The 142,031-nt window shown below is 43.8% G+C and overlaps 8 protein-coding genes and 1 long non-coding RNA gene across 19 annotated transcripts in view; 3 read left to right on the top strand and 6 right to left on the bottom strand.

The window, feature by feature from the left end:
- Window positions 1–9,649: 9,649 nt before the first annotated feature.
- LOC117766852 lies at window positions 9,650–13,765 on the top strand. Of its 3 annotated transcripts, none has more exons than XR_004614761.1 (4): window positions 9,650–9,914; window positions 10,913–11,048; window positions 11,439–11,534; window positions 12,522–13,765. It is a non-coding gene; the product is annotated as an uncharacterized LOC117766852 (long non-coding RNA). The 3 variants fall into 3 exon arrangements; XR_004614762.1 differs by lacking the exon at window positions 9,650–9,914 and adding an exon at window positions 9,917–9,979 and having other exon boundaries at window positions 12,522–13,259; XR_004614763.1 differs by lacking the exon at window positions 9,650–9,914 and adding an exon at window positions 10,401–10,533 and having other exon boundaries at window positions 12,522–13,259.
- A 13,222-nt stretch (window positions 13,766–26,987) lies between these two features.
- LOC117765743 (myocardin-related transcription factor A-like) lies at window positions 26,988–56,429 on the bottom strand. Its single transcript, XM_034592189.1, is given in 20 exon segments — window positions 26,988–28,347; window positions 28,448–28,496; window positions 29,034–29,114; window positions 29,235–29,387; window positions 30,616–30,789; window positions 30,881–31,759; window positions 31,956–32,092; window positions 32,327–32,588; window positions 32,898–32,934; window positions 32,936–33,055; window positions 33,231–33,415; window positions 33,871–33,933; window positions 34,447–34,563; window positions 34,940–35,100; window positions 38,035–38,193; window positions 38,312–38,387; window positions 39,791–39,846; window positions 43,972–44,037; window positions 54,077–54,228; window positions 55,672–56,429. Coding segments are annotated over 19 exon segments (3,459 nt in total). The 5' UTR covers window positions 54,204–54,228; window positions 55,672–56,429; the 3' UTR covers window positions 26,988–27,790.
- A 456-nt stretch (window positions 56,430–56,885) lies between these two features.
- On the top strand, window positions 56,886–76,472 carry ccdc97 (coiled-coil domain containing 97). 2 transcript variants are annotated; one of them, XM_034592187.1, is made up of 8 exons: window positions 56,886–57,346; window positions 57,434–57,610; window positions 57,962–58,121; window positions 58,265–58,353; window positions 58,427–58,619; window positions 58,710–58,833; window positions 58,972–59,073; window positions 76,352–76,472. In XM_034592187.1, the coding sequence occupies exons 1-8, from the start codon at window positions 57,155–57,157 to the stop codon at window positions 76,380–76,382; spliced, it is 1,068 nt and encodes a 355-aa protein (XP_034448078.1). In that variant the 5' UTR covers window positions 56,886–57,154; the 3' UTR covers window positions 76,383–76,472. The 2 variants fall into 2 exon arrangements, with proteins under 2 accessions (XP_034448078.1, XP_034448079.1); XM_034592188.1 differs by lacking the exon at window positions 76,352–76,472 and having other exon boundaries at window positions 56,887–57,346; window positions 58,972–59,217.
- Window positions 61,444–64,547, bottom strand: LOC117765741. Its single transcript, XM_034592186.1, has 4 exons — window positions 64,030–64,547; window positions 63,843–63,911; window positions 63,100–63,392; window positions 61,444–62,669 (listed from the first exon to the last, which is right to left on the bottom strand). Exons 1-4 carry the CDS (start codon window positions 64,229–64,231, stop codon window positions 61,797–61,799), a joined length of 1,437 nt encoding a protein of 478 aa, XP_034448077.1. The 5' UTR covers window positions 64,232–64,547; the 3' UTR covers window positions 61,444–61,796.
- Window positions 64,743–70,771, bottom strand: sp100.1 (SP110 nuclear antigen, tandem duplicate 1). 3 transcript variants are annotated; one of them, XM_034592178.1, is made up of 16 exons: window positions 70,017–70,771; window positions 69,394–69,568; window positions 68,649–68,882; window positions 68,253–68,372; window positions 67,965–68,098; window positions 67,809–67,865; window positions 67,667–67,706; window positions 67,356–67,469; window positions 67,171–67,278; window positions 66,865–67,001; window positions 66,576–66,644; window positions 66,352–66,482; window positions 65,854–65,965; window positions 65,695–65,769; window positions 65,410–65,553; window positions 64,743–65,328 (listed from the first exon to the last, which is right to left on the bottom strand). In XM_034592178.1, the coding sequence occupies exons 1-16, from the start codon at window positions 70,158–70,160 to the stop codon at window positions 65,230–65,232; spliced, it is 1,893 nt and encodes a 630-aa protein (XP_034448069.1). In that variant the 5' UTR covers window positions 70,161–70,771; the 3' UTR covers window positions 64,743–65,229. The 3 variants fall into 3 exon arrangements, with proteins under 3 accessions (XP_034448069.1, XP_034448070.1, XP_034448071.1); XM_034592179.1 differs by lacking the exon at window positions 67,356–67,469 and having other exon boundaries at window positions 67,171–67,294; window positions 67,674–67,706; XM_034592180.1 differs by lacking the exon at window positions 67,356–67,469.
- LOC117765740 (extracellular serine/threonine protein kinase FAM20C-like) lies at window positions 70,915–77,480 on the bottom strand. 2 transcript variants are annotated; one of them, XM_034592184.1, is made up of 12 exons: window positions 77,339–77,480; window positions 76,059–76,565; window positions 75,859–75,864; window positions 75,441–75,619; window positions 73,687–73,765; window positions 73,439–73,531; window positions 72,751–72,866; window positions 72,415–72,595; window positions 71,933–72,042; window positions 71,670–71,751; window positions 71,427–71,486; window positions 70,915–71,211 (listed from the first exon to the last, which is right to left on the bottom strand). In XM_034592184.1, exons 2-12 carry the CDS (start codon window positions 76,559–76,561, stop codon window positions 70,971–70,973), a joined length of 1,650 nt encoding a protein of 549 aa, XP_034448075.1. In that variant the 5' UTR covers window positions 76,562–76,565; window positions 77,339–77,480; the 3' UTR covers window positions 70,915–70,970. The 2 variants fall into 2 exon arrangements, with proteins under 2 accessions (XP_034448075.1, XP_034448076.1); XM_034592185.1 differs by lacking the exon at window positions 75,859–75,864.
- A 14,223-nt stretch (window positions 77,481–91,703) lies between these two features.
- On the bottom strand, window positions 91,704–99,915 carry cbx6b (chromobox homolog 6b). 2 transcript variants are annotated; one of them, XM_034592181.1, is made up of 5 exons: window positions 98,905–99,915; window positions 95,093–95,375; window positions 94,643–94,905; window positions 93,083–93,262; window positions 91,704–92,647 (listed from the first exon to the last, which is right to left on the bottom strand). In XM_034592181.1, the coding sequence occupies exons 1-5, from the start codon at window positions 99,598–99,600 to the stop codon at window positions 92,417–92,419; spliced, it is 1,653 nt and encodes a 550-aa protein (XP_034448072.1). In that variant the 5' UTR covers window positions 99,601–99,915; the 3' UTR covers window positions 91,704–92,416. The 2 variants fall into 2 exon arrangements, with proteins under 2 accessions (XP_034448072.1, XP_034448073.1); XM_034592182.1 differs by having other exon boundaries at window positions 94,643–94,884; window positions 98,905–99,914.
- Window positions 99,916–104,111: 4,196 nt separating this feature from the next.
- On the top strand, window positions 104,112–115,836 carry baiap2l2a (BAR/IMD domain containing adaptor protein 2 like 2a). 3 transcript variants are annotated; one of them, XR_004614757.1, is made up of 15 exons: window positions 104,112–104,357; window positions 104,810–104,885; window positions 106,429–106,515; window positions 108,314–108,375; window positions 108,456–108,527; window positions 108,776–108,856; window positions 108,957–109,088; window positions 110,006–110,104; window positions 111,429–111,492; window positions 112,184–112,394; window positions 112,832–112,897; window positions 113,329–113,539; window positions 113,832–113,995; window positions 115,105–115,145; window positions 115,566–115,619. XR_004614757.1 is itself a non-coding variant. In XM_034594162.1 (15 exons), exons 1-14 carry the CDS (start codon window positions 104,304–104,306, stop codon window positions 115,645–115,647), a joined length of 1,338 nt encoding a protein of 445 aa, XP_034450053.1. In that variant the 5' UTR covers window positions 104,113–104,303; the 3' UTR covers window positions 115,648–115,667; window positions 115,726–115,836. The 3 variants fall into 3 exon arrangements, 2 of the variants coding, with proteins under 2 accessions (XP_034450053.1, XP_034450052.1); XM_034594162.1 differs by lacking the exon at window positions 113,832–113,995 and adding an exon at window positions 115,726–115,836 and having other exon boundaries at window positions 104,113–104,357; window positions 115,566–115,667; XM_034594161.1 differs by lacking the exon at window positions 113,832–113,995 and having other exon boundaries at window positions 104,113–104,357; window positions 115,566–115,738.
- Window positions 115,837–117,512: 1,676 nt separating this feature from the next.
- pvalb6 (parvalbumin 6) overlaps window positions 117,513–142,031 on the bottom strand; it is a 32,285-nt gene continuing 7,766 nt past the window's right edge. Inside the window, exons 1-5 of one of the 2 annotated variants that reach the window (XM_034593919.1) lie at window positions 124,982–125,040; window positions 119,949–120,014; window positions 119,375–119,507; window positions 119,148–119,257; window positions 117,513–118,142 (exon numbers count right to left, since the gene is read on the bottom strand). In XM_034593919.1, the coding sequence (XP_034449810.1) occupies window positions 118,117–118,142; window positions 119,148–119,257; window positions 119,375–119,507; window positions 119,949–120,009 (330 nt within the window). In that variant the 5' untranslated portion in view covers window positions 120,010–120,014; window positions 124,982–125,040 and the 3' untranslated portion in view covers window positions 117,513–118,116. Of the gene's footprint in view, window positions 118,143–119,147; window positions 119,258–119,374; window positions 119,508–119,948; window positions 120,015–124,981; window positions 125,041–142,031 lie in introns of those variants that run through there. The other variant, XM_034593918.1, reaches the window with a different exon arrangement.

Consider the following 142,031-nt stretch of genomic DNA (forward strand, 5'->3'; position numbering starts at 1 on the left):
TCTTGTATGTTTGTCGCAAATCTTTGCCGTCATTCTTTGTGCCTTTACAGTTTTTTTGAGTCTCATATTGCGTCTGTTCATTTTGCATCTCTTTGTGGTTGTCAGTGTGTGTTTATTCATGTTGCATGTTTTCCTTCAGCTGTTCTGAGTCTTGTTTTTGTGTCTTTATGGTAAATTTTCTGCCCCATTGTCATTTAGCATCTCTATTGTCAGTTCACATTTCTTAGTAGTTGTCTTGCATGTCATTCTGTGTCTCTTTGCAGTCGTTTTGCGTCTCTTTGCAGTCGTTTTGCGTCTCTTTGCAGTCGTTTTGTGTCTCTTTGCAGTCGTTTTGCGTCTCTTTGCAGTCGTTTTGCGTCTCTTTGCAGTCGTTTTGCGTCTCTTTGCAGTCGTTTTGTGTCTCTTTGCAGTCGTTTTGCGTCTCTTTGCAGTCGTTTTGTGTCTCTTTGCAGTCGTTTTGTGTCTGTCCACAGTTATTTTGACACAGGCTCTTGCACAAGGGCCCCCTGACCCATTTGGCCCCTGGAAGGTCTGTAAAATCCAGATCAATGCTGGAGAGGAGCGAGCGACGGAGGACAAACGGAGAAGCAGAGCTGCGTAGCGTTGCACTGAGGGGACCTTCATGCTCAGACACTCCCTGACTAACGCTCGTCTGCTCCTTCTTTCTCCGCCCGCTGAAGTTTTTTGACACAAAGCGGATTTGTTAAATCCAGTCGACTTTTTATTGCAGCTCAGTGATCTGGGCGCGCACACACACACACACACACATGCATGGAAGTGTAGATTCTTAAAGTTTGAGGGTTTAATAAGCTGCACAGTGCACGGTTTATAAACTAACGTGTTTATTAACACATGTAGAGTTTCATCATTCGTTGCATGTTCTTTTTCACTGATTTGTACGTTAAACATGTGTCTGTGTGTGTGTGAGCAGTGTGAATCTGTGGATGTCAGTGGATTAGCCTACTTTAGGGCTGATGTTTTCATCACCGAGGCTCCTAAACTTGTGGATGAGTCATATTTGGTCCAGTAGCGCTGATGACATCACCGTACATCTCAAAGTGCCTCTGCCCGGAGCTGTTTATCCGACTCTATATTTATCTTCGTATCACACTTACAGAAACACATTCGAACTTGTGCAGTTGATTACCTACATGCCATGAAGAGCCCAGGAGCAGCATTTAGCTTCCGCAAAGGGCTGTAAACGGGATAAAAGGCTGTATATTTCATAGCGTGTAAATACGTGACATATATTGGAGAGCAGATTGCTTCGGGGAGGATATTTCTCCTGATCTAATCTAAAATGTTCACGCTGAGATGGCAGTATCAAAGTCAGGGCCTCCTCTTTGATTCTCTAAACTCCTTCAAAGCAAAAGTTGAGTCATGGAGGCTTATGGCGATGCTCGAGTTGCTGAATCCTCCGAGGAGGGAAATGTGAGAATGTTTAATGGTTTATTTTATAATTTGAACGCTGAAATATTCAGAATTAGCCAAAAAATAATTCATAATATCCATTCAAATATTTATTATGAGAGAACCAACATTCATAATTCAGTCGGACAGGCCCTGACTTCGTGACCATATGTGCATAACGGGACATTTTGGACATGCTCCTCAGAGTCAGTGAGCAGCGGGGGCTGAGGCACGGCTGCTTTTTACTGTTCAGGAATGATAAAGAGCAGTCGAAGGCTCAGTGCTGCGAGGACATAAACGCCTTCACACACAAGAATATTAACAAAACTCTTCTTACTGGCACGGATACACATTTCTGACGGTTCCAACACTAAAAGGCTTGGATAGATTTGTGCCAGCTCCTTTTTAAAAAAAAAAAAGACTGATGGATTCACAAAACATCCAGTGATGAAGATCTCGTCTCCCTCCTCACTTGATAAAATAAGAGGAGCTTTTCCCATTTTAGAAGGTGGAGAAGTAGAAGCAGAGATTTACTGCCTCATGCCGGAGAGCGGCCCTGGTTCCATATTGAGGATCTAAAGGGCACATTAAGCTCTGACTGGGGATTCTACTGCAGCGTCTCAGGAGGCAGAGGAGCCTGCCAGGTTCTTATTGACCCACAGCAGCAGTGTGTCTGAGCTGAGTTATCGCACAGCCTCAATTTCTACACTGTATACGATATATACTGTAATATGTAATTTTCACATTCTGGGTAAAGGTATTCAATTAAATTAACTTTTATTTATATAACGCCTGGTCACTACATACCATATCTCACGGCTCTACATTGGAAGTCGGGCCCTTACAGTATAAACTGACTAATCCTGACTAGAATTAATAATCTAAATACTGAGAATGATATTTCTGCAAATAATAATAATGGTAATCATAATTGTGGAGTGGTAGATCTGGATTCTGTGCTTCCATAACAAAAACAAACGTTTAAAAAAGATACTGACGTAAATAGTAAAAAATGGCCTTAAAAAGAGATACTCCAGTAATGGAACCATCCAGGGCGGCGGAGCATCAGAGATTCACTGGATCCACAAATGAGTTTGTTAAATCCCTGATGTAGACATTTACTGTTTCCTCTTCCCTTCCTTTCCCCAACAGATAAGAATCTTTGAAAAGAGACATTAACTGAATTAAACTTCAACAAGAGGTACTCTCCTTTTCTCTTTATGTTCCAAAAGGTGTCAGGCGTCAGAGCTCACCTACAAAAGCCGACAGAGATGTTTTCCTCGCCATCATCAAAGCCCGCCGCAGTTATCTCATTATCCATTTCAAATTTCAAAGAGCTCCTGAAATGAGCTCATCACCGGATCTGTCTCCACCGATCTCAGACGTTCTGAATCCTAAGGAAAATATTTCTGTTGAAGCCGGGAAAGGAAAATAGATCTTTACCACTCTTAGGTTTAGTTCACCAACAATTACTGTCACTTTGAAGGTTACAAGCTCAAAAGTGCCACAATAATTCAGCGATCAGAGATATTATTACATTTCAAACATGATTTTTCTCAGCTTTAGACCATGAGGTGTAATTGTGGTTATTTCTAAGACTTCCAGTGTGAGCAGACGCTTCTTTCAGAGCAGGACTGTGACACTGAACCTTCACCGAGAGGCTGTAATTGACCTGCTCCACAACACGGCTGCACCGGGACATTCAATCTGCCGCCGCCGTCCGTTACCTCACACACAGGTTTGTGTAAGGTTACAGTTCAAGAGTCCATTTACTCTGCTCTATAGGACAAACACCGATCAGGTTCCATTATCGTAGCGGCCGAGGCCATAAAACTCTCTCTCATCAGAGCGGGACATTCGGAGTTGTACAGTCTGGTTCTTCTTTAGTTCCTGTTGCTCGCTCCATTCAAAAAGAAGATCTGCTTTAATGAATAAACAGGTAGTTGTTTCGTTCTGAAATATAAAATAATTACTTTTTTTACCACATCAGGGTGTAAACAGTTTTCTTTCTCTCCAGAGCAGAAAAGTATGATCTGCATAGTTTTTTTTACATTTAATCTAACAACTGATGAGGTGCTGAGCTTCAGTGTTATACTGGTTTGAGAAAGCCTGACTTAATGTGATGTGCTTCATTGAAAGCTTCAGTGCTACAGGTGTAACTTTGGATACCACATGACCTCATGTACTTGACACAGCTTTAAATACCACATCTCATTATCTGACAACACGAGCCGTCTCTCTGTTTTCACACTCGCACGGAGACGCTCAGACACAGCGACGTTTCTATATTTAAAAATATATATATATATATATATATCTACAGTGAAGTATGTGAAGGTGCATTGATGCTGTGAAAAAACACACACACGTCTCTCTATAGTTGTGAGGACACTCATTGACATAATGCATTCCCTTGCCCCTTACCCCTAACCTTAACCATCACAACTAATGCCTAACCTTACCCTAACTTACCCTAACCCCTTAAACCAAGTCTTAACCCTCAAACAGCCCTTTGAATTTGTGACGATTGGCCAAAATGTCCTCAGAACGATGGTATGGAACGAAAATTGTCCCCAATAACTTTAGAAAGACAAGCAGACACTCACACACACACCCTCCCTGTAAGAGTGTTGCATAGATAGGGGGGGGGGGGGCTTACATTTTACACCACCACCGTAAAGGTTTATACCAGCTATAGTCAATAGTGTATGACTTTCATTATCTTTGTCATTGGTAATATAATCACATCGTTGTGCAAGAGAAGTGGGGCACAAACCTCTATCATCATAATCATCATCATAATTGTTGCTGATGTAAGTGGATGGATATTTAAAGCACAGGGAAGCCGTACACACACACACACACACACACACACGCACTGGAAGATCACTTACTTTGAAGATCCGCTCCGAGAACTGTTTCAATTACATGGCTGAACAAACTGTGGCACTGTTGTGTCTTATGTGATTTCTTTGGGTCAAAGAGATGTTAAACGTGTCGGAGCCGAACAAAGAGAAGGAGCTGTCGTGTGAAAATTAGATTTAGTTGGTGCTTATATTTTTAAATTATTGGCTAAATCAATTTTGCAAGTCAAGTCATTTAAGCGTGGAGGACCTACACACGAGTTATAATGGAAATAGGTTTTCATTCCAGTATGTGAAGCATATGTGTACCTTTATCTTCACTTTAGATCTGTGAATATATATTGAATCAAGGCTAACTGCATGTTTCAGTTGGTGAGACACTGCAGCTGTTCTTTGTGGCTCTGTCTAGAGGAAGCTACACCATCACTGGTAAATTGACTCAAGTCAGCGTGAGTTGGGTCAGGGATCGAACCAACAACCTTCTGGTTAGTGCAGCTCCCCCAACACATCTCTAACGGTCACACGTCCCTTCTATACGTTGCCCGTACAGAGCCATCAGGCACAAGTTGGTGTTTAGTATCTATATTTCAAGAGTAAAAGTCCTATAGGTAGTTCTGACGCAGAATAGCTTTCTATTGTTCATTGTAAGAACACATCATGAAAACACATGTGTCCGTGGGAATCGTTCGACCGGAAATGACAGTTAACCATGGATTCATGTCTGTGTGTCAAACACCCTGAGCCAGCCATTAACCCGGGGTTAAGATCCTCAGGCTAATGAGACACTATGGCTGCTCAATATAATGTATATCAATAATTCGTAACTGGTTATAATGGGAACCATGCTGTAGGAAAAAAAAAAGTTCATTTGAGTTGACACGGGATTGAACTGTCGTGCACATTAGTTCCCGGTGTGGACGTGGGGGCCATGGTCGGATTGACATGCAATACATTTCCATGACAGAGTTATGGCGGAGGGGTCACGAGGCCAGTGTGTGCACCCAGGGAACTAAACTCACACTGAGCTCATCCGAGCGAGGCCGGGATCACACATCATTCCCACACATCTGCCTCCTGACTCATCAGTCACCGTGCGGCACAAATCAGCAGCGGCGCTTCAAGGTTTCCTCCGCAAGGTTCTCTCTCTCTCTCTCTCCGTCCGACCCCGCAGTTCAGCGGCAGTGCGGCGCCTCTGACGCAGAGCAAGGCATCCGGCGCTGTGGTCTGACAAAACGATTACAGGCCTGAACGTAAAGCACATTGTGGTTATTTCCTCGGAACCAGCTGTGTATTTTTAAAGCAGGAGATTAGCAGTGTTTCTCATTATTAAGGCCAAAATTAAAAGCATTGCGTGATTATATAAATGCATAATTGTGTGTGGGGGGGGGACCATTTGCCACGAACACTGCAGATGTTGCTGTGTGGGAGACATGGGGTGAATCCCATCAGCCGAATGTGGTGCTGGGATTTAGAGAGTGATTATATTTGACATCCTGCTAACAATCCCCCTGCTGGTGAAACCATTTAAAGGTACAAATAGCAAGATGTTTCACTCTTAGCTCGGGGCATCTAACACAATAATAGCATCAGCTGTCAGCCGTGAAGAGACTGTGGGGAAAGCGAGCGCTCGGCTTGTTGGATGAGGCTGTTGAATCAAGGGAGGCAAGAAAAAAACACAAAAAAAACACAAAGATGGGAGAAACTTGCAAAGAGGAGAGGAGCTGCGGGACGGAGAGGACTGGGTGAAAAGAAGGTGCCTTTCGGTTTAATTAGCGGTGGCAAATTAATTAGCAGCAGGGTGTGAATTAATTAGTGTTCCAGAGGCAGTTTAAAGGCAGCGCCATAAGGAACCACTGTAGAGGTCCCATAAGGCTTTACAGTTTGTTACAGCCCAACCACGATCCTATTAATTAGCAATTAAATGCCTCCTGAATTCCCCATTCTATCAATCTCTCTATTTGTTTTTTCTTCTATCTTTTCTTCGTCTCTGTTCTGTCTCCTCAGCAACATCAAGAGACAGATATGCAAACCCCCCCCCCCCCGCTGGTATTTACAGTAGAAGTCGTCAATGGTCTTGCAGCGGTGTTACACATTTGTTCTTTGTTGTTCTTCCACGCCGTTTTAAAAACTGTTACCCCGAGGCTCTTCCCCCACCCCCCCACCCCGCCCCGTACACCAATAAAAAGTTAGTGGGAGATTCGAGGGTTTTTCGGTATTTCTGTCTTCAGATTGGAGTGCAGAGAAAGAGGCGTCTCTTTGATATCCTCATTGATTTTTAAAAGCCATCTCATTTCCCCCTGCTCTCACTCTGCGGTGCCTTCTCCCGGCTGCTTTACAGCCAACATTACCTGGTCGGTGTGAGTGAACGGGTCAGTGCGCAGGAGACGGGCTCGTTCGGAAAGTGGCTTGTGCTTTAGTTTTCTACAGGCCCTGCAATCACTTCAATTTATGTGCTTGAAAACAGTGCGCTGAACGAGCATCGCGGGGCCCCTCCGCACCGACGGTTATCCCTCATAAAGACAGTGCTGTAAAAATGTGTTGCTTCTTTATCACATCTCGCCCTCCTCTCCTCGTCTCTTCTCTCTTGGCAACACATTGTGCCGCATGGAGCAATGTGGAATCGATCGGACGAGCGGTGCACATTTCAATAAGGAGACATCGAATGGACATATGTGTTTTTTAACCCTGTCAGTGCTACAGACAAAACACGGTGCAGCTGATGGGAATGTGAGGAAGTGAGTAACTAAAGATTATAATTTTGACAGAAAGCAATTGAAAAATACAATGAAGTCAATAATCAGGGTGTTGAATATCATAAATCAATCAGAACGCAGAGTTCCACTTGAAGGTAGCGTGTTCATGGCGGTCAAGATTTCTCTCAAAACTACCAATGCCAAGTTCATGGTGGTGCTACAGGAAAAGTCAGTGGATAACAAAACTTTTAACATCTGGGGAATGTCCATGAACATCCATCCATCCATCCATCCATCCATCCATCCATCTATAATCTATACCCCTTATCCTTTTGAGGGTCCCCGAGGAGCTGGGGCCAATCCCAGCTGACATTAGGTCGCCTGTTTATTTTAGGGTCAACGTATAGAGAGAAGCTATTATACATTCAATTTTGAGTCTCCAGGAATCGTAACCCAAATCTCCATGTCTTTGGACTGCGGAGAAACCCCCCCCCACACACACACAGGGAGAGCATGCAAATTCCACAGAGGGAGAAGCCGGTTGAATCCATAAACAAACCGGGAAGAGTGCAAACCGCCGGAGCACTGTGCCGGTTGCTTATGAAAACTTTTCACCAGTCAATTCTTTATTTGTTGAGATATTTCATTTTGCACAGAGGCTGAGCAATCAACATGGAACATCTGTCAATAACCAATCATCTGACACATGTGGAACTGTAAATGTGGGGACTTTGATATCGTGGGAACGTGGAAGCGACTGGTAGAATTACTGAGAAATTAAACCATGGTAATTTTCCTATAGAAAGCTAAAGTTTTTTGTTCTGAACTTTCACCAGAGCTTAAGTTTCTTTGCTCTGGAATTGTATTCAAAAGGAATTCATGCCAAATAATTTACCATATTATCTTAAATAAACATGTGCATCTGCTGAAGGTGTAGCACTAATATAATATGCCTCTTGTAGAACGAGTGAAGCGTTGCTTTATTCCCTTTGAGGGAACGAGAGAAGCTCCTGTCATCGGATGACCTCAGGGGCAAAGATGTTAGATGTTTATTTTTCCTGAAGATTGAGAACAGAAATACCAAGTTTGATTGATTTTGTGTCATCAGTCAGAAAGTCCTGCTGGATGCAGGAGAAATATACAGAAACTACAGCAGCGAGTTGGCTTCACACTCGGCTGCTCCGCTCTCCGCTGCAGTTACATAATGATGCTTCAGTCAAACTCACGACAGCCTCTAACATTTGGTTATTTGTCAAAGCATGTACATTATTTTGTGTTGCAGCATTTGTCTGACATTTTAAGGTCCACTTACTCTGCGATTTATTCCTCCTCATTCTTTCGCCTTCAGCTCTTCTCCTCTCTAACGGTTTTTTTTTTCCAGGGGTATTTCTTGATGATTATTCTATTTGGCCCAACTTGGCCCCGCAGAGTAAAAAAAGAAAAAAGAGAAAAGCACGTGAAGCATCATCCATGTGAGGGTCGGCGTCATGCTCAGTTTTCTTCTTCTCTTCCTGACTCAACCTGAGGGGGCGGGGCATCCTCTGCCCTTCGCGCCGGGACGTGGTTGGTGGCCCTCAAGTCGCCGTCCAGTCATCTCCATGGAAACCAAGTCAATACAGAAGAGGATGATGTAACCAGCTTTCAAAGATGAAACAAGTAGAATCATGAAACTAGTATTTTCTTTTACTTCAGGGTTTTATTTCCCTTGACTGTTTTTTCTTCTTCAATTTTTGCCATTGACCCAAATTAAATCTGTAGATGATCTGTGTGTGCGGCTTTACTTCGGCCTCAGGCTACAAGTTGTGAACAAGTTGAGGACTTCCAATACACTTCCTGCCTCAGGGCATAAAGCTGCAGTATTCGTGCTTAATAAGTGAAGTTTGTTGTGTATTTTTCCTCTTTATCATAGTCACAATAACCCTGTTCAGACCTGGTATTAACATGAGCAACGTCCATGTATGATCAGATCTCTCAGGATGATTGTTGGATCCAGGTCTGAACGGGTCCTATAGAAAAACCCAACAGGCTTCCTCCCATACATTTGTGTAGCTCATTAGCTGCACAGCTACTTCCTCTGCTTGAAGCTCAAATTTCCAAGAGGAAAGACAATTATAGCAAAGTCAATGGGCTTCAGTTGTCATTGATTCTCTCATCAGAGGCAACTTCCGAGTGCTACGTCGATACACGACACTGATAAAACACACAAAGCCTCCTGGAGCAACACTGGGGAATTCCTCCGAGTCGACCATCACTTCTTCCAGCGGACTGCGTGGAGTCATGCTTGGAGCATCGTCCTCGCACAGTTGCCACACAGACATCAGCACCAGCAGCCTCTGATCAATGCTAATGACACCGCATGTGCAAACACAACCACACTGTAAAAAGCCCAACTTCAAAATCGTTGTTCTAACTTTGTTTTCGGAGTTGAGTGAGCAACTATTTTTGAAAACTGTTGAGCTAACTTAAAGTTCCAAGTTTACAGATAAGTAATGCAGCTCACTGAAAAGTTTAAGTTGAGGAAACTTCAAATAGTGATTAGCCATCTCTTGTTGTAACTAAGGTCACTGAGCAAGATATATATATATATAAAACTTAATTTATATAGCACCTTTCAAAACCAAAGTCACAAAGTGCTTTACAAAACAAGCAAGATATGTTTATATATATATATATAATCATATGTCCTAACACACATACACAGGTTCATATATATCTAGATATATCTAGATATATACAAATTATGTGTGTGTGGGGAGGCGTATGTTCATATTTCTTAGTTTAAGTGTGTTTAGGAGTGCACTTGCGTGACGTGAAGTCACAACCTAGTCAGTATCACCGCGCATGCGCATTTTCAAACACCGGCGCCGTCAGCCCGACGGGGAATGTCCGCACATGTTCCAGTGTTGTTGGCGCTCCGCCTCGCTTTCCTCCAGCTCACGTGAACCAGGTAAGACTCTGTGCTCCAGTTACCGCTTGTTTACTGCTTATTCTGCCACCCGTTGTCTTTTGAATGTAAAGGTTCACAACGTTTACAAAGCTACTTGTAGAAGCTACCTGTGTTAGCTACCTGTTAGCTACCTGTAGAACAACCTCACCGTGCTTAAGTTAATAAACTACCCACGTGTTACGTTATTGTCTTATCGAAGGAGTGTGTGCATTGTTGTGTGTTTTAAAGGTTGTACTATCCATGCACACGCACAACTTTCTGACGACGATTGCAGTGTTAGCTGTTTTGATTAGCATGCTAACATTTAGCGGCAAACTGCTGTGCTAGTTGAAGCGGTGCCACTTCCAGACGATACAGTTAGCCCGTCAGCCCGTGTGCATGTGACGTTGATCTACAGGTACTCTACCCCTCATCTTATTGTGATACACACTTTATTCTCTCAGGTACTAATAAGACCCTAAAGTAATCATTATTTCCTTCCCTTGTGATAAAACACAAAAACCTTGTATATGTATATGATTTTAATTTTAATTAGTATAATGATGTATTGTTTATTAATGAACCCCTCACCCCCTAAATTCTGTCAAGTTTGAGGAGAGGGCTGCAGTGAGGCTTTTGTGTTATATATTATGTATTATGATCAAAACATTATTTCTTGACTTACAAATGGCTAACGATGAAGGTTAAATAAGGGTAACTTTTGATGTTAATTGAGTCATGTTCTTTTTTATGCATGCCAGGGTATGTCATCTTTTAATGTCTTTCCTGTTTTATTCAAAGCTAGGGTGGTATTACTACTTGACAAAATGAATTGCTAAAGTTTTTGTGAAAGTTTTAAAATTGTTTTAAAATTAAAATAGTTAAATTGATCTTCGAGTTGTATGCATTTTGATCTTTGTCATGTAATGTGTGCCGAGAAAGTGATCAGAACGTCTGTCTTGACCACCGCAGCAACCATATTTAACATATCTTTGAACACTGTCTCCTCTCTTTTTTAGAATTACTTAAGTGGAACTGGGAAATGTTCTTATCATTGGACGCACACTCATCACAGTTGATAAAGCTGTCCGGATCACGTGAAGCACTTGGAAAAGACCTCAGGGCCCTTCTGGACATCTTTGATGACCAGGCAATGTAAGTAGGAGATAAATGCAGGGTTCCCCCTAGGTTCATACATCATATATTTGGTTAACGATGCTTTAATATACAGGTGGTCAAGCAAGCAACAGAATTTTTTTTTTTTTTACACTTCGCTTCGTGCTGTGACTGAACATTATCCTTACCTTTCCTGTGGAATATGATGGTTAGTAATATCAGAAAAAATATGTTGACCATGTTTACAATGGGGAAAACCATTGTTCATGTAGTTGTTGAATATCTTTGCATTAAACACATGCTACCAATGCTGTTGTCTTTATAAAAATTGCTCTAGAAAACAAATAAACATAAGTTGTGCCTAAATGAAAGACTGATTTTATTTTCAGGCCATGTGATATTTTTTTATCTTCATTTTGTATCTTTCAGACAACTGACGTGCTTGCACACAGAAAGGCCACAGATCTCAGAAGTCTGACTTTCTATGTGAGGGAGGAGCCAGACAACTTTCTGAAGACATGTCTGGTAAGACAACTTTGGTTTATGCCATTATGGTTGTTTTCATTTTTGAATGCTGGGCCATTATAAATATACAACGGGCCAGTAAATCTCTGGTTAGAGAGCAAACAGACTAATTTGATAGCAATTTGCCATAAAACAAATCCATGTTTTTATCTTTGAATTTAAAAAGATCGTTCACCAAAAAATGAAAGTTCACTCATTATGTACTCACCACTATGCTGATGGAGGGGTGGGTGAAGTGTTTGAGTCACCAAAACACTTTTGGAGTTTCAGTGGTAAATAGTGCAGCAGCCAAATTCAATGCAACTGAAGTAACTGGCGGACTCCTTCAAATGGAAAAAACCACCCGGAAAAAAAAAAAATCCTCCATGCTGCTCCTGTGGTGTCATCCAAGTGTCCTTCAGCCCAGACATTCAAATTCGACTTGAAACGTCATTTACACCATATTTTAAGTCTAAAAGTCTGCTAGCGGAAGTAGCGATGCTAACACGCACTCCACACGCCCCTCGGGGCGAGAGCTTGTGTGCAGATGTGAATGCGGCAATAGAGGAAGATATCAGAGCACATGTAGTCAAAAAAGTTTTATGGGGCTTACAGATACTTGGATGACACCATAGCAGCAGTAATGAGGTACTTTACATTTTTTTTCTGTTGTTTTGCCAGTTACTTCAATTGTATTGGATTTGCCTGCAACGCTGTTTACCCCTGAAACACTAAAGGTGTTTTGTGGACTCAAACACTTCACCCATCCCTCTATCATAGTGGTGTGTAAATAATAAGTAATTTTTCCTTTTTCGGTGGATCTATCACTTTTAAGAACTAAAATCATTGGTCCACTAGTGAAAGCTGGAAACTGCAGAGCAGCTGAATTTTAAGAACACCTCAAGAAAATAATGTCAAATTTGGCACAAATGTTTACTTAGACCTATTAATGGGGGGGGATGAAAACTTAAAAGAATATTTATTTTAGTCTCTGTTTGTTTTCTGTAGGATACAGACTCGGAGGAAATGTGTGTCAAAGGGGTTGAACTCATCGTCATCTGTGACTTGACAACTGCCTTCATCCTTCTGTTTGGACTTATCTACGCTCTCAACTTGGACTACCCCATAGGATTGCACACTTGAGGCCTTTCATGAACTTTGGTACAGAGTGCTCTGCCCGTGATCAGGTTCTAAAGAACAGTTTGTTGTAGTAGCCAGCCATGAAAACACACGCACACACCCATACATTCATGTCAGTGTGTTTTAACCATCCTATCTGTATTCAGTGTTTCTTCACTGCTGGATTTTTTTTCTCAAAAGAGTTAATACATAAATGGTAGGTATGAGGTAATGATCCTTTGCTAAAAGGGATAGTTAACAGAAAATGACGCTGTTTCTAGTCGAATGTGAATGTTGGGGCTTCTGGACACTTCGATGACACCACAGGAGCAGTATGGAGGCATGTTATGTTTAAAAAAAAACAAAAAAACACTGAAGGTTTTGTGGACTCTGGACACTTTATCCACCCCTCTATCAGCATAGTGGTGGGTAGATAATGACTGAATTTTCATATTTCTGCGAACTATCACTTTAAGTTGTAATGTGTTATTCTGTTACATATACAGTGTGACTTGCATTTTCATTTGCTTTGTTTTGAAAAGAATTGTGCAATGGAACCATTAGGTTAACATAAGGATGAATAATGACACTCAAAATGTCTGCTGTTACTATTGCAATGTTGGCAGTTAAGTTATTGATTTTATAATGGTTTGCACCAAATGTTTAGCAATTGTTCATAATAAATAGATCATGTTTGAAGAATTATGCTGTCTTTTAGTATTGAATTTTCACAACAAATGTCTAATCCTTTTTAAAAGTAAGGCAAAAAAGTAAAAAAATTTTTTTAGTACCCTCAACTTATGGGCAGTAAAGTTGAAGTAATACAACATTTTAAGTTTAAACTATAGTTCTCTCAACTAAAACTATGCAGTGCCATCAACTTATGTTTTCAATTTATAAGAATACACACATGCCAGTTTACCATATTTAATATTTGAAGTACTTTTAACTTAGATACATGAGTAGACCTGAATAGTAATGTTAAGTTAGACAAACTTAAGATAGCACTTTGGGCAAACTTCATACTTTAAGTTGACACAACTCATAAGCCCTTAAGTTGAGCAAACTCAAAAAAGCGTTGCAGCTGGTTGCTTTACTGTTTTAAGTTGGCTCAACTTTTTTTTTTTTACAGTGCACAACACGTCAGGGGAGGAGTCCAGGGAATCCATCTTAGAAGTCTCCTGATCCCTGGACGCTGTTAAACTCTGTGCGTTTCACTCTGAGACAACACACAGACTCATGTTCTTTAAAGTGTCAGGGCGGAATATCGGGTCGCAAACTGTGGCACTATTGGTCAATGTAGTTAGTGCAAGAAACGCTTGCATAAAAGTAATTGAGTTATATATAAAACTTTTGCTACTTAAGCCGTTTTCAGACATGACCTCCGGGGAAACATCTGCTTCTTCTGGATTTCTACGAACTTTATTCTATGAGGTCAGGTGGACAAAGTTCGTACAAACTGCAAAGCGTCTCACTCGGACATTTACGTACACACATTCATTTCCTCCGGGGAAAATACAGAAGAACTGCGGAATCCAGTGCAATGTCTGAAGGCAGCTTTACAGTGTTTGTTTACAATGATACCTGCTCAGGGTACCATTTACTGCAGACACACACACACACACACACACACAGACACACTCCCTCTCCAATATCCCATTCCAATGTTGTTTATATGCAGTCTGGGGATCCTCATTAAATACGGCTGAAGAGATACAGAGGTGCCAGGACACCAAATCTGTGAGATTGGGGGGCGATGATAATAATACTGTGTCGGAGTCAGCAATAAATCACACACTGATAAGGTCATCGCCTGAATAATGATCATAATAATGTGATGAGTTCCAGCCATGAGACAGAGCCAGCGGACATTGCTTGGGCGTAAAATGGTTAGAGGGGTGCTCTCTCTCTCTCTCTCTCTCTCTCTCTCTCTCTCTCTCTCTCTCTCTCTCTCTCTCTCTCTCTCTCTCTCTCTCTCTCTCTCACACATACATACATATTCCTAATTTATATACTGTGCATGTTTGTGTGTGTGTGGAGGGTCCGATCCGTCTGTATAAATAAAAGTGCTGTTTGGTTTACCAGGAGAGATTCTGCCTCGCACACCTCAACCCCCACAAGCCAGTAAACAATACCTCCTCTGCTAATTATAGAGAGTCTGCTCCTCGCCCCTTCTCCCCCACCTCCTCCCGAACACACCAAACTCACTCTCTCCTCTCTCACGTGTTACACGGCTCCTCCTGACGCTTCCTCGCAGTCTCATCTTTCTAGAGAAGCCGGCTCAGGGTTTGTGGATCCATCGCTTTCATCCTTCGGGTTGCCGTGAAATTTGGGTCAACGTCTGCGGTATCACAACAGGATAAATCCTAATGACTTCTGGGATTCGCCGACTTATCGTTTCACATATACGTCGCTTTGGTTCACGATGATGAGACACCACGGAAACTGCAAACGCTAACGGGGAATATTAACCATCAAAATGTGTTCATGGTCATTCAATCTTTCGTCGTTTTATAAAAACAACCATACATTAAGTCACATCGCTCAACTTCTGAAGTTCTATATAAGTTCTAATCTTACCAACTACTTTAATCAGCATACAATATTTTATTTCATCTCTATTTAACAAGCATGCAGCGGCCATGCTAACATGTTACTTGCATGTTAGCACGTGTGCCCTGGTTTCCTATCTTCCGTCTTTGTGCCGTTGCGGAGCTGAGATCATTGCAAGCTCAGCTTTTGTTGTCACAGCAGCCGATGGGGTCACACTGATGCTAATAGCTTTGATGAGTGTTTCCACGTTGCTACACACTAACCCCCCCCACACACACACACACACACACTCCCTCACTACCACACACTGTGTCAGCAGTTTCCTCCGCCTGTGTGCCGCATCGGCATCTGCAGGTGAAATGCGTGTGTGTGTGTGTGTGTGTGATCAGTTTTATTGCTTATCTTTGTGCAGTGATTCACCTGCTTATCAGTAGCATTGTGCTTTGTGTCTGTTGAATCTGTGTCTGTTGAATCTGTGTCTGTTGTGCAGAAGTGTTCAGTGCTCGTTATCGCTCATAGAGACATTAAGAGCAACCAATTACAAAACAAGGGCAGTGTCTTTTCTCATCGGTGGAGTCTCATTGCCTCAGTTCCTTTGTGCAACCATGGACTGATTAGCAGGAGTTAATGGCAACAACTTAATTAATTGATAGTCACCGCTGGACGAGTCAATCCCAGCTGACATTAGTGTACAAGACCATGAATCATGTCGATGATGCAACCAGGGTTTGAGTCGGATTCAACAAGTTCAATTTAAGACTCTTCAAGACCTAATATATTTAATTTTAGACCCTTGTCAAGTACGACGATATAAATGAATATGGGAGTCTCAGAATTACTTACACTTAATTGAAGATAATTATCTTATAAACTACAGTCATAGGTTTCCATAATGTCTCCCACAGACGTGCTAAATGTACTTAGATCAGCTCCAAGTAAGACCTACTTAAACGTATTTAAGACCTGGTACCTAACACTTTGACACATTACAGACTTTTTAACGCCTACAATTCAGATAATTAATTGTTAAGACCCCTGGGAACAGAGTGAAACAGGTGCAGGCCCAAAGATCAATACCAGTTCTTGCAGATTCAAGTTGCTGTTTTTACCTCCACGTGATAATAATAGAAGCTGCTGCACAATTCACTGATTCCTGAAGGGCGTTATGTTGTCAGTCATTTGTGGGATTCCTCTATTATGATAGTATTGTTGCAGAAAGTAATGGTTTGGTTGTCGTTCTGCCGTCCGGCCCAAACTACTTTATAAGCTGCTGCCAGCTCGACTGACTCGATGCCCTCATCGCATTGTTCAGATGTTTTGGTGGGAAATGGATGTCATCATCCCGTCGCCATATTTATCTACTCAGCGGAGATTCCTCAAGAATAACAGCATCCTGCGTCCGCAAGGCAATTACCACATGTCGGTAAACAGCTCTAACATCGTACTTTTTCTATTAACGTGAACAAAGGGACAAGGAGTGAAACCAGGACAGATTGTCAGGCTCCATTAAAATGTGATATTTTTTGTTAAGTACGAAACAGGAACTTTTTCTTTGCCGTCAAGTGGCTTTGGATGCGCTTCATGTTGTGGACGGAGCGTAGCAGAGAGAGAGGGGATGTGTTTAAATGGTGAAATAAAAAGCTCAACCTAGAGAGACATGATATCAACACGTCGTATTTTTTGCACGAATGAGGTAAAACCAACACTGAGATGCTGACGGGTCATGTTTATTCATTGGGTTTTTATCTCCTTCCTCGTAGGCATAAACTTCCCCCATTTATAACATGACTGCAGCAGTTTTTTAAGGACAGTACATTCGCAGTATTTCGAAGTCATGGAGGTAATCAGGATAACGAGCAAAGGAGAAAAGCAGAGGGGGGGGGGGGGGTAAACGCATCTGAGGCCAAACTGTGGGTGACTTCAAAGAGAGAGGTGCCACAGCAGGAGATATAAAAGAATAACGCCGTGATAATTGATGTTTAAACCCTGTGAAACACACTGTGCTCAAACCAGCCGCTATATTTCATCTCCTGCTGATGTGCAGCATCATATTCACACGCTCTTACTGTATGTATCGGTCGTATAGAGCGGACAATGTGCTGGCTGCCTGGCACACATCCCCCCCCCCACCGCTCTGCTGACGCATGTATTGGAAATCAATTCTGTGCAGGCGAAGCACACAGACAGACAGACAGACAGCACTGCAGTGGGGCTTTCCAGTGTCTCTGCCTCATGTGCGGAGGAGGCAAAGGCTGCGGCTGGAATTGGAAATCATTATAATTTCTGCGTGAATCAATAGACTTAAATAATTCACTGTATTTCTGGTAAGTGAAGCACATTGCGTTGCGGGGGGATGTTACTTTATCTCCACATTACAAAACTGAAGCTTGAAGAAAACGATCTCTCCTCGTTCTTCTTCCCTCAGAAAATTGAGATATGCAGCCGAATGATGGGAGTTTTTTTCCCCCCGATCTTTATTGAAGAGCCAGGTTTTTCGGTCGCAGAGCAGGATTTATTGATTTCACTTTCAGATTTCATAATGCTCTCACTCAAAACCCAGCGCTCCTTCTCGAGTGTATTCTCCTCCCGTCAAAACTACACCTGGCATTGGAGAATTTCAACAGACTTGTTGCAAAAAAAATCCCAAAAGACAGAGGAATAAAAATCTGAGAGCAAAGAACTTACATTTTTTAAAGTTTTATCTCATACTGGGTCCTATGTTTATAATTGTGGGTGTGTGAATGAATAGCAGTGGCTCCGAGGTCATCTTATGGGGTAACTGGGACAGTCCAGTCCACATTGCTTTTGCCAAGAGTCTGGAAGCCTCATCTTAAATCTATGATGGCCTGCAGGCATATTTAACTACAAGCCTTGGATGGATCATTAGAAAAGTCCGTTCTTTGTGTCCTTGACATTTGGGAAAGTTTGGGTGCAGTGAGGTTATGTCGCAGCTGCAGTTGCTGTTTTCATCTCTACTGGTCCAAACTGAAGAGGAGCTGAGAGATGAAGAGTCTGACTTTCTGGCAGCTGACAGCTGGATGTCTGTCTTTTCCATCGTCTTTATTTCCATCTCAATTGCCTTCCTGTCCTCAGTGAAGACTCATTCCCTCTCCAGCTGGACAGTATCTCCGTTGTTTCTCCGATGTCCGTTGTTTCTACAGCGAAGGCCATCCTCATCTTCTCCACTTCCATCTTCTTCTCACACGTTGCAGCATTTAAGTTTCTTCTCCATTTCCTGCATTTTCTTTCCTGTAGGCTTCCATAAACATTGGCATCCCTTTCTTCTTTATCTGGAAACACTCACTGTCAAAACCAATGTGAGTAGATCTGTGTGTGTGTGTGTGTGTGTGTGTGTGTGTGTGTGTGTGTGTGTGTGTGTGTGTGTGTGTGTGTGTGTGTACAAGAGGCCTCTGTATTAGGTGATTCTCACTCATTTCCTGATTAGTGCTCGCTCTAAGCGCTTGCTCTGGCGTGATCCGGCGCCATTAAACTGACCCCGCTTAGTTTTGATTCGCTAATGCCCCCCATCAAACCGGCCGCTCTTTCCCAGCACTGTTATTCTGTCTGATCTCCATCTGAAGGATTTGAATTAGCGACACTGAGTGGGACTTTCGATGACCCCCCCCTACCTGTTAACGTCACGTGTGAAAACATACAACTGTGCAAAAATATGATAAAGGCAGCTGCAAAAAAAAGTGACTACACACTATAATTATAATTCTCTGTCTTTTCTCTCTCTCATTTCTTCTCATCGCTCTGATCCTTGCAATTTGCAATACACCTCATATTGTTTCACTTATTAATAATATGTTTTCAGTGTGTTGTTGTGGAACCTGCCTGATGGCTATGAATTTATTTTACTTTTTTTTTAATAACAGGAACGGGTGCTGGGTGAGTGTAAATGAGAGAGACGTATACAAAGTGACCGTTGAAGCCTCGGAGTTGAACTGTTGTGTTTCCTTTTGGTGTTTACGTGTGAAGCTGACCTCATTACTCCGCTGCTTGACCTTTTGCTTTCCCTTTTCCCCCGAGAGGACAAACTCACACACCCGCGCCAAAAAACGATGTTGTTGGCCTCAGTCTCTTGAAGGGAATTTCCAAACGTAGCTTCCACCTTATCCTACTTTGTGCAGGATAATCCTCACCCTTGCCCTGAAGCCTTGAGTTGATACCTCAACATCCTGCTGACCACATCCTCACTTTCTCCCGCGGCAGCACCTCCGCCGTTTCCCCGGGAGTCCGCCATTGGAAAATAATCACAGAAGCCGGACCCGTCTGCCCACACAGTTTGAAAACCCTGCGGCACGATCAATGAGTCAGTTACTTTCCTCGTGTATCCTCAGTCGAGCACATTAGGAGGCCTCTGTGATATTCCCAAAGAAGGATGAAGATCAAGGCGGACAGCTCGTCCTCCTCCTGTTCAGCAACCGCACATTTCCCCTGACGACAGACGGGGGGGTGGAGTTCAAATCTTCATATTGTCTGATCTCCTCCAGCTCCCACAGGCCAAAGTTTGATGTCCTGCCTGCATCACCAATAGCTGAACGATTACTGGCGGCATGGCGAGGGGTAGCACTGTGGCCTCACGGCGTAAGGTTGTTGGTTCGAATCCCAGTTTGCTGCAGCCTTTCTGTGTGGAAGGTGTATGTTCCTCAGCTTAGGAAAGACATTCGATTTGGGGTTCAGTTTATTGGAGTCTCTGAATTATGTGTGAAGCCACCATGAGTTTATGAAACATTGCACTTGTAGTTGGGATGTTTGAAGAAAGAATAAATGGACTGTCACAATGTAGTGCTATTTACCTCTCCTCTGGTAAAGTGTGAATAAATCCACCACTCTGCCTGTTGTATTAACTTTCCTCTCTTTTCCTCCTCCGCCCTCCTTCTGCCTCTTGTTAATTTGGGGACATGTGTTCTTCTCAACTAAAGTCAGGTCAGGAAACACCTGCATCGGAGTCGTACATCTTACAACTGTCGTCCCAGTACAGATTGGGAGGAGGAGGGAATACACAGTGGCTCAGAAAGGAGGACTGTGTATCTGCATAATCTAATAAAGTCTAATAAAGTTAAATTTAAAGCTGCTTTGGGCAGGATTACCACAGAGAAATGCACCTGCTCAAAGAAACATTCATCACAAGGTGGAGCTCCCGGGGACGTCCCAGCTCACACACGGCTGCACTGGAGATTGTTTGTTGTGTTTCCAATGTGCAAATTGCTCTCATAACTCATTTAAGTCAAGTATATTCAGTCTTAAATATTAAAACTCCACATTGCGCAAGGTCAGTTGTGATAACGTAGGATGTCGAATGCGGGACTTTCACTCATAAATGTAGTATTTTAAATGTATTTATTGGTTCTTTCGACTACTACCTGAAGCCACAGGACAGATGGACGCACCGATTTATGAGTTTAAACACACGTATGTGACAGAGACCGTGGCAGGGAAAATTGGGCATCATCGTAAACAGATGGGAAATCTGGGAGCTGCCCGTCTCTGTTTCTCTCGCTCGCTCGTTCTCTCTGGCAACGGTTCAGCTGGGGAAGAAAGTATGGAAGCTGTCAGGGGCCATATGATGCTGCCTCTGCAGTTTACACACAGAGATGGAGAGGGAGATTGACGGCAAGGACATGTGGACGAAAGGAGCTCTGCTGGAGGACGCTTGAGGGTTGAAGGCAAACATGAAAACACAAACCGCAGGTGAAACTGGATTTGACTCATCTTTAAACTCCACGTGGATCTTTTTCATACCTGTTGTATTTGTCAGGTAACGTGTTCGCTGGGGAAGGTCAGGCCTGTCTCCAACACTGACCTAGATTTAAAAGACCCTTTACGTGTTTGTGTGCATGTTAATACGTGTGAGTGTGTGTGTGTGTGTGTGTGTGTGTGTGTGTGTGTGTGTGTGTGTGTGTGTGTGTGTGCTGCTTGCCACAGTCTCTGTATAATCCCCGCGGTAGCATTTGGTTTCAAGCATAAGTCAGGGAACAGTCAGACACTCAGTTTGCAATGTGCCTGACCTACATCGGCTGCTCGCAGTTTGCTTAAGACGACACATGAAGTCACACCGACTGTGTCTTCCTGCCAAACGTCTGCGTTCAACAGCGTGTGTGTGTGTGTGTGTGTGTGTGTGTGTGTGTCTGCGTGCGTTGAGTCTGCTTAAACACACCTACACACACACACACACACACACACACACACTGAGGCTAACCAGTTTAAATAATGATGGTAGTTTCACAGAAAATGCTGCTGTCACATTAAGGCAAGGATTAGATTCTCCTTAAGCTTCCCTCACCAGGCTGCCTCTCTCCAGGTGGTTAACAGGAGAGGTTTAATCCCCACACACATGCATGTACGGACACACACACACACACACACACAGCAACACACACACACAAGAACACAGCTATAGGCAAGGAAACATAGCAACTCGTGCAGAAACAGTCTCGTAACGGCAAAAAAACTGGGGGGAAAAAAACCTCATATGAATATATACTGTACACATTACATCTACACAAGGACACACACATGCACGCACACACAAGATTCTCTCATTGTGTGTTATCTGCAGCAATGTGGCAGCAGTAATTAGAGGTGCAACAGCCAGACAGGTAGAGGTGATGATAATGGGGTGCAGCTATTTCTGTTCTCCATTCTCTAACTCTTCACCTCTCTGTCTTCTTCCTCTCGCTCTCTCTTCCCCTGTCTCCTGCTCACATATTTCTTCTAGCTCTGGTCCAGGTGGGAAAAAAAGCACACACACACACACACACACACACACACACACACACACACACACACACACACAGAGACACACACACGCCTGCTTCCTCACAACACACCCTCCGCTCTCTTCCCCTCTCACCTCCTCCTGAATGCTCTCACACCTTATCTCTCGCTGTTCCACTGTTCTTAACTACATTTTCTTTGTTCCCTTTGTGTGTTGAATTTGTCGCGATGTCAGCGTTTCCTCCGGCGTTGTTCTATTATTCAGTCCGTTCCTCCGAGTGGCGGAGGGAGGAAGGCAGACACGAGGTAAAAACATCGTCTCTTCAGGGTTTGAGGGAGAGGTTACACTCCGGGATCTGTTGCCTTATCACAGCCTTTACTTGCTATTCTGGCAGGCAGAAAACAAGTTAGTGTCCGTGCTACTCGTATATTACCGACTGCAAGTAGGTGAAAAACAGATTCCACATGTGAATCTGAAGAGTCTGTCGACGAGGGACAAGAATTTGGGGACAGGGGCCTTCTGGTTGTTTCCATTTCTAGTTTGACCAATCACGTTTGAGCAGGCATTGGTTGGACGCAGATAAACAGTCAGTATCTGCATCGATATGGAGACAGACGTTGGTAGAGATTGGCCAAAATGTCGGACTGTTAGACATGAGAGTGATCTGGGATGAATGGCGGCTGGAAGTCTGAACGGCCAGCTGGGTTTTTTGGGGGTTTCTGAAGTGGTGCAAAGGCCTTGAAGGGAAAACACTGGAACCAGTTTAGGATTTGGCGATGGCGGCGGAGCAGAAGTGGTCTGAATGTGGTTCAAAGCAGACAACAAATGAGGACTGAGCTGGACGAGGCAGCAGAGACACACAGACGGAAACAAACTGAGGATGAAGGATTCAGTAAAACAAAAAGAAAAGCACAGAAAACAACCAAACTCCTTACAGGTCGAGTGAATGCTGCTTTGTTAAGGGCTCAGAAACAGACTCCGAAAGTTTCAGGTTATTTTCTGTAAAAACTTACAAATGATGTGAGGGCGGACTGGCAGAGGTGCTGGGCTGCAGACAGGGATTTGACTGGCGGAGCTCAGCAGGCAGATGGCGGAGCGAGGACTTAGCAGGATGTGGCAGTTTACAAGGAAGGCTGGGTAATAAACCACAGGCAGACAGAGCAAACAGGCAAACAGGAAACTTCAAGCAGCGTGTGGTCATAACGTCTGAACCACCGAGGGGACGGAATCCACCGAACAAAGACTGGAGGGAAAATCCAGAAGCCACTGAGAGACAACACACAAGAAGGGCACCTCCGTCAAAGCAGTCCCCTCAAATCTTGCTGACTAACAAACGAACCCAATCCAAACTTACACTGGTATCGTAGAACGACCAAACCCAGTGTTTGACTGGATCACATTTATAGACATAACAAATTAAAAGCTCCAAGAAGAGTTCAAGGTGAAAAACCTGAGTAAATAGTTGAATCCATGAAAAGGCACTAAATCAGCAAATTGTGTTAATGATCCCAGTGCATAGATTCTGCCCTTGAACATGTGGTGCCTTGCTAAACGGCAACATCACCTCAGGACCCTTGAGGTAGCCAATAATAATGCATTAGATATATATATATATATATATATATATATATATATATAAATGTGTCTTACAGTTTCTCTCTTTCGCTCTGTGTGTGGGTGTCCATGTTCTTCCAGGCATGTTTTTGAAATTCACATGTGTATCTGACAGCTACTGTCAGCATTTAGTGTGTGTGCAGCTGGAGCTGAAGTCTGTCGTGTGTGTGTGTGTGTGTGTGTGTGTCAGTTTAAACATTTCATCACAGCAGGTTTCCATTAGAATGCTCCAGATTTAGAATATTATCTGTCATCTGGAGTGAAGCTGCTTTGACCTTGTGGATTTCTCTAAGAATATATGTTGTAGGCTCCTCTCCACTGCTCTTCCACTGCTCTTCCTCTTCCTCCTCTTCCTCCTCTCATCCTACATGTGTTTCTTCTCTCAGCTTGAAAGGAGGCTGCTTCAGAAGCCAGATATTCTCTCCCCCCCCCCCCCCATTGCTAACCACGAATTAATTTCACTCTCTCATCCACGGCGGAGGTGTCATGATGTTTGGTCTGAAATAACCCGAGCTTTCAAAAGACTGTCACATCTAATCAGGAGCAGCGGCGGCAACACAGCCGATGTCACACACCACGGCTCCGTGGGCGCTTTCACATCCGAGCTTTTCCCGGCCTAGTCATCACCACAGATGGAGAATGTGGTTGTTGTGTGTTTTAAGGTGGACTCGGTTGTTTTGAGTCTGAATGACAGCACATTACATCACATCAGTGAAAATGTATTGGACCAACCAGGTGAGTTTGTTATATAATTGGTCACTGCAGCAACAAGACGCCGGTGAGGTACTTCTCCTCAGAGCCGGCTCCTGAGGAAGTCAACTCCGATGTGGAGATAACAGAGGAAAAGAAATAAGTATGAAGAAGTAAAGTCACGTTTTTACAATATTATACTGAACGTACGAACTGGCAAAAGCTTTTGGAGTTATACGCTCGCATGTGGGCATGTGTGCACTTTTATAAATCCCTGTTTACTTCTGTTTTTTTTCATTGTGCATACTTATGTTTCTTTGTGTTGCTATTTGCTTCCACACCAAAGGCAGGACCCCCCCCCCCCCACTGTTCAGCTCAGATGCATCAAAGTTTCTCCAGAATGACTTCAGGCTGTCGAAATGTAAATGCGATTTATTTTGTGTGTGTGTGTGTGTGTGTGTGTGTGTGTGTGTGTGTGTGTGTGTGTGTGTGTGTAGATCAATGAACAAGTGAGCGCTTGCATGCGACTCTTTGTAGCCTTTATCTTACACTTGAGATTTGATCAGAATAGCATGACAGCTGATTTAAGCCGTGGACGTTTCTAAGCACTTATGCGGCAAATGTGGCGTAATTAACTGGACTGAGGAGGATTAGTGCTTTTACATTGATATCAGAAGATATTATATCTGTGCTCATGACTGTCATCATCATGCACACACACACAACACACACAAAACACACACCATGCCTGGCACCAGCATGCACTGACTAACGGGGCTGTTAAAGATTGCGAGGGAGCAATTTTGTTGTCGTAAAATTAAAATCATAGATTTAACCGTGTGACGCCCTCAAAGCTAAATAACAGCATCATGAGAATCAAATGAAGAAGAAGCAGGGCCGTCCCGCTGGTCGTTTGAATTCATGAACGAATCACTGTCAAAACCAGCAGGCGGCGGCTCGTGGCCGTGTCCTAACCAGAAGGGGCAGAAATACAACTGAGGGAGCGGAGTCCTCCAACGACCCCTCGTGATACTGGGTCTGACACTGACACACAGACACACAGACACACACACACACACACACACATTTGTTTTCAGGTTCAGTGGAGTAGATGTCTGTCTGGCATCCTCCGCTCCCCCATTAACAGCTTCAGATCAGCCAAACATGTCCTGGTTTGACAAAGAACAGTGTTTTGCTTGTTATATGTAGAAACATGTTTGTGTTGAGTCGTGTGTGTGTGTGTGTGTGTGTGTGTGTTTTGCTCCCTCGCCCCAGAGCTGTAACCGTGTCGTCATCTCTGTCATCCTCCTGCTCAAAGCACATTTTACCCACCCAAATGTGTCTGTGTGTGTCTCTGTGTGTGTGCGTGTGTGTGTGTGTGTGTGTGGTTGCATTACTCATGTTGTGAGGCCATGAATAAGTTTACACAGTCACCAGATTAAAAAGTCCCCATAGGATAAGTCATTACACTTTAATGTGAGGACTTGGTTGAAGGTTAGGCTGAGATTAGGTTGAGGTCAATGTTGAAGGAAACGTTTGTAAATCAATGTGACAGCGTTGCAGTACTTGCTCCTATGTGGGTTTATAACAGCGTCGGGTTGTGTGTCTTTGTGTGTTTGTTCTTTTTATATACATCTTCAAAGATAAGCAGCGAGGTTGAAGATGTGACCGTTAGACAAAACACACAAGCATATAGTGATGTTCAGCTTTGTAGTTCAATGTCGTCAGCTTCTTCAGCATCAAACACAACAAAGGCCTCGAGAGACATTATTCAGTTTTATTTTATAAATGAAAAGTTTTCCCGCTTTATCGCCAGTTCCAAGACGTCAGAGTCTCATTATCATTTCAATCAGTAGATCTGTAAAACAGCCATTTACACATGTTCACAAAACCAGTAACAACCAGTGTCTAATCATATGATGATACAATTACTGCCCTGAGGTTGTATGCCTCCCCTCCAACAACCAGTAGTTTCATTTGCCATATTTAGACTAACTGTATATGACCTTTGACCTTTGCCCAATGAAATCTAATCATTTCCTCTTTGAGTCCAAGTGACAACTGAGGAAATTCTCTAAAGGCACATTTGAGATATCGTGTTCAAGAGGCTAAAAGCATTTTTTGTCTGGCTGAAAATAGTAGTCACAGTTCACACCAACCTATACACAGAGTGTTACACTCTGGTGTATAGATTTTATAAAACGATACAAACAAACGTGTCTTATAATAAATCTTTAGTGCCTAAACATCAGTGTAAAATCTCAGAGGGAAATAAAAACCTCAGTGGCCACAGTACTGATACAGTACAGGACAGCCAGTTTCACCATTAAAACTAAAAATATGACAAATGCCTTAACATGAAGGCATTTTATCCAACTGTATACAGTCCCTTCTCTTTTATATGATACTGTTTGTTCATTAAGAGCAAACAGAACGGGAGAGAAACGACAGTGAGGCTGTTTCTAAAGCAGTAACACGCAGTATTGTGAATATAGATGTAGAGTCTACACCAGGTGCACAAACCTTAGTCCCACATGTTTACATTCAGAGGTCGTCATAGCAAAGACATTCATACATAACATATATAAATACAAAATGTGTGTACGTGTTTATAATGTTCATAGAATACAGAAGAATTACATCAATTAAGAAATTAAGACATTTGGCTTCACGTGACATTAAAGGGTCATTCTCTGACAAATACTCGAAAAACACCCCAATATTTTAAATATCAATGTAATGTTCTCTCTGTAATCCTGGAAATAAACTTAAATAAGATAAATCAAGTTTATTTTGTTGCGCTCATCTGCAGGAGTCACCATCTCTCACCTCAGTACCTGATGCAGTAACTTGCTTCACTGGTGACAGTTGCATAAAAAACCTTTTGCATAAGAGTTGTTTGGAGGAAGTTGTGTTGTGAATGAAACAAGAACCGACTCTGATTAGATCACATCTTTAAATACTTCATGTCTTTTGTCCTCCAGAATGACGTCAAATCAATTAATTAGCTTAATTTCTCCCACTGTTCATATGTTTTTTAATATTTTTAAATTATGGAGGACAGCTCGTCTACAAACAACCTATTTACACAGTCGTGTTGCTGGGAAATCCGTCTTTGACCCAATCTCATCGATTACCTATATCTTTTTCCTGCAGTGGTCAAATATGGATTATGTTTACTACGAAAGGCCGCTAAGGAAGAGCTCGCATTCTAATTAGACAAAGGTCAAATAAACCGATTGACCTTTCCTCATCAACATGGCGTCTGCGTCCTCAGGTAGATTCGTCTGTCTGCACGCAACAGGCACATGACCCAGTTCAAAGAGCCTCAGCACAGATTGGGTCCAGATATATATCTGAGTAGATATACTATGTAAGTGAGTACATATGTAGGACCTGCCTAATACGTGTATGCAGTCAATACTGCAGTGTGTAAGTACAATAAAGGTCAAAGTGCTTGAGGATTCAATAAAGCAAACGTGTGTGAAGATGCAGAGAAAAGTGCTCTCATCAAAAACTGAAGCCTCAGCAATCAGTTCCATGTTTGTGTATGTGTACTAACCGCTGCACATACATCCTACAGGCAGGAGTCCCAGTGTATCTGCAGGTCACAACTGTCCAGGAAGTCTGTGGAGAAGATACTAGCGGGAGTGTGGGGGCCGAGCGGGGCGAGCGTGGTGCTTTCCTCCCCCGTCTCTACTCCCATTGTGAGGTCCAACCAATCCATACTGTCCAGGCCGCGCTCCTCCTCTGGTGCCATGTTGAAGGTGTCCATGGGAGACGGGGGGTGGTCCAGGATGCTGGGGGTGCACAGCATGTGGCTGTGGAGGTCGTCGATCAGCGTCAGCAGGCCTCCAGGCTCCACCCCCAGGAGAGGCTTGCCCGTGGTGCTCTCCAGGAAGTCCTCCAGGCGTCCGCTCCCAGTGTTGAAGTGCTGTTCCTCTCCTGTGGCGTCGACCAGAGTCTGAAGCTCGGAGCGCTCTGAGACGGAGGGCGGGGGGGTGTCGCAGCTGGGTGCGACGGGAGGAGATAGCATCAGCTGGAATGGGGAGGAGGCAGGGGAGGAGGCAGGGGAGTTTGGATTGAGACGGTCCAGGGACGAGTCTGATGCTGTGTTGAAGGGGGTCGGCTTTTCTATAAAGAGAAACACAGAGAATGTTAATGTTTCAAAGTGATGTGTCGACCTGAGGGTGACGGATCAGTAGGAGAACAAACAGAGCGGACGATGTCTCACCTCCTGTCTGCAAAATGATGTCGATAAAATCATCTTCATGCTCTGTAGGCTGAGGACACGGACACACACACACACACACACACACACACACACACACACAGACACACACACAGACACACACACAGTGTTACTGCATGACAAGAGCACTTGATGTGTCATGTTGTGATAAAATGCGCGATACAAAGGATACTAAAGCAAAAACTAGAACTAGCTCTCTGTGGTTGGATGCCTCCACTGACCAGAGCTGTTTCAGTTACATGACCTTTGACCTCTGACTTTTTTGGGATGAGGTCACAGTTACTTTGACCTTTGGCCCTAATCAGTTTATCCTGGAGTCCAACTGTGCGTTAAACAAATGTAAATCCTGTGATATTTTGCTCAGAAGAATGAGACGGACAGTGACAGCAGTAAAACCTGACACCTGTGGGCCAATGGCAGCGGGGGGGGGCGGAGCCATGAATATAAAAACAAACTGGCAAAGGTCATTAAAATCATGATTATGAACATTTGCAGCCTGGTGTGTAAAGGTTTACATAAAACAGCTGATTTGTGCAATGACACATTGGGAGCATGCGGTGCGTCATACTTTGTTATCCGGTGAGGAGGCGGCCGTCTGAACAGAAGCTGGAGACAGACGACTAAATAAAACATCCAGACTGGAGCCGAGCTGGAAACAGAAACAGGAAACAAGGTTTCACTTTCCAAGGACAAGATAATGGGAAAAGTTGGATTTTTGGGAAAAGTTAGAAATCCCCTTGAAGGATTATCCATGTGGTAGATTACTTACAGTGTGAGAGGGAGGTGATGGGATGTTTTCCCCCGAGGGAGCGGCCTCCTGGTTCTGGAGGAGGGGCTGCAGACTGGGGGGGGCGGACACACACTGAGCGGCTCCCTGCTGTGGTCGGTCCCCTGACACCTGGGGTCCCCTGTTCTCTACCTGCTTTTACATGTCAAGAAAAAACAAGACATTTGTTCACATTTGTTTCCCAATGGTTCACAGTGATGATATTTGTCAGGTGCACCCCCCCCCCCCCCCCAATAAACTGATTTACCCTAGAATCAACACCACTATTTCAATGTATCTATTGCGTAATTATATATTTACCATACATTTCAACCACTCAACCATTACCTTTAGTAATTTCAGCATCTATCACATTATCCAATATTTAGGTTAATTCTAATTCATCAATTATGTCATTATCTCATTATCAGATTTAAACTAGTCATCCATTACTTTTACCTTCTGCTAAATGTTTCAACATTTATACTCATCCAGTTCTTTATCTTCACCCATTATTTTTATATATACCATTTATCAGATACTGTATTTCACAATTTATCCATTACACAAATACATTTTTACACACTGTCAGAATGTGGGGATCAGGTGTTACAGCTGACTCAATATGTTTATGTAAGTTTTCTTCTCCATGAACCCCGAAGCGACCCCGTGACACACGTACCCTGGGTTGGGATTCACCCCCCCCCCCACACACGTGCAGCTCTCTCCCGCAGAGAATATCTTATGCCGGTGCTAAACCTACGCCAACCACCAGGAGCGATATGCGCAGTCAACAAATCTGTTCATGTTTTGAGGTCGGGCTTCACCCCGCAGACAAAGAGAGCGAGCACACCTGCGCTCCACGAGAAAAGACTCCACATCTCAATTAGCCGAGATGCGACGGAGTCTTTGTTCCTCCCCCATTAACAACATGAATCATAGTAATGGAGGATGTCGTTAGAGTAATTAGCAAAGCAATAATAATCAGCATCTGGCTGGAGTCAGACACTCTTATCAAGGACTGCTGTCGTTGTGTGAAACAGCGTAAGTCATTAATTTCCACAGACTCACTGGAGCAGTTCTTTCACTCATGTTTCTGTCTGTATTTTAGTGACACATTAACAGAGCAGCCTGATGCTGCACTTCTGACGAGGAAGGAGGCTCCGGGCTTTGGTTGAGGATGAGGAGTATCACAGGGATCCATGCAATATGCTAACGTGATTCTAGTGGAGACTCATACGTCCAGATCATCTTCCTCCCACTACTTTGGACCTAATCCCCAATCTGCATGACTTTGGACTGCGGGAGGAGGCCGGAGTACCCAGAGAAAACCCACGCAGACACGGGAAGAACAAACAAACACCACAAAATTGATGCGATGTACCTGGAGAGTGATGTGATTGGTCGCTTTTCCCTCGGGTGCGTCAGTGATGCGATTGCTCAGTGCGATCAGGAAGTGGTTTCCTTCCCCGTCTGTGACCAGGGCCGCGGTGGAGTCTGACCAGGTCGGGAGAGAGGGGACCGATCCTGACTGCTCCTTCACGTACTCCTGAGACACCTGCACATAAAAAAAACTTTTAGAGGAAGAAGCACAAGGTGCAGGTGTCCGAAATATTATTTACAGCTTCAACCCTGACCCCCTTCCTCACCTGTGGGGCCTGCTGCTGCACCTGTTGTTTCTTCTGTATTAGCACCTGTTGTTGCTTCAAATGTATCTTGGTGTGTATCTGGATTTGCTGTGGCTGTTTAGTCGGCTGCTGCTGAAACAGCGGCTTCAGTTGTTGTTTCATTAGAATCTGTTGCTTCTGCTGCTGTTTGTGAGATTTCTTCTTTTTCTGCAGAGAAAGTTTCTGCTGATTCTCCAGCGCCTGGTTACAGTTGTGGATGTTTTGCTGCTGCAGCAGGAGTTTGTGTACGACGTGCCGCTGGGCCAGCTGCAGAGCGTTCTGCTGCAGACAGTCATGATGCTGCTGTTTGTTCTGTGGCTCGATGTGCAGCTGAACTTGCTCCTGTGCTTCCTGAGTTTGCAAGTAAGATCCACGGGAGTCTAGGGATTGCACTTCCTCCGTCTCAGGGGCTTCCTGTTTGACTGTGACTTTAGTGTCACATGAAACAGATGATGTGGGAGGGGGGAATGGAGGATGGACAGACGTGAGGGTGACAGCAGGCTTATCAGGAGGTTCTTGTTTTACTCTTACAAGAACCACAGGCTCAGAAACCTGCGCTCCTCGGTTCCCATGCTGCAGCTGCATCCTCAGCACCTCCACCAGCCTCTGCTTCTGCCTCAGCATCCTGGTCAACTCCTCTATCTGCTGGTCTTTCTCCTTCAGCATCTTGTCTTTGTCCAGAGTCCGTACTGGAGCTGTGGGGACAGCTGACGGGAGCGGGCGGTGTGTCTGCAGAGACGCTGGCTTTAGAGAGAACTGACACGGAGCTGGGGCGGAACATGGGAACTCTTGTTTAATATTCATTGGAAGCCGAGGAGCTGAACGTGGCTGAAGACCCGACTGGGAGAGAGGTGACCTCATCTAGACAGAAAATAAGAATATAATAAATAAAGGCTGACATTGACATCCATGGTTCTAGCAAGGTCATGGCACGGTTAAGTCATAACCAGTTTACATTTTTCAATATTCAAACGTGTAAGATGAGTAACGAATGTGAAGATGCTTCTGTGGTTACACAAGATTAATTCAACAGATCACATGTGAAGCTTATTCCCACCATTTCCTCCAAAGCATCACTGTTGCCGCTGGACTCCTCTGGACTGCTGGTGGCCGGTGGGTGGTCAGAGAGGGTGATGGAGACGGGGGGTGGTGGTGACACCGCACCACTGGAGGTCACAAGCTGCTGAGGAGCGGCTGCAGGGGGAGAGGAAGTGTTACATGGGTCAGTCACACAGAGATCATGAATGGGGGATTTGACAGACAACACACTCTGTCATTATTGTTTGCTACATTTAATTTCTAAGAATTTTGTCTATCCACAGAAACACCCCCCCCCCCCCACTGACTAATACATAATAGATAAAACTAAAAACCACACAGACATGCAGTGACTGTGAGTGTGGCACAGTGGAAATCCTCTGCAGTCACCTAGCTGACTCGTCAGGGAGGATGCCCGGCAGCACTGGATCTGTTGCCGCTGTGATGCGCTGTCGGCGACGGCTGCAGCAGGATGGGAGGATCTTCCTGCTCCTTCCGCCCCCGGCCCTGTGTTACCCCCTGCTGTTGGAGCGGAGGTAGTGCCACTGCCTCCGTTCAGCTCCTGGTAGGCCTTCAGCCTCTCGATGAGGCCTGTTTTGGTGCCGGAGACGGGCAAGCTACGCAGCTTCAGCTGGCACTTCAGCTCCACGACCTGACGGGAGATGGAGTGAAAGAGAAATGGAGAACGAGGGACGAGAGCGATAAGAAGTGAAGAGATGAGGATGAAACATGAGAAGAAAATTGAAAAGGATTAAAGGAGAAGGAGGAGAGGATATAAAATAAAGACAGAATAATCTGTTACTGTCTCTCTCTTTGTCGGCTCTGAGCTAACGGCTCACTTTGCTATGTCAACAAGAATATTTCACAAAATCAAGTTCTATCCACCTGTAGAAGCCTGTTGATTCTACACATGTTTTATAGTTTGGGTGATGTCCACCCCTGAGGAGAAATATGATCTAACCTTCATCTCATCCAGGTTTAGAGGTAGAGACCCTGCTTGTGTCCCATCTAAAGGAGCTGAGCTGTGACGGCCCTGGACAGAGGGGGGGGGCAGCGAGAGGCGACGGTGGGGAGGAGGTGGTCCTGGAGTTGGAGGAGGAAGACAGATTTTTCAGAGGTCTGTCGGGGGGACAGGCAGAGGTAGGAAGACGATAATGATCTTTTCAGCCTTTAAACAATTACAGCAAATGCAAAATAAAACCTTTGCACCAGCTCAGATTCTGAGTTCTGAGATGATATTAAACTAAAGAGCAGAACAGAGTGGCTCTTTTTCTTTTTCCAACGCCACACTCACTTGGGTGGAGCCGGCAGGATGGCCTGGTAGTTGTAGTGCTGCTGCTGCTGACTGAGGATCTGGAGATGCAGGAAAAGCTGCTGCTGCTGCAGGATCTTGGCATAAGACGAGTCCAGCAGAGGAGGAGGCTCTTTTTCTCCCTTCTGGTCAGGAGGGACGTACTGATGGTACTTTAACTTCTTTATCTGGATTAAACACATCACGAACAACGTCACAAATCATTATTCAAGCATTACATTGCTGATTCAACGGCTAATGTCGGGTCCCTCTTAGGTTTAGATAAATTGGTTCATCAGAAAGCTATCGTTAGTTTACTTCCTCTTCTAGTCTAAACCATAAACTGAAAATAAAGATGAAGGACTCATCTCCACCTCCTCCCACTGCCAAGAAATGAAGCCAAAACATCCCATCTCAGCTGTCAATCGAGACATTTCACCATCAAACATGAACACTTGAACATACATCATTAGAATGACCTAAACTGACACAAACCGTCTTTGAGAAAACTTTATATGACGGGTACTTTGACATTTGAGTTTGGCCCATGTCCCACCTGCTGACATGGAGGAGGCAGGACATGCTGTCATGTCGTCCATCTTTATATAAACTCTATGGTCTAAACACAGGAACAGAAATCTACCTTTGGCTGGTTGTCCTTTGGTTTCTTGTGTCTCTGGGCGGAGCGGTCAGAGTTTGGTTTCGTCTGGAACAAGAAAAGAAGCAGTGATGTTGATCATTGTAAACATAAACTTTTGTTTGTAATATGACACAGTGCAGCGGTATTAATTACTTTTCTACCACTTGGGGCATTTGCAGCAGGCTGTTAACACAAATAACACAATCCAACCTCTAAAAGTTTGGAAGGTGAATGCATTTAGAGTCATGCGTGTGGCAACCTGATAAATGTCTCATTACTATTTAATGTCTCTTGACTCTAAAGAAAGATTCCTGTCTCTTCAGCTGCAGCTGGAAACGAGTTGACAGTAAAACCATGACAATGGGCCCATGGTGCTAACGGGAGCAGCAGCTGTTCATGTTCTGTAGCTGATGCAAATGTTTCATGCTCTGCTTCACACGTTTCAGGTTGTGCAACAACCGTCACATCACACTTCATCTGTTCTGTTAGCAACACAAACACCATCTTTAGATCTGAGCACCGACAGTTTACTGAGAGGTGAGGCCTTTTTAAACCTGTGAGGTTTGGTGCGTCACTTACCCTGATCAGAGAGGCCACACCCATCCTCTGGGCAGATGGTGCTGTCACCCCATTGGTCAGCTTCAGTGAGGGTCGGTGTCCAGAGAGCAGAGGTACACGAGGAGCTGAAGGAGGGTCCTGATGGACAAGATGAAAACAGACGTGGACTGAGCTCCACCTTCTACTACTACTTCATCATGGCCTCACAAACAGGCACGGCACCCTTCTACAGAGACTGGCAGTCAGAAAGGTCCCCAACAGCCCCCTGAATTCAATCAAGCCAAACCACTCATCACAAAATAGCTAAAGATCTCTGCCGTATAAGAGAGTGAAGAAATTATAATAATCCTGTACCCCCCCCCCCCCCCCCCCCCCCTTCAGCTGAATCTGCTCCAAAAGTTAATTCTTCCTCGACTTCACTTTGTCCTCTGAATTCACTCTATTTTTACACTCTTGCAGCTATGACACACGACATGTCAATCACATCACCGTCTTCCCTCCAGAGGATTCGTACCTGTGTAGGAGAGGGGATGCAGCTCTCGGTGTCTTGTGGAGAGGGCGGGGGTCCCACGGCCGCAGGCAACTCCTGTCCTACTGGCTGTTCTGGGGACAAACTGTCATTGCTGTCCACGTCACAGGATGAGTTATCACCTGCAGCCTTTGGAAACTGTGTCTCTGAGGGAGGGGAGAGGGAGACAGGGAAGAACATATATCTTGGTGGATGGAGAGTTTTTCAAAATGGAGGTCCATAAAGGGGCCAATTATATTTATATGTCCTACATCCATGCACGTTATTCCATGTTTACTGTCAGCTCCAAACGAATTGGCATATTGATTGTTAGTACTAATAGTAAGTGACTCGTTTATTTCATTTTAAAGAATACTGACAGGACAGTGGCACTTCAGGGATCAATCAGATTTCAGCTGAGGCCGGTGTCCCCCCTGGTGTCCCCCCTGGTGTCCCCCCTGGCCCAATAGTCCCCTTAAACTCAATCAAGTTGCATCAAAGTGCACACACTAGATATCAGATTCAGATCCATGTATTATTCCCTGGGATATCTGTGGAGACGTGAAAAAGCCATATCTCACAATCCCACACCAAAATGTAAAATCTTCTTCTTTGACCTAAACCACGTCCGTCGGAAATCGTGGTCGACCCAACAGGTGTCGATCCAGAATCCAAACCGTCACTGTGCCAATGAACTAATGCACTGTGAGGAGAAATGATCCCGAGCACCTCCTCTGTTAGAACCAGCGACACGTCCCTGCACGTGTGTGTTAATGCTCCTCTGACTGTGTGAAATACTACAACGAGCTCCTCGCACCACAAGCTTATTCTCCAGTGTCTGCTCCAGAAACGTCACCCGGAGCGTTTATCCCTGAACAGAGTGTGACGGCAGCTGCAGAGCGACTTAAAAACTTCTTGTGTCTGCATTCACATCATGGCCCATGGAAGTCAGCGTGCGCAGGATGAGATGATATCTTCTCTGTCGTCCACGCTGCGGCCCGGATAAGCTCAGCTCTATCTCAGTGGTCGCTAGCATTCATCTGCATTCACTCTCCATCTGCAGCCACATAAATCCCGCCGCCTCATTCACACGAGGTTTTTAACGTGACAGATGGCGTCTCCCTGACGAACGACGAGGACGGGTCGTGTCATTTGTGCTGCGACTGCATTAACTCTTCATTAAGTCATTGTTCTTTCTACTTCATCCAGCCGCGCCTCCTGTGCTACTAATGATTCTCTTTCTACAAAATGTTCGGAGCTGAAAAACTGAAATATACATTATATGAAAAATATGCGAGAAAAACTAAATATGCATGGAAACGAATCAAAGCACGGTTTCTCCTGATAATTTCCCCCCCGAAGGGATCTGATATAATCAATTCATTACTATGCAGACTTATGAGTCTTTACAGGGATTAGGGAGTAAAGCTACCTGCTAGGATCCCCTGGACTGGAATAAAGACTTCACTTCCTCTGTTGGATGCTGGAGCTGCTATGGGCCACAGCAGACAGTTATGCAAAGTACACCACTGGCCATTAATGTACCATCAGCAGGCGATGATGAAAAGACAACATGGGGGCAGATTTAATTCCCTCTGATCTAATACTGTGATGACTTCCCGACTGATGCGCTGCGCCAGTGTGTGTCTGCATGTGTGTGTCACTGCGTGTTAACTCTGTGTAGCTCCCGTGTCCCCAGAGCTCCTGCTGCAACTTGTGATAATGCAATTGTGTTTATTGAGACACGCTGACAGTGACGGATAATCCACTGACTCTGTATCTTATTGAATCTCAGCAACCTTCCCCCCCGAACATCGATCAAGCAGCTGGACTCAACGTCTCGGATCTCATCCTCGGATGTGCGACTAGTTTTCACACCTGAAAGTTCCGACCGAGATTCAGGTCTTCGTTGTTCACGTTTGATTTGTGGTTAGTTTTGATTTCACGTTACAATTTAGGAATTTAGGACTTTTGTTGTACGACATACGTATGTTCTGTCGTCATCACCTGTTCTTAACAAAGAGAAAGTGATGAGCACTGAGACCATCTCTTCTGGTCGCTTCTGAGGCACCTTTCACCCCTTTTATTTAGGTTCAGACTAAACTGTAAAGTCTGAAGCTCTGGACCAAGCAAGGTGGATGTGAAAGCCTCCTAAGTACTGCCCCTACGTTTCTTTTATCATTAAAGTGTAAATGATGTCATTATACCTGTCACAATATTACATCCGAGAGAAATCACCTCTCATTCAGACTCTCAACTCTTCAATTAGAATGTAATTCTCCTAATAAAAGATAATGTGTTCCGGTAGCAGCCAGCGTGGCTATTTAAAGCTGACAGCAGAGGAGGGGGAGACGTCTTAACTTTGCATCTGTCAAGCAGAGATGAGAGGGCATGCATGATTTACTTTATCCTACTTTAACCTTTCCAAACCCACAGCAGCGGCTGTTCTGAAGCAGGAAGAGTCGCACTGCAGTGTATGTTGGATGTAAATATGTGTGTGTTTGTGTTATCTGTGTGTGACGAGGCATCTGTGTGGGTGCATGTTTGTGTGTGTGTGTGTGTTTGTGTGGGTGCACAGCTGAGGCATCAGAGAGGAAACATCAGTGTGTTCATAAAAGCTGGAGGAGAGGACCAAGAGGGACATCCTGTCAGGAGCCTCACAGTGTAGGTGTGCTGTGATATATTTCACATTTGAATTGGATTATTTATTTTGTTTACCCTCCTCTGCAGAATATACAGAGGGTATTTTATTTAAAGGTGAATTCAGAATTTATTGGCGACTAGAGGGCAGAAAAAGCAACAAGCAAGCTGTCAACTATGAAATGAAGGTTGTTACAGGTGACACACGTTGACGGGAGGATTTTAACTGGGTTCTGTGTGCAGCCACCTAAAAAACATGCATATGAGTAACGCAGACAGCTGAGAGAAACTCAGACTGTTGCTATATGTAAGGTTTGAATCTCATGTTGAGTAGGAGACAATGCAAACATGACTCAAGATGCAGAGGTCTGGATACCTGACAGTAGCTTTGTTATAATAGCTGAGGTTTTGTTTTTCTGGCACCTGAAGCCTAACAAGCTGGTGATGAAGGCAGCACTAACCTATGGCCTGTTTAATGATGGAATGAACAGGCAGGATGTTTTTGTGAATCAGCTCCATGGGCCCCGGCCGATGGGAGATCTTAACGTTCAAATCGTCGGCGAGGCGAGCTTTCTTCAGCTGCAGCTGCTTGACCTGCAGTGACGGCTCCGCTGACGTCTCTGGAAGCCAAACACACAAATGGTAGAAATGTTTAACATCATGTTTAACATCATTAGAAGTTGTTAGTCAAACTGACCCAATGCTCCAAACAAGCAGGGGGCGCTCTGCATCTCTTACCCTCCAGGATGTGCATCCTGATCAGTTCTGTTCGCTCCGGTCGACTCCTGATCTTCCTCTTGAGATAGTCCTCAGTCTGGAGAAAGAGAGAAATAGATGGTTACATATACACATACTACATTGTTATCTTTCCATAATCTGTTTTCTCATGAACATTTAATCTGGTTCATCACACCTGGTTTTCTTTTGGTATATCGAAAAATGATATTTATCTAAACTCATTCATTACTTTTGTCTGGGGGTTAAATTGGGATTTATTATGTAAGAAGGTGGATTAGGGAAATTCAATTTGAAATTAGACAATACAAAGTCTGTTAGCTGGTTTCTTTATATTAATTAATGACCTATTTTTCTCCCTGACATCCACCTGGCTCTCTGCCATCTGTCTGTCTGACGAGTGACTGACTGATCGGCTCGTGTGGAAGAAAACCCCTTGACAGAAAAAAGGGAAAGCCCTCGACAGCTCTGATGTTTTCAAGCTCTGATGTTCACTCTCTCTGCCTCTTGTGTGACGGGCGAGCGCAGTGTGTGCTGTAATATGCAGCCGGGCCCCAGAGGGAGAGGACGGACGATCAGAGCAAACGATCAACACAAGACTTGTGTTAAAATATGATCTGTGCTGGGAGAACATAGGCCTACGTGCTGGGGGGGGGTGTCCTAAACAACACTGGACCAATTTAAACCCTGCTTTTAGCCAACCTTGTCCATTTATTTTAGCTGACGAACAACAATGTATAATCCCCGTTTATCCATTTAACTATTCACGTTGACCTTTTACTCATGATGTGTAGTTGTCTTAAGCATGAATCTATCACTCGTAACTAACTATTTCAACGATTTATAACTAATCATTTCAACTATTCAACTTATCCATAACTTTAGCCATCTTATGTTTTATCCATTTCATTTAGCTATGTCCTTTAACCCTTGATCTGCACGTTTAACTAAATATTTAAAGGTTTATCCATTTGTTAGCTATATTCAACCTTTTTCAATTATTCATTACTTTTGAATGTGTTTTTAGCTGCATATTTCCACAGTTTAACTCTAATATTTACCAATTTTTAAAGCTAATATTTATCCGTTAGTCTCTGGGTAATACTTGTTCTATATATTTATCCAATCTTGTATATTTGTCCTTTAGTTTTAGCAAACTATTTCAATTAGTTCAACCTTTACTATTATCATTTTTTATCTCATGGTTCTTTTTTCAACCGCTTATCGCTTGTTTTTACAAAAGTTCATCCATAAAGGCAAGTACAGTACGAGTACAAGTACCCCGTGTTAGGAATCCCTGGTGTAGTTAATACTTTTACACGTGACCTAACAGTCCAATAAGAGTATTCATCCTCAGTGCATGTCTTTAGTTCAGTTCTTATTTCTCTTTTCCAGTCTTTCTCTCTAATGCTGTGACATGAGGACCTGGACAGACAACTGTCGGCTGAAGCTCCGTGATCGACTCGAGGATGACAAACTCACCCGTGCTCGTTCCAAGTTCCGTCTCTGTTCATGGAAGGCAGCTGAACTTTTCAGTGCTTGAGGAATAAAGATGGAGAGAGAGAGAGAGAGAGCATTAATGGCTGGTGTGTACATTCATTCCACTGAAGGGAGATGGAGAGCAAACAGGCTTTGAATGGCTCTTTGCTTCTACAGTTCAGGTTCGGTTCAGTTTGAATAGGTTTACTGATCGTGAGGATTATTGCTCTTTTATCGCCAAATCTTTTCCTTTCTCACATTTGAGAAACAGTCCAGTGAACTATCTGTCACACGCTCATAGGTCTTAGAATAAAGTGCATAATGGCCTGGGCAGTGGTCCCATACCAGACACTTCAAAAGGGTCAAAGCTCAGAAGGTCAAGGAAGAAGACTAACGAGATGTACGCCCGTCCAATGAGCCTCTCTAGAGCAGAGGCATTTATGGAATATGCTCCTGTAGCCCTATGATTATGCAAAAGCCCAGGAATTACACAGATACTGCACATGCCTAATGTTCACATCCATACTGGGTGATCACTGTATGATTCATAACCACAACTTCAGCTCAGTGTAATCCTCTTAAACCTACAGACGGGAAAAGTAAGAAACCTTTGGACACACGCTGGATATCTATTCCTGAAGTTACTTACTGAATGTCAAACTAGATGCATGTTTTAATTGCTGAACATCAGGTCACAAATTAAAGCGATGCAGTGAAACACTGACCAGTGCTGATATGAGTCGCAGGCTTAATACTTTTACTGCACTGCAATGCACGTACATGTACACACACACATGCACATACAGGCTGCACATACACATCTGTGGTGTGACTAGGTTAGCAACCCCCGGGGGCAAGACTGCTGGTACCTGCTCAAGCCTCAGTTCACGTCGCTGAGCACTGTCACACCGCTGGTACACACTCTCTCGTGCACACCCCGGGGACATCGACCCCCCCCCCCCCCAAGACCTCTCACCCGTCCACAGTGGGGTCGTGTGGCCTCCTTGTGGGTGTGAGAACCTGCCCATCATTCAGCTACACAGGAAACGATCAGTGGAACGGAGGGGCAGCGTGGACGGGTGGATGAGCACGGAGTAAGGTTTTTCGAAAGCTGGGGCGAAAGTGAAAATGATTGAAATGGATCGGAAGAGGACGGAGAATCATAAAAACGAATTTAAGGAAGACGGGGAGTGGAGATAAATGGAGAGAGGCAGCTGGAAGAAAAATGGAAACAACAGGCCGAAGGGCAAATGAAGGGGAGGAAATAGAGATTGGTGGGATGAGGTCAGGGAGAAAAGACCCCATTATGTGCATGAGTGGCTCCATCATGGCTTCTTGCCATCCAGCTAAAGTTAACCAGCATGGCCGGCCTTTAAACTCGGGGAACAGCATCACTTCCTCCAGTGGTGCTCGTCTTTTTAAGTTTAGTAAGTCCTCCACTGAAAAGTGTTTTTACATCGAGGGGTAACTGACTTACTTGTGTTTAAAATACTCTGCTCTGCTTAAAGTACATTTTTGGAGCTTTTAAAAAACATTTCTTTTAAGTAAAGGCAAAAAACGTTTGTGCCTTAAAGTTTGACCACCTGTTTAAAGTGATGAATCTATTTTTTTCTTTATGCATTGTGTTTTTCTGAGAAGTGTATATAGGCAGGGAATCACACTTCACAATCACACGCCACAGCCTCGCGAAACCAAACACGCGTGCAGACAGTCGACAGCGAGCCAGTTTTCATTATGAATAATTATCATGGCGAACAAATAAAGCTCCTCAGCTCTATCAGTGTCATCTGAGAAGAAGAATCAGAGGCTCCAATGAAGCAGGAATTGTGCTGAGCAGATTAGAGAAGGGAAAGAAAAGAGCAAATACGTGTGAAAGAGACACAGAGCACAAACAGATGAAGAGAGGTTGCGGCAGAGACAGAGAGAGAAATGGTGACGGTTTGTGAGACGCTTCAAAACTAGAGCGGCAGGAGTTTCCTCTGAGGTGTAGTGTGAAGTTTTATGAAAGGAATGAAGAGGATGTGGGTTCATGAGACGTACTCTGATGAACCCTAACCCTAAAATGCACAATGAAGTGCAAGATGGACAAAAGTTGAAAGAGACAGCGAGAGGAATGGAGAGAGTTCAAAGTTGAAGGAGCGTTACTTTTACTAAAGTCATCAGAGAATGAGAAGAATAGGAGGAAAGTTATTGAGTAAAGAAACAGGGAGGTAAGAGAATATAGAATAAAAAGAGAGGAGTGGACGGTCAATGAAAGGAGGAGTGAGGACCAGACACATATGGAAGACAGAATATAGACTGAAGCCAACAGTAAAGAGGAGGAAAGAAAACTTAAACACGAGGAAATGCCGTTTGTTATATGTGCTCTTAGACCTCAAAAAGATTTTTTACTATAAATAACAATGAAAATAACACTGATCAGCAGTTGAAGTAGTTTTACTTCATGAAAGCAACTTGCTTCCTGCTCTCAGTGCCCCTCTCTCTCTCTCTCTCTCTCTCCCACAGAAGGGACTCAATGGGAGAGTTTGCCTCTTTGTTGACGAGGTAGATTTCATTTTGCATCTTTTCACACTAACGTGGCTCTGTGGCCAGATGAGGTCTGAGCCGAGCTCATTATTCATGCTGCCTGTGTACAAAGATAAGAGCTGGTTCTTGTATTGCAATGGTTATATATATATATATATATATACCCACATATAGGAAAGGGGAAGTATGCATTTGTGATGCAGAGTGGAAAATACCCTGGTGTGGGCAGCTTATTAAAGCATTCAGCACAAGAACAGATCTTATACCTGCAGATAAGACGCCCGGGACAGAACAGTGACTGTGTGTGGACATGAGAACAAATGAATGAAAACAGAGTCGTGTGAGATTAACTATGAACTTTGTGCTGGTGCCGTGATGAGTTGCCCCAAGCTTCAGACAACATGGGATCACTGGCGTTGATTGTGTAGGTCGTTTAAACTCAGATATTATCTTACACAGAAAATCACGTTCTTGGTGTGATGTGCTGTGTGATGAAGAGTTTGTGGAAAAGCATGTTACACCGACTTAATTCATGTTGGGCCACTGGAATATAAAACACAACTAAAACAGTCTGACGGTACAATGGAAAATCTCTGAATCAGATAAAACGCAGTAAACGGATGTTGACGGTGGCCTATGACCTCGCTTCACTTTACTATGCAGACTGAAACTCTCTGTCTCGAGACGATGGCACCGTCTTAACCACAAATCCTTTCTGTAACTGCTGTGTGGCAAACGATGAAGCTAAAGCTAAAGAGAGACGACAGATTCTCACTGACGATGTGAGAAAAACCAAAAACCTCAGTTTCTCCACCAGCTTACTTTACAGGTGCATCTGTTCACAGCAGCTCTGCAAACACATCCTCTCCTCAGGAAGGAAACATGTTCCGTCTTTATTCAAACAACCTCCGGAGGTTTGGGGTTTATTGTTGTTTTGCAGAATACTGAATTGCATCTCATTATACTGAGAGATGCTTATAATATTATGTCGTTGCTATTGAGGCTAAGACTTAGTTATTATCTCAAAGAGCTAAACCACAAATCCTCATCTGCAATACACACAATTAAGTTTGAATATTTTATCAGGAGTGTGCTCTGTACTTATATGTTCTTTACAGTTGGTACTTGTTTAACATGTTGAATATTCTTCTGTTCTTTAATCTTGAATAAAACTATTATTATAATTCCAGGGTTTGAATCCTGATTTATTTCTTTGTCATTGTAACCTGGAACTCCTTTGGAATAGTTAGTTGGTTGCATAAAACCAATTATTTCAATACATCACTGTGTAGTGTTGATGGTATTTTTATAATTTACGAACATTTTTTAAATAATTGCTTTATGTTGTGCAACGGCTGGAAAAGCCAACTTAACTTTTTCTAAATTTACACTTCATGTGCTAAAACATGTAAATGTGACCCCCCCTTAATTTTGGAATAAATATTGGTTTAAACAACTTCAACCGTAAACTGCATGTTCTATGTCAAAGTCTTGTTAAGGGACAAACTTTTGTCATCATGCTGTATTACACATTACACATCGTCTTCAAGTTGTGCAGATCTGAACTGGTGAGTACTTGGGGTAAATATAGATTTTAAATGTTGACATACATTTCACATTACAACATGTTTCTTCATAATACTTTGCTGTGGACTTACGTGGCATGATTCCCTGGTTGATCAAATCTGCTCTCGTCCTCCTCTGTTGCAGCTTCAGCTGGAGAACTGAACGCAGACACAGAATGAAGAAGAAGAAGAAAGAAGTCGGTCACTGCAGAACGAACGGAGAGGATCATTACATCATCAAATCAAACCCACAATACATCGTCCCTCTGTCGGTTCCCAGGCACAGGAAGCCACACAAACAACGCTCGTAACTTAGATGCAAGTTTAACAAAAAGGAAAAAACGTCAAATAAAAATGTCTGCGAATGAAATATTGAGGCAATAAAAGTAAGTAATAATGGTGAAGGGTTACAGTGAAGCCGCTCTGCAGGGAGGATGTTATCTGCACCGTTTGCTGCTGGTGATCAAATCTGTGGTCCTCTGCGAGAAGACGCTCACAAGTTATGTGACATTCTACGAAGGGAAGTGAAACGCACGCAGAGACGGACACACCAACAGCTTCCTGTGTCGAGGAGCTGATAGAGTCACACTGCAAATACAACTGAATTCATCACAGCTCATCACTGCAGGGACACATCGGAAAAGTTTGAGATAACAGAACGACATTCACACGCATATTTGAAGGAGGACGTTAATTATCCTGCTTTTCATTCATTTTCATTATTCAGCACAAAACCTTAAACTCCTTCAGGTTCCTGACATTTACATTTTTGGAGTCTGCTCAGAAAAGGCCACACGATTTGTTCTGCTTGTTCTTTATGGAAACCACACACGTATATATATATATGTTTTTTTATCTTAGGGAAGAAAAAGTGTGAGGCCTGAACCTCCAGTTCTATCTGCGTCATGTAATCAGCATTGAAGTCGATAAGTTAAGTGACAAGACAGTTCCTAATAAAACAGTTCAAGTGTTCAAACCTCTCTAGTATTAACTTAAGTCTCGTATGAACCAAGGTACAAACTCCCCCCCCCCCGTTGCCGGGTCATTATGTTTAATCAGAGCTGATGTGAAAAAGGACAAATCCATAAAGTCAGAATTAACTGCTGGACCCTCTGGCCTGAAGTCATCCACCCAAATGACATTCAAACTGGAGCTCGTCTTTCCTCAGCGCAGCGTTCCTGCCACATGTTGTCACCCGATCAGAAGACAGGTTCAGTTCATTGAGCCAACAAACTCATATTTCACATGATTATTCTCAGGAATTGAACCCGAAAATCAGCATCATGGACAAGAAATAGCAAATAATTGATAAAATAACTTTGATACACAAACAACTTCCAGGACAAGCTATAATTAATAATAATAATTAGATCTAAAACTACATCTTAATAAGACAAAAACACTAGTATTCATTTGCATGTTTCTGTTTTTCTCTCACCTGGTAGAATATGTGACTCTTTACTTTCTTAATGCTTCACTATGTTCTCCAGCCAGTCGTTAACTTTGTCTGTCTGCGAACACGTTTAAATCTCAGGCCCGAAAACCAAAACAATGAGCTGAAAGACGCCCAAACTCTCCTGCAGAGCTGCACCTGCAAAGATGTGCAATCTTTTCCGTGTACGTTTGTCACTAAGAACAACTCCTTTCACTTTATGTAGGAAGGTTTGGTCGATAAAAAGCTGATTTCCGTTGCTTTGACATCATATTGTTTGATAGTTTAGCTACTAACAGCTAAGAGAGGGTTACGTTTCAGCAGAGTAGCCGGTGTCGATTTCTTCTACACATCAAGAAAGAAGGTGATTCAGTGACTCAGAGGCTTGAGATCACATGAAATGGAATAAATTCACTATGAGGTGTCAGACAGAATAAAAATCTGTATCCCCCCCCCCCGATTTAGTTTCAATCTTTCCTCAAACTTCTTCATCCTTTTAAGCTGCTTTCTCTCCCTCAACTGAAAACAATGTGTGTGACCCAGTGTTTTGAGCGTTGCCCACATTTCCATTGGAAATGTTGAGAGCAGGCTCTGGTGCAGAATCTGCAGACAGCCCCTCTCTGTGTCCTACAGAAGCCTGAGATAAAAACATTCCCATTCCTTTGATATTGGCGACGGCGATGCGGCTGACGCAGGATGGTGCAGTTTCACGCCTTGGCTTCTGCAGGCGGATAAACAAAACAAACACTAACGCAGATACCGATTACAAAGCATGAGTAACCTAATATTTGCAAACACGGGGAATATACACGGGAGCGCACGGTGAATAAGCATTTTAATAACCTGCACTTACGGCTGCTGGGTGTGATAATACGCACATAATCATGAAACACGCGCCGGCACACAAACAAAACACTTGTTTTCGGGGGGGTGAGTGATGTGTGCCAGGAGATGACAGGCTAGTGATGCAATGTGCTGATACACAATCTATTCTGGGAGCGTGTGCTCATTGCTACAGCAAGTGTGGCTTCACTCAGCAGCAGTGCAATGCAAATGAAGAGCGACTGTAACGATCGTACAATATGCAAAACATGCTGCATTTGAAATAAATGTCGGACTGCTGGTAAACTGTTCTGTATTTGTGTCCACGTTGTTCCTGCTTGGATCTGAATCTCTCCGGCTAGTGGGATGAATTAAAAAGGATCATGACTGTAAATTGCTGACATGCAAAGACAGGACAGTTCAAAAGAGTGTGCTGCAGGGGGGGGGGGGGGGGGGTGCAGAAATTAATGAGACTCGTTGTGTATGGACGGCACGTCGATAGATCTAACAAGTCCCAGTTCGTTACGGTCAAAAGTCACTGTGGGAATTTATCCAATTTAATTTCCCTCTCGAGGCGGAGGATCCGCTTCTGATTTGTCTGTGACGCCTGAACAAACCAACATGGACAAGGAGCGTTGCACTCTGGGTCATTGTCAGCAGATCAATTCATTTAGGGCCATTTCACAACTACCTTGTTTGGTGAGGAACCTTTGGACTTTTCAGTTTAGACTGTAGCAAATCAACAGGTGTGAAAGGTTCCTCTGACCACAGACCGGACCAATGGACCAAAATTTAGTCCGGCCAAAAGAGCTGGTCTGGGTCCAGAGTGGGAAGGACGAGGACGTTCATTGGGTGCATTCAAACTTGTGCTGTTGATGCTGCCGCTCTCTGAATTACAATGTGAAACCAAAACAATGGAGCAAAGACCTGAAGCTTGGTTCAGACCTTCAGGTGTGAAACCCTCAATGGCTTCGAAAGTCACATCTCCAGATCCGGCTGCTGCCCGTCGTTCTCAGGAAGATTTTAAAAAATCATGTTTGCAGACCGCTGATGTTGGTAAATAAACAGCTTTACCTGACGTCAGCTTCATTTTACAAAGTTCATTCATCTTCTTTTCCCTCTGTACACTGTTGTTGACAGTTACACTTTCCATCCTTCACCTCATCAGAACTCGAAGCTTCTGCATCTACAACTTTTGACCTTTGCAGCACAAATGTCGCTGCATATAAGCTGTGCACGCTGCAGGTTCCCGTCCGTGTTTGTTTGGTCACAAATACATGCAACAGTTTGTTTTTTTCACAGGATTCGTTTACTGGCAGAACTTCAGTCATTGCTGAACATTAGTTGAGTCTCTCCTGCCTTCAGAAGCCACTGTGCATAATCTTTATTCGGTTTGACCGTTTAAACTCGTCTTCAGGTTTGTACCAATCCTGTGATAAGGTTTTCATTACATTTGTAAGATCTCTCTATGAAATCGATTTGAAGTTTTTAAAACATTATAATAAAGAATTACTTTTAGACTTCTTCCCTTTGTTTCCAAAACTCTCGAGCGCGCTATCTTTAATCAACTCTCCTCCTATCTTAACCACAATAACCTTCTTGACCCTCACCAGTCTGGTTTCAAGGCAGGCCACTCAACTGAGACGGCCCTCCTTGCTGTCTCTGAGCAACTTCACACTGCTAGAGCAGCCTCTCTCTCCTCTGTCCTTATCTTTCTAGACCTCTCTGCTGCATTTGACACAGTGAACCACCAGATCCTTACTTCCTCCCTTCAGGACCTGGGTGTCTCAGGCTCTGCTCTCTCCCTGCTCTCATCCTACCTCAACGACCGCACTTATCGGGTAACTTGGAGAGGATCTGTGTCTGAACCTTGTCCTTTCACTACTGGGGTCCCTCAAGGTTCCGTCCTGGGTCCCCTCCTCTTCTCTCTGTACACCAACTCTCTCGGCTCTGTCATTCACTCACATGGCTTTTCCTACCATAGCTATGCTGATGACACCCAACTAATCCTCTCTTTTCCCCAATCTGAAACACAGGTAGCAGCACGAATCTCTGCCTGTCTGACTGACATCTCTCAGTGGATGTCTGCACACCACCTGAAAATTAACCTTGACAAGACTGAACTATTTTTCCTTCCAGGGAAAGACTCTCCCACCCACAACCTGACTATTAACTTTGACAACTCCGTGCTAACCCCCACTCAGACTGCTAGGAACCTGGGTGTGACACTCGACAGCCAACTCTCCCTCACTGCCAACATTACTGTAACAACACGTTCCTGTCGATTCATGCTGTACAACATCAGGAGAATACGCCACCTTCTCACCCAGAAGGCGGTGCAGGTTCTGGTCCAGGCCCTGGTCATCTCACGCCTAGACTATTGTAACTCCCTCCTGGCTCGTCTACCTGCTAGTGCCATCCGACCTCTGCAGCTCATCCAGAATGCAGCAGCTCGACTGGTCTTTAACCTGAATTCACTCACACTACTCCGCTCCTCCGCTCCCTTCACTGGTTACCGGTGGCTGCCCGCATCCGTTTCAAAACATTAGTACTTGCGTACCGTGCTGCGAACGGATCGGGTTCAGTCTACATCCAGGACATGGTCAAACGTTACAGCCCAGCCCGTTCACTCCGCTCTGCTTCGGCCAATCGGCTTGTTGCTCCCTCACTGCGAGCTAAACACTCATCAAAATCACGACTGTTTGCTGTCCTGGCTCCTAAATGGTGGAATGAGCTCCCCATTGACATCCAGACATCAGAAAGTTTACACATCTTCCGCCGCAAACTAAAAACACACCTCTTCCGACTATACCTTGAATAACATTTTTAAAAATAACAATTTAGTAGCACTTAAAATGGCACTTACTTATAGCACTTTGTAGTTTTGCTTTTTTGAAGAAATTGTACTTTCTCTATTCTTGTTGTTCTGGGTTTGTACCCTCATGGTTGAATGCACTTATTGTAAGTCGCTTTGGATAAAAGCGTCAGCTAAATGAAATGTAATGTAATTGGTTGGCTCAAACTGCTTCATTACACTTCAGACTCCGTGTGAAGCGTCTTTGAGTTCGCAGAGTTTGACGTCTCCTAAATCTGCCCGGCTGCTTTGGTGCAAGGTCCCCGGCGCTGCAGTCAACAGGTTGGTGGGTTCATGTGTGTGTGCCCAGGCTGGCCGAGCCCCAACTGTACTGCAGCCATTTACACAGAATATGATCCACTTAACACCTCAGCCCAGAAAATAAACCTTTACACTAAAACACAGTAACCGGAGTGTGAAATATAGACCTTTTGTTAAATGGACAAAAGCATATAAATATCACCTGCACGTACATTTCTCTAAATTAGTGCATTTTTGCTTTAAACTACCAATGTGTCCACACAGTGACGTATATACGTGTTCATGTGTGCAGGTACCCCACCTTGTCTGAGGCTCTGACAGGCCTGTCGCTCTAACTCAAACCGAATGGCCCTCTCATCCATGCTGCTGCTGATTGGCTGAGGCCTGAACGGGGCAGGCTTGATGCAGACGCAGGGCAGCTGCTCCAGCATGGCGAGCGCGGTCCAGCTAGTATTCTGAACAAGACGTTGATGAAATAGCGACGAGAACGAGACGCCGGTGGTCGGCCGCAGCTGTCACCAGTCGGTACATCCCCAAAACAGAGCGAGGAATTCCTCTTTGACGGCAGGAGAGTGGCTGGATTCTGTTATATTGAAATAAATAAAAGGAATATTCTTCAAGGGTTCTGCAAAGTTTGTAAAAATCAAAGACCCTTAAAGGAAAGTTCTCTCTTTCATCAGAACAGACGTGTCCACTCCTTCATTAGTAAAACAAGCAAGTGTCACATCGTCAAATGAAAAACGCTGTGTGACCACAAAGCTGTCAGAGCTGCTGCTCAGCTTTTACAAGACTGGCCGACACGCGTGTGTGTGTGTGTGTGTGTGTGTGTGTGTGTGTGTGTGTGTGTGTGTGTGTGTGTGTGTGTGTGTGTGTGTGTGTGTGTTCATGTGTGTTTCCAGTGTCGATGAATCCGTGATCAGGCAAGTCCGTCACACCTGCTGCTGCACTCAGTCGTTCTGCTGTTGACAGACACAAACAGGCGCACACACGGAACACACACACACACACACACACACACACACACACACACGTAACACACACATAACACACACACACACACGTAACACACACACATAACACACACACACACGTTCAGAGCCAAATTCTTCTCACTTTACACCACTGATCTGAGCTCAGCGTGGTGTGGTTGATATGCACCTGTGTGAGCAGCTCTCCACCATCCTGCCCTCAGGCATACCCCCCCCCACCCCACACACACACACACACCCACCCACACCCACACACACAGACAGACACACACACACACACACGCAGAAACACCTGCTGACTCTCTGCACGCCAGCTGTCACCGGGTCCGTGTGGCTTTTTCCCGCCTGTCCAACTTTTTGTCCCAAGTCTGATGCTGTCAATTAAAGATCCTAATTTGTTAACTGTGACATCAAGGAACAACTTGGGAAGCGTCTGAAATGAACACGGCTCGATTCAGCAACATGATATTAGAGTTACGAGTTTTATGGCGGTACAGAGATAGATGTTGATATTTGATCGGCAGCAGCTACTTGTGCATGAACAGCTCAGCATTACAATGAACTGAGGGCAATGGAGTGAAAGTTTCTTCTTCTTGGACTTGTACCAGTTCATGTAGAATCCACGCTCACGTTCATGAGGCCTGATCATAGACTCATAGATCATTTCACCCTGGTTTTTATAGCATCAAATAACTAATTGATGAACTAACATCAGCGTGATAAGAACCTAAATTGACAGAAACCATATTAATTTGACGGACAGTGAAATCTTTATATGCAGTGAATGTGCTGGCGTAGCTGTAAACAAGTTTAATTCTGATTCTTCCATTGATTCTTAAGATTAACAGTCAGTATTTATTTACAGCTTTAATGTATTTTCGTACGTTTGTCTTTGTCACAATCGACCTGTTGGATGTCAGTGAGTTGTAGCCACCTCTCTGACTTTCAACAGCCTTTATCTCTCTCTCTCAGCTCGACTGTCTCCTCCTCCCGCTGCCGCCTGCACGTCAGTGTCAGACACCCGCACTCGTCCACACACACACTTTCATTCATCTCCATTATTGCGGCTGCGTTCCTGGCTGACATCAGATAATGTGACGTGACGTTAAAAGGTGAGCGAGGGCCCTTTCAAGGTGAACAAATCCCAGCGCCCTCATCTCGGCTGTCAGTTAGTGTCACAGTGAACCGATGGCGCTTGTCACGTTCGAGTTAAGTTGATGACGGCAGTGCTCTAACAACCGAGGGTCTCAGTGACTGTGTGTCGGTGTTGAATGTGTGGGATGACGTGTCCTCGGTCCCGAGTGTGTTAATATGCAAGATGTGGTGTCCCCGGGCAAATCACGCCTCGGTCTGACGAGAGAGAGAGGAAGACGAATCAGCAGTCTGATCCACCATTACTGCAGATAACCAGAGCGCTGGCAGGGATAATCCTGCTCTGCTGCATGTGTGTGTGTGTGTGCGATTGTTTCTTCTCAGAAAGTGTGTATCTCTGTACGAGAACTTTGTGAAGCTAGCATGGCTTCTGGAACGTTCTGTTTGAGCTGTTGATATCAAGAGATTTCTGCCGTGACGCAGCTTTAACCCTCGTGTTTAACCTCGTTATTCTACATGTTTGGCTCCGTCAATATTCACTTTCCTGCGTTGTGTTGTGGCCATAGCTCACGGATCTATTAAAAGGATTCTCTGTTATGTCACATGATGAGAGCGGAGGTCGAGAAAGGTCGCGGCCAAATGCAGCTGCTTTAAACTATGTGTCAGCGTGCGTTCATTAAAAAAAAAACCTGACTCAACAACCCTCTGCTCAATACTGAGAGGAAATTACAGTTTGGCTCCGAGGCAGCAGAGGATTAGTTTCCCTTACTTCAAGACATTATGCTGCCGGCTGCTGGACACAGATGATCTCTAATATTAAGGACATGGGTCTGATATCATGTGTGGTTGTTGTAGAGAAGCCGTTTTGACGACTTCTTGCAGATTTTCATAGAAGCGTGGGTCATGGAAAGGTGCATCAGGGTTTACAAACTGTCGCCTGTAACTTCTTACAGTGATGAGGAATGAAAATTAGCCGGAGAATATTTAGATATGTTGTAAATTAAATATTATCTTTATATTTCCCACTGTTACATAACTGCCCCTTCTCTAGTTTCATCACTTCCTAAAACAAGAGGAAGCTGTAAACAAGTGTCAAATTATCTCACACTCTTACTCCTACGCCCCCTGGTGGAGATGTTGAGCACTTACCGTTATTTTTGTTCTACATATTTCTGCATTTTATATGAAGAAAAGTTAATTTTAAAATGAACTTGGACCATAGCATTCATATTGTAAATAGCATTTCTTTTCTTAATTAGCTGTTGATTGAAATATATCTATTAACTCTGTCTCAACATGCCACTAAAGAATAATTCACTCCAAAAGGAAGTTATGCTATTGATCCTTCAAAATAAGGTCTCTGCATATTAAAAAACAAAAACCTCCTTTGACCTCTTTAATGCTCCGGACTTTAAAAACTTTAAAGTTTCCTCCATTTCTCCAGCCAACAGTTGTTCTTTACCTCCCTCACCCCGACCAACCTCTCCCTGGATATTAAATCTCTCTTTCCTCTTAACTCCTCACTCTTCCTGGTTTAAATAGCAGGACCAGCTGGCTGCGTCGCTATATTCAGAACCTCTTGATGTGAGCACACTGGGTCTAGGGTTGCAAACACACATGAACACACACATGGACACACACAGTGCTGTGTATAGAAGGGTTATTCAAGGCTGATTGATGGGGTTTGATATTGGATAAAACAAATCAGATGCTATTCTGTCTTGAACTGTTTGACCTGAAATCATGGATTCACATTTGTTTCCATCTTATTTCAAGATAAAAGTACTTGTAATGGTCAGCAGGTGGGGACATGCACCTTTAAAACTTTCTCACAAGTGGTTTTAAAATGACGCACATCCATCCATGTGTGTGAATTCTTGTCCACACAAGTATAAAGAAAAACCAGGACCAACAAATTTAAACATTGCTCCAGTTTACCTCAGTTTACACGACTTTGCATGAAAAATGTTTTAGATAAAAATTGTTTCCCGTTGTGTCTCGATCAGTCTCTTGATTGACAGGTTCAGTCTGTACAGGCAGTTTGTTTAATTTAAAGCAAAGCATCATACTTTATAAACTCTTCTGAACTTTTGAGTGCAAAAACAAGTGTCAAATGAATGGAGCCGAGGGAAAAATCAACATTTTCCTTCAAAGTATAACGAAGAAAAAGAAGGAGGAGGAAAAGGGAAGCAGCACTAAAAGTAAAACTTGTACTAGTTATTGTTGAGTCTGGTAAATGTTGTTATTCCACATACGCACTGAAACATAGTGAGTGAATTATGTCTCTGAGTGGAGTCGGTGCCTGGAGAAGACGGAGCTCAATGTTTACAATGAGGTAATGTGAGGGGAGACCTAGTATCTCTGAAATGTAAACTCTCCGCCAGCAGCGCTACTCATACTGGAAAAACCTTCACTCCCTCACTCCTCTCACAGTTTTCCCGAAATACAGAGACACTGAGTCAGAGGCAACTGTGCGTCATCGTGGTATCTTCATCCACGACGATGTTTCATCTTCTTAAAGGTTCAGTGTGTAGAATTTAGTGACATCTAGTGGTTGAGTTGAATGTTGCAGCTGTATACCCCTCACCTCACCTCACCCTCCCCTTCCAAACATGAGAGAGAACAAAAACTTTGTACAGTCTGGGCTACTGTAAAAAAAAAAACATGGTGGCCGACATAGATCTTAAACACCGGACCTTTAAGCAACAGCATTTTTACTTTTGGTCCTCGTGGGAAAAACAAACTCACCGCTCCTCCTCTCGGTGAGTGGCAGCGGGCTGGGGGCGGGCCGCAGGGACAACTCTTGCAGCTCATTGGCTACAGCTTCACTCTGAGGAGTGGAGGCATCTGGTCTCTCTCCAAACTTGGTCTCCATGGTTACCCGAGTGTTAGAGACAGACCTAGAAAGATGAAAGAAAACAATTCTCAAGGCAAAATGTACCAAAAAACCCATAATATACATGATGTTAGCTCATCCTATTTAATGTATTACCCCATTTTACCTCTCCCTCTCTCTCTCTCTCCCTCTCTCTCACTGCTCCATCACGCACTTTATACATTTCCCCCCCAACTCTCTCCCTCCGTCTGTCTGAATGACTCACTACAGTTATGTGAGTCCTGAGTAAACAGTGAAGCCATAAAACACACACACACACACAAAAAACCCACACCAACGCGAGAAGGCAATCCCTAGATGGGTGAACACACAAACACACACACAGAAAAAACATAACACACAAACAGTTAAACATGAGGACATGACAGTTCCCTAAAAGTGAAGCCAAAGTGTCTCGATCGCCACCTGGTGACAGGCTGCGGTATAGGTGCCTCCTCCATGTAAGTAGATGGGACATGGACCAAACTAAAAAGTCAAAGTAGGCGTCAAATATTTATTCTTTTATAATATATATATTTAAGTTTGGTTTTAATTAGTTCTTTGACGTCATGATTGACAGCTGAGACTGACTCATGATTGGTCGAGCGCATGTATCGGCGGGACCTCGCTACCACGGCTCCATCCCCGGATCACTACCGCACAGACTCTGACTCCAAGTGAAAAACGTACAAATATTTTGTCTTTCTTTCTGGATGGTGGGAGGAAGTGGAGACATCTTTATTTACAGTCTATGGCTGTGTCTAGTTTCTGATTCAGAACACGACTCTGCTAATCCTCCCAAATGAATCCTAACATTAACATTTTTGTACTTGGTTAGAGAAGGTAAATAAACAGGTCTGTCTCGAGTCTTCCACCATTTCTCTCACCTGAGGATAAGTTTGGATCTGACACAGGATAGCGTGTCTCAGCCCAGAGTTCCCTCGGGGAAGACTTTGTTTGCCCACAACATGGTGCAGCTAATGATCCAAATTAGAAACAGTCTCACGCTTTAAGCGACAGTATCATTAAGAAGCTGCTGCAGTTATTTTGGGTCCAGCAGAGCAGGTCAGTGACTCACTTCACGTCCTCACTGCTTGTGGTGGTGGTGATATAAACGTGGCCACAGCTCAGTCATGAGTCTGATTTCAGCACAGATGAACACACCAACACAAACAGGGACTCCTCACAGGGAATTGTACTTTAATCTACATCTATATGACATTATGCTGCAGGACTGGAGGGGAGACGTTGGTTTAATGCAGCTGCAGAATATCCCAGCGTGTTTGTGTTGGAATGTAAACAACGTATTGAGGGGCTGCCTGTTCAAACTGAAGGAAAGACTTTCTGCAGCTTCGTCAGGAGCAAAGCAAAGACTCACCAGCAGGAAGGCAACAACCTCACACACACACACATACACAGACACACACGTAAGTAAAAGTGGAAATCCATCATGATTTCAGTCACATACCTGCTCTTTATCTGCTGTTAAACAACCTCCGGCTGGATTCCATCTCACTGGATCCACGTGATGCTCTAAGAAGGAAACAACAGGACAAGACATCAGAAGCAGAGATGAGAAAACTCACAGGTTCACAAGTTCATCCTCCGGTTCGAGTTCCTGAATGAGAACAAGGCTCTGAGCAAACAGGAGGAGTTTTGTTTTAAATAATGAGCTGCTGGAAATAAAAAAGTCAATGAGACATTTCAAAATAAAATGTCAATAAAGCATTTCAAAATAAAGGAAATAAAGCATCTCAAACTAAAGTGTCATGAGTATTTCAAAATAAAAAGTCAATAAAGCAGTTTAAAAAAAAAAAAAAAGCCAAAGGTGAGTCCTCTGCGGTTTCCCTCCAAAAGTGACTTCCTGTTTTACTTCCTCGTTTCATAAAAATGTATTTCCAGAGAAGTTGAATGCCTCACAGTGAAATATGTAAACTACATGAGTCCCCTTCTCCAACAAAGGTTGTTCACTTCTCACTGACTTTAAAACACCGTCGGCCTCCTCACACGATATTTACTACAAGTTACTTCAATGTAAAAAAAACACGACCCTCAGTGAGTCAGTGGCTCTTTCTCAACACGTTAATTGTGACTCTGTGAAAACTTATATTTAATGTTTAATCAACTTCCAACCACACAGAAACTTTTCACGTTGAATCAACAAACATTGCTGTCTGTAAACACACGGAATTACAACATAAAGTAGTGAGAGAAGAAAAAGTCTGAATGATACTCAACAACAATAAAGAGTTCAGAGGTAAACAAACAAGAAAGCAACAACAAACAAGAAAACAATAACAACAACAAACCAGAAAACAACAACAACAAACTGATCAGCTGATTCTACCTCAATCACAAAACCCATCGAGGATCTCAGCTCATGTTTCACTCCTGAACCATCATCTCTGACACACGTGTAGTAGAAGAAGAAGAAGAAGAAGAAGTGACGTGAGAACCTGAGACCGAGCTGGACTCACCTCGTGTTCACAGGAGAGTCACAGATCAGCTGCTTGTTTGGAGACTGTGCTGTGTGGCACACTCCTCTCCACCAGGAGGCGCCATCACGACTTTAGCTCTTCCGTGTTTAAAGGAGGAAATGAACAGGACTCAATCTGATACTCTCAACATTCTACCACTAGAGGGCGACAAACTCACGCGCACAGGCGAGTGGGCGGAACCGTTGTTCCGGGTGCGGAGAAGCAGGGGACTCCAACTCGTGACGGACCAACATGGCGGCGGCGAAATATTAAGCTAAACAACTCAGATGTAAAGTAATTTATTACATCATTGTCACGCGAGAACGTTCATGTTAAATCTGCAAAGTCCTTCATTGTCACTATTAACAACAAATTAAACGTAAAGGAAACGTGACACCGGATATAAACGTTAGCTAAGCTTGAAAATAACTGTTATTTACCGGGAGCCGCTGGAAACACGTTAGCTAAAGAAGCATGTGGGGGGAAATCGAACCTCCGGTGAGAACACAACAACAACAACAACGACCACAACAACAACAACAACAACAGAGTCCGCGTGACAGCGAAGAAGAACGGAGCGGATCACCGGAGGAGCCGGAGACACCGACCTGGAGATATGACCCAATCCGCCGCACTGACACCGAGCAGCCGCCGCCGGACATCCCGGTGAGACCAGCAGATACAAACCTGTGTGTGTGTGTTTGTGTGTGTGTGTGTGTTATTCTCTGTTACCAACATGTCTTCACCTCTCAGTTCTCGAGTCGGGCTGAGTCCACCTGTGTGAACGCCATGTTAGACGCGGTGGCCTCCAGCGGGAGCCTGGTGAAGAGCCAGCAGGTGGGGGAGGCTGAGCTGAGCCTGGAGCAGCGGAGACGGGAGCTGCAGCTCCAGTACACACACAGACCCCTGGTGTTCCTGGAGAGGTATCATGTATGTGCACACGGCAAACTTTATTTACACAGCACCTTTTCACACACACACTCGTCACAAAGTGCGTCTCAACTTGTAAATAGATCACATTTATACACAAGTTGCGTTCTCTCATTTATACACAGCTCTTTCTCTGTGACGCACCATTTGTGGTTCACAATGCAGACTTAAACCCATAAATGAAAATTCAGTCACTTACTCATCACTGTGCCGATGGAGGTGGTGGGTGAAGTGTTTGAGTCCACGAAACACTTGTGGAGTTTCAGGGGTTAAACAACGTTGCAGCCAAATCTAAACAATTTAAGTAAATAGTGTTTACTGTGCTTAACACTTTTAACTCTCTGTTTCCAGGCGTGTCTGAAGCCTCAGGATCTGTCGGCGTTTGCCCACGTCTGCTCAGACCCACGAGCTCTGCACTACAGCTGCGTGATACAGAAACGAGATGAAGAGTGGACGAACAGAACCCGGGTCAGGAACCAGCGCTACGCAGCCCTCAGGGCCCTGCAGACGGGTAGGGGCTCCACTCGCCTACAGTGGTTTCATACAGACTCTCTACTCCACCAACCCACTGGTAGTGATACATACTGTGTGACTGATGATGTACATGAACTGAAACTGTTTTCCTCTCTTCTTCTGCTCTACCTTCTCTCCCAGAGGGTCAGTATTTCAGTGAAGAGCAGATGCGGATCAGGGAGCCGCTGCTGTATGAACAGTATATTGGCCAGTACCTGACGGATGAGGAGGTGAGTTTCATTCTGTAAAATGTTAGGTTTCTCTCTCATGCTTTGGGTTATTTTCTAACAAATCATGCTTCAGGTGCTGGAGCGCTCCCAGGAAGCCATGCTGGACGGTGCACCGGGGGGACCAGGGGCCCCAGCAGGAGGCCCCGGAGGGCTCGCCCACCTCCTCCTCAACTCCTACCAGGAGCGTCTCATCCAGAATCGACTGCAGGAGGAGCAGGAGAGAGAGGAGGGCGCACTGGAGGAGGATGAAGATGACGAAGATGATGGTGAGAGGGGGTTATGGTGGGCACTGAAGTTAATACTTTTATCTCTGTGGTTTTTGTCAGCATGTGTTTGTCTCTGTGTTCAAACTGAAGATAACAGAGTCCAGGAGAAGGAAAAGGAGCCCACAGCGGAGGAGAAGGCTCTGCTCAGGGAGGAGTTCATCAGTCAGATGCACCAGCGCTTCTTAGACGGCAAAGACAAGGATTTCAACTACAGGTCAGACACACCTCCACAGACTGGGCCTTTATACTTGGACATAAAAGAGTAGCTGCTGGTTTTCATGGTAATCAATCCAGTAGTTGTTGTGTGATCCAGTATTGTAATTGTACTGTTTTTGTTTTTGTCCTTTTATAGTGAAGTGGATGAAAACCCGGACTATGACAACTTGGACATTGTCAGCAGAGATGCTGAGGAAAAGTACTTTGATGAAGATGAGGAGGAAGAGGATGAAGAGGATATGATGGACTAGCTGCTGCAGTCGTGTGTCACCTCTCGGACTGACCTGTAAATACACATGTACAAAATAAGGATTCTGTTTTTGGATGTTTCACCTGAATGCAAACACAGCTGGTAATAAACACAGCTTGTAGCTCTCTTGCATTTGGAGAAATTCATTGGCGGCACACAGCGCCTAGTTTCAGCCTGGAGACAGAAGGACACACGTGGTGTTTTGCTCCGGGAATCAGACACTATCTGATAACATGTAAATACAAGGAGCTGAACTAAGCTGCATTACCGTTAATAACTGCGTCGGCCAAGTGTATCGGCTCAATGTCAAAAGATAACTTAATTTCATAACTTGATCGCGTGTTGACTGTGCAATGCATTTCTCTTATAATCTTCAATTATCAACCGAAGCAGAACAAACAACTAAGATCGTATCACAATTTATTTCAATCATTTTAGATCAGAAAGATACATTTCCTCTCCAAAATGTAAAAAAAGTTTGAGCCTTATATATATATATTATATCTGGATCTATTGATAATAAACCAGTATAACACATTACCAATATTAATATTTTTATCTTCCATTTCAAACCCAAGATATTGGCCTTTTTTACAGGTTGTGGATTACGTTCTAATCGTGAGTATAAAATAAAGTTATTTCTATTTTCCAATTAAGGACCAAGGACTTCTTGTGTAAATTAAAATCCATAATATCCCTCACAGACTTGAATAGCTGGCCACTTGTGAAATATCTCAAAGCACACCTACCTACTTAGTCTTCTTAGAAACCTGCAGTGTTCGAAATGCAGGTTAGGAAATGTGAAGCCAAATGAACGACAGTGGCAGCAGCCAAATAAATAATGCCTCAAAAGTCGAGGCAATCAGCAAAACAACGAGCAGGGTCAGTAACTTCAAGAGATCCTTCCACTTCTGTGGCTCTGCCTTCTCCACAGTTTCGTCATCTCCTTCTCCAGATCATCCCCCTTGTCGCGCTGCTTCAGCTGCTTCTCCTCTTCTCCTCTTCTCCAATCGCTTTCATTCTCTCCGTCAGGATGCTTCGTGGGACACAGCTTCGTTTCATAGTGTTCCCCCCCCCCCCTTCAGGGACACCAGCGTTTGGATCTTCGACACGAAGCTCATCACCTGCTCCTCATCATCTGCCTTTTGGTTGTTGAAGACATTGGAAGCCTCCACCACACCTGCGCAGGAAGTTGCGGAGGTTGCTATCGCTCTTGGTTTTGATTTCAGACGATCCCCATGGGTATTATATTTTCACAGCACCAAATCATAACATACATCATCTGTATGGAAGAGAAAAACTTTCATTAACTGTAAAGAAACATCTAGAACCAGACAGAGAGGGGGGAGAGGGGGGTGAGAGTTGTGTAAGCATACTTTTTAAACTGTCAGACTGGTTGTGATAATTAAAATAACAAAGTGATATTTATAGATGTAATCATGTAAATAAATGACAGCAGCTCCAGACCAAGTGAGAGTTTCTTCTGAGAACTCTGGACAGTGTCTGGATGAGCCGATGAGACAACACAGCAGCAGGACAGAGTCTCTCTAGTCGACACTGTGTTCACTCAACCACGTTCCACTGTCAGGCCCTGTTTACCTTTAATAAACCTAAGGAGATTGATCACAAAATACAGAAAATTCCCTGAAGCTTCAGACTATGACTATGACGACCTTATCAGGGTTTTCTGAGGAGAACGTTAGATCCCAGACTGTTAAACCCAGAGCAAGGGGACGGTGTCGGGTCGGCACTGAGTCGAGGTCCAGTTCTGACTGTAAAGTTAAAAAGCAGAGTAAAGAGCAATATTCTAATGTGCAAAGACACAGACGTGAACTGGGTTTTCAGTTCTCTCCCCAGCTCTGCTCTTCCTGCTGCTCCACACTGATGTTATATCACATGAGCAGAATGAAACTGAAACTATGAGTAAGAAATGTCAGGTGACTGGTTAAAGTTTCACAAGCTGAAGGGTCCGTGGCCTTTGCTCACTGATTTAAAGTAGAAAGACAGTGCTCTGAAACAGGAATAAAGTAATTTACAGTGGGCATACAGTGATTTAAAGTAGTAAAATTTTGATTTTAAGTAAAAGTACAGTGATTTAAAGTATTATGTTTATTTAAAGTAGGAAGGCAGTGCTTAAAATAGGAATAAAGTAATTTGCAGTGGGCATACCGCGATTTAAAGTATTAACATGTTGATTTTAAGTAAAATCACAATGAGTTAAAGTAGGAATGAAGTAACTTAAAGTAGTAATATGTGGATTTAAGTAAAAATACAGTGATTTAAAGTAGGAATGCAGGGCTTAAAGCAGGGATTTGGAGATTTCAAGTAGGAACGCGGTGATTTAGAGTAAGAATATGGTAATTTAAAGTAGGAATACACTGATTTAAATTTTAATTTCTTCTACCACTGCTCATTTTGTCCTGAAATGTCTGATGTTCTCTATAGAAATATGTGGTAAACATGGTAATAAATCCTAAATCTTAATAACTGTATTTGAGGAGAATGTTTTTATTGGATGTTAGTGCACTGTCATTAATGCACTAAAAATCAAAACATGTCACAACGACGTAACATTTCACTTAATTTACAAAAGTGGGCAGTTCAAATGTTTGTCTTTTTCAATTCTTGTTTTTCCATCATGTCCGAGTACGAGGCCGTTCGATACAAAAGGTTTTTTAGAGAGCTTCTGTTTTCTGGCCTTTCCCCTGACGTCACTTCCTGTCAGCCAGTCGCTGCAGGAGCGCGATGACTGTGTCCTGTTTGGAGGAGAGCAGCTCCAGGGCCGTGGCTATCCTCCCGAGGGACTCCGCCATCCGCACCTCCCTCCTCTCACGCCTCTTCTCTCTGGCGTCAACCTTGCGGCGAGCCACTCGATCCATGTGCGCCTGCTCCTCCTGCCGCTTCAGGATCTCTTGGAGCAAAGTTACGCTGCTTGGCTCCTCGTGTCCTTTCTGGTTCTGTGCTTCGCTTTCCGACAGGCTTGTTGCAGACAGCGAGGTGGCGGCGGAGGACGTGAGGCAGGAGGACATTGGGGAGAAAGACGACGAGAGGCCGAGGAGATTCTGACTGTTGCTAACTGGCACCGCACTGATACGAAAAGGAAGGACGCCTGACGAGAAGGAGGGAGCTTTACGGCTTGCGTGGTGTGTTGCGTTGAGGTCTGTGCTACCGGGCGAGCCGAGGGAGGGGGATGTCGAGGCCGTTTCTGTAAAACGAGGCGAGGAGATAAAAGATGGAGACGGCACCATGGTGGCGGGATGAATAGTGGTCGTAACAATGTCACCGTTGAGGACAATCAGGGGCTTGACCTCTGGAGCATTTGCCGGGCTGATGGTCGCTGTACCCACTGAGGTCATGGCGGCCGTGCTGCTGATGATTTGACTGGTGGCTGCTCCGTGACCCACTGACTCCAAACCACCAGGCAGAGCAAAGTCACCGTTCGGCCGGACAACGGTGGGGGGCTGAGGTTTTGCAGCGATTTTTGCCAAAGGACAGGGAAGCGTAGAGGCCGCGCTGCCACCTTTGTGTCTTTTGTTGTTGCTGATCTGAGTGCCGACGGTGTCGCAGAGCGTGGCATCCATCAACTGGAGAAAAGAAAGAAAGAAGGAGAAGAGGATATAAATCATTTGTTGAACAACATTTTTCTAACATAAAACCCAGTAAAGTAATTAGCTAATGGCACAATCCTTACTGTTGGAATGACCTAGTAGTGCAACGATAGCTCGATAATTTCTAACCTGGTGATGTGGAGGACACTAGAGACAGTCCTGCGGTACCTTGCTAAACTGGGACTGGACAATACCTGTTTATAAAGTTGAGATATATCGGGCAATGCTCAAAGAAATGAGGGTTGTGGACTTGGGAAGACGAGATCAGAAAGTGGAGAGGAAGACGTAAAGAGTAAGAGAAGTTTCATCCAACTAATTCAACTCCTCCTGGTCAGAGATGAACCTGATCCAGTTGTTTGAAGCATTCAAGCACCTCATCCCCAGTTTTCTCTTTTGTTAGACTCACATCAAAGAACTCCCAGGACGTTTTCGCGTGTCCCGTCTCCCGGCTGCGGTCTTTCACCCTCTTGTACGTGACAATGAGGTTATTCCACTTGCGACGGATCTTCTCAACAGGAAGCAGGTGCCCCTTGGAGGCCATCTCCTCCTGGACGCTCTGGAAGAGCTGTGAGCGCTCCCGGGTCTCGTAGAGGCCCCAGCGCCGCCCGACGGCCTCGATCAGACACAGGACTGCTTTGGAGGAGAAATCTGAGCCCGAGGGAAGCGTCTTGTCTGACGGAGCCGGAGGCATCACTGAAGCTGGGGGGGGGGGGGGGGACACAATTGATTCTGGTTAAATAATCATCTCAGAGAAGAACGACACATTAATACCACATTAATAATCTTAACTGGTTTAAGATGGCACTTCTCCACCTTCTCCTATTGTACAGAAAATGAAGCCAAAATATCCCAGACACGGGAGCCGCCATCTTAGTGATCAGGAAGTGAAGTTGTGGTATTGAGGTCCCGCTGAGACTTTAAAGATAAATAACTGCAGCTATACAAAGTTGTGCATTAGACTGACACGGCTTGAAACTATTATGGTGCAGCAAAGCAAGTGTATTTAAAAAAAAAGTGAAAACTGTGCAAGAGTAAAACTTAAAATACAAGACTAGAGATATAATATGAATGAAGATAAACACAGGCAGTAATAGTGACAGTCTAGTGACACGGTTAATGCATCACAATGGTGAAATGATGCTTTATTACCTGGAGCTATCTTCAGGTACGTTTTTCCATCTCCTGCTGTGGTGAAGAACCGCTCAGTGCTCAAAGGATCTGAAGATCACACAACATCACTCATTTTTAATATGTTTTCAAACATAACAAACTAACATTTGTGACATGTTATTCAGACATGTGGAGCCACGTCCACATGCGGATGCTCCTCACTCACACAGCAGCACAGAGGTTTTAGAGGCGGCTGCCTGCTGCAGCTCCTCCGCAGTCTGATCCTCTCCTCCTCCCTCTCCTCCCCCTGCTGCTCCTCCGCAGACAGGCGGCTCCTGGCTGCTCGGCACCGGCGCAGACGTGTGTTCATCCAGCGCCTCAGTTTTCACCTGCGTCGTGGCGAGGCCTCCCTGCAGGTTCCCCTCCATGACTGCTGCTGCTGCTGCGGACAGACGGGCACCGACATGGGCCTCAGCGCTGGAGGAGCCGCGTGCTTCGTCTGCGCAGGCGTTGGTCTGTGGAGAAAGTTCGGAGGCCGCGGGTCTCAAGGCAGCTGAAGCCGATTTCTGCACCGATACGCGCCGCTACGAGGATCGAGTCCCGCACGGCGGAGTGGTCTCGTGCGCGATGGACTCGCGCCAGCCGAGTCCGCTGCGTGTTTTCATGCGGAGCAGAGAAATGGCTGCGCTGTTCACCGCAGCTGACGGATGCGCAGGGCGACTGCGCAGTTACACGGGCTGATAGGCTGTGTGGCAACTGTGACGTCAACGCGCACACGGTACATACATACATAAAGTACATACAAATATAAAATACACACACACACACAGTACATACATACTACTTAGTACATACTGTACTGTTACATTTAGTTATTTTGAATAAATCATGTCTACATCATTTCAGATGTGCACAAATAAAATAAATAGACATACTATATATTTGTATAAAACATGTCAATGCTTTAATTATGTATAGTGACATGGAAATCCAGATATTTTGCATGATGCAAATGCTTTGGAGGAAATACATTTTAAAATACATATATTTAAATTATATTAGGAGAAGTCACTAAGTTTTGTAGACAAGGAAAACACATAAATATTAAAACATTGGTCATTACAGTGAAGGTGAAATGGTAAAAAGTACTGAATTGAGTTGTCACATGGTAAGAACTATCCCATAATAACCACTGTTCACAAGTAGTGGTATAACCGTGGGTTCACTGAAACTTCAATTACACTGATAAAAAATACAGTTTACACTCAAAATGCTTTCTCCAGTTAAGTTGGATAAAGTCGGACGCCTGAGTTATTTTAATTAATACAACGGAAAAAAGTCACAAAATCCAACTAAACTGCATCTCTGTAACTTTCAAGCCTTTTTTTCCAACTGAGTATCGAGTTTGAAAACGTAACACTGCTCATCAGTCACCACTCGGTTCACCGATGTTAAACACTTCTTTGAACTGCGAGTGAAATAACTGCTTCAGTCTGTCCCCCAGGGCGAGGAGCTCCGGGTTAGCCTGGAACACAACAGAACAGTCCTGGTCACTAAAACACTGATGAATCTTAATGTTAGATAAGAGTTCTTCCATGTTTCTTACCTGGTTGTACGAGGCACAGTTGGTGAATATGAGTTCGACGTCAGACACAAAATCTCCAACCGTTTCGTATTCCATCCCCTGGAGTTTCTCTGCTACTTTTTCCAGCCACATCGGAGTCTGGACATGTGTGGAGTAACTTTCCAACTGTGGATGTCAAGCAGAAACGAAAGAAATGCTCAACACAGTCAGCTGTAGACGTAGGACCAGATTCCTCCAGAAGCCAGTTAATAACGTAGTTATTGGCACTACTTTTTCATGTAGGACGACATCACGCAGCTTACTTACGTCGGGGCATGGGTCTAAAGCAAAGGTTTGTTTGTCATCAGCACTGAACAGACGCAGGACGAGATACTGACATTCCTGTTGATGAAGAAAAGCATGAGTGACGGTAGAGACACAGGCGATGAAGATGGACGTGGACAGAGAGTCGTTCGGTGAGCTCACCAGTATGTGTCCTGAGATCCGGCGGGTGAGGGCTGCTGTCATTTCCCGCTTATCACCGTACCGCCAGTCCTGAGTGGTTACACAGAACGTACACATCCACGGCCTGTCGTCCCTGTACACACCCACACAAACACACACACACACACACACACACACACCACATCAAAACCTAGGAGTCTAAATAGAAAATAAAGCCCAATGAGCTGGAAGATGCAAAATTATTCAGTAAAGCTCAAGAAATGTTCTGAATTTGGTGAAATCTTTCTGTTGGTCACTGAGAACCACAGACTGTAGATAAACATAAACCCCACGTCCTCCATGTTAATGGATGGGACATGGACCAAACTAAAAAGTAAAAGGTACACATCAAACTATTTTTTCTCAAAAATTGTCATTTTAGGTAATTCTTGTTTTTTCTGGTTATTTGATGCCATAAAACTGTAATACTTCAAATGGGTGTTTATCTCTTGATTGGCTCCTACTTCGGTCAAAGCTCACCCCAAAAGGTTGTCATCTACATGTGGCAGGTGACATTTCTGGTGGAAGGAATAAGGGCAAGAGTCACACACCACCAGGACAGCTCCTCCTCTTCTACACACACAGCACTGATCGTCGTTTTTCTGATTCTCCTGCCGGGACACACAGCACGTGACGGAAAGTTTGTTAACACGCAGCACAACCAATGAATCAATGGAGAAATTGTACGGATGAATAAAACTTACCAGATCTTTTTCATTTGGTTTGCACAGTCTGCACGTACACAGCAGGGAGTGGATCTTCAAGACGTTCGCCTGAAACGAGACAAATCTACATCGTCTTCCTCTTTGTTTCATAGTTCAGGTGTTTCAAGCTTAAAACTTCCTGTTGCTCTCTCACTACCTCCCTGTCTCCATCCATCCATCATCCGTCCATCCATCCATCATCCATCCATCCATCCATCCATCCATCCATCCATGCATCCAAATTGCTTGTCCCAAGATACACACACACACACACACACACACACTATACCTCTATGAGAGCACAGAGTGGTTTTCCTTCACACACGATGTTTTTCTTCCACAAGCCTGTCTGACTTGATGCCTCCTTTAAAAACTCCATGGGGGTCAACCAGCTCTTCTCTGTTCGAATACACTTTCCACGAGTCCCTGGTGGAGAAAGAGAAGATCGGATGGGACGTGTTGGTTTGGGCGGTTTAGTTCACAGCGTTACACTTGTCACATTATTGCAAAAAACAAAGATACGACAACTAATATTCGACAACTTCTGCGATCGCCTGACTTTTCCTCAAGCGCCACATTCAATGGTGAACGTTACCTGAGGAAAATCGTTTTTGGTGTAAAGTACCAGCTTCAGCTCCACATGTCACTTTGAAGACTTTGCCCACTTCTGGCTCCGTCTGGTTCTCAGTCGCTCCCTCTTGATCTGCAACGGACACATGCTGAGAGTTTGAGAAACTTGAACTCTTCTTAGCATAAATGTATCTTCATATAAACAAGCACCTGTGACATCCGTAGAATTTTCTTTGTTGCTATCAGAAACCCGGTCCTCCTGGTTTTCCAGATCATCCTCCTCATTTTCATCATCATCATCATCATCATCCTCTTCCTCAGACACTAAAAAAGGACGAAGCGAATTTGAGGATATTTCACCTTTTCATGTACAAATCAGTCATAATTTATGCCCAGGTAAAAATACACTGCCTATTATAACATTATGACATTTTAATCTTTTACCTGAGATTAGCAGATGCTTTGGTATCTAAAACAAATACTACATTTTTCAATAATCAGTGTTTAGCACTAATACAAACCTGTGATTGCACCATCAGATGAAAACAAGGATCTCTTGGCCTGCAGAGAAGAAAGAGGAAGAAATAGCCCAGATAAGAACAAGTGATAACAAGATGATACTGAGTCTGACTTTAGTTATTTTTCTATTCAAGATGTTTCCACCCGTCTTGATACCGTTTTATGGCCTCTTTTGAATGTTGCTGATTTCAGGTGCCCGTCCTGAAGAGAAATTGAAAAACAAAGAAAACAATCTTAACCACAAATAGCGTTTGAAGTGATTTGTGTATATTATAGAATAAGAATTGCTTTTCAACAAACCTCTATAAGTCTTGCCAGTGGGGAACCCATACACCTAATGCTCAACTTCCAGTTCTTTGAGCTTCCCTTCCCTGCAAACTTCTCAAATTCACTGGGAGTAAACCACCGTTTCTGGAACATAATGCACGTCTCCCCTGAAACACACAGAGGGAAGGAAATGTGTCATCGTCACAGTCATATCAGTTATATCTAAAATCCCAGCGGATTAAATGAAATCATGTCCTCAATCAACTCGTCCTCCATTTTTAAATCAAGTAATGAAACAATTATTCCTTTTGAACCTCTGACCTTTCGCCAGGCGCTCCCTGCTCAGAATCCCCTCCTGGGATCCACAGGTCACAGGAAGCTGAGTCTTATAAAGTGGCCAAGTCCAAATGGGGGGTTTCTCTCCTTTCTTAAACGGAGAATCTGGGAAATTTGAACACAACGTTTAGTTAAGATTTCCTTGTTCCAACAGATTTGTGTTAACTTGCCGTTCAGGGTTCATCAGGTCATTTCACACACTTTTCTGGAGATAGAAGCCTTTGTTGAATCTGCATGTTCGTACAAACTCACCGTAGGAAAATAATGTAGGAGAAATTTAGGATGAGAAAATGAACATGTTCTTGCAGGAGGTGTAAAGTGCACTTTACAGCAGCCAAACTTTCAGGTGCTTTAAGTAAGGCTACATGAGAGGTGACTTACAGAAGCACAGTTTCTCTGACTTTTTCCTCTGACGCGGAGTCAGCTGAGAGGAAGGACCGGGCTGCTGCTCCTCATCATCCTCGCACATTCTCCTCCTCAACAGCTTCCTCTTCTTTTTCACTGAGCTCACCTTCTCCTCCTCTTCCTCCTCAACTTCGGAGAGCTCCTTCCTTTTCCTTTCATCTGTCTCTTCCTTCTCCTTCTCGGGCAGTTGCGTGTAAAACTGGAAAGATCCTGCAATTACATGAAAGGTCGGATGTGTAATGAAAACAAGGTTCACATTAAAACAAAGAAACTACTTTTTTGTAGGTGTCGGTAAGAGAATGTACTCATCTCAGGACTTTACTCTTCTTAACATCTTTAATTCTGCTTTGCATTTATGTTTGAATCCATAGTGACTGTTCAGATTGTTGCAAATTATTTAAAGCTAATGTGGAAACAAGCAGAATTACTAATTACTATGATAACTTTATTTATAGAGCGTTCAACAAAAAGTACAAAGTTCTTCGCCAGAAAACAACTGGTTCATTTATAGAGGTACATAAATAATCATGGTCATAAAAACCACAATAATAACCTGGCACCCCAAGTAAAGTCAGGAATATGCCTTCTGAAAAAAGTATGTTTATAGAAGACACCGTGAAAAGCCAAGAAACGAATCAATAAATTATTAAAATCAATCCTAAAACAGACAAGGAGCCAGTGTTGAAACAACTAAAGAGGTGTGATGAGATAAACGTCTGACCGTCCATGAGGCTGTTACGCAGCAGTCGCAGGGTTGGGTAGAGGTTCAGGATGGTGTCTTTGAAAACACATCTCCAGAACAGGTGGATGTGCTGGGATCGCTCCTGCTCCACCCAGTCCAGCACGTCATACAGGGCTTTCTTTATGTTTTCTTTTTTCCTCATGTGACTCACTCTCTACACACAACACACAACACACAACACGCACACGCACACGCACACGCACACACACACACACACCATTATATAATTCAATCATGATAGTCTTTGAAATGCATCAGCTCATATTTCATACACAATAAATAATTGGACATTTTTTTTTAATTTCAATCTTTTCAATAGCTTCAATGTCATGTGACCCAATGACTATAAATCTATCACAAATTATAAAAGTGCACAAGACAAATAAAACAAACCTCCTCTTTAAATGGATTTTATTATTATTTATCTTCAGTTTTATATAATATTTCCCGCTCTCACACGTGGGCGCGCGTTTCATCCAATAAGGACCCGTATGAGGAGTGTGTGTGTGTGTGTGTATGCGTGTGTGTGTGTGTTTGTGTCTGTATGTGTGTGTGTGTGTGTGTGTGTGTGTGTGTGTGTGCAAGCGCGCAGCCTCTCTCACCTTGTACGTGTCCTCCGGGATCAGGTCGTGGTCCCGCAGTTGGCTGAGGAACGTGCGCGGGCTCTCCATGCAGGACATCTCTGTTTTGTGACAGTGGAAGAAGCGCAGCAGCTCCTCCGGCTCCAGGAAGTCCAGCGGGTCCATCGCGGAGGGACTCAACGAGTCCAGATGTGCAGCCAGATGTGAGACAGAGGATCTGACAGGTCAACAGTCTGTGGGGATTCCAGGTGTGGAGATTGAGTCCAGTGGTTCATATTGCTTCCTGACGATCTGCCCACAAATGCTTTCTCACTTCCTCCTTCCAGTGACGTTGGGAAAGTGAAACTACTTTGAAATGTTTTTGTGAAGTCGCAGTTCCTGTCAGAGGCGCCAGGGGGCACCACTGCACAGCACACCTCAAAGGCTTTCATCAAAGGGAAGTTTGTTTGTGTAGCAAAGTTTATTCAACTTTATTCAACCAGGAAGGTTCCATTGAGGTTATTTTTCAGTGGACACAGGACAAGACAGGCAGCCCAGAGAGAAACAGAGCTACGGATAAGAAACAGCACAAAGCAAGATGTGAAGAACCAAAGAATCGCCTCCACATTCCAGGATTCAGGCAACGCAGCCACAAACATCGACATCCAGTTCCTTCATTCTGGTTCTAAAGGCGTTCATTCACTGAGCTTTCTGTCCTTCTGCAGGTGCAAGACAAGCAAAAAGCCCCTTTTCCAGTTTCTGTTTGGGATTTGGAGCAGAAAGTAAAAAGAAGTTCTGAGAACTATATATATATAATACTGCTAATATTTCACCACGTAACTTCTCGTGTGGAGTTATTGGGGTTTGACCTTGACAACAGAAGTCTTTGGTTTAAATAGGGTAACAATCTTTATAGCTATAAATAATGAGTCACCACAGATATGATACAGATATATAATTTATTGTTGTTCTTTTTCCTCAGTCAGGCTGTTGATCCTATTCTCCATCGTATCCTTCCAAGTCGTTGTAAAGGACATCGCTGTGCTGATCCTGACAGGTCCGCACCCCCCGCAGGACGGTTGCAAGGCGGCGGTCCAAAGCAGAAAGGTGCGGCTCGGACAGGAGCGGGGCCCTGCCGGCCAGGGGATCCTGAGCCAGCGACTCCTGCATGACGTCACTCAGACGGAAGGCGGGAAGGGACAAGAGACGCAAGCGGAGGAGGGTGGAGCGACGAATCCTACGAAGTGAGGAGGAGAAGAAGGTCACAAAGAGAAACTGAAGAGATGCTGAATCGAAACAGTGAGGAAGAACTTGAAATGGTAATTCACGCCCACAACCTCCCCGGGTCCTTTAATTGTGTTCACTTCCCACCAGGCTTAAGTTTTCTGCATCACACTTTGAAACGTTCATACTATTTGTGTGTTTGTCTATTTGTGTTGTTGTTGTTTTTACCTGCAACACTGTCGCAATGGAGCGAGAATAGACGGCTCATCCCGAGAGTGACGCCCAAACCTGTGAGAGAACATTGTGTAACTTCAGTTCGTCACTAGAATGTGACTTCAATGTAGTTGCTGCCTCAACAAAGGCAGGAATGAAAGAGATGTTGCTGTTGCCCGCTGCAGAGAATCTTCTGCGTAGTTTTTCGGCTGACAGACGTAACTTGTTCATTGATACTCGATAAACCTGATCACTCACGCCCGCCCATTATCCAGATGCAGCACAAAAGTCTCATTGCCGAATTTCTCAAACGTCTCGTAGTGATGTCTGTCCATGTTGCCTTTGAGAAATAAAACATTCACTATTAAAAATCCATTTTACATAAACAAAAATACATATACAAATGTTGTAATAAGTCATATGTTGTGTGACATGTACAGTGGGTCAGTTATCCCCTGCTGGGACTCATCATGCTGCCAACCAGTTGACTGCTGGGTTGAGTTTATAATCTAGAGACTGACCCATGAGGAAGTCCAGCACAGCCATGTCTATGACGTCCACCAGTCTGGTGCCATGGTTGTAAGGCGGCGTCTTTTTGACTTTGTCACAGTAGTTCGGGTCCTTCTCCCACCTGGGAACAACAGTGAGCTTCACCAGGACAAAGTAAACGTGTATATGTACTTAGGAGTCAAGTTCGTTCTACCTACCTACCTACCTACCTACCTACCTACCTACCTACCTACCTACCTACCTACCTACCTACCTACCTACCTCTCTATCTCTCTATCTACTCATTTAGTGTACTGATGCCTTCAGGCCACTAGAGTGCAGTAAAAACACACGATTCCCAGCTTCAAGTAAGACACAATACAAGATACTTAAAAAAATGACTTTTTATATTCTGTCCACTGTCACATGTATAAAAGTAAGTAGTATTTATCCTTTAAAGTAATATTTTAATATATAGTAAAGTATAAAGTAAGCTTTATGGAAGGGAACCCACTGTGCCAGCTTGGTGCGGCTGTACGATCGTCTCCACGGTGACCTCCAGGACCTGCGGGGAGCGAGGGTGAGGTCAGGCAGCATCGCAGCCAGGGACACCTCCAGTGCATGAGGCTGACCGCATACCGGGTGCTCTGTGGAACAGTAGTACTCACACTGGCCATAGAAACACACGTTCCCTACTAGAGGGGGTCAGAGAGGTACAGTCAGTCACATGTCTCTACACTGGTTTGTGAGGGTGACATAAGAAATGTGTGCAGCCTTGACCCACACACACACACACACACACACACACACACACACACACACACACACACACACACACACACACACACACCCGGGGAAGAGAAGAAGGTCCTGGACAGCTTGCGGTCGGTGGTTATCTCTCTGATCTCCGTGGTCACATTGATGAGTCGACCGACCACTGGAGGGATCCTGTTGAAGCCCAGCAGCCTGGACAAGATGGAGACACGGAAACAGAGACAAACTTTAACACGAGAAAGACACCCTGAAAATAATCAGGATAAAACACAGAGTAATAATCTCAGTCCTCAGCCCAGTTTGTGGAGTGGCGAGCAGACCCCCTGGATGAGGAGGTCAGGGAGCAGCAGGGGAACATGTGATGTCTGAAGATCAGTGATGTGCTCTGGTGCAGTTTCAGAGGCGGGGGAGTGAAGCCAAAGTCAGAGTAATGTGTTCTCTCTCTTTGTGTTTCGGTGAGGACGAGTCTGGCTCGGCTGTAACTTATGTAAATGTTGCTGACTCAGGCAGGTGTGCAGTGAGTGAATGAGAAATAAAACAAGTGCAGGAGTCGTCTGTACCTTATGGCTCAGTGTCTACACTTCCTATTGATTTCCTCAGCAGAACTTTACTACCACATTAATTTTGTTTTACTCTTTACTCGTATCGCTGAAAGACAAGCAGCCCTCATGAATAAATGATTCCGGTGTCTGAGCGGTGACCTGCTGGTAACAGAGTGGTCTGTCTACCTGCCGCCGGCTGAGGGAGCGAGCAAACATCTGTACCTGTCAAGGTGGAAGGCAGCGATCTCCGCGTTGTGTCTCTCAAAGTCTGAGAAGTAGAAGAGGTTCACGTCCGTCTCTGTGTCTCTGGACTGTCTGTGCAAAACAGAAACGCACAGGGAAGCAGAAGCGCTCGAGGCTATTTGCTGACGTATGTGTAAGTGTGCTGCACTGGGTTGTCTTATTAATACAAAGACTTTGTGTTTCGGCCTGATGGTCAGTCAGTCAGTGTTTGGACAGCGTGGTCTTACTTCATCGGTTTGAGCAGAGCTTGTCCGTAGTTTGGGAACGATATGAGCAGTTTGAGCTGGGTGCCTCCTGTCTTCTGAACTGAGAGCGTTTAGAAAACAAAGAGGATAACTTACAGATATCATTTATAATATCATGAGCATTCATAACAAATACACATATTCACAGTTAATCAGTTTAATAACCGCAAATTGTTTTCTCTCATTTACCTCGGCTGAGATCTGTAAGTCAGACACACACAGTAGGAATGAATGGATTTTATATATTGTGCATTGTCATTATTATTTATTATTTCTCGTTATTTCAAGTGAGCGAGTCAAATTTCAAGACGTCCAGAAAAATTAACTCCTTTCTTTGCAGGAATCAATCAATCAAAACACATAAATCCTGAGATATAAATTGATTCCTCCCATATTTATTTAGGCTGTAACCTCTGTTTCTAACTGATGGATTTAAACATTTAAATTTGCAAATGTGAAAAAAGGGACGACAGTGACAAAAAGCCGCCCGTAGCTGAGATTAGAACTTGATTTGCAACGTATAACACAAACCCCGATACAATATTCATTCTGCAGCTGAAGACGGAGACAGGGAGTCTGAGCAAACACACAATGAGAGCGTGCATGTGTCGATGCTAGGAGAGATGTGTGCCTGTGTGTTTGTGTGTGTGCACGCAGCAAGCGTGTGTACTCGTGTACCTGTGTGTGTGTGTAGGTGTTGAGATAATACAAGTCTGTGGGTGGATTATATTTATGACCCTACTACGAAAACATAATTTGAGTTACACATTTGCCTGCTGTCACACAACTATAATTGTGTTTAACTTTGTATTTGTGTAATTTGTACTGTGTAAGCAGAGGTGTCTGAGTGTGTAATAGCATCCTCTCCATGTTGTTACATCCATGCAGTAGATGGGCTGTAATATAAATTGCACTCACTCATGAAAAATTGATTCATGGTCCACATGCCTCCCACTGTTTGCCCTGTTTGCTTTTCTACCTCTTTCAAGCTCTCACTCTGCGACCCAAAGGGATTGTGGGTCATCGCACATCGTGCCGAATCCTTCTGGGTTTGTTCTTTCATTCTGTGGAACTTCACGTATGTATTCATCGCTTCACCGGCGCCGTGGATGTGTTTCTCGAACACGTGATCCTTCCTGTTCTAAATACGAACCTGATGTCACAGTGGACTGTGTTCGCCGAGTGAAAACCTCAGTAAATACTCTTTGCCTCTGGCTTTCTCTCAGTCCAGCATGTGTTGTGTTGTGTGAATAGATCAGAGTTAAAATGAGAAACCAGCACGATTTGCAACGTTCTGACTGTGTTTAACCAAACAGAAGCTGATGAGTTAAAGTCAGACCAGGGATGCTGTCGTCTGAAATGCATTATTTTAGTGGAAAGCCTAATATGGTGCAGAATACAGATCCGGAGCTTTCATATGTAAACAGGTTTGTTGCTCAGGCTGTTTTGGTTGTTCGGGTCTTGGCAGAACATGCACAGTGAGGCCACTCTCCTACTCTGGGAATGAATAAAGAATGACGTCTGCAGTATATTGTCTGTTTCATTACCCACCACTGTGCCGGTGAGAAGTAATTCTGCTTGGCTGGAAAGCCAAGTCGTATTGTAGGAACAAAAAGATAAAAAGAGTTAATTATCCTTCCTCTCTCTAACGTGTCTCTGTGTACCTTTCCCAGGCCATGTTCTTTCTTCTCTCTGTCCTCTCACCCGTTTTCCCCTGCCTCCCCTCATTTGCTCACCAGCGCCGAGGATACGTTGCGTTGCCAAATAGTGAGTCACTTGGGCCAGGTTGGGATCCTTCCTGTTGTACAGCTCCCAGCGAGAAATGCCCAGGTGAAACCGAAGCCAGGGAGGGTGAGTCTCCGCGTCGCTCGTCCAAGTGACTCTGTCGAAGCCTTCCTCCTGACTGGCACTCTGCCTTAAGGAGAGGAGGTTGTAAACAGGCAGGGTCGGTTGTAAAGCATTTATTAAAATGACATTTACTTCTCTGTTATTTAAATGATCAGAATCCATAGCTGTGTAAATATTTCACTTCAGAAGTTAGACAATCGTGAAATGAAGCTCAAACTTGCACTTCATGTTTCTGAATCCTGCTGCCTGCAGAGGATTGTAGAGAAGAGAGGCATCGGTTGCCATATAGCCCAATATTGTTTATACCTTTGCCTGCAAATAAACACAAGGAACACATTAAACATCTAGCTTTTGAATAGCTTAGAATTTTTATATTCTTATCTCTTAGAAATGATCAAGGTCAGGACCTCATATCTGGCTACAGATATTCAACGACAATGCAGGACAGTGGATGTGTCCATTATTTACACAAAGATATATTTCAATGATGGATCATTTTCACTCACCACTGACTGTCACTGTTAATGTCATCTTCCTGCTCTTCTTCTTCACTTCCTGCATCTTCTGTTGTCTTCACCCTCAGTAGCCAATCATCTTGGTGCGGCTCTGGTCGTGGCAGGTTGTACAGCGGGTGATTGAACAGGGCCTCCAGTGCAGAATGACCCTTCACCTTGGGAATCACTCTCCCAGCTCCAATCAGTTTCTTATCCCTCTCAGCGACTGAGTCTGTCCCTTTCTGGTCTGAAGTGTTGTTCAGTTTGTGCCCCTCGTCATTCCGGGAGCTCGTTGGCAGTTTATGTGAGGAGGAAGAGGAGGAGGAGACAGACTGATGCTGCCGGGTGTCAGTTCTTGGATTGAATGAAGAGGAGGATGAAGAAGAGCTGGGAAGGACGCAGGCTGTCTGGAGGACGGAGAGACAAAAAAATGCCAGAAGGAGATGGAGAGTGAGGGACAAACACGCCAGAGCGAGATAGATGGAGCGAGTGGGTCGGGCCAGGTTCCGTCTCATCGTGCTGCAGGAAAAAGAGAAGCAACAACAGAGTTTAAAATCCAAACAGACCACGGAGCCCTGCCAACACTTCCAACCTCACCATCATGAAACATTTTTTACAAGTTGCATTCCTCCTGTGCACAAAGTAAGACAGTGAAAGAATGTTACTGTGAAATTACATTTCTGTTCGAGCCTGTGCGGTTGAGCAAAGGTGTTTTTTGTGAAGGTTAAATTTTTGATCTGCTGGTGGATATAAATAAAAATTCGCCAACATCAGTGGGATTCAACAATGAAACCGAAGTGGCAAACAACTTACATGACCAAGTACAGAGCTGTGCTAGCATGGTTTCGAAAATCTTCTATAAGTCTTATAAATTAGTTGAGCACAAATGCATCAATATGCTGCGAGGATACCGACAATGTAAATCGCCAACGCTGCAGCCAAACAACACAAGTTTTATCGCTATTACAAGAATGTATATGAGTCTATGTCAAACACATTTATTGATTTAAAGGGTGATCGCGAACGCGGCACAGTGGTGAGTAAATAATGAGTGGATTTTCATTTTTGGGTGAACTGTCCCTTTAAGGTGTCCGACAGGTGGATAGACAGAGACAGGCCTCCACACATGAATTCACAGCGGTGCGTTACCGCAGCAACACACTGTCAGATAATCATTTACATCAAATTCCGAAAGAAAGAAAAAAGCTCGCTGAGAAAAATCAATACATTATTGAACAGCTCGCTGCTCCTATATTCCCTGTGTGGAGCCGCAGGTCGGAGGAATTACTTACATCTCTTTCCCTTCAAGACGTCTGGCGTTCTTCTCCCTCTCGCTCAGCTCCTCTTCCTCCGTTCACGGGACACACTCAGAGTTTACCTCTCTTTCTTGTCATCCGGCTCCTGTCCAGGACGATTGCGTTTGTACGTTTGTTTGTTATCAATCAGTGCAAACAGACGTTAGAGGGCCGGCATGTTGCAGTGACCCAGGTCTGCCTGACCCGCAGTTAAAAAGAAGGGAATCCAAATGTATTTTACTGCCAAGTGACCTTTTAGTCTGGGTCAATGTGGCGTGGGGTTATAGTGCTGATCCTGTACAGAGGCTGATGCGTTTACATGGACACCAACGTTCTGACTGTTGACCTTCTTCTGATCGAGACGTGATATCGATTTGCAGTGTTTACATGAGTTGCTAATAAAATGTGACATTACATTACATTGTGATTAGGACACATTCTTACCTCTGTACATGATGTGACTAAGTTTGACGATTATTCAGACTTTGACATTATTCTGGTTTAGAAAAAGCTGTTTACATGGCTGTGTCTTTTTCACACTTAATCATGTTAATATCAGAATATCACTTTCCGATATTAATCATGTAATAATCTAAATTGTAAGTTTAACTTCTCTTTAATGTCCCTGTCCCCAAATAAAAGTAGTTGTATACATTAATAAATAGTTTAAATTTTATAGATTATTTAATAAGCATTTTGGGAAACGCACTTACCGGTTTTCATGCTGAGAATTAGACGAGAAGATTGACACCACACACAAGGCTACCTCCTGCTAGTTAGCTTAGCATAAACACGTGAAACAGCTTGAAGTTAACAAAATCTGCAACGAGAAAAATGTTAGCTTACTTAGGAGCAAGTAATATGTTTGATGTTTAATTTATACATAAATAAAAGTTTTGCAGGGATGATTTTTAGATTTCGTTTTTTAAAACAAAATCATTGGCGAGTTTTGAAAATGCCGTCACGTGATTTAGTTTCCTTCAGACGTGGACGGGCCTGCTGTTCCTCCCTGTCTCTTGTCTTCACGCTGAACCAACCAGTTGCTCACGGCAGCTTTTATGTTCACCGCTCTGATAGTGTCAGTCCTCTCACCTTGAATTATTCCTTCACCCGTATGCAGAGCTCTTTTATTATTTTCTCCATCTCTCTCTCCTCTTCTTGTTGTGTTCCCTCCCCTGTGTCTCATTCCGGAGACCAAATAATGTCTTCCCCTGGTTTCCAGACGATGTGGCTTGATGTGCTTTTTGTTTCCGTTTGGGAATTCACGGAGGTTTTTATATTTTTATTAACTCCCTGAAAATGAAAGAGATGCCAGAAACGGTGAGCTGCCTCTTCTGTTCTGAAGGGTTTGATACCGGCAGCACATTAAGGTGCACAGAGAGAAATGAATTGATATTCCAAAGGAGTCCAGATTAAATCAAATATTCATCTCTTTAACAAAGTCTCTCTTTCTCTGAACCTGTCTTCTCCTCCTGCTCCCTCTCCCCCTTTTTTTTTTTTACCATAAACCATCCATTATATTTCCTGCTATGACTAAATCCCTGTCTCTGACTCTCACTGTTTTCTCTCCTCCGAGGGCTAAAAATCATTCTCATGCATACTGTTAATTAGCCAACTACACCGTACGTTTCTGTTAATTAGCCAAGTTTGCTCTGAGAGAGAATATATTATGTATGTTGCAGCAGGTCCCAGTAGAATAGGCTGATGATTGCCAATACAGCAGAAAATATGCTGCGGTATGGAAATGTGAGCGTTTCATTACATGTAAACAACTGTTGACTGTCACAAATGAGATCACAATGTAGGTGCGTAAACACACACACACACACACACACACACACACACACACACACACACAGAACGAGTGGGTAAACAGACGACTTGTTAGATTATGCAGACAAATTATTATTTGTCATGTTTGAGTAAACTGAGTAAACATATAAAGTTTTGAGAATCTTCAGAATAACGTTGCAGAACTGAGATGATCTCTGCATGTAACTGGAGCTTCTGTTTAATGATTCATTAAACTCACGGTCTGATGTTGTCATGTATTTTTCAATGCAGCTGAGAATGTGTTTGGATGCAAAGAGTTTTACCACAACTGTGAACTACATGTTCTCTGTACTGCCAATCAGGGCTGGAGACAATCCCAGCTGATATTGGGGCGAGAGGCTACGTAAAGAAAGACCCCTGATCAAAGTGGGATTCAAACCAAGAACCTTATTGCTGTGCAGCAACCGTGCTAACCGCTGTTCCACTGCGCCATCACAAGAAAAATAAAATAAAATAAAATAAATGAAATATAAATAATGAATAAGGAGTCACCAAAGGAATTAAAGTCCTTCCTGTGGGGAACATGACTGTGTGCAACAACTTTCATCGCAATCTCCAGTATGAGTCACTGGAACATTGAAATAGTTGATAAGATAAGATAAGATAAGATAAGATAAGATAAGATAAGATAAGATAAGATGCCCAGACAGGAAACCCGAGTCTATAATAACTCGTTACCTATAATGACAGTTGCTATATTTCTATATGTCGTTTATTAGCCCTTTTTCTGACTTCTCCGTTCTGCCTGTGAAACTCATCCCCAAACTTATTGGCTCCCACTGCAGACATAAAAGTTTAAAGTGGCTCACAGTTATATCGTTACATTTTTAATCAAGGCTAAATGGTTTCTCACAACAGCTTGCGACTGCACATTTTACCAGACATGACCCAAAAAAAGGCAGCAAATAGAGCATTTGTCTGGAACTATTTCCAGCCGTGGATAAATATGCATTAGCGAACAGTTGAGGCAGCAGGATGGTGCGTGGTGCCGTCTGTAAATAAACAGCGTCTGTGGCAGTTGAAGGAACCGAGGTGAAATAATCTTGTGTTGTTTTTGTGTGACGTGTCGCTTCCTGCTGCTCTCCTCGGATGATGGTGTGCATGTAGAAACAAGAGTTGTTGATGTTATAGTGTTTCGCACAGAATAAATCTTCCCTGGACGACAGGGCGGCAGCGACCCTCACCTCATTCTTCATTTTTACACAACGCGGAGGTGGCAGCAGAATGGCGTGTCAGGCCAGAGCGGCTACACTGGGTTTGAACGTGCAGGACGTACTTTCACACACAAGACGTCATGAGAGCTCAGCGTGTGAGACAGAATCACTAACTGCCGTGTGGTGTTATGTAATGTGATATGTTACGGATCCCTCGTGTTTTCTCACCCGAGGTCACTTCAGGTTCAGCCTCTTAACAACAGGCACCAAATGGAAAAGATCGTGTGGCAGATCAGTGACGTCACCATCCTCCAATCAGCTGCATCCGCTCTGTCAGTGCTGATGATCTTTTTGCAGGATGTCAGGAGATAGAAGTATAATAGGATGTTTTAAATATCTGTAGCTTTCTTTTTTTTTACCCATTCACGCGCGCAACAAAACTCGCTCCAACACTCCCAATCAAAGAGTGAAAAACATCCTTCAAAGCTTTGAAGCCCCGTTTCGCTCGCAGCACTCGCGGCTTCATGTAGGTTGCTTGGAAACAACCCAGAGTTTGGCACCTAATTGGAGCGTGTGCTTTATCCAGCGGCAGCGCGGACCCCACTCCGTTGTGCAAACTCAGGATAATGAGACAAAGTGGGTTCCGCATCACATCTGGCACATTAGAGGGTGAACGGGCAGCAGAGGGTCTTTTGGATCCTGGGGAGGGGCTGACCGATGAAAGCCTCTGAGTCCTGGTGTTTGTTTGTGTGTGTGTACTTGGTCCTGATCCTCTATAGCAGCTGAATGCATGTAAAATCAGCATCCACGTGTACTCGTGTGGGTAAAAACAGCTTGAAGTTGCCTGATGAGCACCCTGGAGTTTTCTCCTTTCTCTTTTAGGTGTGTGTGAGTGTGGAATACAAAGAGAGCCAAGTGTTTAATCAAGTGTCGGCCGATGTTTGAAGTGTGAGCGGCGCTGCAGCTCTCTGTGGTTCTCGCTCTCTTTGTGTTTGAGCTACAGTATGTTTGCAGGTGTGTGAAATGCAAAAAAGGCTGTTTCATCATGTGTTGCTCGGTGTTTGATGTAATGGAGTTCCTTCTTCGTCTTTGACTCCCTCTCTTCACCTCTAATCTCTCTGTTGCTCTCTTCCACATGCTCCCTTCTACTTTCACCTCTTCTCTCTCTTCTTCCCGCTCCCTCCCCCTGTCCCTCTCTCCTTCGCTCCCTCTTCTTCTCTCTTTCGCTCTCTCTGTGAGCTCAGAGGCCTTGAAGTCTTTGAAAGCGTTGACTCCTGTGGCTTCGGCTTTCAATGCTGCCGCTGCTGCACTCCCACTATACGGACATGAATATTTCAACGGGTGGGACGGGAGGGTCGAGAGACGTGGGAGACGAAAGGGAGAGAGCGGGTGAGGGGGGGAGGGGTGACGGGAGGGATGGAGGCATAACAGGTGCGAGCAAGAGGCACAAATTAAGACGAAGAGGGGACGGATGCAAATGGAGAACAGAAGGAAACAAGACGGAAAACATGAGGAGGAGAGAGGGAGGGAGGGGAGGAGAGGTGCGATAGATGTTGGAGGAGCGTGAGACCTCAAGGAGGGAACTCGTGTGGAATACCAACTAGAGTTAGAGCTACAATGGGTTTGATACACACACACACACACACACACACACACACACACACACACACACACACACACACACACACACACACACACACACACACACACACACACACACACACACACAGGCAGAGTATAATGCAACAACAAACAACATGTATAAGCAAAGTGGAAAATCATATTAAACCCCTCCGGATTCCAGCCGTCTCGTATTCCCAGCGGATTCATTCTAATCTCACCATCTACATTTCTCCACTCCATCCATCTTTCATAACCTTACGTGTGTCTCTCCCCTTTTCCTCCCCTCCCCCCCCCCCACCCCACACCCCCACACCCCTCTCCTCTTATTGTCTCCCGCTCCTCATCCATTTTCAAGGTGACAGCTTGTGGGATAATCTAATCCTGCATCTCCACATGAGACGATCTGTCATCGGCTGTCGCTGTATATGTGGATCTGTGTTGTATATGAATGTGCACGAGGAGACATTAGGAAGGATGGAGGGATGGAGAGAGAAGAAGGGAAGAAAGGAAGGAAGGAAGGAAGGAAGGGAGGGCAAAGCATTGAGGTAGATATATCAAACAGAGCACAACTCCAGCAAGAATAACATGAAGACTATTCAACAACTTGTTTTTCAAGATTCAAGATCGACTTGAACAGAATTTTTGGTTTTCATAAAGCACTTCACTGACACTGACTTGATGACTAATCCATTAAAAATAAAACATTAAACTGACTTATTTTAACTCTCGCTGGGAGTCTGCTCGAGGAGTTTCTTTTGGATTCTTTGGAAGTTCTTTTCCTTTCCCAAAGTTGGAGAGAAAATGATAAAGTACTATAAACTCAAAAAGGAAATTTATGAAATCATAAACTAACCGTCAACCACAGTATCTTTTATTTTCATTGTTATTATCTACTGGTTTTTATGTCTTTATGTGAAGGGACAAACAGGAGATGTGGGGATGAGGGTTCAGCCGGGATTCAAACCAGAGACTCGCTGCTCAGGGAGTGTGCACCCATTTGTCATGCTAGGCTAACTATTTAGCTATCGGGTCGTCCACAGGTGCTTTTCAGTGTAGACAGTCTTGTCCTTTGTGTCAGCTAACAGCTTTCAGGTTAACTTCCCCTGCTCAACCGAGCCTGCAGGAGTTTCATCCTTCAGCTGTTTTCTGATTCATGTCAAAATTGACTCACAGCCCTGCACTGCTCCTGCAGAGCCCTGTAGGTGTCAGAGCAACAGTGTCACCACAGAGACATGGAAGAGGTCAGAGGTCATCACAGCTCACAAGCACAGCCGCAGGTGGTCGGCCTGTGATGGAGGAATATGTTTGCCTATAAGTGAAAAGCTCCCAGCAGCAGCTCAGTCAGTGTGAGGATAGTGTCCATGGACTGTATGTAAAGATGGAGGACCCGTCTCCATTTCATTCCACTATCCAGAAATTAAGCCAAAGATACAAAGCAGATGGAGCCACGGAGGCGAGGTCCTTCCTTCTGATGCACATGTGAGTCCGTCTCAGTTGTGTGTACAAAAAACCAACACACAGGTAAAGAGAGAGCGTTGGAAGATGGAGCTCATGACTCACAGAGCTGCACCAGTGTAGCTGCTGATGCACGCTCATGATTTCTAATTAATGACTTTCATCAGCGATTGTGGAGAATCCATTACTCATCAAGTCGAGGGCTGAGAGAGAGAGGGAGAGAGGAGAGAGAGAGAGAGAGAGGGAGGGAGAGAGGAGAGAGAGAGAGAGGGAGAGGAGAGAGAGAGAGAGAGTGGGTGAGAGAGAGAGAGAGAGAGAGAGAGAGAGAGAGAGAGAGGAGAGAGTGAGAATAAGGTTGTCGGCAAAAAGTCAAGACTTGAGCCATGAGTAGGTGTGTGTTTGTGTGTGTGTGTTTGTGTGTGTGTCTGTGTTTGTGTCTTTCTAGCAGGCAGAACATCAATTTCCCGCAGATGGCATGAAGAGCCCTCAGAGGACACGGCCTGTGCGCTCACTCAGACAATATTTGGAGGACAAAACACGGAGACAGATACATTTTTAAACCGGTCTATTCTTGAAACCTTGAAATGCAACAAGAAGGTTGAAAGGTTTCTGTGTCTGGAAACACATTTATATTTCAGCAAGGGGCACATGGTACATTTACTTATAGCAAAAAGGCAGAAAGAAAGTTTTAGATGATTGATCACCTTTTAATATTTTAACGAGAGGAGATGATGAACCTAATTTAAGAGCTGAGGTCTCAAGTTTGAATTTCCCTTTTCCTCCTGTGTGTTCTCTGTAGGTGTGGATACCTCTGACTGTTGTGTTGACACTCTGCATTTCTCCCCCTCCTCCCCCCCTCACACTCGTGTCACTCCCCCTCTCATCCTCTGACACTCATTCGTCTCCGTGCCACACTTTTATTTCTCGCCCGTGCAAGAAGGTCTCGTTGGAAAGATGTAAAACCCAAACCAAAATTCGAAATAAGAAGAGTGATAATATAAAACACTTCGTGCCTACAAAAATTAACCACACACACACACACACATACACACAATCATGACAACAGAACCAAAGCCGTCCCTGATTAAACTACATGCTTCAAAAATGATCATGCATCTGCTCACGCCATCGCATAGGAAGGAGTGAGAGACAAAAGGTTGAGAGAGAGAAAGATGTTATGTAAGGAGAGAGAGAGAGAGAGAGAGAGAGAGAGAGAGAGAGAGAGAGATACGGCTGTTTGTGCTTTTGTGATTAATTTATTTTCATTTCATTCATCGAAAAGATATGAAAACACAAACAAATACACACGCAAAATGTACGAAATATACAAATAATTAAAAAATACAAAGCAAAAAGAAAACCCAGACACAGACCATTCCCTGGATCCTGAGGAACTGATTTCTCCGCTCCGAGCGGTCGACATCTCTATTGTCCAGAAACCCACACACGAAAAGAAGTGGGAGTTGCGAAGCTTCCATCGAGTGACACCTTGCTATATTAAACCATCAGTGCAGTTTGGAAATACCTGATCAATCTGGATCCCACAAGATCTGTGTCAGCTGCATATAGAACGTATAGAACTAGATTCAGACTTATTTGAAGTATTATCATTTTCCCCTTTTTACAAATCGACTGGTGCTAAACAAACTTTGAGTTAAAACAACCAAACTTAAATTTAAAATGCACAGTTGTGTGTTTGTACACTGATAATAAAAACATTAATAATCAGGATCCATGAGACTACGTGTTTAATCACTTTCTCAATCAATAATACGCATTGTTACTCAGGTGTCTTAGAGAAGATCGATAAAACAATCAACTGCAGCAAAATGTGTGAAAGAAGGTTTTCTCCAAAGTGCAACAAAATACTGAGATGAATGTAAAGACGCTCAATAAGAAGAACCTGTGTGATTATTGGATTAAAGTATCAAGAGATGAAACAAACAAACAAACGCAGATGTATTTATGATCAGCTCACTCAGGGTGTGGGTGTAGTCAAAGCACCTGAGTGCGTATGTATTCTTAACCGCTGCGGCTGCACAGGAAACAAACCCAACAACTCTGGCTGCGTTGCGTGAGTTACACAAGGCCACCTACATGTGTGTGAATGAGTGCTGCATCGGTAGAGCCGAGCAGGGAGAGAGAAGCGAGGGAGGAATACGAGATGTGAAGAGGGCGACAAAGACGGAGGAAGAGCAAAGCCTGTTCCTGTCCAGATGGAGCCTCTGTGGGCAATTTGGACCGTGAGCGTGTGTGTGTGTGTGTGTGTGTGTGTGTGTGTGTGTGTGTGTGTGTGTGTGTGTGTGTGTGTGTGTGTGTGTTGTAATGATTCTGGTGCTCTGCCATGTGGAGGCTGAGTAGGTGGATCACCGAAAATGGAAAGTGATGAATCGGTTTATTGTGAATAGTGATAACCCTTAAAAAATGTTGAAACTCAGACCTTGCACATGGTTAGGATTTACCATAATTACATAAAGCAGTGGCCCATCTACACACGTCGTTTCCATTAGATTTCTTACTGCTGCTGCTTCACATTCACAAACTAAATGTCATCTTGGGAAAGACGACGAGATTCGAGAGCTTCTGTAGCTGCTGGTGTCAAAGTGCTCGGCCTTTCAGTTCTCTGTGTGTGAATCCTGTGCTGGCAGAGCATGAAAAATATATCAAGCTAAAGTGAAAATATATTACTTAATTTCCGATGGGAAAGTTCAATCAATATTTACTGCGTCTGTAAATGAATCGTTTCTCCCCCTGAAGTCAAATCCCAGCAGAGCGCCACACACACACAGACACACACACACACACACACACACACACACACACACACACACACACACACACACACACACACACACACACACACACAGCTGACGAGTCAAAAGCTGCTTCTCTGTTGCATATCTGCTTGATCATTAAAACAAATATTTATATATCTTTTCGATCTGATTAAAAAACATCTCGATAAAAGAGGCAGCACATTCTGACTCTGATTCCCTGTGAAGGAAGCTCGACAGTCGAAGACAACCAGGACACAGACTGATTCATCTTTTTGAGTTTGTGCTGTCCCACCAGTTCTTCTGCTGTGTTTGTTGGACCATCCATTCCAAGGATTACGGGATTACAATGTGTTCCTAGATGGAACATTATGGATTAGATAGGGAGGAGTAATCCAACGGGGAATATCCTCCTCTGCCTGTGGATGATGTAGTATTGAATGCTAAATATGGCGCGCCCTGGTGATCATAGAGGTTTTTACAGGAACCGGAAGGTCACAGGTTAAATCCCTGCCGCAGCCAGCGTGTCCATTACTGTCAGAGCATCCTGTGTCGTGTTTCCTTTCACACGCCCGATGCTGCCACTGCACTGTAGCTTTTTACGATTCGGCGAGAAAAGCAAAGTTACCAGCCCCTAAGTGTGATGTGCAAAAAGAAATTAACACCCAACGCTCCAAAAGCTGTTACATACCGACTGTGACAGGAAACTTACTTGAGTATCTCCGTCTCCAATCTGTCATCTGTACAGATATGTCAGGAAACTGTGGTCTGACGCTGAAGAGCACAAGCACGCCCGGTTTGTCAGAACAAAGAGACATACGAGTAGGGATTTAAAAGCAAATCCATTTATCACTGCTTCTCCGCCTCGAGACATAAGTCATGTCAACATCATTTTTTGGATTTTCTCTGAGGTCCTTGTTCACACAATGGTGATGAAATGACGAGCCAATCCGGTGACTGACAGTGAAAAAAAGGCAATATCCCAGCACTGAGGGGTAAAGAACGATACAGCAGCAATATCTGTAATCTCCAATTAGCGAGAGTCAATCTGTTCCAACTATTCCAGTGGATAAGACACAACTCAGCACCGTTTGTTCACGCAATCCTCTCTCTCAGTAACGGACATACAACTTAAGTCCATCATTGGCTCTCCTGCTCGTGCCAGACACTCAGTGTCAGCTGGTCGGTGTCACACAACTTAGAAGTAAACTGAGTCAAAGTCCTGCTAACCTCGTTAGTGTGTGTGTGAGAAACTGCTAACACACACTGATTATAACCTGCGTTAAACAGGCCTGAGCCCCGTGCTGGGCAGGGATGTTCCCAGACCAACACCAGCCTCTGATACCGATTAAAACCTGGGTCGTTCATCTGCGAAATCCATGTATCGATCCTTTTACCGGAAACCACCTCTTCTTCTCTACTGCTCCAAAACAGCAGATAGTGCAGCATTAACCAAGAGCTATAGAATGTGGTATTATCTCTCCCCACAAGTAAAATGGTGGTATACTGTTTCAAAGATAAAGATTTTTATTTTATTAGATAAATTATGACTGCACTTTAACAGCTATTTAAAGGAAGCAATTGATCTGCATTCCTGTATTTATTTATTCTTTCAGTTATGACGGTTAAACTAGGTAATAAAAGAAGTTTTCATTCTCTGTACTTGTTTTTTTAAAAGGGTTTAGCAATCATTACTTTCATACAGGTTTAGTAGCGTTAAAATATGTTATATATATATATATAAGTTATGTTTTTAAATGCACAGGTTCTGGGTCGCTGCTCTGCATCAGCCGATATGCAAAGTCCAGGTATCAGAGTGGGTATTAGGAAGAAAAGAATGGTATCAGAACATCTGTGTATGTGTCTTATTTTCGTCGGGAGCTGTGTTAAGAGCGTCCTGGCTGAAGGACCGGATGAGAAAAGCGACATGAGGGATTGAGTGAAGAGCAGGTGGCAGAGAGGGAGGAGGAGAGGGGGGATGCAGGGTCTGCCACTGGGAGGAGGAGGAGGAGAGGAGGAGTGAGAAGAAGAGGAGGGTGAGAACGACACAGACGGGAGAGTGAGAATCAGACGAGTCTATTTTAATACAGATAAAGTGGAGACATGGAGATTACACGCTGATGCTGACACGATTTAATGCAATACAACATAAAACCTGCAGTATTTGAAAGATTACACTGCTGAGAGTTATTTGACTTATTATGGGATTTCATGAAATACTCATTATTCCTCTGCTCCAAGCAACCGGCACAGGCAACAGTGGAGTTAGCGTTTCTGGCCAAGAAATAGTCTGACACATCAAAACCAATGCAAATGCTCCATTTTTATATTACACTTTGATTTTTAATAAAATAACCAAAATATAACATATTAACTCCACCTCTTTTACTCTGAAATTAGCAGATATATGCAGGTTATTTTAACTCCTTTCCCTTTGCTCTGGGGTTCCCCCCCCCCCGGTTAGGGTGAGGATCTCTGACCTCTCGTCGCTGTGACCAGATATAAAACCACCACGACAAACCAGATCGATTAATTTATTTCTCTTTTTTAAATTGTTCTTTAAATCGCAATAATCAATGGAGGTGGGGTCGGCTCAAACTGGTCCAGCTGGTGCAGACTCTGGGCAAAAGGAAACAATAGGATTAATTCACTTCCAGTGTATTTGCCTCCTTTTAAAGAGGGAAAGTGGAACCCACCTCGACAAGTTCGGGTGTGCTTTTGTAATATAACGTAGTTAGGTTTGCACTGTTCGGTCCAGTGGCTCCTGTCCCTGCAGGGTCCTTCATGAGGAAATCAACTGTCCACTCCAAGGAGTTGTTGGACAGATATAATAAAAAGTAAATTTCCCTCTTTTGGTAAAAAAATCTGTCATTTAAAAAAAGCCCAGGCCAGACCCAATGTTCTTTAAAAAAACAAAGAGGTTTACTTTCCTTTTCCACAAGAACGCTCCAGCTCCACAGTCCATGCAGGGATCCTCTCCCTCCACGAAGAGGCTGCTCGGCTCGGCTCGGCTCGGCTCGGCTCGGCTCGGCTCAGCTCTGCTCCCTTTCTGCCAACAGCCATCACTCAGTTTGCTCCAGTTGCAGATTGGGAAACACCTGACACCTGCGCTGGGGAGGAGTCGTGAGCTTCCCTGTGGCAATGTACTGAAGCATGCACTGCACACTGAACCTGATGAAACTCAAACCAAAGAATTAAACATGCAAATTTAAAATGTGGCACAGCAAACACGTCAGATTCAGTAGCGGGTGCTGATCATTTCTCGCTGCAGGTCTCATGACACCCTGTTTCCACATCCGTGCTCCTGCAACATCACTGAGAAACCACACGTTTGTGTTCACTGCACGTAGTACACAGTGTAGTTAGACTTTCATTGAACCTGACGTCCTGAACTCTCTGTGCCTCTGAGACGTGTGCTGCAGAGATACAACCTGTTTTCTATCATCTGGACGAGCGGCTGAGTCACAACACATGACTCACCGGATCTTTAAGATGCTTCATTTACTCGTAACTCATTGTGTTTTCATGCAGCTGCAGCACCGGAGGGAGGAGGCTCTCTGGGCTCCTCTCCTTGAAGTCTCTCCTTTTAATCTGCTCGTAACGTGAATGAACAGAAGCCTCTGACAACCAGTGATGCTTTGTTCTGTCATGGAAATAAGACTGTTTATCTTGTAGAGCCTGGAAAGCTCTTCACTTGGTTTGTGAAGCTCAAAGTCACTGAGAAAAACAACCACGTTCTTTACGTCTAAAAATTAAGACTTTATTAAAGATTTGAGGTTTGCACACGACTCATATTCAGTAACAACACAACACCGTACAAGACACGGACGCACATTATTTATACAAACGACAACATGAAAATAGACAGATTCCGATGCATACAGTAAAAAAAACAAACTGAATAGTCATGTAAGAAAAGACAAACGTTGCCGATAGAGTTAAAAAGCTTCAGTTTCAACAATCATGAACGTAAAAATGCTGCACGACTATCAAAAAGCCCCAAAAAGCTCCGACGCGAGCTGAACAGACACCAGGCATATATATTGATCATAACACTGCAGACTCAGACGAATCATCAAAGCACCGCGAGACGATTTTTTGACCTGATTCAGCATCAGCTCGGCAGATCCGCACACTTTAAGTCCCGCGTCGGTGTTTTCAAATGTTTTGTCAAATCCCTTAAATCCTAAAAAACAAAACCAACGGGGGGGAATCCGCAGAGACACTGATGCTTAATGAGTTCAAAATATCTCGCAGTGTGAATTTTTTCATCGGGAGGATGCGTTTGATGATTTGTTTACATGGGTACAAACACCCTGACAGGCACTTTCCACTAAGGATTATTTTTTATGCTGTGAGAGGGAAATGTTGAAATGAACAATCTGTACCGAACAGCATGTGTCACAGAGCGAGTGAGAATAAGTGTCTGGATGTGTCTGGAGTAAAAAACAACAAAAGATAGATCAGACTGGATGCAAACATACAGTATAACAGTTTGTTGAGTTATAACAACGTATAACTGAGCGGTTGCATCTGTAAAACAAGCGATATTCATAACTGTGGTTGGGTTATGATCATTTATGAAAGCAAAAGTGTGAGTGTTGCATTCAAGGCCGTGAATTTAAAGTTTACTCCAAGAAAAAAGCCGAACGTTTCCTTGCAGAATGACATAAATGGGCCAGAGGCGTGTCAAGAAACGTGTAAATGCATCATTCTGCCAGTGGAGGTGTTTTCCTTAGGGATTACATGTCTTGTTTTGGATTTGTTTTCCGTAGCTCATTTACAGAACAAAAGAGACGCTCAGGCCTTCGCACGAGAACACAAAATACAGGCGTTGATTCATGAGGCACTGTCCTCCTCTGTGAAACTGCTGAGCGACACATCGCAGTGGCGAGACATTACAAGTATATGAATAACTCATGCAGAGGTGAAAACAATGTAGCATCGCTCCAAAACAAGCGTTCGATCCCGTCCGCCTCTTTCCCCCCTGTCCTCCCTCTTTCCTCCCTCTTTCGTCATCTGCTCCTCGCTGCTTAACATTCCCTCCACTTCCTGCAACATTTTTCATCACCTTACCTTGACTCCCCACTCTAAAGCTTTCACAGCCCTTAATTAACTCCAGTCTGCGCCTGCTGGTCATGGGGGGATTTCAGCTGGCTCCACTTCTGGGAGCCGTGGAGGAGGTCAAGAGATCGCGGGGCTGCAACAGCTGGGAGCAGCTCTTTGAATTTATTACAGCTTCAGCTTCTTTTTGCACAGTTTTGATTTTTCAAAAGTTTATTGTCATTAAGAAAAGCTCATTTGCCTTCTTGTCCAGTTGAATACTGCCACCAGGTTATACAGCTATAGCATAATTAGCCTTTAAACACCTTCAGAGCTCACAAATCAACGTGCTGTATCTTGTTTTTTTGATTTTAATTAAAACTAAAAGTGTATAAACATCAATTCTACACTTCACTCTTTCTTGGTGCACGACCAGAAACCCCCTGTTTTCTCTGCTGGTTGAAGAAAGTGGGTTTTTTGGGGGCAGAAATTCAGCACAAAATGGTGAATTGTCATTTTTTACACTTTAAACAAGATAAAGCAAATGAGAAGTATCAAGCTTCATTTTGTCACAGAACCAGGGCAGAAGTGTTTCTCCCCTTTTTGGGTTGTTGCAAGTTCATCTGATGGCAGCTTCAGATTTACTTTGCAGACATCAGAGGGATATTCCTCCTCTGCAAGGAAGTCATTTAGAATCTTAAAATTAGGATATTGCTAATGGAAGCTTCTTAGCTATTTAATCATTCGAGTGCTGGTCAGCGAAGTTTATCCAGCATTAGGCTCATTAGATAACTAGATAACTGCTCTGCCATCAAAAAGCTTTTAATTATAATCGTCTAAATCTGAAACATCTAAAAGTAAATTCTTCAACTCACTTTAAGTACACGTTGCTTTAAAAGTGACAGAAACATCAGCTGTGATCATCAGGAATCCCGTCGTGTTGTGTTGCACAATTCTCCATCGGACCTCCAGGATGATGGATTGTGCAAAGCCTTTACTGTGTCGTGTAGATATTTGCTTTTTCATTTTCCATTATTTAAACTCTCGTCAGTCCGATGCCACAGAGTTGGTTCGAGCGTCGCAGTGCTAACATTGGACAGATGGAATCCTAGTGTTTTCAAATGGCTACAACTTTACCCCCCCCATCCAGGCCTTTCTTTCACATCCCTCTCCTCAAAGCCGCTCCCTGTCGGTCACTGAGAGCTCCTGCTGTGTTTAGCACACGGCTCCCCCGGGTCCTTGCTGGCTCCGCCATAAACCATGACTCCGTTCTCCGTCCAGGGGACAACGCTCCCATGGGCCACTTTGCCGCAGCGAGCCAAGCTGGCCACCTGGCTCGAGGACAGGACCCGGTCCCAAAGGCCCACCTGAGACAGCTCTCCAACCAGGGCCTGGGATGAGTCAAATCCTCCACCGAGGGAATCCTGGAGAGAAAGAAGTGTCGTCAGATGCTTTTAGAAACTTCCACACACTTTCATAAAGGCTCAGCTTCAACTTTTTGCTGCCTCGGGCCAAACTGTGGACGGGTGGGATAAGTGACAGATATTTGACAACTACAAAACAAGAAGCCAGCTTGTTGCCAGTAGTTTCCTGGACGTTTGCTCAATATATATCTCAGTCTCTTACCATCTTAACACTTAGTACTGTGCTCTAAACTAAACTGAATTTGTAGATTTTCAGTGTCTCTTAAAAGCTCAAGCTGTATTGTATTCATTGTATCTACTATATATTTATTAGCTGAAGTGAATGGAGCCACAGCTACAGGTGCTAAGTCACTTCTTGTTTCTAGTGCTGATTAGATTTCTTGTGGAGTAAACAGCTTTATCGACCTCCAACCACTTCAAACTCCTTCCATTCACCTGCTCCTGCCCCAGTATGAGGACTCCCCCGGGTCTGATGTGATGTCCGGCGGCCAGCGCGTGGCCCTCGCCCCTCAGCTTCCCCCCCTGGTACGCCTGCCACACTCCCCCCTTCTGGCTCCAGCTCACACAGATGTGCTGCCAGCTGCCTCTGGTGAGGTTCAGAGGTAACTGCGCCACCTAGGAAAAGAAAGAGCAAAGACAAGGTTTAGATAAAGATTTTTGTATTCTGGTAATTTCAAATGACTGCAACGCATATTATCAGACATGAGTGCAGTGAGATTCTTTTTGCATGTTTTATTGCTCTTGCATGGTTTATACCCAAGATGCTTGATGGACTCATTCTTTATCTCTGTGTGCTTTTCAGATGTTCGGACAAATCAAGCTCACACGATTACAAACGAGTTTGAATCTCCGCTCACACAGCAGACGTCATTAAAGTCTGCAGTTCTTCAGCGTGGCCCTGGACACATAGACACTACAATAAGAACATGCACCAGCCCTGAAGGTTTCCAGAATGATTGGATGTCAACGTGTCCTCGGTGCCTTTTCGGTGCACGCCAGTACTTTCCTTTCGTGATTGGCTCACCCAAGGCAAATGTCAATGGCAGGTGTGAACAGGGCCAAGAGTCTTTCAGGTTTTCCTGGTCCCAAAGACTTTCTGCTGCCTCCAAGGACGCACAGCTTTTCCTTCAGGCATCTATTACCATAATGATTTCATTGAGTTACACCCGCAGCCACAGCGCTGCACTACACCACCCTGCAAAGCTGTCAGGGCCGTACCTTAGTTTGTCATTTAAACGTGCAAATTAGGCTTTTTTTACCTTGTCTGCTAAAGTGGCTGTTTCGGTGATTTGTTCTCTTATTTGTATGCTAATACAAAGCACTTCCTCTCCTGTAATAGACGTGAAATCCTAATCAAGGCTAGAATGGGTTTTAAATGCACTGCGGTTGTTGAAATCTAAAAGAGCGGATGAGCCTCGGACAGTTTGTCTCCCACATATTAGTGCTGCAGCCTCTTAGATTCAGTAGCTGTGTCTTTCAGGAGCTTTATGAACAGATGGTGCTCTGAAATTCCTAATTCAAATGTTTCTGTGGCTGCACGATTGCATCTTCCTGACAAATTCTAAATTAGTTGTGTATTACTGTCATAAACATATTGACACTCATTGAATAATTAGCATTAGTATAAATTTAGTTCATATATGGAATACATGCAAAAGTGTTGGACACAATCAAGCACACACTCACTACATATGGACCTTGTATTTGATACCATGTAATTGAGAATATTTAATATGTATTTCAACATTTTACATTTATTTAAGTAGCAAAAGAAGCAAAAGAAGAGTTATAAATGAATTTAAGGAATTTAACCCCTGAATAATTTTCTTAAGACCCATTTATGTATCGTGAAACACAACAAAAACCTACCACCAAACAGAAAGGTCAGGACAGACACACAGGACAGACACACAGGACAGACACACAGGACAGACACAGTACATGCCCGGTCCCGTGACATTTCAAAGACCCTGCAGCTCAAAGCACATGCAGTACCTTGTCATTGATGAGCAACTCGGTGGGGGTGTGCAGGCCTTGCAGCAGCACCAGTTCGTTGGGCTGCTCGGGGACGGCGTAGGACAGAGGCGTCCCGATGCCTCCCTCCGTGGGCCGCAGCCACAGGCAGAGGGTGAGCGCCCGCAGCTTCGGGATGGAGTGTTTCACAACCGCATACATGTAGTTTGTTCGTGTGGGGAAGGACAGTCTGTAGCCGTCAGGGAAGGAATGTCCAGAGATACCTGGGGAAGGAGAAACAGAGTTATTAATAAGGTGATTTACTGTTATCTGGAAAGATTATCAGATGGACTTTTTGCTTTCATCATTTATTCATCACATTTTTCTTGAGCAGGACATGGATTTTATTGTCTTTCTAAAAATGTCTCTGTACATTAGCCACAAACAAACACATTGTGATTCTGTCTTGGGTGTTTCCTTTCTTTGACTTACCTTCCTCCAGTCCGGAGATCCGGTGCTGCAGTTTGCTGAGGCCTTGGTCGATTTCCTGTCTGTGTTTCTCAGTTTCCAGCCTGAGGGCTTTTCTCTCCTTCTCCAGCAGCTCCACCTTCCTCTCCAGCTCTCCCTCCAAGTCTTCCATCCTCCAGGGCCTGTCGGCACCAGCTCTGTGCCCGGGATCGGCCGACCTCTCCTGGCCGCCAGACAGCCCGCCTTCGTCATGTGCTCCTGAGATACTACCGTCCGTCTGGTTGTGAGGAAACGGGCCAATGTCTGACTGCAGAGGAGGCAGACAAAGGATTTTAAACTGGTGAGCCGTGTGGGTTTTACAGTCTGAGAAAAACACAGAAACGTAGTCGCTGCACTTGCTGCAGTGTTTATCTGCAGTTCACTCTCATTATGTGGCTGGTTGCAAGACTCTGAGAGACAAAATTAGACCCAATTAATAAGTGATTTCTCTAAAAGATTAGATTGAGCCTGGGGACACGACTAGGGGCTAATTTAATAAGGTTTCACTTTGTAACACAATGTTTTACTTCAGGGAATAGTGGTGGGAAGTGACCATTTGAGGTTATTTCTCGGTTTGGTGCAGAAACAGTGACACAAATTAGATACACCATGTTGATTTAGAGATGTGAGTAGGCAGATTTCGTTACCATCGGACCAATATAGGACAGGCTGAGCAGTTTCTCTTGTGTCTGCTGTTAGTGTCCTGTGGGGTTTCACAGGAAATAGCTGCCTGCTGTGGCCGTGATGGAGCTGTGAGAGTGACGAGCGTGACGCAGGACAGTGAAGTTATGGGCTGGACGGCTGATCAATGACCTGAATAAGCTCTGTAAAGCCAAGAGGAGCTGTAGATCCAGTCGGTGGTTCTGTGTCGGTTCATTAGTGAACCTTATCCCGTTGTCACACTGCTTTGTCAACTGTAACATCCTTAGTATAGAAATACAGATTATAGCAACTTTAAAATCTGTTGTGATGAAAATGTTCACAAAGAGAATAAAAGCGAGTACCCAAGTGTTAAATACAGGAGGTTTCGCTTTCTGAGCAGATCTTGATTAAACTGAGTCATCGCATGTCTACAGGGACCTTTTCAATTAAGTGTAACACAACAAATAACTGAAAGTCAGAAAGGCTGCCAAGAAAATGAATAAATTTCCGCCAACAACAAATTGCTCTGCTCCTCCGCACAATACCTCACTGAAAAAAGAAAAACCCACCAGGGAAGAAATGTGGGAAAATACAGACTCTGCGGCAAAATGCCTAAAACCGGCGTGGTCCAGCGTATCCGGCACCAATATTGTTTTCCAGTGTGCAGACGAGACGAATCACAGGGGGATTCAAACTGAGAATATCAGGCACATTACTCTGAACATTAAATAAAAGCTATGTGCACCAACTAGGCCATGATAATGCAAAGAGGTCAGAGGTCAGGTCACCTTTCTCACAAATTAGAAACATGATGGATGGAGCTTTTCCATCGTGAGCTTCACTTCATCCAAAAAACTGAACCCTAAATAATATGCATGCTTCATGTTATGGACTGGAAAATAGAAAAACACAGCAAAATAGAAAATATATGCTCTGTCATGGAGACAGTGTTTTGGCTCCGTAGCAGGTGTGCAAACATTTTTAGAGAAAAAACTGTAGAAACTACAATATCCTCTCTTACATAAAAACATGTCTGTATACAGAATAAACCTCATGTTCACGTGTACATGCATTAGTACCATACAACATAAATATGTGTGTTGATTGTATTTTCATGTGTGATCTTGATTTTTATTCAGATTTGGGGATTTGTTTCAGCTTTTCTGTGATATTTCGGTTAATGCATAATGTTTAGCACCAAATCATTCGTGCGATGTTGAGATAAATATCAGGATAAGTGGAAATGTTGATCGCTGATTCTGCAGGAAAAATGTTGATGATCATCAAAGTCGTTCAGATATTCATCCCCTGGGAACCATTAAATCTTTCTTATCTTCCTCATTACATCACCGTCCGTATCTGCCGTACAGTTCCTAAGTCATCAAATTACATCCTTCTCATTTTTATGCAAATTCTCGGGATATTCTCAGACTGTAATTTATGCATTTTTCCCCGTTTGAGGTGCTAAATAAAACAAAACCTGCACAGTAATTAATTATTGAATTTGAATTGCAGATGCTTCCTGACCCCAAAAGGTGCTGCAGTCACTTAACACCCATTCATGCTTTTATTCCCCTTTAAACCAGTTAAAAAGTCATATTTCATTTGATCGGTTGTAAAGACTATAGTATTGATAAAGGACAATACATTTTTGCTGGAAGATAATGGTCCTGGATGCAGATATCAGCCCATAGGAAGCAGACTGCAGTGGATCAGCACACAGGAGCTGGATCAGCCTTATATCACAGAGAGCTTTCTGTCACTGAGCTGCCGGTGGAAACCATTCTGATGACGCAAGACAAAAAAAAAAGCTTGAAAATGGGAAAACCACTGGCAGCACATTTACACATCTGACTAGATGTTACTGCTAATTGTGAAACAACAGAAAACAGGCAGGAGGCTGGTGTGGAACTGGATTCTCCTGTTTTCTTTCTGTCCTGATGGATGAAGACGGGTTGTGAGTGTAGGTTTTCTGGTTGTGGCTAAATCGGTGGACATCAAGAGAGTGTGCATGACACACGATGAGGAAAACAGACTGAGTCGACCACATGCGAGAACAAAGCCGTGCTATAGTAAGAAACTCAACACAGTTATTTGACCTGACTACTATTCCCAGATGTGCTCTCTTCTTGTATCTTCCCCAGCACACATGCAGGATCTGATGTAAACACCACACTGTGTTTCTGAAGTAGGCCAAGTAGCTCTTGTACACAGAAACGTGACTTGAATGGTAGAAGAGGCAGAGCGAGGGCGAGGGAAAATACTCAGCTTGTACTTTCAAATGTCACACTGAGACCTGTGAAATCCATTCACATCTTACTCCGTCACACACGGACATTGGATTCAGGCATTATTGAGCTTTTCATGTGATGGTGGGGATACGGGGGAAAACGAAGTGGACAGACATGTCCTAGATAAACTCCCGCAGAGCGAGGAGTCACTCTCCTGCGGAGGAGGACGCTGTGGATCTGCGCTTTCAGCTAATATAGGCACCTGGTGAATTATGTATGGAATTTCTTGAGCCAAAAATGAGGTTGTACATCATCGGATTCTGGTCAGATAAGAGGACGATTACTCCACTCTCTCCTCCCCCTCCTCCTTTTTACTGCTGCTGCTGCTGCCCCTCTTCCTCCTCCCCCTTTATCCTCACCTCCCCTCTCCCCCTCCCCTCTACCTGCCTCACTTGTCATCTCGATCTTATCTTGGCTTTGATAGATGAGCAACATTGGAGGAAAAAAAGCAATCAATTCATGCATAATTTAAAGCACTGTTTTGGCGAAGTATTGAAAAGATGCTTTACTTCCTTTTTGTCATATGCCACCGCTGTATTGTGATATTTACAAATGTAATCACTTGCTTTACTTCATGTTGTATCCGGCTGCCAATATCCAACATCACACACAAAGCCTTTCGGGCAACTCCAAATTTTAAATCCTTGTTTTCACAAAGCTCACATTCACAAATCCATAAAGCGGATACAGAGTGAAGAAGAGACAAATACAGCTCGAAGTGCCAACTCTGATCATTACTTCCTACATGTAGCTGGAGAATCTCATCCTCCAGCTCCGGGGGATTAGTGAGGCCCTTGTCAGGTATTGTTTTATGCAGAGGATGATCTGTGTGCTGGGGGGGGGTCTTCTACGCTCTCTACCTACCTCCAGTTTCTCTATGCGGTCTTTGAGCTGGGTGATCGCCTGCTCCAGCTCATCCACAGCCCTGGCGGTGAGCAGGTGGGCACCGTCGGGCGCAGACACCGGGCTGTCCCGCACCATGATCCGCTCCAGGTGCGTCCCCTCCGCCGCGCCTGTGCCGCCCCACAGCCCCGCCGCGCTCCCGCGTCTCTCCACGCCGTCCAGCCCCTTCTCGCACTCGGATAGTTTCCCCGTCAGCTCCCGGATGGTCCTCTGGTCGGTCAGTATCTGGTCTTTCTGCTGCAGGACGGTCTGCCGGAGCTCCTCCGCGGTGGTGCGGAGGTAGCCCCAGTCCTCGCCGGCGTACAGCGACGGGTCGTCCGCTTGTTGCTGAAAGTTTTTCGGGTTGCAGTCCCCGGCGGGGATCGGCGTGCAGATGAGTCTGCTCACCGCCGGGTCGTGTCCCGTGAGCCCGGTGACCCCCCCCGGTCCGCCGAGCCCCATGTTGAACGTGGGCGCCGCCGACTCGGGTGTTTCAGAACCATGGAGAGCGCCCAGAGACCCGGGCCTGGCCGCGGAGCCCCCGGGAGTCTGCGCCACCGCGTCCGGGTACAGCGAGTGGTTGTCGGTCGCGGGCTGCTGCTGAGCCGCGGCAGCCCTGGAGGAGCCGGTGTGGACGGCCGCGATGATGCAGATAACCGCTCCGATGAAGGCCACCATCCCGGCGGCCAAGATGACCACAATGAACTTCAGGGTGGCGGTGGGGGGGGGACTGGGGGGGCGATCGATTACCCGGAAAAAAATCTGAGATTAATGATCCTGATCCAAACTGGAAGAAGCGCTGAAAGCAGCAGGAAAAGTGTCCGATGAGGTGTCTGCGTGAGATCAGGAAAAACAAAGCTCCTCACTTCTCCTCTGTTCCACAACAACAGGCGGTGATTAAACGAGAGTTATGCACCATAATGAAAATATCAGAACATGAGGAGCAGACGGCGCGGTACACCTCCTCCTCCTCCTCCTCCTGTTCAGCGCGCATGTCTCCAGTTATACCAGTTAATACATGGGGGGGGGGAAGAGAGAGAGAGAGAGAGAGAGAGAGAGAGAGAGAGAGAGAGAGAGAGAGTGAGAGAGAGAGAGAGAGAGAGACAGAGGCAGAAACACACTCACACACACACACACACAGAGCCTGATATTTGATTGTGTGGTTTTTATGCAGCAAATATTTTCCCACTTCAATTTATCATTAATAACATCATTACATCTATAACCATCCCTATTATTATTTTCTTTTATTTAATAGAAGTCTCTCTCCCTCTCTCTCTCTTCTCTCCCCTCTTTTCCACCCACTTCTCCCCCCAACCGGTCGAGGCAGATGCTCCTGACTCTCCACAGTCCCAATCTGTTTGCTGGTTGTTGGAACTGTTGGTTTTCTCTTTAGGTCTCAATCTGTAAACTGCCTCGAGATAATCTTTGTTGTGATTTGGCGCAACAGAAATAGAATTGAATTGAATTTGCCTGAATAGAATTTTCGTGTTGTGGAAAAGAAAAACTAATATCAAACCCTTTTGATCTCATCACATCTGATTTCACACGTTGCATCATGAGCCATATGGTCGGCTGTATGTGCAGCTTCATAATAAGAGTAATGTCTTTTTTTATTCTTGAGCTTTTACTGAAAATGCATTTCTGCTTCTGATCTCCACTCGAGTCCCCCCCCCCCCTCCCTCATTGCATAACAAACCATGCAACATCTGAAAATTAGTTTTTCCTTCCTCAGGCTTAATATTTTCTAGCTCAGAAACACATTAGGCATGTAGAGGCGCACTGTAATGAGATGTTCGGCCATAAGTCAGCCTGGAGGCTCCCTGCGGAACAGCTCTACAGCAGCAGAGATGACAGAATGATGGTCCTAGGGTGTGTGTGTGTGTGTGTGTGTGTGTGCGTGTGTGTGTGTGTGTGTGTGTGTGTGTGTGTGTGTGTGTGTGTGTGTGTGTGTGTGTGTGTTGCAGATCATGATAAAGTCCCAGTGCCATTAGTGAGTTTCATTAAACCATGCTCGCCAGTACAAATTTTGATCTCAGTGTGATGCATATTCACACAAGCACACGTAATTGGACAATACATTTATGAGTTTGCATGAGAAGGTGTTAGAGAGAGAAAAATCACACACACACACACACACACACACACACACACAGACACACACTGAGTGACACACGAGCAGATGAGCGTTCTCACACAAGTAACAGAGGGGGGTTTAAGATAAGACCTCTTAAAGTCGCAGGCGCCGAATGCTCTAAATTGAGATGGGTGTGGGAGAAGGCGTGAGACATCCAACATGTCTGCAGCAGAGAATAGCTCAATATCTCAGTCTTCACCAGAGCACCACAGAATAGTTAAGTAGGGGGAAGAGAAGCTGCTGCAGAGACGGACACGAGCAGCAGCAACAACTGAACTCCACATGTTGTCAGCTTGTAACCGAATCTCTCTTGTGGCGTGTTTGGCTGTAAATAGCTGTTCTTCTTCTATACTTTCACTCTAATGGACCTGTTGTTGATGAAACTCAAAGCTTAAAATTGTATTTTAATATTTTACGATGATGGAAGTGTAAACACTGGACCATATATAGTTGACAGTACAAGTACACAGTTTATAAAGTATTTATTTCATTGGAACTAAATGGTTTTCTCAGGACGGCAGCTTGGTCCATTTTCAGTCCCCAGAGCTTTGGCAGCATAAAGGGAACCAGTGCATTAGAAAGGGCGAGTCGTGAGTGAAGCCGTCTGGACTCTGCTGCTCAGTAAAAGATAAAAATACTGCTGGTCTATTAAATCTAAAAGCTTCTGTGACCAGCTGACCTCAATTTATCAGCCGTCACCTTTGACCTGTATGCTGTGTGTTGTGGTGAAGTTAGAGCTGGAAAGTTTTCTGTGGGAGGATTTAATTTTTTGCTGATACCGATTTTCCACAGGATGTTAATCATAATCTGTGCCAGGGGTTCGGTCAGAGCAACTTGAGAGTCAAAAGAATTTGGACAAATTTCACATATTGCACATTTATAAAACAGCCAAATGTTGTAAGTAGTACTAATATTTAAAAATATATAAAATTACAGTCATGTCTCCACTTGGTTTATCTATCTATCTATCTACCTATCTATCTATCTATCTATCTATCTATCTATCTATCTATCTGTCTGTCTATCTATCTGTCTGTCTGTCTGTCTGTCTGTCTGTCTGTCTGTCTGTCTGTCTGTCTGTCTGTCTGTCTGTCTGTCTTCACTGTCTCTGACATGTCAGAGAACAGTGAACTCCAGTGTGATAACAACAGACTCATCAGGTCTGTGGCTCTGCTGCAGCACATCAGTTTGTATATCAGCAATGGGAGGACTGGGTCTTGGGCTGCGTGCCAGAGGTACAGTGGTAGAAGTGAGGAGAGAAATCGATAATCTTTTCTCCACTCGTGGTTCTGATCAGATATGGCAGAGCATCTCTCCCTCTGACTTTCTGTGGAACAGCTGCAGAACTAACACTTTCCTCCCATTTCTTGGATAGTGGTCTTTTCTTGGTGCAGTGTTTCTTATGGTTCAGTGTGTGAGGCTCACTAACAAAGACCAAGACAAACTGAATTCATGTGTTCTTCTTTTTTGCATCGTACAGTTTGTGCAAGTAGGACTGTGACACATCAAATGATTAAAGTATCAGGATTATGGGATTTTTAGCACATTTTTGCAAATTTTGCATTGACCAATGAAAAATGTGGAATATTAGTGACATTAGCGTATTAAAGGATTTGGATTAGTAAAACCGTGGATTTCTGCTTGATTTACAACTGCACTTTGTGACATTTTCATATTTAGTCAAGTCAGTTTCACATTATCCTAAAATCATGAATCAGGAAACTGCTTCACCAGCGAAACGATAATCAACGAACTCGGTCCTGAGATGAACAAAGTCCCTCCCTTACACGGGAAAGAGAAATGTCAGGAGGAGCGACAGAGGAGGGAGCTCTTTACCAAGGCACACAGACCTGCTGCGTGGTGTCTGTACAGGACTGCAACACTAGGTACATAGAGACGGACAGATGGAGTTTAAATGAAGATGGATGACACGTCTTCACTGCCTCCCACTATCCAGAAATGAAGCCAAAATATTCTGGATATACGAACGCAGGCATCTTGGACCAGAGACGTCAGTTGCCAGGTCTCAACCAATTCCTGCAAATCAAAATCAAATAACTTATTAAAAACAAAGTGAACATCAATGTGATAAAAAAAATACTAAAATGACAGAAACCATCTTTTAAAAAAAGTTTATTTGACGTGTGACTTATTATTTTGTTCCGTGTCCCATTCACAAACATGGAGGAGGCTGGTTTATGACTCTTGTTTACTGCAGCCAGCCGGGGGGGGCAATTGAGATGCTTCACTCGTGGGGAGCTGTCCTGTCGTCCATCTTTACACACAGTCGATGGAAAAATGTCACAAATCTTCCTGGTTCCATCAAACCCGGAAGAATCTGAGCTACACAACCGTCTCTTCTATAAAGAGCTGGATAGTCTCAAACACACAGGACACAGTGTTCTTGATATATGAGAAATGTTCTTCTATAGATAAAGTGCATAGTACAAAAGTGGATTGCTCACCTGCTGTGCACATCCATGGAGCCCAAGTGGACTTGCTCTACACTTGATTGTCTTTTTTTAACCTTGGCTCTGTGGCTTCCTGTGCAGATTATGACTTGCAAATAGTGAAACCGAGACACAATGACCCTGTTTGTGCAGGAAGATAATGACGACTAATAAAAGAGAGCAAAGATGACAGCTGTGGTCGAGACACCCTGGATACACATCAGACAATTCAGCCAACACGGACATGAAACCGTTCACCACCATATTCACTGAAAGGAGAGTCCGCTTTTAGAAAAACAAAATCTAATTCATGAGCCATTTCTGAAGCTTTATGAGGCTGAGGACAGGATCGTAGTCTGAAGGTGATTGATTGTCTCTTCCTGTGGTTTTTTTACACTGACACACGTAGAAATACAGAATAATAACACCATTATTCTTTGTAATATTATTGTTTTGTCTGGATGTGTATTTATTTTCAGAATTGAAAAACGTCTCTGTTGTATTCTTGAATAAAACATTCAGTGTAGGAAACTCAGACACACACACGCCCCCAAACAGCAGCCAGGGCTTTACAGCATGTGTCGGTGTGTTTTATGGCCGAGCCACGTTTAATTATTTACCTCAGTCTTTCCCTGGCCTCGGTGGTGTCGATTACCGCCACACCGAGCTGCCTCCTCTCCTGAACTCCACGTCCACATTAATGAGATTAACCCGCCTTTCTCTCAGAGGCTGTGGCGCGTTTGCCGGATGATTTAAGATCCGCAGACCCTCTCGAGGCTCCACTGGATAGAAACATGTCGAGGATGAATAGTGATCAGCTACATTCCTCCACCTTGAGGATTTACTCGGTAAGTAACAGATAGTGCGAGTGGTGTGTGTCGGCCTGTGGCTCAAGTTAGACAACAAAGTGACAGATGGGGCAAAATATAAAGTAGTTTTATGAGTAAAGGCAACAAGTCCTGTGTTGTGATTACTTTCTGGAAACTGGGACGGTTTCCGGATCACGTAGAAACATTTCTCACTCTTCTTACCGAGGCGTTAAGCCCGGTGAAACTTCTCTATGCAATTTCTGCCGAGCAAACGCGGTGTGAATTCACAAAGTCAGTTTGGAATTCAGGGAGTGTTTCGCTGGCTTGATAACAGGAGGGATGTGAGTCTGACTCTGTCTCTGCTCCAGTGTCGAGCTCACGAATACAGATTGAATTAAAGATTAATCCTATTGACTTTTCTAAGGTGTGTCTTAAAATATCTGAGAAAAATATCCGTGGAAAGTATCTGAAAAAATGTTTCTCCCCAACAGAACCTGATGGATGAGTTCAACCCAGGCCTGAAGAAATTGGTTTCACTGGGAAACAGCTATGTCCGAGCTTTCAAGGGTAAGAAAGCGAGAGAGAGAGAGAGAGAGAGAAAGGGAAAAAGGAAAGGGAACCCTGCACTTGGTGTGTTGAAGTCACGCACCTATATCTTTATCAGTGCTGTAACCTAAACAAACAGTAATGACGGTGCATGGTACAGGAGCTGTCAGCCGTCTCTCTCCCTGGACCTCATTCCAAAGTCCGTGTGCTGGGGGAATATCCCGGGGCTGTTACAGCTTTGCTTATGGGCCCAAGACATTGTAATGGCTCCCCTGTCAAACCCGACAACTACACAGGGGCAGAGATTTAGGACGTGGAATACTAGTAAAAACTAGTTCCGCTTAATCACCAGCAGCTGATTCACAGCAGCTCCACTGCACCAAAAGCCGCACAGACATAAAAATATGAAGCGTCTTGTCGCTACCTGATTAGAGACGTAACTCCAGGACACGGTGATGTCAGCCTGTTTAGATTCTCCTTTCTGAGTATTTTATTTTGGGTTTTCAAGTACAAACCATTTTGTCGCTCATCGACGAAACAGAAACCTTTCACATCACCAAGGTCGGATATAATAAATCAGGACGTGGCAATAAAAATAAAATGTAACTACTCAAGATAAAATGAACTCAATTATCTAATCTATTGTTGTGTTAAAGTTACTGAGACACCAGAATTAACTGGGGTCAAACTGTGATTTGGATCCGTTGGACATTTACTGTTCTCCAAAGGCAGATACCAGGAGAAGACGTCATCTGCCCTTGATTAGTAGTTAATTAATTAATGTGTAAGTTAATGTAATAGTATCACTATTGATGGGGAGACATAAATCTCTCAGCACAGTGACACTGAGGGGCCTTTACTTCCTTTTGGGGGTAAGAAGGTTTAAGGTTAGTGTTAGATTTAGAGTATTTCCATGTATAAATCCTTTAAAATGAATTATTCAGTATAAATATGTTATTTAAAAGTAGCTTAGCCACTGTTTGCCTTGTTGTTTTTAACATGATGTTTAACATTTGACTTACAAATTCAAATAGATGTCAACAAACTCAAATTTAGTCAAAAAACCAAATCTTGCTTAATGCTTTTAGTAGTTTTTTGCCTTTTGGCTCTAGAGCAGAAATAAATCAGTGTCAGTGCTCATGTGGTCATGTGACACATTTCCAAATAACTACAGAGTAGAAGAAAGAAGAAGAAAGAAGAAGAAGAAGAAGAAGATCCTTGTGCACAGCGGAGCGTCCCCTGGGTGCCAGCTGGTGCAGGATCAGTCACGATAATAAAATATATTATTCCCGTGCACAGCATGACGCCATGAGAGACGCTATTTATTCAATGAAAACTTAACAAAACGACAGAAGTTCGCTCCTTCTGTCGTTGTTGTTAAATGTTTATTGAGCAAATCGTGTCGATCCAGGCCTCCTGGTGTGTGCTGGGATTTCAGAGGGATGTTTTTGTGTTTGGAAATTTGAACTCTTTCTTTTTTTCCCCATTGAATGACTCTATTTATCTGCTGTTCCAGTATTTCAAGTATTTCAAATGAGTTGTGTGTCATTTTTGTGTGTTTCAGCTCTGGCAGAAACAAGCGAGGCCTACTTCAGTGCACTGTCAAAGATCGGAGAGAAGGCTTTTTACACCGTGTCCTCACGCTCCCTCGGTATGTGCACGCGCACACACTCGTGCGTCTCATGTTTAACAAGTGGGAACACAAAGACTTAATGTACAATCCAGGAAGTGAACATTTATGAAACTAATTAAAGAGCTTTCCTCCGTATCAGAGGAGCAAAGTTTACCCCCGGGTGGCAGTTTATTGTTCCTCCTGTGTGTGTGTGTGTGTGTGTGTGTGTGTGTGTGTGTGTGTGTGTGTGTGTGTGTGTGTGTGTGTGTGTGTGTGTGTGTGATCAACATGCTCTTTGACATTAAAGTGGCTGAATACATATTTTTCACAGTATCTATAACACTAAAGGCTCATAAACATGAAAAGACTTTGACCTGCAGCTCAAACTGAACCAGTATTTGTTCTGGGTTCAGGTCCAGTTCAACAACAAGGCAGAGGTGTTCAAAGTTAAACCGTGGCTTAATGCTTGAGGGTGCTGTGTTGTGTTGTGTTGTGTGCTTGTTGGCAGGGTGGGTATCAGACACCAGCAGAGGATATGAATAATAGATGGTGACAGACAGCGGGTTGTGCTCTGCTCACTTAACCCAGCCACTGGAAAACGATGTCATGTCAGGTTTAACGGGCGGAGCTGGAGATATTTGTCCAAACTGGATCATTAGCAGTGAAACGTCTCCTCAGAGTCTGTTGGAGGTTCCTCATGTTCCTCATGTTCCTCGTGTTCACTGTGTTTGTCTCTATAACACTGTGGAGTCTCAAATATAGTCAGTGCCTCGGGATAATGTCTATTGTGAGTTGGAGATTAATACATACAAATTTAACTGGACTGAATGAATACAAATATAAATGTGTTCACATGCATTCCAATTGTTTACATTGGATGTGATTTCATACAGTCTGATATTTACTGCACATGCACTGGTGCCTTTCATCAGAGCAGCTGTATGATGTGCACAGAAGAGATGAATAGAAGTCATGCGTTCGTCCTCCTTCCATCTCATCTCTGGCGTCTCGGAACATGTTTGGTGATTTTATCAGCGAGAACAAACCAAACACACGGAGCAGAAACAAGGGAATAATGATTCAAATGTAAACAAACCGAATTACCTAATCCTCAGGCAGTGGAGACTCTTTAATCTGCATTTAAAAAGTGAAGGCACCACACTGCATTGGCCCAAGTGTCTGAAATATAGAAACATGCAGTAGTTCATAGCTGCAGCCTCAGTAACCTTAACGTATTAAAACAGTTCAATCAACCAAGGACGGTTTGAGAAGCTTTGTCAAAAGGAAGCAACTTCTTTAAAACTGCTATTTCTTATTGTCTTAATTTCACTCTGTTTATACTGTTTATATTGTATAAATACTATCAACTTTCTTTGCTTTTCAAGTTAAGCTGCTAAACTGTATTTTAGACGCAATGACAACAAAGTTTAATCTAATCTAATCTAATAGTCTAATCTAATCTATTTTAATCTAATCTAATCTAATCTTGTCTAACTACAGTCAACAATTCTAATCAATCCAATGAAAACAATACCTGGATTGAATGGAATAAAGAAATTGGATTTCTATTTTTATTTTGTCAATTACAGAAATGCCACCACATTCATTTTCAATCTCAATTAAACGACGTGTGTTGAGCTTTTCATAGGAACGATTTAAAGGTGTCACAAATCACACCGGAGTCCTCTGCAGTGTGTGAGAGATTGTGACTCATTTTTGCATCATGGGTTAAAAAACAGATACAAAATAAAGATATTATAAGATATTATATTGCAAAATGTCATTATTGTTATTTCTTCTTAGCACTAATGTAAAATGTGACCCACTTGTCTTTAAGGAGATGTCCTGCTTCAGATCTCCGAGAGCCAGAGAAGACTGACGTTGGAGCTGGATGGAGTCGTAAGTTAAATGCATCACAGATCTGTGAGTGGGATCCTCTCGTGTGCTCATGATGTGTTTTTGTTTGTGTCTGGTTCCAGTTCCGCTGGTTCAGTGCGGAGGTTCTGCAGGAGATGGACAACAACGTTAGACTGGACAAAGATTACATCTCAGTGAGTGATGTCGCAGCAACACAAGGTCACGGGGGACTCGATGAGCAGTTGTCTCATAATCAAAATAATATCTGCAGGTTATCGTGGATGGATAATAGTCATGAAACCCACGAGTATGTTGTGTGGGCCTGGAGTGAATTATTTAATGAATGATAATAGGAATATGGCCACCTCACCTCACAGACCTGATGCTGGATGATGACTGAGGTGATTTTACAAGGACGTGATGTAAATTCTGTGTCTCACAGGGCAGCAGGAATCAGTACGAGATGGAAGTCCACAACCAGGAAGCAGCTCTGGAGCGACATCTGAGCAGAGGAAACTACAAGGTCTGTGTCTTTCTCACACTCTGCACCATGTATATGTATGTGTTCCTGTACAGTGTATATATATATATATATATAACTGTAAATATATACGTATCCCCAGGACTGTTCAGAGTACGTGGAGTTCCTCAGGGAGAGCCACGGAGAGGCTCTGAAGGAGGAGGAGAGGAGATACCGCTTCCTGGCTGAGAAACACTGCGCGATGATACAGTCCATCGGCCAGCTCATGGATAAGGTTTGGAATAAGTCACTTTTCTGAAATTTTACAGTTTGACAGTTGGACAACTAAAGGTAGAAATCATTTCCACAGAGGTTTAGTGATTATTTGGGACTTTAAAAAGAAGGTTAGCCACAGATTAGCAGGTACAGATTCAGGGCTGATGACACACATGGACGACATGATCACCTAAAGTGAAGCAAAAGCCTCCTGACTGCATTATTGGTCATAAACCCCGGCTCCTCCATGTTATTGGATGTGACATCGACCAAATTAAAAAGATCAAAGTACACGTTAAACATTTTTCCGGTAAGTTTGTTTTAATATGTCAGACTCTGGCTCCAGATGCGTTTATATCCATGATACTTTAGCTTCATTTTAGGAAGCGAAGGCACATTGTCCATCTTAATATACCGTCTATGTTTTGGACTCTGGGACCATTCTACCGACCTAATTAAACAATTTACTGTGGCTCTGAAGTTTTGTGCAGTGAACCAAATCCAGCTGGGTCTGTTAAACGAATAAAACCCACAGAGAAATGTGTTTATGAGCCGTATCTTCACCCTTTCTGGGGACTTTGGAGAAGCTGGTTCTTTTAATTTACAGTTTTCATAATAAGGCTGTCGTGAAGCCCTTTGAGGCCGGAGCAGTGATTCAGGACTATGGTCATTCACTTACTTACAATTAGTAACAGTTGGCAAATTGTAACCCACGGACCATAAAACCATAAAAAACTTTTTCCATGATGATGGATTGGAAATGGACTTCACTACCTTTCACTCTCAGCAGAAGATGTTGTTTCTCTTTTGTTTAGTTATGGATAATGAGAAATCTATCCTTATGAATGTGTGTGTGTGAATGTGTGTGTGTGTGTGTGTGTGTGTGTGTGTGTGTGTGTGTGTGTGTGTGTGTGTGTGTGTGTGTGTGTGTGGCAGATAGGTGGTTCTCTCCAGCAGAGAGGTGATACCTGGACAGAGGAGGTGAACGCCACCAGACAACCTGAAGCCAGACGTCCAGCTGCCGTGGAGAACACTGTGAGTTCAGGGTTTGTCAAACAGGGTCGGAAGCAGGTTGTGTTTAGATTTTTCAATATTCCAAAAGTGATGATCTACTGAATAATCCTGTTTCTGGAGAAGTAACTGAGACGAGCTCTGTAAGATCTGTTTGGTGAAATAACTTAGAATTGAAAACTGAATTTGTGATGGAAACTGAGTTTTATTCACAGCAGCTTTTTCCCCCCAAATTTCTCTATTATACACAGACACAAAGTAAATCATCCAGAGAATTACTGCAGTAATATTCTTATTACTAGAGCGCCCTCTGGTGGTTGAGCTCGGCCCCAGACTTGATTTGAAACCATCAGAATGAATTGCACCTCAGTCCTGCAGCACATCTCCGAGACAGCAAAGCTTTCTGAGGATTAAACCGCTGAAGTAGTAAAACGGAGATTATAGATTGAAGGAAGAGACGATGTGATTGTCAGCATCTCTCCTCCCAAACACTCACTTCAAGTGAATCCATCGCACAAATGTAAATCTTAGGAATCACCTGAACACACACACACATTATTGTGTTGTTGTAAATGAATCCAGACAGAAATCCATTCTCAGAACAGAGGGATTTCCATGAAGGATGATTAACAAAACAAAACTAATGTTTGATTGTATAAAGGCATCATTCAGGTTGCTCTCAGTCTGTTCCTGGTTGGAAAGTGACACGACAATGAACCCGACACATCCCACATCCTGCGCTAATCAGCAATCAGAGGATTACCATGGATTCTTTGTTTGTTTTGGTTTGACGTGGGATTTATATCCTTGTCTAAAGTGGAGTGAAGCCCGAGAGCCACTGCTGGCAGATGTTGCTACGTACACAACTGTATATCCAACACATCCTACGCTGTCTTTGTGCTAAGCCGAGCTAATCGCCTGCTAACAGCACATGTTGACGTACACAACGATGACAGGCTGGGGAAATTGTGCCAAACAAATCAAAATAGTATCTTCTGATAAGTGTGAATATGAAATCGTGTTCTTTATTTGGGGAAAACCCATTTTCGCCCATGTGCTTGCTTTATCTTTTGCCCTGTTAAATCTCATAATATGGTAAATGGACTGGATTTATATTGTGGATTTCCAGTCTTATCGATCAATCACAGTGCTTTACAGGACATGTCGCATCCGTCCAGTCATGCACACATTCATGCAGCACTTCTATTCACACACTGTCGGGGAAATCTGAATGTGTATTCTCATTCCGTAACTGCCGTAGTATTTCCTGCATGTACATTTACTCTCAATCTCAACAGCTGTTATTATTGTCTGGATGTGTATATAACGTGTGTTCTTGGTTTTATAGGTGAGGCAGGAGGAGACCAGAAGGAGCAGAGAGGAGCCGCCCCTCGGCAGAATACCATCAAGGGGTGAGTTTTTAAAATCAAATCCAACACATCAACCTAACACCCAACAGCAACAGGCCTGAATATAATTTTGCTTTTGTCACATTTAACATATTTGGTTCTGGTTCATCTCCATTTTAAAACAAAGCGCTGTCTGCAACATTAATTTCCCTCTGTGAATCATTTGCAGTCCACAGTGCCTTTGTCTGTGTATCAGTAATTTTGCCTTCACTCTACAGCAGCTGCTTTATCTCGGCCTGAGCTTTTTATCTGTTTCTCTCTCTCTCTTCACATTTTGCTCTCCGTGCACTTCTGTGCCTCCTCTTTTGTACTTCCCTCTGCAGAAAGTCTAATTATTAAACTTGCTTTATCTACAGCAAAAAATAGATTCCGTGAAAATGTATGAAAAACAGAAAATAAATACTGGATAATGTTCCTCCTTATTTGCAACCTTCTCTGGTATAATGCAATAAACGGCATCCTCTGTCATCCAAACCGAAAGAATCATGCACAGTCTGAGCTATTTAGTTATGAGTTATGAACACTGGGGTCATAATGAATAAAGAAAAAAATCATAGCTCGTTATAGTTTTTAATTAATCATCCCACCAGAGATTCTTTTTTGCCATTTAAGTGGGTTCATCAGTCGATGTGAGCTGCAGCAAACTGTTCTCTCTGTTCCCGACGTGTGTGTTTTTCATTTTTCATCTCTCCAGCCCCGTCTCCCCAGGGAAGCATTTATCGCTCTGCGGCAGACTCGGTGGGGGGTGGCGGTGCTGGAGGAAGATCTACAAGGGCCCTGGTTTCCCACCAACCCACTGGCTCCAACCCCACCTTGCTGCCCTTCACCAGGGGAGAGATAATCACTGTGATGGTCCAGCAGCCGAGGAACGGCTGGTTGTACGGACGAGCGGACGACAGCTCGCGGTGAGAGATGTGTGTCTGTGTTTGTGTGTATATCTGTACTCACTGATTATATGTAACAACAAATACTACATGTCTGTGTAACTCTTATAAAAGAAAAGTTAAAAGAAAAATGGTCAGATACTCTGGAACAAACTGTACAAACAAACTAGTACTGTCAATCCCAAAATGAAGACCAAATATCCCGGATACGAACGCCTCCATCACAACACTGTGTTTAACACAAAGTCCAGCTGCAGCAGAAGGGAATGTCTTCATTTGAGCTGATATTTGGACATAAACCAAAGTGTTGTACATAAAAAACAATGTATAGCGTCAGAGGAGGAAATATGAAGTGAGCACCAGTGAAGTCAGAGGCTTCACCCTCCTGGAATCACGAGAAACTGCAAATATCATATTGCAAGTATCATATATGTCATATATGTCTCTTCCATTTTCAGTCAGGGATGGTTTCCAGCTGCTTTTGTGGAACCAGTGGATGATCCTTTCAAGTCAACCAGCTCCAGGTGAAGATCCAGTGAAATGAATGACAACTAAACTACAATAATTCAGAGCAGATTATTGAATAAATGAGTGATTCTACTCTTATTGTGCCTGATATCATAGCAGAGGATAAAATTCCCATTAGATTAGAAGTTCCTCAGCATCTATAGGATTCCACAGTTAATGCAGCCATTCTTTCTTTATGTGCAGCCATTAAGTTTGAGTGGGGAGATACACCGAAGTCTAAACTTACTGCACAGTATTTGCCTGTCAAACCTGATGCACATTGTATTTTGCAGCTCCTTCCTCCAGGCTCCCTATTGTTTTAAATGAGGTCTGCGTTAATAACTTGGACCAGTTAAGATATCTGGGTGACCCGTAGCTTTGAGGAAAAACAGTAAAGGTTTAACAATCATTCAAGATATGACACTCTCCTCCTTTTGTTTAATTTCAGCAACTCAACGCTCCGAAGCAGCAGCAGCATGAGCAACCTGTTCGACCAACGGGGAAGCAGCAGCTACAGCGGAGCCGCGCCCCCTCCCGCTCCACCGCCACCCCCGCCATTGTCACAAATGTCTTCAAATAAACACTCTGACATGCAACTGAACACTCAGAACTGGTCCACTCCCAAAAGGAATGATGAGTCAAACTCACACAACAAAAAGGTACGGCCATCAGTCCATCAGTCTTCAGTCAAAAATCTGTACAAATTAAAAAACAACTTCATCAATTTGACGCGAAAACAACAACAGAAATGTTTCCAGGGGACCCGAAACAGTGATGCACCTCGCTGCAGGTCAATGCTTTGTGAAGGTGCATCACCGCTGACGAGTAGCAGACGTCAATAACTTCACAACTCGTCGCTGTGGAAATTCTCTCCCAAGTTGGAAGAGGCCGAGTGTGAATGAATGTCCTCTGCATTAATGGTTGAATTATGCACTTGTGTTTTTAATCCAGTGATGATGGAGAAATGAGATGTGATGAGAAACGCTGCGTCCACTGTAGTTGTTTGATGGCTGTTGCCCGTCTGTCCAGCAGGGGCACTGTGGCAGGGTGCTGCTCTCAATGACACCACATCCGTCTTTCTGGTGGATGCAGGGTGGAAGCTCCAGCTGCTGACAGTGTGGGGGGGGGCAAGGAGGTTGGGTGCATGTGTGTGTGTGTGTGTGTGTGTTCTTTTACTTATGTATTTGTGAGGACCATGACCCTACAGAGTGACGACATTTTTTGAAAGTGAGGACATTTTTGCCGGTCCTCACTTTTTCAATGGTTTGTTTGAGGGTTAGAATTAGATTTAGGTTAGGGTCAGACATTTGTGTGTGTGTGCATGTTTGTGTGTGTGTGTGTGTGTGTGTGTGTGTGTGTGTGTGTGTGTGTGTGTGTGTGTGTGTGTGTGTGTGTGTGTGTGTGTGTGTGTGTGTGTGTGTGTGCTCTTGCCGTGTATTTTTGCTGCAGTGAGACAAAAGCCTTGTGTCTTTTGTGCTATTTAATTACAGAGTGATTTAAATAGCATTTTTGTTTGTGTCAAGAAGCAGGAAGGAGCTTAATGTGATAAATGACCCTCATAAACTTTAGTTTTATAAATTGATTTATATATTAGCTAATTATTATATTATACAAATAATGTAAACTGTTCTTTTACTGACAACAGCATATGAGCCATGAAACCTGCTCTCAAGTCACCAACGTAAATGATAAAGTAGATTTTCATTAAAACAATTACATAGTTGTGTAATTACTCGAATAATGGCTTCGATGATTCAAACAATGGTGGACACTTATCACTGTGCTGTAGTATTTTAAGATTAAAAGATGAATCCATAATGAAAGTTATAGCTGCAGCCGTAAATAATAATTCTGTGTATCATGTTTTTCATATAGATTCATTTTCCTGGATGTTTGTGTGTGTGTGTGTGATCTCTGCTGCTGATCCCTCGTTCTTCTCTTTGAAAAACAGTGATTTTGCAGTTTGTGTCAAATGGGCACTCACCAATGTGTGTGTGTGTGTGTGTGTGTGTGTGTGTGTGTGTGTGTGTGTGTGTGTGTGTGTGTGTGTGTGTGTGTGTGTGTGTGTGTGTGCCGGGCAGCCTGTGGGAGGACTGGCTGAAAGCAGAGGGGCGAGGGGTCAAGGGCTGAATGTTGCTGAGCCTCCATTAATGCACGTGTCTACATGTAGTGTTTTGGATCGGCCCTCGCTCACCCGTACCTTTCTCATCTTTTTATTTTGCAGAGATCACAGCAACACGCATCACAGCCCGAGCTCTTCCCGAGGTAAGAGTGATGTTACTGCAGCTCTGCTTTAGACGATAAAATGGAGGCCGCTCGTCTTCTCTCACAGAGAAACTAATGGTATTTTTTGAAGTATATCACGGACCCATTAAACTGGAGAACAACACAGACGAGGGCAGTGATCTAAATAGCGCAGAATCGCTCTTTTTCCATCAGGCTTTGAAGTGCAGTTCACTTCTGAAACCATTTCAGTTATGGCCGTTTGGGAACCGTGACTATCGCTCTCACTTCAGGTGAAACAGTTTGCCAGATGATGCTTGTGCACTTTGAAATGCGGCGCTCATTTCTCCTGATATAACCTCTACATCATTGTGGGCCAGAACATTTAGTGATATTGGTTTTCTCAACCCTTGTCTATGTTTTGTTCTCTTCTCTCTCCTGTCCTCTTCTTCCACCTTGAAGGGGAACCAACCCGTTTGCAACGGTGAAGCTGAAGCCCACCACGACCAATGACAGATCCACCCCGCAGCTTAACCGCATGTGACATCTCAATCCTTCACTCTTGTCCTTGGTGTGCATATACGGTAAAAAAAAGCTGGACCTTCAATACTTTGACGTAAAGTCCAACTGCAGACGTGTACACACAAAAAACAGAGAAAGAGGGAAAACGCTTGAATAACAACTTTAGCGTTTTCTTGGATTTGCACAAGGTTGTTAGACATGTATTCCTCAGATCTTTGTAAACTAACAACATAATACTCGAAGCAGGCAGGTTTTCTGCTCTGTGGTTTGTAAAATAATAAGTAAACTAATGATCTAACCTGGTCCTGAATCACCGTTCCTCCTCAGACGTCTGATTTGTTGGCACTGAAATGTTTTCAAATAAAGATATGACATGGGAATGATTTGAATATTGGCCATTTGGCAACAAACAATTAAACTCTGTGATATGATGCTCATAACTTGTTTATGTGCAGCATGAGACGTGTTTTTCTGTATGTGTAGTTTATTGCTCAGTGCTGGATAATTTATTCCATGAAAGATATGAAAAGGTTTTAATGATCTTTTCCATGTTTTATATTTTTGTAATGTTCCCATCATTTATTCCTACATCGGCCACATGTGAATTAAGCTGATTGCTAAATATTAATTGCATGACAAATGTACTAATAAAAAGCTTGGAGGAAAATGATAATGTAACCTGTGGCAGTAAAAATGTGTCTGAGGCAGAGATGTAATGAAAAATGCAACAAAGTCATAGATTATGTAACATCACATTTATAGCATCATATAATTACTTCAGCTAATCTGTTAAATCTGCGGCTTCCATCTTTTTACAGATGGTTAACTGATCATTTTGTTCCGCGATTATGTGTAAAATGTCATAAATGTAAGTTTGTACGTCATAAAAATACTTTCATCATTCTGATATTTAAAAACAAATAAACTCCTCTCTTTACTGCTCCTTCAATGCTCCACCTCTCCACATTCACGCACGTGCATTGCAAAGAGTTCGATTTAACCGCCGCAGACATTAGTATTCTCTACAGAGGAAACACACCCTCTGTATTCACACAAACCACCAGAATGAGTCATGATGTTGTGTGTGTGTGTCTGTCCTTAAAGAACCGTTACCTCTGCACCACCAGAAACACCACGTGTGTAGGCCTGTTATCTCTGAACAGGTGAAATTCGGTGTGGATGTGTAACTGAAACATGTAAAATGCAATATGGTGATAAACTGGCCAATCCTTGGAGGAGTATGTGCGTTTTCCAAATGAATCACACTGACCTCAACGTAACAGCCCGTCGGGAGAAGCGCTCTGCTTTCCCGTGCTACTCTGAACGCCGCGGTTCTGTTCTCGTCACCGTGTAAGTGATCGCCTCCGAGCATTCAGAACTGTGCTTATTTGCTCGGGCAGTAAAATGGCCTACTAAAGAAGATCCCACGTTGCCTGTCTGGATCCTCCGCTGGGGATACTTAACCCAAATTGAACCTCAGTGTGAATCCAATTCTGCTAATGGCCAGACAGCGCGGTCCTGTTAAAGTAGCACAGTGCTTCTGAATAAAGACTCTTATGTATGGATTAACGGCCTCCTCCTCCTTCCTGTCTCTCCCTCAGTGAAGTCAGATTTATGAAGTCATGTGCAGTGCAAAGCAAACACTGGCGGGAGGAGGCAGAGCTTCTTCCCCCGCTAAGACGACACAGCCTCGGCCTGATGAATACGTCTCACAGAAAGTTGACCTTCTTAAAGACAAAAGCCTTTTGAAGTACATGATTAGATGGCTGTCGCGATACGCTTCAGTAGTTGTGCTTGATAAGAGGGACGAGGGAAAGAAGGAGAGCTGCAGTGAAAGTGTGAAATGAGGACTATAAGAGAATCACGTCAAAAGAAGGAATCAACACAGTCGATGTTCTTGAGGCTTTGTTTTCTCCATTTTATTTTATTCTTTCACAGCTTGACCTCTTTCTACTTTTGGTATGTTTTACAACAGCTCATTGCCGGAGGAGGGAGGGATGGGCGGGTATGAATAGATAGATGTGTGCAAGTGACATTGACACAGAGATAAATAGAAAGTAAGAGGGAAAGAGAGGGAAGGTGGAGGTCAAGGAAAAATAGAGATAAGGAAAAGGATGAAATCAAGAATACAGAAGGGGAACGAGGGTCTTTCTCTGTTTTCTTTACTGCTTTATGCTAAATTGTGAGGTTTGTCCCTGCAGGCAAGTCTTTTATCTATATGTAAACACAAGAACAGTTTTTATAAAAAGGATAAAATAAATAGGATGAATGAAGCTCGTGGGGGGGGGGGGTTTGGAGGAAGTGTGTGGGTTAAGGGGGTCGCACACAGGAGCGTGTGTAGCAGGGATCAGCTGCAGTCTAGTGGGCTGGGAGTCAGGGTGCAGGGTGCTGGGGGGTGTAGGTGCTGGGGAGGGAGAGAGGGGACTCAGCGGCTCTCAGGATGCGGCGGAGATTAAGAGGTGATGTCGGAGCTCTGCACCGTCACAGCAGGTTACTCTTTCACCATGGCAGCAAATTCTGCAAGAGAAGGAGAGAACATGAAACTGGAGTTAGCGCCCTGTGGTTTTATGACTCAACCCACCGCTGCAGTTTCAGTCCCTTCATGTTCACGACATGTCGCAGTCACAATAACGTGAGGTTTCTGTGACCTTTCTACCTTTGGAAAAGAATCAGTTCATCTTTGAGTCCAAGTGACAACTGGTTAGGCTGAGACACAATGTTCAAGAGGCTAAAAACACGTTTTGTGAGACTTTGAGCTTTGCAGAAATTCCCTCAAGGCGTTCTTGAGATATCGGATGGACGGATGGACGGATGGACGGATGGACGGACAGATGTTCCAACGTACGGACATACGTACTGATGGACAACTTGAAAACATAAAGCCTCTTGCTTTTGTTTGGGTGGAGGCATAAAAGTTGTGAAAGGTTTCATCCTTTCCCAACTGTTGGCTTTTATGCCCAAATATGTATTTTATTAGGTAAGTCTTTACTGATATTGGCTGAATATATACATCACACACATATTTATCATCGTTTTGCTGTAAGCAGTAAGTTATGAGAGACAGAATATTAACACTTTCAAGGCTGCATCATCTTTTCACAAGCTTAACTTCCCTCTGAACAATCTGTCAATCCACCCTTCATCTATGCTGCTTATCCTCTCCACACCTGCGGTCGATTTAAAGTCTCAGATTAACCTAACCCTGCTCTGTAGCTCTTGGTTCAAGGCAGAGCAGCTGCGTTTAACAGGATGCACCATTTATTATGTGCACTATTATTTTGGGATAAGCTAATTCCACTAAGAGTCTGTCTGCCAGTGTGTCTGAGTAACTGGAGAGACAGATTCAGAATGACCTGCTGCAGACTTTGTGATTCTGTGGTTTATTTTGTTTTGATATTAGTTGAACCTTGATGCCAATTAACTCACTTTTAGCTTCTTTTGATATATCGATCAATAATAATCAATGAAAAAACAATGACTGGACTCTGTGCGGTTCTACATGTGTGTTTCTTGGGTGTTTACCTTCAACTCCGATCTTGCCGTCTCCATCCTTGTCGGCTGCTCTTAAAAATATTTTGGTTTCTTTGTCTGTCAGGTCCCGGCCATTTTTGGCGAAACCCTTCAGGACGAATCTGGTCAGAGACAGAGAAGAGGTGTGGATCAGTGTCACAGAACACTGATGCTTTGTGTGCAGCAGTAAGTGAGAGTTTGTCGTCATGGGGGGGGGGGTTTGTGTGTGTTTGTCTCACTTGAGCTCCTCCTCCTCTATGTAGCCGCTGTTGTCGGCGTCCAGCACCGTGAAGACCTTCTTCACATCGTCAAAGGGCTTGGCCTTCAGACCCACCATCTCGAAAAACTTCTTATGGTCAAAGGAGTCAGCAGCTGCACACAGACACACACACACACACACACACACACACACACACACACACACATACACAGATAAGCTATAGGTTTACAATTGCACTCATGAGGGTAGATGTAAATTCCTATTAACACAAGAAAAGACAATAAACGTCTCTAAAAGTTACTTTAAGTAGCTTTTTCGATCTTGATCTGGGTGATGAGGCACAACCCCCCCCCCAAAAAAACTAATCATAACAAAGCAGCCTTGTAATAAAACAGATTGAGAACGTGTTTTCGCCAGAGGACTCGTCAGTTCTAGGTCACGGAGCTCGAACTACTTACTACTATCTGTCTGCCCTGTACAAGCAGATACACTGAGTTGAACATTCAATTGTCCCTTAATATCAGGTTCTGCATGATTAACGGTATATATATATATATATATATATATATATATATCTGTGGCAAGGACCTTACCTGCAAATGCATCTACAGCTTTCTTGATGTCATCAGAGTTGAGGATGCTGCTCATTGCCATCTTGGCTGCAGAGGAAAAGGAGACAGAGAAGGGGACAAGGGTAAAAACCAAGGACACTAAGGGAGCAAGGCGACAACTCTGAGACATTGAGCAGAGGTCATCGACATTACGGAAAATATGAAAGGATATTTGAGAGGAGCAGCGAGGACAATGCGGTGTCCATATCAGTGTTTTACATTTCATCTGTGTGATGCCATCGAGCTGTTACAGATGGAAGCAGGGCACGGGGCCAGAAGACAAGTCAGCAGGGTGGGGGGGGGGGACAGACCGTCTGAGAGTCCTGCTGTTTCTGAAATATCACCGGAGAATTCAGTTTGTCAGCCCAGTCCGGACGGAGAACCCTGTTGTACTTCACACTGGGAAAGGTGAGCCCTGCTCTGAGACTGAGACAGAACCTGTTTGTGTTTAGGAGGTTGTCGCCTTGTCTTGAGTTTTACTGATGCCCCTCCCTCCGCTGTTGCTATTGCAAACACACACACACACACACACATATATATATATATATATATAGACGTACATAAAGCATCTCTGAGCGAGAGGCAGAGGAAAACAGCTGTGGTGAAGAAGTGAGTGACATTAGAGGTTGTGCTGCTCAGATCTCACTATGCTCTTTGAGGTCTGGTGAACCTTAATGGGGATTTGCTTGGGACGGACATAAATACAAGTGGGCCACACGACACTTCACTCAGACGTTCACTCAAAACACGACTCTGCCTAAATGGATGCACACATCACCAGTAAGGCATTCTTCTTAAATTGTCAACGTCATAGACTGTAAAGTGTCTCAATCGCCCCCTGGTGGCTGGCTGCAGTCATAAATCCCGCCTCCTCTATGTTCGTGGATGGGAACAAATAAAGTGTTAAAGTCGACACAAATCAGTTCACAACTACATTTAAGTTATTATTATTTGCACACTGGGAATTGCGAACGTACGTATCAAATTTCATGGCTCTCCATCCAGCACTTGTCGAGATATTTTCGTGTGGAACAAAATGCATCGACAGAAAGTGACCAGGCTAAAAACAACTATGCTCTTTACTGCAGTGGGCTACAGAGCTGAAATACACACACACACACACACACACACACACACACACACACACACACACACACACACACACACACACACACACACACACACACACAAACAAGGTCAAAGTAATGATACTGTATCACCACAGCCCCGACACCACCACCATCATCATCACCACCGTGTTCCCTGTGTGCAGCAGATAATGCTGAGCTGGCTAAAATCATCACTCTGTCCTTTTCAGTCTGAAAACCCCGTCTGAGCTGATTGAGCATTTCCACTCAAACAAATCACTCACGCTTCAACACTTTGCTGCATCGTACCTTGAACAGTGCAGACGTCCTTCTATCATCTGCCTCATAATCTTTTGCCCCATATGCATCTCTGAATGGTTGTTTCTGTATACTGGCCCTGGGGTAAGCTGGTGATCTGTCCCTCCCTTGAGATAATTTGCATGTAAATGGTAAATAGTTGATGACACACAATTAAGGAATTTATTACACATATATAACATTAATCCAGCTCAGTGTTTTGTAGCTTATGTGTTTTGTGTTACCCACTGGGTGAAGTCGTTCATATATTGCTCTCCACTGGTGTCCCACTCAGCTTCGGTGATGTATGAGCCCGGCGTTATCTACTTCTCTAACATACTGCTGCACATACAGATCAATACTGAACACTGCTTAACGTGTGGGGCCACACATCCAGTCTTTTATCATGATAGAGGTACGCCCCCCCCACTGACCTTTCACCACAAAGGTGTCCGAGGGGAGAAGAAACAATTCCCCACGAAATGAGGAGGATAAGATTGATTCAGGGAGGCGTCTCAGTCGGTGCGCTGCCGGTGGAACTGTATAAAGTAAGCCATATTGATTTAGTTAAGACCGGCGCTGATCTGACGTCAGTCTCTGCAGATGCTGTGTTTTCTGCATCAAATACCTGCATGGAGATTGAGGCTTTAACAGCAGAATATTATTCATCTTAATTTAAGTTACATGTTTTCCTAGAAACTAAATAATTGTTTGATATTTTTGAATGAAATATATTATTTTTCTCACTATTAATATGAAGTTTAATATGACAAATGTTGAACTAATCTTGCATGTAAGAGTCACAGAAGAATTATCAATAAATTATCAATAAATTAACAATTAATTTAATAATTACATTAGAATTAACAATCTGCCTACAGACTTGCTACCACACTGTGAGAATATCACATATGAATTCACGCAAAAGCAGAAACTTGAGCTTTAGCAGCATTTTGAGCTTCAACCCAAGTGATAGCATGTTAACGTGAAAACAAAAACTGTAAATTAATAAATAACTATGTGGTTTGACTGTGTTGACGTGGGTTTGAGTTTGTGCTTTGTGTTTTCAGTCAATAATTAAAGAAACCTAGAGGGACAATGTAGAAAATCTCAACACATCGACAAGGAAAGAAGAGAGAAACCTAGAGAATCGATATGTTTGTGATCAGTTGATAGTAATGCTCTGGAGTAAAGTCTTTGAGTTTTTATTGTTCTCTTATTTGGATGCGTATCAATGTTCAGCCTTCCAGGGTTTCTTCCACTGATCTAATAGATATGAGGTAAACAAACTGCAGTGAATAGTGTAGAAAACCATCATGATTCAACCCTCAGGCATTGTTCTGTCGGTGTAATGCAATGACGTGCAACCAATCATGTTCTTTAACTTTTAAATTTTTTTTTTTAAATCAATATTTTCCCTCGAAATTCCCGTCTGAATACAAGTAGGAGTGATATGAGCATCAAACAGAATCCACCAAGGTCGTCTGCAGTGCTGCTCTGCTGGTGGAATGGACCGATCCATCCCCAGCTGCTTGTCTTTGTCTGTAACCAGACTCTTTGCAAAGGTCTGTTGCCTTGAATTGTGCTGTAAATATATATAAACACAAACATTTGCACAGCTATAGAGGACATTGCATTCGCTGGAACATTGCATTGACCTTTAGAGTCTGCAGTATTTGAGTGTATAGTGTTCAATCAGGGATCGGTTCTGCCAGATAATTTCAAATAGATGTAATTTTCTCCACTGTGAGAAGAAGGAGCTGCAGCGACTATAACCTGAAGTAAAACGAACCACTCTAAGAGGCCATCGAGGGGCCTCAGTGATTCTCCTCTTCTTCAAAAGCTTTCTGTCTGAACTCCCCTGATCTGCGCAGTTGATCTTCAAATAAGCTCGATGGCTGAATGTAGTCGGGAGTTACCTCTTCAGTGTGCATTACACCGTCTGCTGGTTTTATAGAGCTGCCGATGGGGACGAGGAAACACAATGGTGTGCGTTCACAAACAAATGGATGTGTGTGCTCACCGACAGACGAGCAATGACAGGATGGATTTGATAAGAGTAGCGAAGACGCCTGGGAATCATCAGGCTGTTATCACCGCCGTCCACTGTCTGATCCTCTGGCAGGAACACGACAGGACCCACACTGTTACAGCTCGGCAATTACAGCCCTGTGTGTGTGTGTGTGTGTGTGTGTGTGTGTGTGTGTTTACTTGTTTGGTATATTTTTGTGAGGTAAGTGTGTTTAAATCCACTAGATTCAGATTTGCTGTTGTGTTAGACTGTTGTGTGTGTTACTGGACGCCTACATTTCCCTCGGGATCAATAAAGCTCCTATCGATCTATAAATCTATCTATAAATCTATTTTAATTAGGATCTGCACCAAATTTACACACTCAGAGACACCAGTTCCCTAAATATGTCATATTTTTCATGAATCTATGAATCAACTAGATATTCTGTGAAAATACCAAAAGTTAATAATAATAATAATAATAGAGTTTATTTGTACAGCACCTTTCATACAAGAAATGCAGCTCAAAGTGCTTTGGGTACAATATAGATGAAAATAATTTATTTCTTGGCTCCACACCTTCAACTTTCACTAAAATCAATTCTGTAGTTTTTCGATAATCATGGGAACAGACAAACAAACAGCAATGAAAACACAGTGGAGGTAAATAAAGAAAAGAATGATGCATCCACTGGAGACCATGACTATCAAGGCAAGTTAGTCCTTGGAGTCATGTCACTTGCATGGCTTAAACATGTGTGATCATATCATATGCATGGTTCCACACTTCCCACTCCCACCTAACTGGTTTAGATTCACAATATCATAAAGTGAAAAACTCGAATGTGACGACTTTGCAAAAAACACATGAGATTAAAGCGATCCTAAACATTCACAGTCGCTGGATATTTGCATAAAAATATTATCATACAAATTAAAATGTAAATTACGTATTAATCTGCGACCGAACGCACCAGCATTAAGAGTGATAAAAGGAAATGCATCTTTCACTGCGACACACAAACAAATTATAAGGCAGCTTCCTCATTAATTAACTGGCTGCATCCACTTACATATTGTTCTGTCTTTAAATATTTGTGGAAGCATCTCACTTTTCTTTTAAAAAAAAATCTGTGATCAACCCCAGAATCGGTGCATTACCAGGAAGAACTTCAAGTCTTTTACCGCATCAGCATTTTGACAAAGTTGCGTTGCCCTGGAGTACGGACAAGAGACTTTATTGAATCTCTTTCGCTTTAATTAAAGTTTGACCTTGAAAGATATCACAAGTAAGCACTTCAACAGAATTATGCCGGCGCCTCCTGTTTTGGCAGCAAACCGTAGCTTCCAGCGTGTAATTGCCTTGTTGATATACTGTCTCTGTATCTGACTCGGATCTCACTTTAGAAAGGAGCCGGCAGAAGACACATCTATACGCTTTTCTATAAGTCGCATCTATCAAACACATAGCAACAGTCAGATCCACTCTGATATCAATGTCCAACAATCGAGATCGAAATCACAATATCACAGGTAAGATCTTGTGTATTAAAAAAGATAAAACACCCGTTAAAACGTCCATTTCTTTTTTCCCTATACATTCATTCTTCTTCTTACCTGGTTACTGGTGGACGAGAGAAACATCCAGTCAAAAGATCACAGTCTGTGCTCTTTCTGTTTTATATGAACCAACTATTTCAGGATGAAGTTCAGTTCAGTGTGGGCTCGGGGGATGTTCGGCCTCTTGGCCCACGTGTATCGCTTTCACCGCTCTCATGCTAATCAACTTTTACTATAAATAATCTTAAATCTCCACCTCTCAAGACGCCGGACCTCTTTTCTTATCCTTTCACGTGTTCCGGCTCCTCTCCTCTCCATCTTTCCTCCTTCCGGCCATTTGATTTCTTCACCCAATTTGCTCACACCTCCCGCCCACGGGGGCTCAACTGATCCAATCTCTACCTCTCTCTCTCTCTCTGCCTTTCTCTATCTCTCCTCTTTCACACTTTTAATTTACTCTCACCTTTGTTTCTCATCTACTACTCCTTCCCTTTAAGGCATTCTGTATCATCACTGGCTTAATTCTTACAAAGCTTCCAGGTCCACTTGTCGGCACATTTAATGATAACAGCGACACTGTGTCCACCTCAGACTGACACAAGCAGGTTTCTGAGTTCCTGTCAGCCGCTGCAGGTTTTCACACATGAAATGAATTTGCTGAAAATGTAATTTGACTTTAAAATGTTTACAGCTGACTTGTTTTAGAAATAGAATCTTGTAAAAGGGGAATTTGAATGTGCACAAACATTACACTGAGCTAAAAGTCGGCAAACGTCTCTCCAGTTAAAACCCTCGCTGTCACTACCACAAACGTACTGCTACTAATTAATGTCTATTTAAAGTAATGCTGCTAATGTTAGCCTGGACTTGGATAGCATGAGAAACTGTGGTACCCCTCTGGACTCAGACCTGGGAAGGGAGCTCACCAGCAGGAATGAGGTGACTGGTCACATCCTGAAGAAATTGCATGAAGCCCCCACCCACATGAGCACACCACCTGCACCACTTTGGCTCTTAAACCAGGCTCTTGCTGAGGGGGTGGCCTCAATCCTGTTTCAGAGTTGGCTAGAGGTCCTGGCAGATGTGTGGATACTTACAGGCTATAAGTGCTTCTGTGTTGGAGTTCTCTCCGGAGTGTAAGAGGGTTGTCTCTGTGCGACTGGAAGTTGCTAAGGGGAAGAATCTGACTTTGCTTTATACGGTTAACAGCAGGTCCACAGTATCTTCGTGGAGGGTCCTGGAAAGGGCACGATCTGAATACTCTAGAGTTCATCTGGAGCACTTCAACGCTCATGTGCTCAAACTTGTAACTGGAGGGAGGTGAATGGAAGAAACAGCCTGTCCCCTATGATATCCTTGAATCTTAGGGGCATCACATAGCTCAGCCTCTTGGCGAGAGCCCAGGCAGAAGGCTGAAGGAGGTTCGGACAGATTGTGGACCCTCGGATTCAGTGCACGGCTACTTGAGGGATTTGGGGCATTTGCCCACTCTGTCAAACTGTGTTTTGTGGACTTGGAGCACATCTCACATGGACATATGGAGGAAACCAAAGCTTGACAGGCTTCCCATCATATTGTGTTGGCTTTGCAGACAGCCCATTGTTTAGAGGAGGAGTAAAACAAACTCCTCTTGATAGTTTCCCAGTGAAGCTCCATTAGATCAGTTTGCCCAAGAAGATGAGTTAAACAAAACTGTGAGAAATGTGTAAAGTTAATAGCCAGACAAACATAATCAGAGTTCCAGCAAATCTTCTCTCATCAACTATGCAGGACATTGTAACTTTGCAGAGAAAAACCCTGCAACGAGGCCCCATTACTCTTTATTACCATAACCCCGAGAATAAAACACACAGCTATTGGCAGGTTGTACGTCCCATCTGGGAGAGTGCAGCACACCCGGCTCAGGACTCCTCCCCCGAGGCTCACTTCCATATGTGTAGTGATTATAGATCACAGCAAACATCGGCTGCTTCCACCACTGGCATTACTGAAGAGCCTCTTGCATTGACCTTTAGCGAGCTTTAGCTGCCAGAGGCCGATACCAGACTTAAGAGCCTCTGACTGTACGTGGAAAAAACATTTTTTGGGGGGGGGATGGATTTATGCTGTTCTTGAGTTTTCCCGTGCATGTGTTGTGAATGTTTGTGTGTCTGAGAGGGTGTGAAGCAGGGATCAGTGTCCTCTGGTGTGGAAGGACTTTCATCAACAGGTGTTATTATATCAGTTACTGTCTTGGCTTTGTGTTTATGAGAGCGCTACGGGATTTATGACGGACCTTTCATTGATATTGGATGTTTTTTTAGAGACGATCAATTTAAAAGTGTCTAAGATTTACTATGTACGCAACCTAATCATGAAATGTTTTGTAGAAGCTCTGATATTACAATTAAATTACTGTCCTGGGACTGGAATATATTGTCACCAGAGAAACAACGAGACAGGTTATTTGTTTAAAGTTGTGACTTTTCATGTAATAGAAACAAATCTTTGATACTATTTATGGTCGACATTTAGAAAAAGACAGAAAAAGCAAACTTTCTACAGTTGGATTAGCTGTTTCCATGACTACTAGCATGTTGCCTTAAACTCTACAAAATGAATCTACAAGAGGTAACACACTGGTTTTTACGTGAATACAAAATCATTTGCAAAAGACGAATGCAACTTTACTAAATCACAAATTTGAAACTAATGGGTGACTGATATTCATGAGCATGTGCATTTTGAAGCAGCTTGAATTTAATGGGCCTGTCGGAGATGGTTATTGTTCACGATCACGTTGTTCCGTCTAGAATTATGAAACTTTATCTTTCTGTCCTCTGCTCTGAATTCCCCTCGGAAAACCTGTCCTGGAACAGAACTCCCAGTCCAACTGAAGGATCTTCTCCTAATAGTCGTAAATCTTTTTCTAAACCACTTCACGCCGCTCCTCTTTCATCTCTTCTTCAGCCTCTCTTATAATGTGATGCAGCCTCGTGACAAGCGTTGCTCTCCCCCCCGCTGAATCTTCCCTCATCCCTTTCTCCAGCAGCCAAAGGCCTGCTGAGGGGGGTTCCCTTGATCCCATGATGTGTCTCTTGCAGGTCTGACAAGGGGCTCGGCAGGGGGACGGGGGGGGGGAGGGAGAGGTGATGGAGGAATGACAAGCGATGCTGGGAGGGAGATAGATGTGTGTGATGAGGGAGCAGGAATTAACAAGGAATGCAGACAGAGGGAAAGGAGGAAAGTAAGAAGCGAAGGATGAGAGCAGTGACGTGGTAGAGGGCTGGATGAATGTGTTGATGTGAGATGGGGCATGGACACAGGTGGGGGGGAAGGGATAATACACTGAAATGAGGCAGAGACATAAGCCAGCGCACCTCCGGCCTGGGAGAGAAAAACCATCAGGGGTTGCTGCCGCAGACAAAATGGAAACCTGCGTAGACTGGTTTTTTTCTTCTATTCCCTCAGCAAAGGCAACAGCTCATATACTTTATACCCAACACATGCTTCTATTAGTCGAGGAGCATAAGGATTTCAGTCCCAGTCGTCCCACTGCTTCAGATTATCCGTGCATCACTTCCATTATAGAGACTTTGGGTTTGTGTGATTACTTATGAGACTCCGGCTCAGGATGAGGTTTTTAGAGATCGTTTTTAAAGGGTGATGCGAGGTACTTGTCTGCGCTGACTGGAATATGAATGTGGAAGCTCACGCCTTTTGGTTAACTGAGGAATTTACAGTGTAAATGTGTTGATTTTCCGTTGGAGCTGAAGGGAGGATTCACCACATCTATCGTTAATAACACGAATAAGAACTTTCTCACATCTCAAGTACCACACTGTATAAACTTCTTTGTCTCGTTACTTTTGAATTCACGTTGTCTCTTTATGTGTTTGTTTGAGACATCTTGGCCGCCAGTGAACTTTAGATTTAGTAATATTTAAAAGAAATGCATTATATTTAATTTAAAATACTGATATAAGTCCTCCAAAGGCAGTAAGTCCCGAGCAGGTTGTCTCCGCTCAGCAGGGAAGCTTCGTCCTCACATCTGATCAAATTATGCAGCTGGAACAGATCGCCGCCCTCAGCATCTTTCTTCTCCACAGGGTTTTTGCTTTCTGATGGACTCAATCTGTTTGATTTCTTTGGATCGGAGCGGCGTTCGAGTGCGGAGATGTCAGTGAAGTGATAGACTCTGACATGATAGAGGGACATGATAGCAGCGTTGAATAAATGCTGAAGCACACACGAACTTCAGTGTGAGGATATCTCACGGGAACGAACGCCTGGATAGCAAAAAGCATTTAGATGTAACGCGTGCTCTTTGGATGTTGATGTGGTGCTTATACTTCAATGTCAGCGGCCGTTTGGGGGAGCGTTAGCGCGCCAATATTGATACGAGGGGAAACCGTTAAAGCTATAGGGTTGGAAATCCAGGACGAGCGAGCGAGAGCAGGCTAGAACCGATACATCCCTCCCCCTCCCATCAGCCATCTCTTCAAAAGCTACACCCTTAAGATGTACGCACACTGCCTGACAACTGCTATAAGCCGACTTTTCCATTACTCACGTACTTCTGGCCTTCGTCTCTGCTTCAGTTTGTCTCCCTGGCTGAAAATGGACAGGGTGCCTAAAGGTAGGCAAGAGGATTTCAACAAATGAGATAAAAAAAGGGCCGCCTCAGAAACAAATTGCCAAGAAAAATGTATTCCATCAAACCATAAATATGTGAATTTGTAAAAAAGAAAATGTCCAAAAGTTTTAACGACACATAGAAAGAGAGTTATTGCGACGTCATCTTTCTCCCTCCACACGCACCCTTATATCACTGTGTCTCAGCGGTTTTCTTTTTCCATTTGTCTCTCTCACTTTGAAAAAAAAAAACCCGGAGGAGACGGAGATTGGTGAAGGAAACATGAAAAGGCAGAGATTGATGGAAAAAAAGAGAAAATATGAGAATAAAAAGAAAAATGGAAAAGATGGCATGGATAGACAGATGGGGGAGGGGGGGGTGTATCTGCTGACAGCCAAAAGAGAGAGTGAGACGGGAGAGGACTCATTCGCCTGTTATTAGGAAATCCAATCTTCTCTCCTGTCGTTTTTTTGTGTATGTGCGTCCATGTGTGTTTTGTTTACCTGCTTTATCGTTGTTCTTTCTGTGTTTAAAGCAAATCTCTCGCCTCCTACTCTAAATAATCAGATCCTGTGAAGATACAAGGCTTCACACATCAGGCTCATTTTGTTAAATAAAGGAAGCGTCCTCGCTGCAGGGCCTGAGGGTGCTGGGTGGCACACGCCCCTCTGACAGACGCACAAAGATACCGAGAGACTCTGAGGACAGACAGAGGGATTGACTCGAGACGCATCAGAGGAGTGATGTCCTGACACAGAGAAGATAACATGACGGAGGACAAAAAGACAAGTCCAACGGCTGCAAGAGAGGATTTGCAAGAGAGGATTTGTTGTAGGAAGATGTATGAGTGTGGCAGCAGGAGACAGAAGTCATTCATCCATCTCTGCGTCCGCCGACTGCAGAGATCTGTCCGGGTGGCGTCGGATCTCTCTGAGCTTCTTGTTGTTGTCTTTGTCATCATCAGTGGTGTCTTTATCACTTTCATCTCTCTCACTATCATCACTATATCTCCACTGTCATCATCGTCGTTGTGTGGGTTTGTTTCTGCCTGAAGAGTTTCTCTCCATCTCGTTTTGTTTATAGTCTCATCATTACACACTCTGCCGTAGGTTGTTGTAAATAATTGAGACCTACGGGTGTGTAGATACTGGTGCACACACATTTACAACTGACTGCTGAGGAGCACGAGGAGTCTGATCACCCCTGTGGGATGTATGAGGATTTATCACCAGTCGGGGGGGAAAGCAAATAAACACGACTAACATGAAGTGTTTCAGCTGTGGTTTTTTTTGCCATACCGAGACAAGCGTGGGTAAAAACCTAATTTTGATAATTTCTCTCCGGAGAGACAGAGGTATAATCGAATCTCTTCCTTAAACCTTGTTCCGGTTTGCTTACCTCTGGACTAAATTAGGACCTAGCAGATGTAATTTAGATGTAACTAAGATTAGTCAGGATTCGATTTGGACACTGCCCTCACATTGGTTAATACATTTTGGGATGGTGGTGTGGTGAGCATCGTCCTAATTGTATCTTGCAGGGCCGTCAGAAGCCGGCTGCTCCTATTTCCCTGCTTTCCTTTATATCCAGAGAGCACAAACAGATGTCAAAGAACATAACCAGCAGAAAAGAACAGTCACAGATGATGTAGTAACAAGAATACAGACAAGAGACAAACCTACAGATAATGGATGTAAAAATACAAGTTCCTGCATCCAGATATGAGGCTTGATCATGAGTCAGAGACTGAGAGAAAGAGAAGAGGAGGAAAAACTACACTTTTTAACCATATATTTGATAAAGTTTAGAAAGTTTTAAAAGTTAAAAACTAGGATACATCAACAGGAACTGTGGACGACTGGAGGATTCTGAGGGAGGTTGAGCACAACTTCTCCAGAAGAGCGGAGACTCTGGGAGATGTGAGGGCATAATTAAAGTTACAAAAGGAGAAAGATCTAGTGAGTAAATAAAAGTCAAGAGCGTGTCTGTGGTCACTGGCGTCTGTAGAGGATTTACATGTAGTGACAAGCAACCAACCGACCCTGACTCCCAGCTCCATAAAGTGTCTGTATAATGGGAGGAATGATTCAAGTTTGATCTTTTTATCTAAAGGAAGGAAAATGTTTCTGAAAGTTAAGATCTGAAAGCTGGTAGAAGTGAAAGGAGTTTATCAGAAGATATGTGGGACATAAATCTTATAAAAGTTATATGAGTAAAGGAATATACAGGAATCTTTATGCATATTAATACATAGTTTTCACTAACTTTCAATCAATGGGTAGTTTTGATATTTATACATATACCAAATACACACACGCCCTTCACACCATAATATACATGATAATTGATAATTACAAATTCCTACTTTTTATTTTATAATTCAAATCTTATTAGATGTTATAAATTGTAGGTAATTATATGAAAATAGTGCCGTGTCCATTCTGAACCTGCCTGTTTGTTCGGCCTTTGCTGGAGGGATAGAGACCTGCTGCTGGACTCAGATCACAGAACCATGAAGCGGCATCATTGCTGCTGCTGCACAAAGAGCTGCTCACCAGTTATAAGATGAATGGTTCTGGAGATGTGAGAAACCACAGTAGAAGGATGACTGTCCAGTTCACTGTGTATTTACTGGATTCTAATGTGGACTGCCCACATTAAACACAGTGTGAATCATGACTCGTGACATGTGGGCAGGGACAAGTGCTGTAAACACATGAAAGACTGAGTAATGGTTCATACAGCCCATTAAAACTATTTGATGTGGGCAACAATCATCTGTTCCGACTCCAGGATACACACTGATTAGTGGCTTAATTGAACATTTTGTGTAACTGGAAAAATCCTGTTATCTCTACAAGCAGGAGAAGAGTCCGGTCTTTCCACTGAGGAGATTTACAGCAGCGAGAAATTAGGAGGAAATGGCTTCTCACACACGCACATGTGTCTGCATGCATCAGGACACGCTTCAGCATGTATGTTGTATGTAACCCTCCTCCCACTCCCACAGCATATAAACACCTAAACACATTTGCCAATATATATGAGGTTGCACACACACAGTAGCACATGTTCTAACAGCATTTGACCTTGAAGTTCAGCGTACACACAGAAACGTGCTCGCTATGTGAGTGGGGAGTGAAGTCTGTTGAATTCCAACAAATCACCAATGTGAGGCAATAGAAAAATAAATATGTGAAGATAATCCCACATTTTAAATCCTCTCCAGTATCCACTATGATAATAACCAACAAAGTCTGTCTGTCACCGACGGCCTGAGGTTCCCGTGCACCTTCGTTAATCCAAGGGCGACTTGGTAACCTCACACTAAATGCTGCACATCATAAAAACATTATGAAGTCCTGCTCTCCACGCTCATCCTGCAGGTGTCACATTTATTTGCTCTTTAAGGACAGTATAGGTTTGCCACGTGAATGTTCCATTAACACACATCACGCCAACCAGCAACAGTTTGCTGTGCGGTGAAAGCCAGCCGCATTGCAGTTAAAATCTAATTTCAGTCAAGGACTCGCTCGGGTGAGAGATTCTAGACGCTGCCAGTCTGCAGGGCAGCACCTTTATTAGTGTACATGATGCACTATGAGAACAGTTTAGTCTTCAGTCTAATTCTGAGCTCATTCATGTCCAAAACGTGTCTGCACTCGTTGAAGTATCTTCTGTCCTTCATATGTTTTACATGGTTCACCTGCCACATTTAGCCAGTTAGCTCCTGTTAGCCACATCAAAAACAATACAAGCTGTCACAAGCTGTCAGCTGCTGGTAGGTTTCAGGGTGCTCGTCAGTCACCCACCAATCAAAGCCCATTCACACACGACCTCCTCCTCACTGATCCCTGCTCAGCTAAACTCACGTCCTGGTGCCGGCAACTTTCCTCCACCACCCCAGCCTCCACCTTTTAGCAATGGGTCCAAACACGGTTGTGGTAAACAATACTCAGCTTGAACAAATGTATCTTGCCTGCTACGCCCACTTGGGGGGGTTCTGCACATGGTCCCTGTTTTATCACAATAACCTTCATGAGGTGCAGTGTGGTGGTGTGTGTTGCAGAGAGAGAGAGGAGATTGGCATTTGACATCAGAGAGGAATTATAATTAAGTCAAGTTAATGCACTGGCATCTCATGTGCATCGATCCACTCCCAGCTAATGTCCCATGGTAGCATGAGTTGTTAGACCTATTAAGTGCACACCTACAATCATAATATGATCTGATGAGATAAAAGCCCATTCATTCAACCTGCACTTTGAGTCATTGGCTGTCACCACACGTAGCGGCAGCGGCAGCAGCCCTGACGGTAAAGACGGTTTAATTTAAGTCACTGCAGCTCAGAAAAGACTTCTTATCTAATTGCAACAAGAATATGTCAAACCATGTTTAAATTAAAGAGAGAAAATGCTTTCGTCTTAATTCCTGGATCAGAACGAGTTCAGCCACATGACTCCGGCTGCAGTGCATGTCAGAGACGAGATAGTGCAGGGTGTCGTTATAATTGAGCAGTTTGAGTGAGGCGCGGCCGAGTCTTTGAACAAACTGCATCATTCATGACTTCTTAGAGAAACGGGCCTAATAAATCTTCTGAAGAGAGGCTTCTTCTCACCGTCTCCTCTGCGTGACTCGATTACAGAACAACACAAGTCACCTGAATCGTCACGGACTCTCGGATATTTGTTGGTATAATATGTTAATAACAAATATTTGGGGTACTTTTAATTTAATAACATCTTTGCCAACGATACAAAACGATTGAACACTCTCTAAAGCGTTGGCTTACGTCTGATGTCAGATGATGATGATGATGATGCTACTAGCAGATGGTTTTATCCAAAACAACCTGCTCAAACAAATCCTGACCCCTGGTGGCGCCTCCTTCGTATCAAACTCTGCAGTGAATCATCAAAAATGGTTTGTTAGGCAGAAAAGAAACTGAAAACGGTATTCAGTGTCCCTCGACGTTTTCTGGGAAACAAACTGACTCTGGAACTATTTTACTCTCCCTGAGTTGCTTTTGTCTTGCAGGATGTTTACCTCTGTGATCTAGAGAAGAAGTCGTCCAATGTTATTCAGCTAATGAAAGTTTAAAAAGGTTGAGCATTGGGCACTTCAAATATTGATAGGAAGAAAAGAAAAGAGAGTTTTTTCGGAAAGCTATTTTTCAGTCGAGTTCTTCTACATCTAACAGCCTCAGGATCCAGCTTCATCCTCTGGGTTTTTTCCTCATGCCTTCATGCTCGGCTTGCTTTGGATCAAACAGCCTCCACCGAATGTGTCTTTGTCCGCCTCTGGCTCAATTCTTGGCCCGTTGACACTCCTCACCTCCGTTCACACGAAGATCTTATCACAATTTCATGACTCATGATATATCATTCCTCTACATTAACCTCTGACCTGCCACCTGCTACGCTACAATCGTCCCTGTAGACCGACTTGTTAATGTGCATATATAAAATCTGGACCTGATGCTGTTTTGAGCAGTGTAGGGGTCCGATGTAAATGTTTGTGCTGCAGGTGCATATGAGCATGTGCCTGAGTGGGATTTGTTCATGTTGTGGTTCAACAAAGTCTGTGTGTGCAGCCAGAACTGAAAAACAAACACAATTCTAAAGCCTGAAGAGCAACATTAAAGTAGAATTGAACGCAATTCAGTCAGCAGAGGTTTGTCATTTTAAAGCCCCCTTCTCAACCAGCAAGCTCTATAGAGGAAGTGTTTGTGTGTGTGTGTGTGTGTGTGTGTGTGTGTGTGTGTGTGTGTGTGTGTGTGTGTGTGTGTGTGTGTGTGTGTCTCTCTCTCTAACTTGCACAATGATCGATACTTTGACCTTTGTTGTTACCACCTGAAGGGGAGCTGCTGCACCCATGGAGTCAGCGCTCAGCGGCCTGCATCAAAACTTAGACACGCAACTATTGCATGTCAGCGTCCACACAGCCTTCTGTGTGCACGTGTAGTGTGTGTGTGTGTGTGTGTGTGTGTGTGTGTGTGTGTGTGTGTGTGTGTGTGTGTGTGTGTGTGTGTGTGTGTGAGAGAGAGAGAGAGAGTGTGAGTGTGGGTGTGTGTCTGAGCGTTAGGGCAGCACACAGAGCTGCAGGACAAACTTCCTACTGTACAGCGCTCCAGGCATCCTTCACTTCTGCCATTTCTCAGAAGAACAACAGATTAAAAGATGAGAGAGAGAGAGAGAGAGAGAGAGAGAGAGAGAGAGAGAGAGAGAAGGAAAGAGGTGTGATTCTCAAAACCTCTTGTCCCCTCGTTAGGATTCGGTTTATCGATCATTCAAGAGCAGTTTGCCCATTTTCTCTGCCTGCACGCCGACATTAATAGAAGCTGTGGAGGTAACACACACAAACACACACACACACACACAAGGTCACACACACTTTCTCCCTCCTTTCCTTATTCAAATCACCTCACACATACCTACTGACACACACACACACAGAGGAGTGGTAGTAGCTATGGAACTGGGGCCTGCCAATAAACGCTGCTGACATGGAACCAGAGGTGACAGATGAGGCAGGTGAGGAGGGGAGCAGGGAGGGGGGGGGGGGGGCGGAGAGGGAGACAAGGAGATGGACAGGGGGGGTAATTAGGAGAGGCAAGTGATTCTGGTTGGGGGGGATTGCAGGAAGGGTCGGGTGACAGGACTGATGTCCCCTCATCCACTGATGAGATTCAGCTGCTCTGATGGGAGACACTCTCGTCCATTATCTTTCATTCCTCTCCGTTAATCCTGTGGAGCCTGACCTCCTTCCCGAGCGGGTCACGGGGGGGGGAAATTCACACTTCACATTATTAAAGTTAAGAGAAGGAAAAACTTCTTCTCAGTGAGGTAAAATAATCCAGAGCTGACGTTTCATAGGCGGAAAGTTTCCAACTCGCAGCCAATTGTCTTCACGAGGATTCCCCACAGGCTCGGGATTCTGAAATTTGTAAGGAGATTATCTGAGCTCTGTCCTCTTCCCTTTCTTTCCTCTTCCCTTTCCTTCCCTTTCCTTCCCTTTCTTTCTCTCTTTCTTTCTCCCCACCCCCCCACCCCCACCCTCTCTCCCTGGGATAAACATCTCTCTCTGCTGGTTGCAGGCAGCTGTCAGTCTCATCTGGGTCTTTGATGGCTTTCTCATTTCCCTCGTCACGCCGTTCTCTACTCAGGTGAGACGGGACATGATCAGACGTCGCGCCTCGATGAGCACGTGTCGCTTTGCATCTCAAGTAGCTGCTGAACGCTTCATACCGAGCGGTTGTGCATTCAAATGAAGAACAAGGGAAGCTTATTCAACCCCGGTGTTCGACCCAGAACTTGCTGTAGGGACAACATATCCCATCTGGCCGTGGAACACCTCGGGATCCTCCAGGAAGAGCTGGAAAGCTGGGGAGAGGAACGCCTTGGTTTCACTGTCTCCACAACCCGAGCCAGGAGAAGCAGAAGACAATGGATGGATGGATGGATACTGCTACACAAGTTGTTATCTACGAGTTAAATGGTTGAGTAAGGACTTTTATTTCGATTTAATTAATTTAAAATATCCAGGTCTTTTACTTCTCCCCTTGCTTTGTAGTTATCTTATTAATCATCTCCTCTCGGCTCAATCAAGGTGGAGGATAATAAGGAATAATTCCAACCCCTCTTCAGGACGGGAAACACGCGGCAGCAGCATGCAGGTCCTTCACGGCCTCGTGTTGCACACTGCGTCAGGTTATTTGTGCCAGCTACACAATCTGAAAGATAGTTTTCGGGTTGAATGGTTTTGGAAGGGAGGGAAGGAGGGAGGTTTGTCCTTGGGTTTAACTTTTTATCCACTCAATAGCAGAGTGGTGTAAGAGTACTTCCAAATATATTACGCATTAGAACCGGGGCCAGACTGCGCACTGTGAGGCTTTCCTTCCTGTTCCCTCCATGTGTGCTGTTGTTTTTTTGTCTTTCAATTTTTAATTCCGGTTTGGCCTCGTCCTCCACTCTTGGCAGACTTGGTTTTTGCTTCGTTTGTTGTATTTTTGAATTTAATTTCCTTCATTTGTCAGCGTGGCTCCGCTCCATCCTCCTGAAACCACACGGACAATATGTCCCTGCAACCCAAATTAACAGCATCATCTATCGCTCAGCCTCTCCATCCATCCTCTCTCATTTGGCCGTCCTTCCCCGTGTCTCCCCCTCTCTCTCCCCCTCTCTCTCTCTCTCTCCTCTTCCCATTTCCTGCGATTAATTTTACGCTTTCATTTTCCTTTAGCGACACACATCCATAGGCGGTGGCATCAACCTCCCCTCCTGGCACATTTTGATTTCACCCCTAATCCCCTATCCGCTCTCCTCACTGTTATCTCCCCCCTCCAACCCCTCTGGCAGGATCATTTGGCCGCGGCAGAAGGGCTCTTATACTCCAGGTGTGGTTCATTGAATGATCACCATAGGACACACACACACACACACATACACTAAGTCGGCAGCCAATATCCCCATCATTGCACCAACCTTTCCTTCCCTTGCATTTGCTCCTTTTCTCCTCTGTTTTGCCAGTCGGCCTCTGCTATACCTCATTCAGACAATACCCTGCTACTAATAAATGGGGCTGTAAAAACAAACCCCATGCATATACACACTCGGGCGGGAAAAACCCAAATATAGAGAGTTATACTTCACGTGTATACACACGTGCCGTGGTACAATCTAAGGTTTTATGCTCCGTGTGACAAATCTTTATTCCACGCCATCTCCTCATCTACTGCGTCGTCTGCCAAGTCATTACACTCTCCTCTTCTCCTCCTGTCCTCCTCTCCTCCTCTCCTCCTCTTCTTCTCATTCCAAGTAGATTCATTCTTCCGGGCGATTAAAAAGACAGCAGCATCAATACTTTGCCAAACTGCGCTATCATAATTTTGCCTCTGGGCCCAATGAGGTGTAAAAATGGCGATTATAACTTGTTGGGAAAGACAGTGTCTGAATGGGAGGTTGTGAATAGAAGTAATCTTTCATGGTAGAAATCAGTTAAGACTGGAGAATTTATGAATTAATTACTTTTTCTATTGATATTTTTGTGAGCCTGACACAAAATTTATCACAAAATGGAAATGGCCCTATTGTTAATCGTTTCAATTAAGGAAAATCTGATAAAAAAGGGTTTTCAGTGCAGAGGAAACCAGCGAAACAATGAAAACGCCTCGTTTATCTTCCATTTACCAAATAACATATTTACTCATCACACTCGTAATTTGAAGTGTGCAAAGTGTCACAGCTTGGGAATATTAGTTATTCCAGAAAACTGAGCTTTAAGATGGTGGCTCTGGATCCGTGTGTATTTGCAGGAGTATTTTTTCTCCATTGCATGACAGTTGGCGTAATGAAACCAAGTTTTGAGTGAATGGAAACATTGATGTGTCCTCTTCCTCTCGGTTGCTCCACCAAGCACAAAATAGAATGGGGCTCAGGAAATACCGCGTGTCAAGCTGCAAACAAGTTTGAGGTCTTCTGGAGAATAGTAACGGAAACGCCACTTCACGGAAACTGAGACACCGGTGACACAATAAGTTATGTCACCTGCAATCTTCCTGCAGACATAAATAGGAAATCAAAGGTAAACGTGGGGGGGGGGGGGGGTTTGTCAGGAGAATCTGTTGCACTTTTCACCTGTGGTCCGCTCCTCACCTCCTGAGTGTGTGTTTTAACAACAGGAGTGAATCTCAGCTGGTCTCTGCACACACACATCTAAAAGCTGCTTGTTATTAACAGGGGGAGAAACCTCAGAGAGAGTCACATGTGAGGGATCCCTCTCCCAGGACGGACACAAGTGCATCTAATGGCTTCCTCCTTGGGTCGTGCTGCATCCCTAAACAAAATTTCATGGCAATTGGTTGAGTCGTTTTTGCATAATTCTGCTAACGAACAAACTACTAACGTGAAAAGAAGCTTGTACTTCGCCAACAGAATGACTAAAATCACACAGTTGACCAAGACTTTGGCGTTGGAACGTTTGTGTGATCGTGTGTTCTCCGTGAGCGGTGTGGCCGCCCCGCAGGCTGCACGTCACTATTCTTCGGCATTACAAGACAGAGAGCCTGGAGGCCGGGCTGCTGCCAAAACACACACACACACTGCAGGCACTCACACACACACTACACACACACACACACACACACACTGCAGGCACTCTTACAGAGCAGCTACTGCATATGTGCACATTCAAATAGGCAGGATTCAGGCCACTTTCACATCTTCACACATGCAAATGAAAAAAACGACACACATACTGCACACACACATTTACCCACCCACACACACACACACACACACACACACACACACACACACTAGAAGAGTCAAATCACTCACAAATGTAACAGATGCAGATATACTAGAAATCAAATGGCACGTGCATTAACATTTCTCTGTTTGATGGATTCATGCGATGGAAAAAAGAAAAAGAGCATCACAGTGAAATAACTGATGCTCTTACTCATTTTTATTATGCAAACTTTCCAACACTGTAATTTGTCCATGTTATTGAATGTTGTTTGTTGAAGATGCCGTTTGTTAGAGAACGTTAACGAGCTTAAGTGTCTTTAAAGTGCGATGCAGCCACTGTGTGTGTGTGTGTGTGTGTGTGTGTGTGTGTGTGTGTGTGTGTGTGCGTCTGCTGAAAGTACTGCAGTCCTCGTCATGCCCGACCGGCTCACAGCAGTGTGATGTAAGGGCCAATTTTTTCCCTTCAGCTGCTGTAAAGTGATGGGGTTCAGTGTGGCCAGGTTTTGCTTTAGGGGAAGACTCTAAATCAAACGGGACAGACGCTGATGGTGCCACAGAGTGTTTGTGTAAACTGTGACTGCCACACAAAAATGGTTGAGCCCTCGGTAAATGGGGGTCAGAAAGAGTCACGAGAAAAGTTTTCGGTGCAGCGATCGTGAATCCACAATCACGTGCTCTTTTCCGTCTCGTCGCCCGGTGCAGCTCGAGTGAGGCGCTGACAGAGTTTAACCTCCCGTCCACGAGGAGAGTGGCAGGCTGGAGTGTTCCTGTTGATTTTAATGAGGGTTGATGGACTCACGTTCTGTCTGCAGGAGCCACAGGACAAGAAAGAAAGACGTCTTCGTCTGCGCCACAGATCTGCATCACAGCAGGTTTTTTGTGTTTGACATGAACAGCGACAACTTTCTTTGTCCTGCTCGGAGACGCTGCAGACAGATGCTTGTTCCTGCACATTAAGTCTTTCTACTCAATTATAGCTGCTGTCAGATATTCTCTGAATGTTTCCTGAACATTTCTTTTTTACGAGTGTTACCCACACTAGGGAGAAAGATTTTGCTGCTTCTTTTTTCAATCTGCAACTCGTTTCTTTAATTAAGTGCAATGTGAAATTACTGAAGGTCTCAATCAAAAGCTTCCTCAAAGGTTTGCATGGTGATAAGTCGATTTATCTTTGTATTTTTGGCGTGAGATGCTGCAAAACACTGAAAACACTGCAGTCAATGGGTGAAATAAACCTATAAATCAAAACCTACACTGTGTAGCCTGCAGCGAGTGTAACTACAACTTAACAAATCACACATAGGCCAAGGTGACAGGTGGAAATAAGATAAATTAACTACTGGCGACAGGAGACAGCGAATCCAGAGCCCATAGTTGGAGAATTCAATCTGTGGGCATGGTTTTTGATTGACAGTTTGGCCGTAGGTTTTATTTATCAGTTATTTTTTTGTTACATGCAACTCTCATAGCAAGAAGGAGATTTCCTAAAGATGAAGCAAGGTAAAGTATCTGCCCAGTTCACCACATCTGGCAAACTTTTAAAAAATTAATTCCAGCTTTATTACACGTCTTAAAATTCAAATACACCTGCGACCTTATACCTCCTACATCCTACAGATAACAATCAAAGCCTATCTGATCTATATTTTTGATCTGATCATTGACTCGTCGCCGTGTGAGAGGGTCACACACATGCAGTCGATCTCGCTGAGGATCAACTTCCCAATTAGTTCGGTGCAGCTTCTGAGGATAAGTGACATTATTGGTTGGAGCAAAATCATGAATCTTTGAAACGCAGCTCAAGTGCCCCCCCTCCTTTATCTGCATCCTTCCTTTTGTCTTTCTATCTGCTCGTGTATCTCTACATATTCTCTCCCTCTCGGCGTGTCTCTGTTTCCACCTCTCTTTGTCCCCCCTCGTCTTTTTGTCTGCAGAGCAGCTTTACGCCACCTCATTGTCGCCTGGCTTTTCTTTTGGCGGGACACGTTCGCTCCCCGTCTCCTATCCTCCCCCGGCCCTACAGCATTATGGACTTCCCAAATAAAGAAAGGAAAAACTCAATTTGTATTCCAGACCATGTCTGTGATTTGCGAGGAGGGAGGGAGGGAGCGAGAGGGGAGAAAAAGAAGCAGAGAGGAGAGGAGGGGTTGTTAAAGTCACAGTTTGAAGTCTGGTTAAATTCATTAGACGTAAAGGCGGTCGTTTGGGGACATTTGCCAACAGTGTCGGCAGATTTCCTCTT

Source organism: Hippoglossus hippoglossus, chromosome 8 (genome assembly GCF_009819705.1).
Source record: "Hippoglossus hippoglossus isolate fHipHip1 chromosome 8, fHipHip1.pri, whole genome shotgun sequence".
Taxonomy (NCBI): domain Eukaryota; kingdom Metazoa; phylum Chordata; class Actinopteri; order Pleuronectiformes; family Pleuronectidae; genus Hippoglossus; species Hippoglossus hippoglossus.

Bases quoted from the DNA above. Each gene is read 5' to 3' on its own strand.
- ccdc97 (XM_034592187.1), top strand. From the start codon at position 57,155: ATGTGGGGGGAAATCGAACCTCCGGTGAGAACACAACAACAACAACAA. The intron at 57,347-57,433 runs GTGAGACCAGCA...TTCACCTCTCAG, and splicing joins AGCCGCCGCCGGACATCCCG to TTCTCGAGTCGGGCTGAGTC. The intron at 58,122-58,264 runs GTAGGGGCTCCA...CTTCTCTCCCAG, and splicing joins CCTCAGGGCCCTGCAGACGG to AGGGTCAGTATTTCAGTGAA.
- LOC117765741 (XM_034592186.1), bottom strand. From the start codon at position 64,231: ATGGAGGGGAACCTGCAGGGAGGCCTCGCCACGACGCAGGTGAAAACT. The intron at 63,393-63,842 runs GTAATAAAGCAT...CCCCCCCCCCAG, and splicing joins GTACCTGAAGATAGCTCCAG to CTTCAGTGATGCCTCCGGCT. The intron at 62,670-63,099 runs GTGAGTCTAACA...TCTTTTCTCCAG, and splicing joins CGTCCTGGGAGTTCTTTGAT to TTGATGGATGCCACGCTCTG.
- sp100.1 (XM_034592178.1), bottom strand. From the start codon at position 70,160: ATGGACCCGCTGGACTTCCTGGAGCCGGAGGAGCTGCTGCGCTTCTTC. The intron at 65,554-65,694 runs GTAAGTAAGCTG...TGACATCCACAG, and splicing joins CTTTAGACCCATGCCCCGAC to TTGGAAAGTTACTCCACACA. The intron at 65,329-65,409 runs GTAAGAAACATG...GTTGTGTTCCAG, and splicing joins ACTGTGCCTCGTACAACCAG to GCTAACCCGGAGCTCCTCGC.
- LOC117765740 (XM_034592184.1), bottom strand. From the start codon at position 76,561: ATGAGACGGAACCTGGCCCGACCCACTCGCTCCATCTATCTCGCTCTG. The intron at 72,867-73,438 runs GTACAGATGTTT...CATCTTGTCCAG, and splicing joins GCTGCCTTCCACCTTGACAG to GCTGCTGGGCTTCAACAGGA. The intron at 72,043-72,414 runs GTGGGTTCCCTT...TGTTGTTCCCAG, and splicing joins AGCCGCACCAAGCTGGCACA to GTGGGAGAAGGACCCGAACT.
- cbx6b (XM_034592181.1), bottom strand. From the start codon at position 99,600: ATGGTGGCCTTCATCGGAGCGGTTATCTGCATCATCGCGGCCGTCCAC. The intron at 94,906-95,092 runs GTAAGTCAAAGA...ACCTTATTAATA, and splicing joins GATCTCCGGACTGGAGGAAG to ACTCTGTTTCTCCTTCCCCA. The intron at 93,263-94,642 runs GTACTGCATGTG...TTCTTTTCCTAG, and splicing joins AGTTGCTCATCAATGACAAG to GTGGCGCAGTTACCTCTGAA.
- baiap2l2a (XM_034594162.1), top strand. From the start codon at position 104,304: ATGTCGAGGATGAATAGTGATCAGCTACATTCCTCCACCTTGAGGATT. The intron at 104,886-106,428 runs GTAAGAAAGCGA...TGTGTGTTTCAG, and splicing joins CTATGTCCGAGCTTTCAAGG to CTCTGGCAGAAACAAGCGAG. The intron at 115,146-115,565 runs GTAAGAGTGATG...TCCACCTTGAAG, and splicing joins CAGCCCGAGCTCTTCCCGAG to GGGAACCAACCCGTTTGCAA.